The 144,179-nt window shown below is 43.2% G+C and overlaps 4 protein-coding genes and 1 long non-coding RNA gene across 5 annotated transcripts in view; 2 read left to right on the top strand and 3 right to left on the bottom strand.

Annotated features, from left to right (window-relative positions):
- LOC132590772 (tRNA (cytosine(34)-C(5))-methyltransferase, mitochondrial-like) overlaps positions 1-19,473 on the bottom strand; it is a 22,904-nt gene extending 3,431 nt beyond the window's left edge. Inside the window, exons 1-5 of the mRNA XM_060263695.1 lie at positions 19,316-19,473; positions 17,026-17,135; positions 14,779-15,122; positions 11,877-12,031; positions 10,268-10,389 (exon numbers count right to left, since the gene is read on the bottom strand). Coding sequence (XP_060119678.1) covers positions 10,268-10,389; positions 11,877-12,031; positions 14,779-15,122; positions 17,026-17,135; positions 19,316-19,414 — 830 coding nt within the window. The 5' untranslated portion in view covers positions 19,415-19,473. The remainder of the gene's footprint in view (positions 1-10,267; positions 10,390-11,876; positions 12,032-14,778; positions 15,123-17,025; positions 17,136-19,315) is intronic.
- Positions 19,474-26,775: 7,302 nt separating this feature from the next.
- LOC132590775 (ADP-ribosylation factor-like protein 13B) lies at positions 26,776-66,387 on the bottom strand. Its single transcript, XM_060263697.1, has 4 exons — positions 66,142-66,387; positions 38,433-38,538; positions 33,072-33,274; positions 26,776-26,977 (listed from the first exon to the last, which is right to left on the bottom strand). Exons 1-4 carry the CDS (start codon positions 66,210-66,212, stop codon positions 26,776-26,778), a joined length of 582 nt encoding a protein of 193 aa, XP_060119680.1. The 5' UTR covers positions 66,213-66,387.
- Positions 49,903-50,865, top strand: LOC132590773 (syntaxin-19-like). Its single transcript, XM_060263696.1, has one exon. The coding sequence runs from the start codon at positions 49,967-49,969 to the stop codon at positions 50,846-50,848; it is 882 nt and encodes a 293-aa protein (XP_060119679.1). The 5' UTR covers positions 49,903-49,966; the 3' UTR covers positions 50,849-50,865.
- A 2,926-nt stretch (positions 66,388-69,313) lies between the features above and the next one.
- LOC132590774 (uncharacterized) lies at positions 69,314-74,218 on the bottom strand. The gene is made up of 3 exons (XR_009556766.1): positions 74,087-74,218; positions 72,904-73,082; positions 69,314-69,402 (listed from the first exon to the last, which is right to left on the bottom strand). It is a non-coding gene; the product is annotated as an uncharacterized LOC132590774 (long non-coding RNA).
- A 15,215-nt stretch (positions 74,219-89,433) lies between these two features.
- Positions 89,434-140,467, top strand: LOC132590771 (vitamin K-dependent protein S-like). The gene is made up of 15 exons (XM_060263694.1): positions 89,434-89,625; positions 94,441-94,598; positions 96,450-96,474; positions 108,497-108,583; positions 114,361-114,483; positions 114,649-114,780; positions 116,316-116,441; positions 119,952-120,073; positions 124,575-124,693; positions 125,054-125,243; positions 126,231-126,398; positions 133,364-133,532; positions 134,579-134,730; positions 136,069-136,285; positions 137,929-140,467. The coding sequence occupies exons 1-15, from the start codon at positions 89,556-89,558 to the stop codon at positions 138,105-138,107; spliced, it is 2,037 nt and encodes a 678-aa protein (XP_060119677.1). The 5' UTR covers positions 89,434-89,555; the 3' UTR covers positions 138,108-140,467.
- The last annotated feature ends 3,712 nt before the right edge of the window (positions 140,468-144,179 follow it).

Raw genomic sequence — 144,179 nt, 5'->3', positions numbered from 1 at the left:
GCTGAGTAGACTGAAACTAAATCCAGCGAAGACAGAGGTCCTTTGCTTGGGTCAACGGGGTCCAGGAAGGGAAATTCCCCTACTGGCCTTTGACAATGCACCACTGACAATGGCGCGCAGGGTCAGGAGCCTGGTGTCATGGCTGGGGCCGGGTCAGGCAAAGTCCAGGGGCAGTCCGAGGTCTGTAGCCAGTAAACAGGAGGGTCCGAGGCGCCAAATCCAAATCACCGTACAAGTATCGCAGGTCCGAGGTCCAGAAGTCACAAGCCAAAGCCTACAGCTATATAGCCCTCTGCTGGCTGTTGCCCATTTGGGCTAATTGCTGGCTCAGAGAGGCAGCCAGGATCCTGTTGCAACTCAAGCATCCTTGCTCTTAGAAGGGCCAGAATCCTCTCAAAACTCAGGGCTCAGGGAGCGTCTTGCTTGTGAGCCGCCCTCCTCCGATCCCTGAGGCACGGTTTCTTCTGCAGGCTCAACTTCCTCTGCAGGGCCCCCAGCACCCATGACACTACCCCCCCCAGGGCCCCCCTCCGTCGAGGGGCCTGGGAGGTCGGGGTGGTCGTTGTGGAACCGTTGCACCAAGTCCGGGGCATGAAGATTGTCCACGGGCTCCCAAGACCGGTCTTCTGGGCCGTATCCCTCCCAGTCCACAAGGTACTGGAGGCCTCCACGATGGTACCGGGAGTCCAGGACCTGGCGCACCTCGTATTCTTCTTCATCATCCACCAACACCGGTGGTGGCGGCGGTGGGCAAGGAGGCCGAGCTGGGTCAGGGGGTGCAGCTGGAACAAGGAGGGAGCGATGGAACACGGGGTGAATGCGGAGGTGGGGTGGCAACTGAAGCCTGAAGGCGATGGGTTTTATTTGTTCTATGACGGGGTAGGGTCCAATGAACCGCACATCCAGCTTGTGGGACCGACCAGGCCAGCGCAGGTAGCGAGTTGAGAGCCACACCTGATCCCCCAACTGGATTGGGGGGCCTTCCTGCCTCTTCCGGTCCGCAGCCAGTTTATAGGCTTCCTTGGCCCGCTGTGGCTGCTCTCGGAGCAAGTCTTGGCTGGCGCGGAGTTCTTGCAGGTAGGCCTCGATGGCGGGGACATTCGTGGGTGGCAGGATCGCCGGGAAGAACCGAGGGTGGTACCCGTAGGTTGCAGCAAACGGGGTCATCTGGGTGGAGAAATGGACCGTGTTGTTGTATGCAAATTCCGCTAGAGGCAACAGAGTGGTCCAGTCGTCCTGCTAGTAGCAGGTGTAACAGGGAAGATATTGCTCTAGCGTGGCATTGGTGTGCTCTGTCTGACCATCTGTCTGTGGGTGGTAGGCTGAGGACAGGTGCACTCGAGTCCCCAGGCTGGAATGGAGGGCTTGCCAGAACCGAGAGGAGAACTGGGGGCCCGGGTCTGAGATCAGGTGGGCTGGGAGTCTGTGCAGACGAAAGATGTGTTGCAGGTAGAGCTGGGCTGTCTCCTGAGCTGTGGGAAGTTTCGGGCACGGAGTGAAGTGGGCCATCTTGGTAAATAGGTCGACGACCACCAAGATGCAAGTCTGACCCTTGGATCGTGGAAGTTCCGTGATGAAGTCCATCGAGATCGTATCCCAGGGTCCTGAGGGTGTGGGCAAGGTCTGTAACAACCCCGAGGGTTTGGCCGGGACGTCTTTGGCCCGTCGGCAGACGTCACAGGAGCTGACATAACGGGCAACATCGGAGCGAACTCGTGGCCACCAGAATTCTCGCGTCAACAAGTGGGTGGTCTTATGCTGTCCAAAGTGCCCAGCGGGTAACGAGTTGTGGGTCAGGCGTAGCACTTCTGCCCGCAAGGGCCTGGGCGGCACATAGAGGCGTTCGCAGTGTAGCAAGAGGCCGCCTCGAGTCGTGAACTCGCCTGCCGAGTCATCTTGGAGTGCCTGGAGGTGTTGCTGGACCCAGGGATCGCTGGCCTGGCTAGCACGAATGTCCTCCACGAGTGTGGGGGAAGTGGAGGTGGTTGCAAACACTGAGGGCGGCAGGATGGGAGCAGCGGGCGCGGTCTCAGTTGAAGCAGGGGCATATTCCGGTTTCCGGGAGAGCGCGTCTGCTTTCCGGTTCTGGGTATGGGGGATGTAGGAGATCCGGAAGTCAAAGCGGGAGAAGAAGAGGGACCACCGGATCTGGCGCTGGTTGAGACGGCGGGTGGTCTGGAGGTGCGCTAAGTTCCGGTGGTCAGTGAGCACTTGAACAGGGTGGCGAGCCCCTTCGAGGTAATGCCTCCAAACCTCAAAAGCTGCCTTGATCGCGAGCAACTCCCTCTCCCAGATGGTATAGTTCCTCTCCGCAGCAGTAAGCTGGCGTGAGTAATAGGCGCAGGGCTGGAGTGGCTGAGACGGTTCCTCGCACTAGGACAGCACTGCTCCCAGGGCCACGTTGGAGGCATCAGCTTCCACCGTAAAGGGAAGCTGGGGGTCAGGGTATCTCAGGAGTGGCCCGGTAGCAAAGCAGGTCTTCAGGGTGGAGAAGGCGTTATTGGCCTCTGGGGACCAGTGGAAGGGTTCTTTGGGGCGGAGTAGTTGAGTCAGGGGTGTTGTCAGGGATGCATAGGCCGGGATGAATTGCCAATAGTAGTTGGCAAAACCCAGGAATCGCTGCAGGTCTTTGCGATTCTGAGGAGCCTGCCAGGTCAGGACTGCTTCCACTTTTTCGGGTCCATGAGGATCCCCTGTGGTGACACAATGTGACCGAGGAACTCGACAGAGTGCAGGTCGAAGTCGCACTTCTCCAGCTTGGCGTAGAGGCCATGGGTTCGTAGGCGCTGCAGGACCTGGCGGACGTGCTCGGCGTGCTGGGCAGGATCGCTGGAGTAAATTAAGATGTCATCTAGGTATATGATCGCGAAGCGGTCGAGCAGGTCCCGGAAGATGTCATTCATGAACCTCTGGAAGACAGCGGGGGTGTTGGTCAATCCGAAGGGCATCACCAGGTGCTCGTACTGCCCGTATAGGGTCCCTAACGCGGTCTTCCACTCATCTCCGGGCCGTATACGCACCAAATTGTACGCTCCACGGAGGTCCAGCTTGGTGTAGATTTGGGCCCCCTTTAAGCGATCCAAGAGTTCAGGGATCAGTGGTAGAGGGTACCGGTCGCGGATGGTGATCTTGTTCAGGGCTCGTTAATCATTGCACAGCCGGAGCTCCCCACTTTTCTTCTTCACTAAGAGGACTGGAGCAGACAGGGGAGACGTCGAGGGTCGGATGAATCCGCGTTTCAGGTTCTTGTCCAGGAAGTCTCGCAGAGCTGCCAACTCAGGCTCTGACATAGGGTACAGACGCCCCACCGGGAGTGGTGCCCCAGGTACCAAGTCAATGGCACAGTCATAAGGCCGGTGAGGGGGAAGCTGATCTGCTCCTGTCTCTTCGAAGACATCGGCGAAATCCGCATACTTCTGAGGGAGCTGAGGACCACCACTCGGGATGCCGGCTGCTAGAGTGGTGGGAGGGGTCAGATGAGGACATGGGTCTCGGAAACATAGTTCCTGCTGGGCGCAGCCCATGATGGGGTTATGCAGCTGCAGCCAGGAAAGGCCCAGAATCAGTGGGAAGCGAGGCATGCGGGCGACATTAAACTGCAGTTGTTCTTGGTGCTGCTGGACGTGGAAGGTGAGGGGACAGGTTTCCTGGGTGACGGGCCCAGAACGGAGGAGGCGCCCGTCAATAGCCTCCACCAGCGTCGGAATCTTTTTTGTCTGCACCGGGATCTGGTGCTGCTTTACGAAGGCGGCATCTATGAAACAGTGGGCCACTCCCGAGTCCAGCATGGCATACACGAACAGCCAGCGTTCGTCTGGCAGACGAAGTTTGACTGGTAGCAGGAACGGCCCCAGGGTATCAGCCCGCTGTTTGGAGGACCCAGCTAGTCACCCCAGGCTGGGGGGTCCACTTACGCCTGGGGCTGCCCTTTTGGCGGCGGTGGCAGCGAAGGTCCGGGTATCCGATGCTTAGCGGGGCAGCCAGAGGCATAGTGGCCTGCCGTGCCGCAGTAGAGGCACAGATTCTGCGTGCAGCGTCTGGTCTTTTCCTCTGGGGTCAGGCGGGGTCGAGCAGCTCCAAGCCACATAGGCTCATCCTCGGTGCTGGTACCAGCTGGGGATGGGCGAGGAGCCAAGTGGCACGGCGCAGGGAGCTGGCGCCCTCTGGTCTTGGCTTGGCGGCAACTTTCCAGGCGGCCATCGATGCGGAGGCAGAGGGTGATAAGTTGTTGGAGCGTGAGTGGTTGCTCTACCCTGGCCAGTTCATCCAGGACTTCCTCTGCCAACCCCTCGGTAAACTGGTCCATCTGGGCAGCCTCATTCCACGCCAAGTCTTGGGCCAGGAGCTTGAATTCGGTGGCATATTGAGCCACCGAGGAGTTGCCTTGTTTCAGCGCCCTGATCTTCCGGTTGGCTGTGGCTGCTTGGACTGGGTTTGAGAAGGCAGCAGACAGGTGTGCCACAAATCCCTGGTAATCAGTCAGTAGGGGAGAGGACGCAACCAGCAAGGGTGTGGCCCACTTGGCCGCCTGCCCCTTTAACAGACTGATGATGAAACACACCTTCGTTTTGTCGTTGAGGAAGTCCCGTGCTCTCAGTTCGAAGTACAGCCGACACTGTGCTAGGAAAGCAGGAAATTCTTCCACGGCATCCCCAAATCTGTCAGGTGGGGGAACTGGGCACTTGGCTGGAGCACTGGCCGCAGGTTGTTGCTGCAAGTGCACTACTGCCTGTGTTAGCTGCTGTACCTGGGCTTGGAGCGCAGCCAGTAGTCCTGTGGTTTCACTTGCTTCAGCATCCATCCTGTGGAGTGGGTGTTTGTCGGGTGGAAGCAATCTGTCATGGCTGGGGCCCGGTCAGGCAAAGTCCAGGGGCAGTCCGAGGTCTGTAGCCAGTAAGCAAGAGGGTCCGAGGCGCCAAATCCGAATCACTGTACAAGTATCGCAGGTCTGAGATCCAGAAGCCGAGGTCAGGGAGTCCAGAAGTCACAAGCCAAAGTCAGGGAGTCCAGAAACCAAAGTCAAGCCGGAGTGGATGCTAGAACGTCAGGGAGATGACTAGTTGCTTCCATAAAGCCTCCTCCCAAAGCCTACAGCTATATAGCCCTCTGCTGGCTGTTGCCCATTTGGGCTAATTGCTGGCTCAGAGAGGCAGCCAGGATCCTGTTGCAACTCAAGCATCCTTGCTCTTAGAAGGGCCAGAATCCTCTCAAAACTCAGGGCTCAGGGAGCGTCTTGCTTGTGAGCGTGCCGCCCTCCTCCGATCCCTGAGGTCCTGACGGAGGCGGTCATGCACACGCGCCACCCAAGAGGGCGAGGCAGGGGGGCTGGGATCTTCTCCAGCAGGAGGCAGGGGCACTGGTGCAGGTGGCAGGGGCACAGTTTCTTCTGCAGGCTCAACTTCCTCTGCAGGGTCCCCAGCACCCATGACACCTGGGGGTACTACTGGAGCCTGCCCTGACAATGGAGGCCCAGACAGCAGCCACGGCTAAGTCTGCATTCTTTCATCTGAGGCAGGCGAGGCAGTTGGCTCCTTTCCTGGAGCACGGCGACCTGGCAACAGTGATCCATGCAACGGTCACCTCGAGGCTGGACTACTGTAATGCCCTCTACTTGGGGCTGCCGCTGTGCCGAACCTGGAAGTTGCAGCTAGTGCAGAATGCTGCTGCCCGGCTATTCTTAGGGCTCCCTAGGTGGGAGCATATTCAGCCGGGGCTCCGGGGACTACACTGGCTGCCAATAATATACCGGGTTTGGTACAAGGTGCTAGTTCTTACCTTTAAAGCCCTATATGGCCTAGGACCTACCTACCTTAGGGACCATCTCTCCCCATATGTTCCCCAGAGAGTGCTTAGATCTGGTTCTCAAAATCTGCTAACAATCCCTGGGCTGAAGGAGGCCCGCCTGAAGTCAACCAGGGATAGGGCCTTTTCAATTACAGCCCCTGGATGGTGGAACCAGCTACCGGAAGAGGTGAGGGCCTTGTGGAACCTAGGGCAGTTCCGCAAGGCTTGTAAGACGGTCCTCTTCCGGCTGGCATTTAACTGATTGGGATTTAAAAACTGTGAAGGAAGGTTGTAGGAATAGCGCCAAACTGATTGACTGTTTCTCTGTTTTAATTTTTGTAAATTATTTAATGTATTTTACTATTTATTAAGCCAATTGTTGAATTTTATGTCGTGAGCTGCCCTGAGCCCACCTCGGTGGGGAGGGCGGGATATAAATCGAATAAATAAATAAAATATGAAAGTGTTGCCCAATACCAAGAGCCCCATGGTGCAGTGGTAAAGCTGCAGTACTGCAGTCTGAGCTCCCTGCTCATGACCTGAGTTCGATCCTGGCGGAAGCTGGATTCAGCTAGCCAGCTCCAGGTCGACTCAGCCTTCCATCCTTCCAAGGTCGGTAAAATGAGTACCTAGCTTGCTGGGGGGAAAGTGTAGATGACTGGGGAAGGCAATGGCAGCCACCCTGTAAAAAGTCTGCCATAAAAACGTCGTGAAAGCAATGTCACCCCAGAGTTGAAAATGGCTGGTGCTTGCACAGGGGACTACCTTTACCTTTATTGCCCAAACCATTTCTCCCAGTGCAACAATCTATCCAATTTCTCATCAATTTGGGACATCTAATTAATTTAATACTAAACTGATCAATTAATTTTACATTCTAGCTCTTCATCTGGTTTCCTTCTAACTACAGGACAGTAAAAACTGCTACCATCAACATAATTGTTATTAAAATACCAAAACAAGACTCTAATTCTGAGCTCAGGGTAGAGGTCTCACACAAATCAAATAAACATAGACAAAAATGTGGGTTTTTTGCTCTATGTTTCACTTTTTGTGGTGTACCAGTTAGAGTCCTGGACAAGGATCTGGGAGACTCATGCTCAAATCCTTACTCTTTCAGAACTATAGAAGAAACACAGTAAGAAGTTAAGCAAAAATCCAACAAAAAACGGTGTGGCACAATATAATATATTCAAATAATATAAATAACAATTGTCCAGAATTTCTTGAGTATATCCAACTTACATCAAAATTGGTCCCCCTTTGGACTTTGGGCTTGCCGTTTGACTGTTTTCTTTATTGAGAAGTTGAAGACTAGCGCCAGTTGGATAAACTCAAGAAATTCTGGAAATTATTGGTTATTTATGTTATTTGAATATATTATATTGTGCCACACAGTTTTTTGTTGGATTTTTGCTCAGATCCTTACTCTGCCACAGAAGTATGCTGGGTGATCTTGAGCCAGTCACTCTCTCCCACTCTAACCTAGCTCACAGGGTTGTTGTGAGGATAAAATAAAGGACAAGAAAATGTTGGGTCCCCATAAATAAATAAACCTTGAGTTTTTAAAACTAAAGTGTCTCATAAGTAGTTTAATAAAGAAATGATTTTGCTAAAAAATGGGTTTATGGAGAGCGGACTACTTAGCAAACTTCCATAACAACAGTGATGGGAGCATGAGATATACAAAGATTCACAAGCATTCAAATGCACACAGACCCACAGATAGAAATAATTTACAAATTCTGCAATGTATTAGGACTGCAATAATTAAAATGCAGCTAGATTCAATCTGGATAAAGACTAAAGCTCTAGTGGTCCCCAGCTTTTTTGGCCCCAGGGCCAACTGGTCCACTGTGGCCCCAGGGCCAGCAGGGTGGGGGCACCAAATTCGGCCTCTCCCCCACTGCGCCTCCTCCCCCTCCTCCATTTTCACAAGGCCAGGGAAGGAGCGCTGAAGCACCTCCCCGGCTCTTTAAAGGGCAACCCCCCCTGGGAATAGTCCCTGGGAAATTCACTCACAGATTTCCTATCACAGTGTCCAATAAGCACACATTACAATTGTCTTGCAATTATTGCCGTTCCTGTAGCCCCACCTCTTCTCCTTCTGTCACCCTGAGATTCAGCACTACCCATATTTTGGCATGACTTTCTTTTTAAAAATTCAAAACCAATATAAAAAATTATTTTTATTAATAATTCCAACAATACCTTAATATTCTAAATGGCTAGACTGTCTGCAGGACTGTTTGCTTTCTGCCTGCTCTTTGATATTGTCATAGATACTCTTCTCTGTTCCTTCACTCTTCTGGAGATAAAGTGGTTAGCAACTAGGAAAAGCAACTTTTCAGCCATGCTAATTTTCCATTTGTGAAAAGCAAAAAATGGACAGCTGAATTAACATTCAAAATTACAGCTGAAAAATTACTTATTTGAAGTCTCTGTTGCTGTTGTATAGCTCACCTAAACTTGGGGTGCTTATGTCAGATATTCTATTTCTCTCGTCTAGATAACAGGCCCAATTAGATTAAAACGTGCTTTTGGGAGACAGGCTATTTTGGTTTGTTTAGAATTCTCTCTCCCAATAAGGCTCTTGCTGTCAAGAATGTTCCACTTCAGGATTATAATCTAGAATGATTTATTCAAATTTGCAAAACTTTCACTGAATGATGTATCCTTTCTTGAGCCAGGGGGTTCACAAATTGGATTTTACTTGTCAAATATTGGAAAGAGAAAACTGAAGGAGGTCAGTGTTTAAAATGTGATTGATTTCTTCAAAGGAAATGGCTGACATGATGCATTACTGCAATAAGACACTCATATTTTGGTTATAAATCATGAGCTTCCTCTAGACCTTTTCCTCAGGAAATCATGAAAAACAAAACAAGACAAAAAGGACTGCCATTACAGAGCTTTCCATAAAGAACCCTACTTTTACGGAAACAAACTGTTTTATTTCTCTCTCAATTCATCCTGACAGCTGGGATACTTTTGAAGTGAAACACAGCACTATATAAAAAAAGCTTTAGTATTGATCAATAGCCATAAAATAATATAGAGCAGCAGAAAATGACTGAGGAGAAAAAAATCCTTTTTAAACTAAGCCATCAGCCCCCCTCTCCAAATATCTTTATAACATTATATGGCTCTACATTTAAAATTCCTAATCATTTCTACTTATCTCTGTAAAACAAAACTCAAAGGCTGTAATTTAAGTATCAGTAAACCAAATGCATTCCAAGCTACAAGGGTTTTTTTTTTTCCAGGATAGACATAAAACCTAGATAGCAAGACGGGCAAAGCATTTTAATTGTGAACATTTTGCTAGCAGTGACCAACTACATAGCAAAGCTTCCACTACATATGAAGAATATACCTATACCAAATATACCCATGCTACAAATACAAGATGTCATACACTGAGATTATTTTCTATGAGTAGGAGACGTCTTATATTCTGGGCTCTCTTTCTGCCAGGTAAATACAAATATTTATATATTACACTGATGTTACAAACTTCCTTGAAGGAGCTCATGGTGCCTCCTCTAATTTATTTTAATAATCCAGTGAGAAATAGGCCAGCCATAGATAGAAAAGGGAGGAATTTTTCTGGGTTCCTCCACCAATGGCAGCTGTCCAACTCATCCCACATTGTATTCTTGGGGGCCCTGTCCCCAGAGTCTGGGAAAGATATTTGAGGCTGTAACAGAAGGAGGGGATGGAGAAGATTCACTCTGCTGACAGAAATCCATTCCATCAGTGAAGATTTTTGTGCATGATTACCTCTACCCTAATATCATCCAATGAAATCTATGGCTAAAGGGGTTTTGATCTTGGGTCTCCTGATTCAAGTATGACACTGCACTGATTACATTAAATTGGCTATAACATGACAAGGATCATTACTGTAAATCTATAATCTAGCCTTTAGACAGAACCCCCGTTTCTGCCTACTACTACTACTTTCAGATTGTTTTATTGGTGTGGCTTTTTCCTTAGCTCATTAGATATTTGATGTTTCCCTGGCCAAACAACTAATTATTTGCTATAACAATTTAAATAATTAGAGACATATTTTATTCAGGAACTGTGTTTTTAGCAAAACATATGAAAGGTCAAATGCAAACTCCCACAGCTCTGCCCCTCTTTTCCATTCTTTCACCTAGTGAAGTACTAAATACAAGTCTACTGTTTAACAATTAGGGCAGTTGTCATAAAAAGACAGTCTAGCTCTATGCCATTTTAAACAGTGGCTGGCTCCATGTGGCTATGTACACATCAGGCAGATGAAGAGCCTCAGAATACAATTTTTATTTATTTATATTCCGCCCATTCCCCCATTGGGGGCTCAGAGCGGAATACAGCAAATAGAAATAAAATCACAATAAAATCATAATAAAACCAATTGCAACATTTTGGCATGACCTTCAATTCAGGGCAGATAATAATTGAATTTCAGGCAGTTTTCCTTCACATGTCTTACCTTAGCAGCTGTATCTGTACAGCAGATAATTCTTTCCTCTGTGCTAACCTTAGGGTAGCCTGCTGGATATCAGTAGAGAATAACCAGCTTCTGTCATTTGAGCATGGGGCATCCACTAGTACCTGAATGACCAATTATAAGAAAAGATAAAGAGATAACATATTGACAGAAATCTATGTACATAAAAATATTTATGAAAATACATTCATTAAAAATATCGAATATTTGCCTAATAACTTGAATTTCAGGCTCTACATCTCAGTTTCAACAAAATTGTTAAGACAGTGGCTTTTATTCTATCATTCTACTTAAATAAGTGTGGGACTTTCCTTCCCAAGAGGTCTTTCTCCACTGGAAGAAGCTTTTTCTCTAAGCTAGAAGAAGGCCCCACAGTTACCCAGCGCTTAGCAAAACACAAAAAACTGAAAAGTTTGATAGATTTAAAAAAACTCTTCCCAAAACAGATTTTGTGGATGCTTATTTGTTTGAAAATACAGAAAGTAGCATCCTACCTCTCTCAACAAAAATGGTCCAGGAAATTAAAACCGAACAGTCTATTGATGCAGTTAAAACTATTTTGTGAGTTGAGAGACTGGGCTGGGGACATTGCAAGCTGTAACTAACAGGGAACTGATACAATCAGCTTTGGAAGAAAGCACGAAGTCACTGGGAGCTTACTAGATGGGTTTACAGCATAAGTTGTTGAGAATGGGACTCTAACGACCACATTCTATTTTATATATGATTGCCACAGGGACTTACATCTAATAAGGCAGCTGCAAATTCTACATGGCGACTCAGTTTAGAAATTCAGAATGGAACCATAGCAAGGAGCGAAGAGGGGTTTCTGCCCCCCCCCCCGCTGTTTTCCCAAGATGGCTCTGGGGGAGTTATTTGCCCCAGTGGGGAGGGCTGTGTGTGCACTGAATGTGCAGCCCCTCAGCAGGACAAATAATGCCCCCTGAGCCATTCAACATTGAGAAAATGGCATGTGGGAGGGAGAGCCAGGAGCCACTTCCCCCAAAATCCATGGTCCTGAACAGAACTGGGCCTCTGCAGCACTTCTAGATTGAATTGCCATAGAGAATTCACAGCTGGCATTCTGCTGCAAGTCCTTGTTGGGACCACGCGTTAAACTAATTTGTAGTTTGGTTCTATGTAAACAACAGGGTAAAGCACAATTTGAAAATAAAAAGCTGGAGCTTGAGTCCTGCAAACAGGAGTTTGCAGATGTGGATTTTCCCCACTTTACTCTTTTTCAAAGAACTGCTAAGAACACACACACACCCTGAATGATGTGGCACACAATATATTGGGAAGGGAAGTAGAACTGTTCTTCTTGTGACTTGGGCAAGGGGGAGCAGATGGGACAACTTCATGTTATTTCTCTTCCTTCCTGCAGCTTCTTATTGTTCAGGGTGCTGCTGACAGAAGGGATCTTCAGGGAAAATCTGCTTCTGCAAATATCTTCCATTCTTACTTATTCACTGATATAGGAAAAAATAAGAATAGCCACTGCAAGTTGTGATGAGAATGAGATAAAAAGTACAGGAGAAAAGAAATGAGTAAGTCAGAGTTCTATGAAGTTGTCACCACATCAGAGAGATACCTTATCAAATCTTTCAGGTTGGAGATTTCCAATTTGTCTTCCATCCAACTGAGAAATGATAACTAGATTCATCAAAGATTCTGGGATGAAAGATTCTAGCGTATTTCTCAGCCAATTTGACCTCAAATTATCATATTCATTGGATTGCAGAAGACCTTAAACAAGAAAGACCTTAGATACATAAAAATTATTTGTCACTTTTCAACAATTTGTGAAGACAATGTTTAAACCAAACTTTAAATACAGTCAGAATCTAACAACTACTACTTCAGTTATTATCACAATTATTATGATCAATTCATATACTCCCTTCCATGGCCAAATATAACACATACCTTGATATCAAATTATTATCTGGCTGGTTTGTCACAGAGACAGATGGTTAATCAACTCAGGAAAAACTGAGCAAAAATAACTCATAAAACTCATCATGACCAATTATCTAATCAGATGATGAGTCAAACCTTTTCCAAACACAAGTAGAAAAAATATATGAGAATTGACCTTAGGACAAGCAACGTATTCAGTGGCTGTGATGAAAGAGAATGTTTAATTTGCCAATACTAATTACTTGCGCCTGTAATGTCATTCCCCTAAACACTACTTTTACCCCATGGATTTAACAGTAAGGCAGGGCATCCCAGGACAGCATTTCTATGGCTGTAAGGGCTTCCTCTGCAGATGATAACTTTCCATGCCAAGTAGCATTTGTGAGGCAGGGTGTGCATGCGATTTGGGATTGCAGTGGAAGTGGTGAAGCGAGAAAGTCATGTTCTATGGGTTCTATGGGTTGAAGTCTTTGCACCTACAAAAATGCTGCTCTGGATTCAACTCCAGACAAGACATGTCTGGAACACTGTCAGAGATAAAGCATAATTGAGATAGGATTTTCAGGGGACACACTGCTGGCAGGTCAAGGGTTAATCGTCACATTCCTGAATCAAAAGACCACCTCTTGAGAAGGGCCTGTTGATGCATCATTACAAGTGGTTTCATTGCTGTATATTTGTCTTTCAGATCATGTCTAAATCCAACAGTTGCTATATCACCTTTTTTTCATTCCCATGAGCTCTATAATAACCGCATTATGCAATATTCCTCTAGTGTCCTCCACTATTAACTGAAACCATCCAGCTGCAAAAAGATGGTTAGACCCATCGTCTGTACTCTAAATCTCCTTACGATACATGCCTTTCCTTTGCAGGCATCCTCTGTGCAACACATAGAGAGGTGCTCATTTTAGGGATCATCATCTCACTAGCACTGTGAGATTTTGTTTCCCTTTCAAGCTGCTCCTGTAAAATTAGCGTAACAGAATATGTGAAAATACCCAAGGACTGCACAACACCTGTTTTTGTACCTGCAACTGATAAACAGTAAACAATGTGCTGGGCAGCAAGGGTATAATACCCAGCGCATTTGAGACAGAAATTACACAGCTTCCTGATGTGCTGAGTCAGATTTTAACACTTCCAAGCTTTTGACTGCAATAGGGGGGAAAGGAATTCCGCCAGCGTTTTCTTAATGAATGCAAAATACTTGCCTCCAAATAACCTGTTTAATAAGTTATTTAACTAAGCTAGCAGCCAATTTTGTTAGGGAAACTGCTCTCAAAATAGAGTTGGGGAATTAGACTGAGAGACAGCTAGCCCTAAAAAGGAATCTTTGTTATCTGTGTATACGAGGCTCAACCGATCAGAGAGTCAATGCTCAATAAAGGACTCTAATTTAGTAAAATCAATTGTGGTTTATTTGAAACAATAGTTCTTTCATTCAAGGTACAAAATCAATCACACATTCACACAGGTCTAAGAAATATAGAGAGATCGATAGGGGAACATAAAGGATGGACATACAGGGTAATACTACCTCTCGCAGACTCCAATGGAAGGCTCCGATGGCGACGAATGAGGGAATAGGGGTAAGGTCCCGAAACTGATCAGGAATCGGGGGTGTAACTACACAGCGGGAGTGGGGTTTACTGAGTAGAAGGCACACCTGTGGGTAGCTAGTCCACAGGTTATATAGAGTCACCTTAGTCCTGAGGGGATGGGAGGTGACTGGGAGTGGTAATGGGAGGTTCTGCTGATGACCAGGAAGGCTGGACATCGGCTGGACCAATGGTGGGTCAATGGCGACACCTGATTGGGTGTGTGCTTCAACCAATGAACATCACCTTCATCCTGGGCATCCTGGAAACTTCCAGGTTGCGACAGGGCCTGGGGTGGCTCCGTTGGTATCAATGTGGGAATGGTTGGGTGATTGGGAGGAGATGGGATTAACTGGGAAAGGGACAATAGAGAATCAGATATGCACCTAGGTATTCCGGTGTAGACAAAAGGGCTTGGTGGTATCAGGAGAGATCCTTCCTCTTTCTCAACTCTCCGGGGTGAAGACAGTTGTTTAGGAAATCACTGGGCAATCAGGATTAATAGTGGAGCCATTAATCCATTCATAGACTAGGTGGGTTGCTTGCGGGCTAGGAATGACTCAAGGTGTGTACGTGAGGTTCCCACATAGAAGGAATGAATCCCATCCAGGCAGGAAGATGGCTACATGTGGTGTTAGCAAAACACAGTGGTTTCCATGCTTAGCGCTTCACACCGTTCGCCTGGACAGCTCCGTGGCGGCGTAGCCTCCTCCTTACCATGGCGGGTTTCACGCGATGGCGGGGAAACATTAGAGCGCGGCTGCAGACACTCTGTGCCTGACTCAAGCGCTTATATACTTGTTAATAGGTACACGGGAGTCTTATGTAGTTCCTGGGTAGCGTCACTCGCATTCACTGGCCAGGCGGATGCAAGCTTACTTCTCCAGGCGCCCTGGCAACCATGTTTGTGACCGAGGGGTCATTTTCTCACAGTTTGTGCGTGCTAATTGGTTTAGGAACACAGTGCATTACCTGGGCAAGCATACTGAAGTGTTGCTATCGATTTACCCCCTGGAGCAGCACACATGTCCAAAACCTTCTCCCCGCTTGCAATACCCAGGGCCAGCACTGCCAGAATAGAAGCTGCATTCAGTAGATAATATTCCTTCAGTCTACCAGCTCTGTGTTTCTGAGCAGGGAATCTACCAGGAGCACTAGTGATGTAACACTTGAATGATGGCCGAAAACAGGATGAGGATTCTGGGAAAAGGAGACGATAACCCTTTGAAAGCAAGTCATTCTCCACTTCAGAGGAAAAACTGAACGGATTAAGGAGGACAGCATATTGCCAACACTGGGGCTCTGTGATCACTCTCCTGAAGATTTAAAGTAGAACAATACACATTACTACACTTGTATATATATTTGCACAGAGGAAAACAAAAAGCATTGTCAACACTGTTCAATAAGTGTCTGTCTACAGACAACTGGTTTGACTATATCACTTTCCTTCCCTATCTTGCTTCTTTATAAGGCAGTGAACTGTACACAATAATCTCTTATGTATATGGGGGTAGTTTCAACTTAAGCAACAGTTCTATGTAAATTAATAGATTTTCCCAGAACGTAATCTGAAATAAGAAGTGCCAAGGCTAAACTGCGCCTGGAAGTTAGCCTTCTGCCTTAGACTAGATTTACAAGGTTACTGGATAATCAAGAAGCAAAGGAAAGATATTTGCACATTCTCAAAGTAATCTTGATAACAAGCTTTAGGTCCAAGAACAGTGCTGTTTGATCAAACCAAATGTTGATTTGATATATTTCCTACAGTAACAAACTAGATGCCTCCATGAAGACCACCAAGAGGGCACAAAAGAAATAGCCTATCTCTGCTGCTGTCTGCCTACCAACTGGTATTCAGAAATACACAGTCCATTATCTACTATGAATCTATCTAAATCCCTTTTCAAGACATCTAGGACAGTAGTCATTGCCACACCCTCTGATAATTCCATAAAACTATACATTGAGCAATTTCTCTGTCTTGACACTGCTATCAATCCTATTTCATTAAGTGAGTCTAAGATAAAGACTTTTGATATATAAAAGTTGTCTATGCACTTTTCTCTGCACAATTTATACATAACCAACTCATTTAAGAATGCTGTCCGTAAATCTGTAAAATAAACTCAAGTTACTCTACTGGTATATATAAAATTCAGTGTGTATGTCTGTCTATCTCCATTGTACCTATGGGACTGCCTTCCCTGAAGAGCATTATGCTCAGGAGATCAAAACCTACTAGTGATCCCTGGGTCAAAAGATATCCAGCCATCCTCAATCAGAGCCAGGGGGTTTTTTTGGCCCTGGCTGCCTGGTGGAACTTTCTACTGAATGACATCCACATCCTGCAGGATCTAACCCAGTTCTGCAGGGCATGTAAGACAGATGTTGAGGATAATGATGGCCTTTTGCCATATCTGGCCTGCAGCTCACCCTACGGGGGGGGGGGGGGGAGAGGAAAGAACAGTACATTATCAATTATCTGGTACACTTTATCTAATTGATTTTATTGTAATTAACTGTTACTTATGTATTTTAACTTTTGTATATTTACTTAATGTTGTAAACTGCTCTGAGTCCTAATAATAATAATAAAAAAACAAATGTTCCTGCTTAAATTTTCAAATTTAAGGGCTTTCTGTGTTTAACCAGCCTCTTTGTTTACCTCAGGAGTGGCCAAATAATGTCCAGGCAGTAGGTAATAATCAACCCTGGAATAACCTTTCTGGCTCTAAAAAATCCTGTTTTAAAGTGTTTGTCCACAATTCTATTCAAAAGGAAAATAATGTTACTTTCAAATTGTAACAACTAGAGATATTCTACCATTTGTTATGAAATCTGAGGAAAGGCTGTGACTCATTGTTAGAGTACATGCATCACATAATGATGGTCCAGTGTTCAAGCAAGTCACTGTTGATAGAACTGTAGAACAAGACTAATGGTCTGTTAAGGTATCAGAAGCTTCATATTACCACTCATTGGAGAGTGCAACAAAATATTATTTTAGCACCTGGACCACAGAAAAACACGCACTCCCACCAACCAAGATACAGATGTTAGACATCCTTCTTTACATCTTAGACTCCTTTTTCATAGCAGGGGTGGGATCTGAGAGTTTCACATCAGTTTGAATTCTGTGGAACTGTTTCTAAGGTAATTGTTTTATGAGGCATTGGGGGAGTAAGGAGGATTGGAAAAAAAGAAGCAGAAATTGACCTGACTGAATTCCATGCTTCTCCCAACTCCTTGGAGTATTGTTTCTCAAAATGACTGAGAGCAACCTGGCATATTTGCTTTTGAAGCTTTCCTCCAGATTTTGTTTTCAACTTGGACAGAAAAAGACAAAAAAGGGCATACGTTAATACCAGTCAGGCAAAGCCTATACTCTGTTATACTTTAAACAAACACAATGCAGCTCACATATGTTCATATCTAAGAGTAACAGGAAAGAAAATATATTTTGATGACTATACAATTTCTTAAGAGGGTGATAAAAAGGTGCATGAAGGTATTTGTTTAAAATAATTCTTATAAATTGACCAGTGTTCACATTGCATTAGTCACAGTGATCTACTTATCAAGTACATTTTTATTCTATCTTCTTCCACAGAGATGGACATCAAGGCAAAACAGGTAATTCTCCTTCCTCTTCACAACAACTCTGTGAGGTAGATTAACATGTACAACTGGCTCAAATCCATCCAGTGAGTTTTGATGGGAGCATGAAAATTTGAACCCAGTCCCATTATGCAGTCCTAATCCATAATGCAATCCTAAACATGCATAAATACCCACCGAGTTCAATGACATCGGCTTACTAGTGTGTTTGGGATTTCAACACTAGACTGATACTACTATAACCACACTGGGTCTTATCACTGCTAATGGTCCACCATCATTGATGCTCCACAGATGCAAAAGATCTCTCAGGTGCTGTGGATTAATTAAGGGTTATTGATGCTGATCTTGTTTATTTATTTAGACAATTCAGAAACCTCTCCGGAGACCTGCTTCTGATTATTTTATTTTTGTGCCACATTCCATCCAAGGAATTCAAGGCACTATACACTGGTTTATTTCCTCTCACCCTTTCGTCCTTTTTGTGAAGCAGGAAAGCATGAGAGCCAGTTACTGGCCCAACATTACCCAGTGAATTCATGGCAGGATGGGGCCTTAACGATCTTTGTAGTCTAGCACAACACTCTAAACATCATACCATATTATAAACTTTTAAATATGGTACTGGTATCTAGAACCAGCAATATTATGGAAGTTGCAGAAGTAATAATCCCAGATCTACCAGTAACATTATGTTATTTATTAAGATGCACATGACCATGTAGTGCTTGGTGTTAATTGCACCATTCCCTCTTTCCAGAGAACCTTATCATCTTTATCTCAACTCAGTTAAAGGAAATGTATGTGTATACACATGAACTTGTGCATGAACACTTAATTAAAGCCTCTAGGCTACTGCATCTTCTGCAAGACCTCAACTATGACTCCAGGAATGCTGCCTTTGCACAGAGCTTGAAATTGATACAGTAAAACCTAAGGGGAGAAAAAAGAATGGGAAGGAAGCCATCCCACAGCCTCACAGTCTGATGTTTACAAATCAGAATGCTTGCCAATCACCTAGGGCTGAGAAGATACAGGGTTCCATCAATTCATGCAGCAGGCCAGGCACCTTCTCTCAGCCTAACCTACCTCAGAGAGCATGAAGGAAAGCAGAACGTTGGGGAATAGCGGGATACAAATTCAATACATAAAGTCATGAGTGCTGAGGAGTGACGTCATACTGCTGTAGGAAAAAAACTCTAATATTGAACATGCTCAATGAAACTGATTTAAGGCTTTTTAGAGGAATGGCGGGAATGAGAGAACCAGCTTTCCAAATTTGTTCTCGCTCATTTCCTCCCCCCTCCCCATTTTGCACAACTAGCACTCACTTCGCACTACAGCAGTAACTAAACAAACGCTCGGGGAAAAGGCGTCGTCTACGTCGCCTCAAAAGGGCGAGGCGCGGCACTGAAAGGCTACAAAGTCAATTTCTGTTGGCCCCTGAGGCGAGGGCTGCCTTCTGGGCTCTAGGCTCCGCCACGCTCTTCCAGTTCTAGCGCTCCCCCTGCCTTCTTGGCTTAGCTGAACAGCTAACAGCATTTCACAGCCCGACCCTGGCCATGGGTGACTCAGACAATCCCGTTTGCTCTCACTCAACAAGGCATTGAAGACTGCGGACTTAAAGCCTGTTTAAGAGGGGGGGGGGCAATCCAATCTGAAGCCTGTCAAGACCCTCCACCCCCATCTACTCAGGCCTTTCGGGGCCTCGAAGGAAAGGAGGAGAGCGTTTGTTTTTACTGGAGAGCAACGTAAGCAGCCGATCCCTCTCAAGCGCAGCCGGCTCTGTGTTTCTGTCGTCGCTGCAACACAAGACCTACAAAAGCTGGAGTGACGCGCGTCGCTTTCCTCTTCTTGCTGCTGCTGGCAAAACCCAGTTCGTGCTCACCTCCTGCAGGGCAGACCCCGAGTGCGTTTTCCTTAATTGGCGAGCAGCGGAACGATGGTTTATCCCAGGGAAAGGGCCCGGGCGCCGGAACAGCCACATGGCGTCTCGCAAGCCTTCTGACTGCGAACAGCACAAGCGACCGCCCTCCTGCGGAGATCGCGGGGAACTCCGGCCTAGTCTCTCCGTGGGGAGCAAGCCGGCTACAAATGGACTGTACCATTGCAGACAGCGCGGGGGGGGGAATAGCTCTTTTTGAATGTAAACGTAAACGAATGAAGTCAAGTCTCCAAGGCAGTGGCAGAGCAGCTCACCAGAGAAGCAGCAGAGGTTAAGCGACTTCCTTTGATGCACACATTTTTAGCTGGTTTTGTTTAGGGGAGCATTTGAAGACGATATCCTCCGCTAGCGACCTGTATCTTGTTCAGTCGGCAAGCCTAGTGTGCTGTTTATATAGTTCGCCATTTATGCTCACAAGCAGGTTGGGCACAGGGGCGATTGCCTTATTGTGAGTTTGATAGTAATTCCCGTCTATTCTAGTTATGAAAGGAACATACTTCAGTGGCCTAACCTTTTGTTGTTGTTCAGACGCAGTCGATTCCGACTCTGCGATCCCATGGAGCAAGTCATGCCCTTTTTGTCTTCCACCATCCTCCAAAGTCTGCTCAAATTCATGTTAGTTACATCAATAACTCTGTCCAACCGTCTCATTTTTTGCCCTCCCTGTCTTCTTTTGCCTTCTGTTTTTCCCAGCATCAGGATCTTCTCCAGTGAGTGCTCTCTTCCCATTGATGGCCAAAGTATTTGAGCTAACCTACCCTGTGTTTGAGAAAAATTAAACACTTCCTCGTTATTTCATCATGTTTTAGCAAAAGACTTCATTCTAACATGTTCAGTACATTTTTGTAGTCTTTGAAGACAGCACATCTCTAAGATATGCTATGCAAATAGCATTAGTGCTTGAACTAACAATATGCTGAGGAAATGAGCAAGCATTTGCCAAGAAACAGCTGTGTAACCAAATAACTAGTTGAACTGTAGGAAGAAAAAATATGCAGACATTAAGAATTCAGGCTTTGAAGAAACAAATGGAACACCAGTACCTATGTTTTAAAGATTATACATATGTTCCTTTGTCTAGCATAGAGGCTAAATCAGGGGTGGCCAGACGGCAGCTCCGGAGCCACATGTAGCTTTCATACATATTGTGTGGCTCCTAAAGGCCCCCCCCCACTCCCTAGGCTGACTTGGAGAAGGCCTCTTTCTCTTTAAATCACTTGGAGAATTGCATGTAGTTAAAATGCTTTCTTTCCACCTCTCCCTCCCTCCTCTATTTTATTCCCTTCCCTCCCTCCCTCCCTTCTGTCTTGCGGCTCTCAAACATCTGAGATTTATTCTTTGTGGCTCTTATATTAAGCAAGTTTGGCCACCCTTGAGCTAGATCATATAACTCGTTTCTGCTTGTGCTTTGTCCATTGCAGAGGCAGTCCTCCCCTATGGCTGCTAGGCACTTTACAAGACCAGGACTTTTAAAGGAACTAACAAATATCTAGTGCAAGAGGCATATGTACTACCAGGGAGTACCTCTGCAATAGACGAGGATTACACTTGGAAACAAAGCTTAAGCTTCAGGGTGAATCCAATGAGATCATTTGGTATACCATCTGCAGGTTTGGGACTTGGTTTCACAACTATTTTATCACATAAGACTACAGATGTTCACTTGGGAGCAGGGTTCACAAACATGGTGTCCATGGGTGCCATGGTTCTTTCAGAAAGTGTGTAGAGTCAATGAAAGGCAGGGCTTGTAACTGGTCTGCCCTTATTCAAATAAAAGGGTTTGCTACTGGAGCATCAGGAGGACTGGTAAGTGCCAACGTTTTCCTCACTCAGTGCGTGATTCCACTCATCTAAGCTTTGCTTCTTCCCAGGTGGTGTGAAGAGGAGGTATTTAATTTGGCTGTACCAAATGGTGGTGCTCACCAACTCCTCTTAAATGGCTAAATATGTCCCACTGTTTTTCAGTGTCACAAGTTACAAACAAATTTAAAACATGGTGTCTGGAACTGGACTGCTGGCAATCATTAAGAGCCAGGAAATCATTTTAGAAACACTGGTTATAGTGTAGAATATTGCACTTTGAAGAAAATACTGAGGTTCTTGCTTATATATACAAAAATGAATTTAAAATATGAGGCTTCTTCTGAGTGGGCTTCTATTTATGCTTGTACCTTGTTTGTTAGTGGAACTACACCTAGTTCAAGGAAATTACAATAATCAATTAATACTCCACAACACTGACAATAGTCAGAAAATACCCAATGTAATTTACACAGGCATGTTTGTGTGTTCTAAGCAGAAAGTGCCAGACTTAGTTTATGGTGAAGATAAGGAATTTGCTTCAGAATAGTACATAAATGGATATTGAGAACTGGGCTAGACAGAAGATTGAAGCAAATCCTTCATGGGAGATGACTGCACATGGTAGAATGGGATTTTCTAACTACTGCCATAGCCAAGCCATGTATTTTATCCATCTAGGTGAGGTACTGTTAGCCCATAAATATTGCATTAAGATTTTATTTCATATTTACTTTTACTCCAGACATAAAAACCCCCTCTATATTTGACATTCAGCAAATAATACACTAATGAGGAAAAACATTAAAACTTTGTTACATTAACACATAAAAATTATGATACATTTTAGTTTGGTCCCATAACAACCATCAACAATTGTGTGGAATATACGTATCAAAAATGCCAGCTAGGTTATTTTTCTTTTGAGTCCCCAGAAATATTTTGATAGCCCTTTGAATTTTGATGCTTGAAAATGAGGGGGAAGGAAGGCTCACACAGTTGAGAGAAAAATAGGCTTCCCAATATCCAGGTCCCAGAGGGGGATCCCCCGGTTTTACAGGCTTCCCCCCTCCCCCAGCCAGCTGGCCGGTGGGGGAAGCCCCGCCCCCAGAGCCATCATGCACCTCCATGAACGATTCCCATAGGGAATTATGGGGAATTGATCCGCGGGTATCTGGGGCCCGGGGGGGCTGTTTTTTGAGACAGAGGCACCAAATTTTCAGTATAGCATCTAGTGCCCCTCCCCAAAATACCTCCCAAGTTTCAAAAAGATTGGACCAGGGGGTCCAATTCTATGAGCCCCAAAAGAAGGTGCCCCTATCCTTCATTATTTCCTATGGAAGGAAGGCATTTAAAAATTTGTGCAGTCCCTTTAAATGTGATGGCCAGAACTCCCTTTGGAGGTCAATGATGCTTGTCACACCCTTGCTCTCGGCTCCGCCCCCAATGTCTCCTGGCTCCACCCCCAAAGACTCCTGGCTCCACCCCCAAAGCCCCCAGATATTTCTTAAATTGGACTTGGCAACCCTAGAGAAAAATCACTTGTTCAGTGAAATAGGCTGAACTGTGAAGCTCTGTTATAAGATGGTGTCTCAAAACAGAAAGCCATGCTTTGGTATTTAAACAATGCTCTGGAACAATTTGGCTTACAAAGGAAGTATTCTCCTTACACTAAAATCCATGCAACTTTTAAATTGGTTATGGTACTGATGAATGTTTACATCACTTTTAAACATGGGAGAAGTAACCAGCATTGAATTCAAAAATTATTTGGTCAGTTTTATCTTAAATATATTTTGGATACTGAAGTCAAAGAAGTTAATAACATAACTTAGTATTACAATTGTGCCTTTTTATTTATGATACAGAAGTTAATTTCTTCAATGAGACCCATGCATACAGAACAAAGAACAATTTTTCTGATGTACATGTTTCAGCCCCAGCATGAGCAGAAGCATTTTCATTCGCTTTGATGCCAAGGCCACATTTCTGCCCGGAAGTTTATACAAAAGTGACTTTAATACACACACATATGCTAGAGCCTCTGAATCTGGGCAAGGAAATATAACAGTGGAACTGCAAGAAAATCAGTTCAGCATTATGGGAAACACACATAACCTAAATAATGAAGTATATATTGCTTCCAATTTTTTGTTGTTTGCCATTTTAGGCCTTTGGACAGAAAATTCTTGAGATTACAACATTTTCCACAAACAAAACCATCATAATTTTACATATAGTCTCACATGAGATAAAGACACAAATCACCACAATTTTACAAGAGGAAATGCTGATGGGTATAATGTTTATGCTGATGGGTATAATGTTTATCTCCCCCCACACCCACTGCCATGAAAAAGCCCACTTCGAGAACTGGACTGTGTGCATAATATCCCAGGATCTTTGGAATGATTCTTAATAATCAGCCAGAGAATGCAAGGGAATGGCAGGGATTCAGTCCTCCCACTCACCTCCAGAACATGACTGATGTGACCCCAGTGGACTGGCATGGGTTCATTGTATGTACCACCAGCTCCTGGAATAGGTTTTTCAGCTGGGGAAAAACAACTGCGGCACTCATGTGAGCATTCAGTTCCTCCTGGTTGAACAGAACAACAGCAAGGGCAACTTGTGAAGCAAGTCATAGGCAAACTGTATTGCTATTGCAAAAAACAAAATGACAATCAGAAGTATGTTCTGCTTGTGAATATAATTATGAACTTCAATATTTCAAAATAGGTTTGTTAACCCAAACATACTAGAAAAAATACAAAAATAGTTAAAATGTACAGTATAGTTCATACCTTTTGATTTGCACATGCACATGTCTTAAAAAAACCCCAACCCCTCAGATCTCTGAAATATTAAATGTAGAAATACTGGTTGCTATGCTTAACCAGAAACAGTCATTGTATGTGCAAAGTAAAGTTGTATTTTGATCTTGGAAAGCAGTTTTTCTTCATAGTCACATTTTTCTGTTCCAACAAAGAAGAAAAGCAAGGAACCTCCAAGAGTTCTACCTAATACAAACTTTCTCAGTCCACATAATACTCTTGAGCTGGTGAGTCAAGAACAAAATATGACAGCTGAATTCATCACTGCTATTCTTTCTGCTGCAACTCCAAGGCACTCTTAGTGTCTTTCCCAGCAACTTTTAAGAATAGCAAGCTTCTCATCATGTAATAAAACAACATTGAATGCTGGTGCTCCTTTTCCACACTGCATGTTTTTTTAAAAAACTGCTGCATGACTCCTAGTTAAGAAATCACATCGTGGGAATCACTGTTAGGTCTTTGCCGTATTGTCAGCGGAGGCAGGGGCTTCCCATAGAAATCTAACATACACACATGGGAAAAAAATGTTCATACATTTTTCACCTTTGATTCCCAACTTTAAGATTAGACTAATCTACTGCATATAATTATCTGCTAATTTAGCAAGATGTGAGGAAACTTTGGGTTCCATCTGATATTATAATTCTCCTTAAATGGCATGAATTCACGAACCAAGTCATTTTCTTGGCTGCTGGCAAGTATTTAGATGAGAGACCACCAAGGAATACCAAGGCTGTGATGGAGAGCCAAGCAATGGCAAACCACCTCTGAATGTCTCTTTCCTTGAAAAACCCTGAAGTCACCATGTCAGCTGTGACTTGCAATAATTTCTTCATTTTCTATTTTATTTGATTTATATCCCGCCCTACCCCACCAAAGCGGGCTCAGGGTGGCTTACAACACAGAGATTCTAACAATAAAAATATTGTTTTTATTAATATTTTATATTTGTTGTTTTTTCTGATGGTCATCAGAATGTTTTTTCTGATGTGCAGAAAGTAAATGGCAACATCTTCTAAGACTTCAGATTAGCAAAAGGTCAGCCTACAGATATGTGATCACAGGTACAAAGGCACATTACTAGTGCAGACTCAGAAAATTATAAATAACACTATCTAGAATTATTAAAATTATAATCATAAGAAAGTCAGGTGTAAGAGAGTATGTGTAGTCAAAAGTAATATGGATACAGAAAAAAATCTAAATACAAATTGATTACTGTGTCCATGTTATTCTATATACACACAAATCACAGTGCTGCTACCATTGCGATCTTCTGCTTCACAAACAGCAGTGATAAGCCAAAGTCTACAAGAAGTAATCCTAGAAAGGGAGAATCTCAGAGGATCATTGCATAGCAACAACATTTTTTTACACTACTGCTAGCCAGCAATGAAGCACAAAAGGCAAAGCAGCAATGAACTCTATTGGGTGTCTTACAGTGCTATCCTAAGCAGAGATACACCCCTCTGAATCCACTGATTGCTTAAGGATTGTACTGTAATATGAATACACTCAATACTTGTGGAGCTCCATGGTGCTGGCACCAGATCTGTTTGTTCTCCTCTAAATCAGACATTTGGACAACATTTTAGACAATATTGTGTGTTTCCTGTGATAAACAGGATTTGAGAAAAAAATAAGTCCTCCAATGCCAAGTTTCTGAACATGCCCAGGAGAGAATGGAAACATCTTTTACACAAACAATTATAGCAGCATAATACATGCAGGTTCAATACATGCAAAATTAGAAAAGAAGGAACAAACAGTTGGCTTGTTTACTCAGAAGGAACAGGAAAACTGAATGCAAGCAGCATTTAGGATATTTTTGACTCTCAGGGGCACTAAAAGCAGACTCCATCACAGGGGTATGGACATGAATTATTTTACATCCATTCTGCATATATTCATATTTAATTGTGAAGACCTATGACCTCATGACTTTGCTGTTCTGAATCTGAACTAGAGCCAGATGTTTCTAGTCTTGCTTGTTCAACAGAAACTTTGCTAGCTATAAGTACCATGGCCTATTGTCTGTTATAAAAGTATGCTTTAAATGGAAATAGAAAGTATCAAATGACACTATCCTATGCCTTCCAAGAACACTATTGCCCAGGCTAGAGAATGTGAAACTACTGGCTTACACTTCTTCTGCCATCCTGGATGGGTGCAGGCCAGCCTACCTATCAGCCTCAAAATGGGAAAAAGATGGGGTTCAGGCACTCTGGTCCTCTTCCTCCCCTCCCCTCTTGCTCACTCTCACTCTCTGGACCTGTGTGCTCTACCTGATTTCTTTTCAATTAACCTGGATTCAGCCCTGACTCTTCCTGGAAGTGATAAAAGGAGGGTAGATACTCACTTTCATGTCTGTTTGTCCTTTGCTTTCCCCTCCTGGGCTTTAAGGGTATCAGCCTAGCTTTTTTCCTCCCTCTGCTCCTTGCCCTGGCCCTTCCTGGCAGTTGGCTGTCACCATTTCAGCCTGCCACTGAACTGCCGAGGTCACCATAGCATCATCTCTAGCAGTGGAGGGGACCATTACCTAGTTCGCCCTTTCACTCACTGCCTGCCCTGTTGAGCTGGCCACTGCTTCTGGGTTCCTTGCTGCCTTCCTCTCTGGCTAAGGGCTCTTAGGGCCCTGAGTTGTGCATGGCTTCCTTGGTGGGAAGGATGGGGATGAGAGCTAGCCCTGAACACAGGGACAGTGGTTGATCAGCATTACCTCACAGACTCACAGACTTATTATAGGAGAATGGGGATGAAGAACAATTTTCATAAACACCCTGCCTCAGACTCCAGAAATAGGGAAGTATCAGTTTGAAATCCATGGTTAATAAAATAAAACAAACGTATTGATACCTCAGTGATTACAGCTGATATAGGCTGGAATGGGTTGCCAGTTACTATCTCAGAGTCAGTTTCATCCAAAATGCTCCTACCTTCATGTTCAGCTTCTTCCCTCTCTTTCTGTTCTCTTTTTTAAAAAAGAAAAGAAATTGAATCAATGCAATTCCAAAGGAAAGACACTTACATGGCCCCATAAGGGCAGCTATTGGACAGTGGTCAGGAGAGCCAGGCACAGACCTTTAAGTTCTCTGAACTGACTTGAGTTCTCTGAACTGGCCCAGGTACACACATATCCTCAAGGGGAGGAGCTACAGTGGTGGAACCCCAGAGCATCAAGAGCTGTCCAGAGGCCTTACGATAAGGGTAAGCAAAATGGCTCCTCCTGGTTAGCACTCTCACGTTGACAGTTGCTCTGCTTCTCATCGTGCCACTCAAAAGGAACACCGCTCTGGCCAAGCTGCTTGCCAAGTAGCCAACCTGGGTGGCACTACCATCCAGTAACCATCAGGCATTGGCCTAATCCTGGGCAAGGGGGGAGTCTCCAGTTGGGCATCCACCCTCAAGCAGCACAGCTGTCGTACAAGACATCTTGCAGGCTCTGGTGTGCCTCATTAAGCACATAGAGCATCTGGGTTCTCATAAGCCAGTAAACCTGAGTCCCAGGTTTACCCAGAGGCACCTCCCAAATAGGTACATTCTGGGGCACAAGCCATCAGGATAGCAGGAGAGCTTGGTCTCCCGGCAAACTCAGCATCTCTGAGGATACCATTCCCTCAGAGGTACACTCTGTCCAAGAAGCACTGCCAGTGCTGCAAGCCATGGAAAACAGCACAGGACTGGGAGACATGAATAAGCTATCAGACTTTGAATGAACTCTCCTCAGATAAGAAATGTGCTCATACCTCAGGAGAATACAGGGTTACGACCACCCACATACCATTTTTACCATCCAAGGACATCTGGAGAAGGGATAAGGGTAGCAATGGCCTTGTGGCTGTGTGGGGCACTGAACAGTCTTCATGACTCTCACCAACTTTAGCCACTCATAATGATCACGAGCCCACCCCCCTCTCTCTGACATCTACCTCAACCATAAGATTAGGGAAAGTATCCTTGAGAAAGGATACTTGTAGATATTTTTCCTGTCTGAATCTAGAAGCCAAAGACAGCAGGCATGAGCCTAGACCATTAAAAAAAAAAAGACAAAAAAGTGGAGGCAGATTGCAAATCTCATAACTAGATGGTGGGGTACATCTTTTACATTGTCCAATTTGCTTATCCCAACTGCAGCTGGCATGCCTTCATCCTTCTCAAGAACATTTTGAGGGCCTGGGCGCTGGTGGGTGACTCTGTGGCCATTGAGGCATTCTGCAAACAGGCCTTGAATAATGCCATGGCCTGGTGGGAGCTAATTAATGACAAACTGCAGCTGTTAGTCATGGAGTCCTACATCAAACCAGACCAAACCCAGCCAGAGCAGAAAAGGGGACTCTCAGGTGGGAACTTATCCAGCAGGTATGCTGGGAATACAATCAGAGGGAATGTCTGAGGGTCTGATGTAAGTTCAAGCACAACTTTGAAAGTTGTCTGGGCCCTCACCAAGGCCCTCATAAGAACATAAGAGAAGCCATGTTGGATCAGGCCAATGGCCCATCCAGTCCAACACACTGTGTCATGCAGTGCCCCCCCCCCCAATTTTTTTTTATACACACACACACACACATATATACACATTGTGGCTAATAGCCACTGATGGACCTCTGCTTCATATTTTTAATAACCCCCCTTGAAGCTGGCTATGCTTGTAGCCGCCACCACCTCCTGTGGTAGTGAATTCCACATGTTAATCACCCTTTGGGTGAAGTACTTCCTTTTATCCATTTTAACCTGACTGCTCAGCAATTTCATCGAATGCCCATGAGTTCTTGTATTGTGAGAAAGGGAGAAAAGTACTTCTTTCTTTACTTTCTCCATCCCATGCATTATCTTGTAAACCTCTATCATGTCACCCCACAGTCAATATTTCTCCAAGCTAAAGAGCCCCAAGCATTTTAACCTTTCTTCACAGGGAAAGTGTTTCAACCCTTTAATCATTCTAGTTGCCCTTTTCTGGACTTTGTCCAATGCTATAATATCCTTTTTGAGGTGCGGTGACCAGAATTGCACACAGTATTCCAAATGAGACCACCATCGATTTATACAGAGGCATTATGATACTGGCTGATTTGTTTTCAATTCCCTTCCTAATAATTCCCAGCATGGCGTTGGCCTTTTTTATTGCAATTGCACACTGTCTTGACATTTTCAGTGAGTTATCTACCACGACCCCAAGATCTCTCTCTTGGTCAGTCTCTGCCAGTTCACACCCCATCCACTTGTATTTGTAGCTGGGATTCTTGGCCCCAATGTGCATTACTTTGCACTTGGCCACATTGAACCTCATCTGCCACGTTGACACCCACTCACCCAGCCTCAACAGATCCCTTTGGAGTGCCTCACGATCCTCTCTGGTTCTCACCACTCTGAACAGTTTAGTGTCATCTGCAAACTTGGCCACTTCACTGCTCACTCCCAACTCCAAATCATTTACGAACAAGTTAAAGAGCATGGGACCCATGGCAAACCTCAGCCCTTTTGGGACAGTCAATACTCCTCCAATACTGATGGCAAGAAGGTTTAGCATTTCCCCACCACTGTTATTTGCGCAAAAAAGTTCCCTAGGTCCTGGCAGGCCATGCTGGGACTGGCACATACTCTCATCCACAACGATGCCCTCTGCCACTATTTGACACTGCTGCAACTGAACAACATCCTGTTACCTCTATGAGGGCTTCATCCAAGGTGTTTGTACCCCATTTACTAAGCCCTGCATTCCAAAAGATTCCAGCAACTTAAACTCTGTCCGCAACAGATTGGATATAGCAGCCACCAGGGAATGTGCTACCAGGAGAATGACTGGTCCCATTAGCTCCCTTCCCATTCTAAACCTTACAGCTTCTTTGCCAGGAGTGGTGCCTAAAATGACCCCGAGTAAATTCAGACTAATCCACCACCTCTCCTACCTCAAAGAATTATTTGTTAATGAGGCCATCCCCAACAATACTGCTGTGCATGGCATGTCTCTCTCAACCATGCCTTCTGTCTGCCTAGTTTGGATTGTGGCCCCTGTGCCCTCATGGCCAACACCATGGCCTTGCAGCTGCTACCTGTCTACTCTGGGCTTTAAGTTAAATGGCCAGTGTTATGTGGACAAGGCCACACCCACAGACTGCTCAATAACATGCTCTAGGAATGTCCAATAGCAGTGTTTCATACTGCCAAAAGATACAGTGGCGTTGCTGATACTTCCATGCCCCAAGAACCCTCTGTTTCAGTCCTCATCACCTCCCCTGCCCTCTTGCCATTTTTCTGTCTGTCATGATGCATCAGCCTTCTCCCTTCAATCCCTGGATGTGGCTGAAAAACAGAGAAGTCTCTGTCTTGTTTACAGCCAAACATGCACTACACAAGAAACTAGTGTGCCTTCCAAGCTGTATTTATTCATGTTTTCCAGACATTGCTCTGAGGGACACAAGCAACAAGACAGTTTAGTGTTTTAGCTATAATGATGGTACAGAAACTATTTTTTTCAAAAGTTATGAATAAAGTATCAGCTGGTCACTGTGATTATGAGTTTTATATGTCCTTTTATATAATCCCCAAAATTCTTAAGCATATTTTGGAGGTGAGATAAAAGGACATGGGAAGCTCATAATCACTGTATGCTGAAGTGCACACACACAAAAAACCATTTATGTGCCATGCACACACTTTAAAAAATCCACTCCTGTCACAGAGAGAATAACTATAGAAACTATAGAAACAGTGGAGTGGGAGGGAGAAAGTGGGATCTTGAAAGGTTTGAGAAAGGAGCCATTGAAGTATCTTCATATGTCGCCTGATTTCTTAATGAACATCAACAGTCAGGGGTGATGCTGAATTTACACACACTACTGTAAGAAAGCAGTGTGGTCCAAAACAAACAGGAAACAACTGGTTGTTGCACAATAATCTACTGGATGACTCTTTGCCAAATATCTTAATAGCCTATAAGGTTAATACTAGCATAGTTAAATGCCACATCTGTCCAAAGAAAGACACTGAGACAGATGGCAGATAGAGGCTCTCTGTGCTGAGCTCTGTACCTGTAACATTTATGGTGCTACTTTTCAAAAGTACCTTTTAAAATTGTACTGCAGATCACTTCATTAAAAGAATTTTATTATTCAGAATCTGTTAAATGTGTGGTAATCTTTATGTGGGAACTTTGCATTCTTGCTAGTGATGCTATTCTAGTCACCTGAAAACGTAGATATGCCAGGTAATTCTGATTCAGAGATATTTTAAATTTACTTTTTTAAAAAATTTCAGGTGATCTATGAGTGAACTTGCCTGTATGCAAGATTTATTCAAGAACAGAATGAGGTATACATATCTCACAATAATAATGAGTTTTAACCTGCACATTAATCTGAACCCAGCTCCTGGATTTTACCACCAATAGCTGGTTCAACCAACATCATCCCACTGGTACTATGATTTTTGAAAAAGCCAGATTTTATTTTTATTACTTCTACTACAGTTTAGCCAGCTCAAGCCTACTGGCAAATAAACAGTAACCATTGGCAGATATATCCACGTGGACAGCCATGTTGGTCTGAAGCAGTAGAACAAAGTTTGAGTTCAGGTGCCACTGAACTCAGATTTTATTAGCAGATATAGACTAAACTGTCTGAAGCATGCTTATTTTCCAAGTTTAGTTAAGCAATAACATTAATTCGATTGTGCAAGGTCCATCAATAATAGACATTCCTTCCTATAAGATCACAAATATGCAATAGACTTGAGTTATGAGCATTCTCGATTCCAAGTTGATGTAAGTTTGTCGCACAGATTTTAACACAAGATTTTTTAGTGCAATCTCAAAAGCCAGAGACAGCTGTGCATGACTTGAGAAAGGGAATGTGGGTATAATACAGTTCTTTATTATCCCACAGCACTACTATTCCCTGGTCTGTGCCCTTGCAATACCTATTTATCCTGATTTCCATAATGTTGCAAGCATGCTGTTCAGTTAATGTAAAATGGCGCTCTCAGTCTAGGTTTTGTATGTTGAATGTTGGACAATAGAGTCCTGATTACTGACCTCTGACAGCTATTACTCAAGTTACTGGGATTTGTGCCACATCCTGCCTGCCTAGATGGGGGCTGAAGGAAATTTTTGCAAGCTGCACGTGGACAGAAAAGAGAATAGCATCAGAATGGCTGGCACAAATGCCTTACCAGAATCTAACCATGGACGCCAGACTTATTCCATTTTTTTAGGTATTTTTTTAGGTAGAGGCACCAAATTCTCAGTATAGTATCTAGTGCCTCTCCCCAAAGTACCCCCCAAGTTTCAAAATGATTGGACCAGGGGGTCCAATTCTATGAGCCCCAAAAGAAGGTGCCCCTATCCTTCATTATTTCCTATGGAAGGAAGACATTTTAAAAAGTGTGCTGTCCCTTTAAATGTGATGGCCAGAACTCCCTTGGAGTTCAGTCATGCTTGTCACACCCTTGTTCCTGGCCCCGCCCCCAATGTCTCCTGGCTCCACCCCCAAAGTCTCCAGATATTTCTTGAATTGGACTTGGCAACCCTATCTGTGAGCTGTCCTGAGCCTGCCTTCAGCGGGGAGGACGGGATAGAAATTAAATTAACAACAGCAACAACTTTAATGCCAGTAGCTCATAAAGTAGGATTTTTGCTCACACGACTCCACAGCTTAAAGGGAGTACTGGAAACAGCCTAATTACCACCTACTTAGGCCACAACTTAGAAAACTGTATGACCAATTACGTAGCCCCAGCGGAGGTTTGAATTTATGTTTCTTGAGCAGTGGCTTCTATAAAAGTATTAAGATATATTTGTCTTTTAGCTCACATTAATATTGCTAGAAGTTGCTAATTTATACAACAGGGTTGGGTCCAGTTTTTTGTTTTGTTCAGTCTCACCCTATTACCATCCTTATTACAGCCCCTATCTCACATAGCTTTTATCCAACAGGCATTATTGTCAGCATAATTTTCTGGGTGGTCTCCTCCAGTGGAGAAAGCTGCTTGGATCTATCCTATTTTCAAAAAAGTATTAACTTGATAACATTGAGCCACACAAACCCTTCTTATAAAAGGGAGGGGGATACCTTTCTTCTCTTATCTTCCTCACTTGTTCAGCTTGTTCTTGTTTCTCTTGTTCTTCAGCTGCTTTTTGCTCTATAGTATCTTTCTGGATTCGTTCATTTAAGGCATCAAAATCTTTTGCTATAACATGTAACAGCCAAAGTAAACCTTTCTTTATGGATTTGTCAATTTTTTTACCACTGCCCATAATAGCCGAACAAGGCTCCTGTAAGGAAGAGAAGAACAGACATGACACTCAGCTACAGTGAATGTGAACAATGAAATCTTCACTTCACTGACATGTAATTTTTCAAACGATTTTGTCTATAGTTGGTGAGCTCTTAATTTGTCAGTAAGAACAGGTATACATTTTGATCCAGTCTGCCTCAGCTTTTAATACATCATGGAACAAGAAGGGCTGAAATCCACTGAAATACAAGCACAGGTTTATGTACCTGATTTCCACCCCCCAAAAAACCCTGTCGGTGCGGGTGTTTGCAGAGTGAGCGGTGTGATGTGTGCAACGATGAGCCCCAGTACAGAAGTGAGCCGGACACCTGCAGCTAGTGCTAAAACAGTGTATTTACAATATATATACAACGTGCTCACTAGTGCAGAAATATACCAAATACAGGACCAAAGTGCTCCGCCAGCATGTATCTACTCGAAGAGAGGCCTGTGCATTGCTAGCACAGTCCATATATAGTTCCTTCAGCCAATCCTGGCAGTCCACAGTCATGCTGACTCAGCAGGTCCTTTCCACCTGTCCTCTGCCGGCTGGAACCGGCTTGTAGATAAGGTCACTGTGACCTAGCTAGCCAGCTAGATCATCTGCTGTCACAATAGAGCTGTCAGACTGTGTAGAGATAGATTCAAGACTGACACACCTCCTAATCTATCGTACACAGTAAACCTAAATATTGTACACAGGTTCCATACATACTTGACAACTTTACATTATACACAATGTTATGCAATGTTACACACACATGCTTACACATTGTTTCCTGGACAGCAGTGTCATACACTTATACATCTACACTTTGATATTTACAGATTTACACTTTCCAATCCAGGATCCCATCACCACTGTCCTGGTCAGCCAGTTCCCTCTGGCGTTTGGCTTCAGCCTCCTTGTTACGTGCCTCACACTCTGCAACCCAGACCTTCCACGCTTCAGCTTTTTTCCTGAGCGTTTCCTGAAACCCTGGTGGATCTGGTTTAGTTATTAGGGTTACATATGGCACTTTATACCTAACAGGAGGGATACCCTTTTTGGCTCTGGCAGATACTCGAGGCCCTGCACTAGCACTGGGCTCATCTTCTCCAGACTGTCTGCTTGCCACCTCCTGGGTTGGCTCCACCTCCTGGCTCAGAGGTTCCTCCTCCTGAGTTGGAAGTTCCACTTCCTGACTTGGCACCTGAGGCTCTGTGCCAGCATTGGGCTCACCTTCTTCTGGCTGCTTTGGTGCTAGCTGTCGGCCGGTAGATTATTGTTCCTGCTGAATCACCCTTGGCAGGACTCCAGCACTGTTATCAGTACTCGGCAGCAATACAATTTCTTTTTCAGTACTATGTAACTCAGGCCAGCTGGTGTGCTCGTTAAACCTAGCTGTTTTACTGAAAGTCAGCTTAGCCCTCTTATCACAAAAGCGATAACACCTAGCTTCTGGCTTGTAGCCCAGAAAAGTTAGGCGTACTGCCCGGCCAGCTCCCTCCCTTTTATTCTCCGAGGGAATGTTAACCCATGCCTTCGTCCCAAAGACCTTTAAAAATTTCATGTCAGGGACTTTACCATATAGCCTTCTGTAAGGCATGTCATGCACAGCCTTGGTCCAAATTCTATTGTACAGATATACTGTGGAGTACATGGCCTCGGCCCAATAAGCAATTGGCAATCTGGCATCCTCCAACATGCTATACATCAAGTTCTGCAATACAGCTCCATGCCGCTCGGCCAGCCCATTCTCCTGGGGCGTGGCCGGGTTAGCTAATCTGTGAGCAATGCCCTGGCTTTCTAGCCAATGTTTGAACTCATTTGAAAGAAACTCACCCCCGCGGTCTCTCTGAACTGCTTTGACACGCAAGTCCAACTCCCTTTCAACCGCTGTGGCCCATCTAACAAACAATTTGTATACCTCGGACTTGTGCTTCATGGCAGACACCCAGGAATACCTTGTATAGTCGTCGGTAGCCACTAGGCAATACTGCCTCCCCGACAGACTCTTTGGAAATGGGCCAATCACATCGAGGTGAATTAACTCCAAAGCACGCTTGCTTTCTCTGTTGCTTTGAGTAGCTACTGCACAAGCCCTGCTCTTGGTCTTTTTACAGACCTGGCAGTCTAAGTAACACCTGCAGGGCTTCACCTTCAGACCTGGCACCATCTGTAGGGTCTTTTTCAATGCGTGAAACCCACAGTGCCCAAGTCTTCTATGGAACAGATGGATGCATTGGTCGTGCACTGGCACATTAGACACTTGTGCAGCCTGAGCACAATTACTCTGGACCACATACACGTTCCCATCTCTCTTACCAGTAGCAAGCAGCTTCCCCCCACCTCCTAAGATCTTACAACAGGTTTTCTCAAATATTACCTGATAGCCATCGTCAATTAGCATGCTGACACTTAGCAAATTAGACCTTAATGAGGGGACACACAATACATGCTGGAATGTACAATTCAAAACAGGAAAGTTTACACTTCCAGTACATGTAATAGCCGCAGTAGCACCGTCGGCTAATCTCACATGAGTGAGTTCAGGAATGTCAACATCACTTAGCAGCTCCTTGTCGCAGCAGAGATGGCTTGTTGCACCAGAGTCTAATATCCACACAGACCCGGTACTCTCTCCTGAAGAAGTAACCAGCCGGGCTTCTTCCTCACATCTGCTGGTGGTCCTCTGCCTTCGCTGTCTCCGTCCACGCCGCTTCCCTTTCTCTGGGCAAACGCGCAAAAGGTGCAAGGATGAGCCACAACCAAAGCAACGCCTGACCGACAGTGCAGTCGGCTCCTCTTCAGCCTTTGGTTGTCTGCCAGCAGCACAAGCCGGCTCCTGCTTGGACGCCTTCCCAGACGAGCCGATAGCCACACGCTCTCCAGCCAACACTCCCGGATGGCTCACAGCTGCAATCCTCTCCTGGAAATCATGCAGGTGGGCACACACATACTCCACGGTCAGAGTAGCAACATCAACCGTCTCCAGGGAGGTTATCAGAGGTGTAAACTCCGGCGGCAATGAAGACAACAAGATATACACCCTGTCATCAGGAGCGACAGTTTTGCCCCGGGCTTCAAGCTCCACGAAGCAGTCTGTCAGCTTCTTGATGTGCTGCCTCACACACCCTCCAGCCGGCATTAAAGTGCGAAACATCTTCCTGGTCAAGGCCATGAGGGAGCCTGCAGTGGTACTAACGTATACCCCACTGAGCACGTCCCAGGCAGCCTTGGCAGTGTCCTTCTCACGCACATATATCGACTGGTCATCTCCCACTGCTAGCACAATGTTTGCCAGCGCCTTCTTGGCCAACACAGTCTTGTCAGGAGATAACACGGCAGGGGGATTACTTACAAACAGCCATTGCCCCTCACGCTTGAGATAGTGTTCAATTCGTAGGCTCCACACCGCGTAGTTGGCTGAGTTAAGCTTCTCAACGGCCACTGCAAGCTGCTGCTGAGCCATGACGCCGACTCCTCCACACAGCTGGCTGCCGTCCTCCCTCTGGCTCTCGGATTCAGATAGCTGGTACGCTTTGTCCTTCAACGGCGTTCCTCGCCTCCGACTCCTTCACAACTCTTGGTCAGCTCAACACTCACGTTGCTCCTCCGAGCAGCGGAACCGCACTGGGCCCATAACCCTGTCGGTGCGGGTGTTTGCAGAGTGAGCGGTGTGATGTGTGCAACGATGAGCCCCAGTACAGAAGTGAGCCGGACACCTGCAGCTAGTGCTAAAATAGTGTATTTACAGTATATATACAACGTGCTCACTAGTGCAGAAATATACCAAATACAGGACCAAATTGCTCCGCCAGCATGTGTCTACTCGAAGAGAGGCCTGTGCATTGCTAGCACAGTCCATATATAGTTCCTTCAGCCAATCCTAGCAGTCCACAGTCATGCTGACTCAGCAGGTCCTTTCCACCTGTCCTCTGCCGGCTGGAACCGGCTTGTAGATAAGGTCACTGTGACCTAGCTAGCCAGCTAGATCATCTGCTGTCACAATAGAGCTGTCAGACTGTGTAGAGATAGATTCAATACTGACAAACCCAACCTTTTTAGAAGCTATCTTCACAAAACCCCAAAAGATACTTTCATCTACTGAGTTTAGAGAACAGTTTGGGGGATCTGGGCATTAAAAATTTCTTATGTGAAAATATCTGCTATCCTCCAAAGCTGCAACCTACATATTCCAAAAAAACTTACTCCGGAAGCAAGGACACTTTCATATTGGAAAATTTCAACTATTCTATAGCACAGATTGCAACTCTCTGGAGGTAACTGACACACAAGAATCCAGTTTGTATCATACTACACCACAAACTTAAAAACCACTGTGTACCAATACTAACACAATACAAAGATAATAAAAGGGTATAACTGATAACAATTTTAAATAGAACACCAGCTCTATATTACACATGTTTTATTTATAAAAAGCAAGCAAAGATGTTTTCAGTTTCTGAGTGTCACTAAGTAAAGCAGCATTAGAAGAAATATCACCTCAGTTGAGAAACCAATTATGTGGTATTACTTGCACATTATTGTGTATTGAGAAATCAGGTTCTTCACAGAAGCTTGTAAAATTTTGGGAATATAATGGGGGGAAAGAAGCTCTTCCCGAAAAGACAAGAACTAAATTCTTCAGACACAGAGATAAAACAATTTTAAGGAGCTAGAGTAAGGATGATGGGTCAGCAGGTGGGACTGTTTCAGTTAAAATGCCAACAAATATCAATTTTTGATAACTTTAGAGAGTACACCATTCAAGACAGCTAGTGTAAGCCTTCCCTTTATGTCTTTACTCCAGTCTCAAAATACTGCTTGGATTACTTCATTTAATTATAATGTTGCTCTCTCCCCACCCCCCTTTTTAAGGATAACATTCATATTTAAAAGTATATTGTTTGACAACCGTCCAACCAGGCTAACCATAAAAATAGATGCTGTGAAGAGTTTATACAGGCTTTAACTGTTTCAGTCTTAAGCAGCTAGAACATCTTTAAATCTTGGATTCAGCACAACAACTGCAACCAGAGCTCAGAAGTACAAAGGCAAGAGCTGTTCTGTAGGGCTGAATGGCATGAGAGGATTATATAATTCCAGCCTAATCCTTGCATCAAATTTAAGGAAGTCATCAAACAAGATCTTATTAAAATGAATTTACAATCTGACACAGGCATTTGTGCTCGTTGACAAGCTTTTCAAGAGACAAACACTCAATTACATCGGCTTCTGCCAATGCACCTTCTTTGTCCTGCTTATTTGCTAACCTAAAGAAAAAGAACACCGCCCAGTGAGAAGATAAAATAGAACTGTTGATATAAGTATAAACATTCCAAGCCTAGCTCAGACTAAAAAAGCAAAATAGAAAATAGAACCTCTCAATTCTTTGGGGCAGTGAAAGAGAGAGATAATGATATATTGTTACTAAATTCCCACATAGTCTCTGATACTTATTAATAATTACTTCTCAGTGGATTATGTCACCTAGGTTGGCTAGATCTTGGCATATGAAATTGACAATCTCACATTAATTATTGTTAAGGCATGCTGTGCTTACTTCTTGATCAAAACTGTTCAAAGGTGATTTATCAGCATTATAAATATCACATTTAAAGAGTAGCTGCTAATTAGGATTGACCTTCCCTGAAAGGAAATCAGATAGAAGTGTTAGCTATGTAATCATCAACACTCAAATTGCCTTGTTCTGATCCAGAGAACCCCATGTGCAGAGTGACTGATTACCCATGAAAAACAAACAGTCAAGGGGTCCAAGTCTGACAATGTTCATTACCATGTCAGAAGGACAAGTAAGTTTCCCCTCACAGTACAGTCTATACTGCAAGATCATCTCATGCTAACAGGATTATGGTAGTGTCTCATAAAGGCACTATTTGGCAGCCAATGTGGTGGTAATGGTTTGAGTGGTGGACTAGAAGTGGAGAAGTAGACTCTGGTTCAAATCACTACATGGCATGAAATTTACTGGGGAACTTTGAGCTACTTATTCTCTCTCAGCATAGAAGAAGAAGATATTGGATTTATATCCCGCCCTCCACTCCGAAGAGTCTCAGAGCGGCTCACAATCTCCTTTACCTTCCTCCCCCACAACAGACACCCTGTGAGGTGGGTGGGGCTGGAGAGGGCTCTCAGAGCAGCTGCCCTTTCAAGGACAACCTCTGCCAGAGCTATGGCTGACCCAAGACCATTCTAGCAGGTGGAGTGGAGGAGTGGGGAATCAAACCTGGTTCTCACAGATAAGAGTCTGCACACTTAACCACTACACCGAACTGGCTCTCCACAACATACCTCATGGGGCTGTTGTGAAATAAAATGGAAGAAGGGAGAACCATGTATGGCAGCCTGAGTCCCTGAGAGGAAGAGTGGGACAAAATGCAGTAAATAAAATAAGACAAACTGACAACTCTGTCAGATAAATAACATCACACTTTTTGATACACATTGCGCAAATTAGATTGAAGAGCCTACAGATAATGTAACAAAATCCACATTCATATTTATGCAGAGGAAATATTAGTCCTTATTTGCAAGAGTTCCAGTTCCCTTAAGTAGCAGCCAAGCCAAAGCCAGAATAATAGTCTGGAGGGGAGACAACATTTTTAGTAGTGTGTGTGTGATTTTCTTTAAATTCATTTTGCCTTGTAAATGTAATAGAACCTCTTAAAATGGAATGAAATTATTATGAAAAAGACAACATTTTAAATACTACATTTCTAAACACTGTGTTGGACCACATTTAGATACAAATTTGGAGGTTCTTGCACAGGTGAAACATCAAAAAAATTCTGCAAGAAAAAAGTACAAGCAGCAGGCAAAGAGAGCTAGGGATCCTGAACTCCACAAAGGTGCTACATGCCATAGTTTATTTTTATTTTATTGTATTGTAAACTGGATGATTTGGAGTACAACATAATCTAAATTATCTTTCACACTCAGTCATTTTCCTTTCCACCAAATCAGTCTTGAAGAAGAGGGCAGGCACAAGGGACTGCTATTAGAAGTTGAAAGTTGTTAGCTACTTCCCTGTGTATGCAGAGAAGCCCTTTACTTGTGCAATCATTTGTAAGCATCTCTTTTCTTCCTGTAATTTTACATCATATCTTTGTGTTTCAAAAATCTAATGCTCAGAGAATATTTTTTCTTTTTCTTTTTAAAGAGTCCAGTACAACAACATGTATTTGCATTTCAAGTCAACCAGCGAACCAGGCAGAAATACTTCCTGGTGTTGGCTAATTAGAATAGAATGGCCCGCCTCAAATCAAGGCTGGGTCTCCAACAGGCAGAACTAGATTCCCTAAGCATAAAGTAACCAATTTACTTTAAGTTGCAACCAGTCTTACTCTCACACAGTACAGCCTTCCAAGATGCACTTTCCAGGTGATTGAGGTCTATGAGGATTAAGCAAGCAGAAACTCTTTAATGGAAATCATACTCCTGCCCTATTATTTGCGCTCTCAAGGATACGGCAAATGACTTTTAAGCACAAGATCCTGAGACAGAAGTACAAGAGGCTTCCATCAACTAAGATTTTAAAGGTAAGTAGTTTACTTTTATTGCTCCTCAAAGAATACAAAACAGTACACTGTATAATTTAAAAGCCTCAAGTGTCAAAGTATCTTTGAAACAGTGGGTGTTTGCCCTATATAAAATGTGAAAGTGTTTCCGAAAGATATATTTTCAGAGGTTTACTGTCTGGGATCAGGAATACTAATGTGCTAAACACGTTTCATGCACCAAAGTTGTTTCTTTTGGAAGTCTGCCAGGAGTAGCTTAAAGACAAGAGCTCACTTTTAATTTTCCAAGTCAATAGGAACCTTTCTTTGCACAAAATTCTCATCTAAATACCAACTGAGGCAGTCTTAAATTAAAAAAAAAATACTTGAAGTGATATTTCGGGAGAGCAATTTACGGAGCTTGCTAAGTTAAGAGTGCCAAGTTAAGCACTGTATGAGCAAGGGATTCTTATTTTATTTTTGTTCTTGTATTTCTTTAATTTGCTTTTAAATCCTGTATGTTCATTAGACAGTTTAAAGTAATGTTGAAATAGAAAAAAACCTGAAAACAGAAGTAGAGTATACAGTGCATCAGGGAATTTTATTATAGTTAAAGAGCTTTAGAACTTTATTGCAGACATCATGAGACAGGGAGTGTCTGTGTACTGTGAACTGTGTACAGTTAAATGACATCACAATCTCACATTTACCAAAACTATTATTGCAGTATATGGAAACTTGTTCAGTTTAGTTTCTTTGATTTATATCCCGCCCTCCCCAACAAGCAGGCTCAAGGCTTGCCTACTTAAAGGTCATGCCTACTTAAATACAAAAAAATCCAAATTAGTTTTAAATAGAAGGCTAAACTAGGACATGCCTGCTCTTTTCAAATCTGAACTATTACTGCTATCACAAATTCCTAAACTCTTCACAGTTTCTCATAATCTTATTTATATGATGACAAGTGTTGTAGTATATAAACAAAATGGGAATAATCCTGATGGACATAATAATTAAAAAACTAACCTTAACTTAACTTCTCTCAATTAATGCCTTCTAATTTCATTATTTCTTTTAAAAGTTGCATTGACTTGAATACTGAGAAATGTGGAGATACACTACAGCTGTACCACTGCTGAAAATACTAGTTGCCACAATGAAATTGCTGGATGCTGTTCAAGGCCACTTATTGCTTAGCACTGGTTGAGCCCTGCAACAATACAGCTTTTTTTTTTTGGGGGGGGGGGGGGATTAAGCAACAAGTAGCTATGGATGGCAAAATTAATTCAGTATTTCCTGATAATGTTTATTGTCTGTTGGACCTGGTCGCTGAGCGTAATAATAATAAAAACTCAGTATTTACCTGATTTTCACCTGGACTTAGAAATAAAAGATTTAAATATATATTTTGATTATTATTTTTTTTAGACTTCTACTCCTCCCTCCCCTGGGTCACAGGGCTCAAGACAGCACAACATTCAATAAAACAATCTATAAACAAAGATAAAACAGACTTACAAAAACATACTTACAATCCATGAAGCAGGACCCTAGCTCAGGCATCAGAATAAAACATGAACATTTGGCTCTCAACAACCAACACCCCAGACTACTGTCAAAAAACAGGTGGCCTCAACTGCTGTCCTCAATGGAAAGCCTTATAGAACTACTCCATCTTACAGGCCCTGTGGAATTTAGAAAGATCCAGCAGGGACTGGATGTCATCTGGCAGAGAGTTCCACCAGACAGGGGCCACTCAAGCAAAAGCTCCTGCCCTCATTCAGGACAGTTGAGCTACCTGTGGACTGGACACCACCAGCAGACCACATGAAGAATAACAAAGAATAGTAGTTTAGTATCTGGTTCATCCAAGACAATAAAAAAACTAATCAGTGGGCCTCCCACTGTGATCAATTCTCATGCTATAAAGTTTTTAAACTTTATAATTTTTCCAAAGCCTTTCCACATCAATATATCAAAGAATGTCCATGCCTCCCATGGACTGTCTGTTCATCAAAGAGTCTGGCATATGTTCATGATACTGATATTGAGTTCACAAATATCAATAATGGACTTTTGAACTCAGTGCACACTCTAGAACACATAGCCCTCCTCTGTGGCTATGCATAGCATGGAAAAATGGTAGCAGTTAGCAGATTTGTCTGCCAATACAGATCTCACTGAAGAATCTCTGACAAGACAGACTTCTGAGGAACCCAAGGTTCCATAGGATATGATTTTAAATCTATGCAAATTAGAACCCACTGTGGTGTTAAAATTTGTAGGTCCTGCTGTGATCATATATTATACTTCTGAAGGCTGATCCATTCCATGTAAATTGTTATTGAGGAAGCAGTCATGTCTTTGAAAAAGGCACCTATTTTGTGTCTAAATGATCATTGGGCAAGAGACCTCGTTATTTGGAAGTTTACTTTGCTCTTCCAGAGTCCATCATCTTGAAGAAAGCTTCAGAAAAAGTCTTTTCTCCCTTATCTGTTTGTTTTTTCTGGGACTCTGTTCGAAAGACTTTGTTGTCTCTGAATGATACTTGCACCTGAGTAGCACAGAATTTATTGATTGTATCCTTTTGCATGCAATGGGGGTGGTGGGGGGTGGGCTCCCTCTGGGTATCCTACCCCCCCAGGGAAAGTGTATGCGCAATACATAGCCTCTCCTCTCCCGGTGTAGTGAATGCTGCGTGGTCACTGTCTGGCTATGCCTGGCAGATGGTCACTGCAATGGCCTCTCCTGCAGTACTGCATCCGTAGCAACACCTTCTCGCTGGTCCCCCCCCCCCCGTTTTTTCACAGAGTTTGCTACGTCATGGTGCGACCAAATTGTCCGGCGGTATAACCGGATGGGCAGGCTGGGCCCACCAACTTTGCCAGCCTAAGAGAAGGAAAACTCTAACATCAAACCCGGGCAGATAGAGCTCGTTAATATAACACCTACCACCTGGAGGACTCGCTGCCGGCGTCCCGGCTTACTGGGCCATGGCAGATGACCCCCAGGTGAAAGGGTGGAGCCAGTACCGCGCACACTGGGCTTCACCTAAAAAATTCCTCTGCGCAGGCCTGAAGGGCATATCCACATACACAACCTTTTGCAATTGTGCTATGCATTTGTGGTTTTGCCATATTTTGTGTAGTTCTACATATTTCTAACATTAATAATAATATGATCATTCAAAGCACACAGTATGTCACAGAAGTGAGTACACCCCCTCACATTTTGTAAATATTTCTCTTTTCATGTGACTACACTGAAGAAATGACACTTGGCTACAATATAAAGTAGTGAGTTACAGCTTGTATAACAGTGTAAATGTGCTGTCCCCTCAAAATTACGCAACACACAGCCATTAATGTCTAAACTGCTGGCAACACAAGCGAGTACACCCCTAAGTGATAATGTCCAAATGGGGCTCAAAGTGTCAATATTTTGTATGGCCATCATTATTTTCCAGCACTGCCTTAACCCTCTTGGGCATAGATTCACCAGAACTTCACAGGTTGCCACTGGAGTCCATGACGACGTCACGTAGCTGGTGGATGTTAGAGACCTTGCGCACCTCCACCTTCCATTTCAGGATGCCCCACAGATGCTCAATGGGGTTTAGGTCTGGAGACACACTTGGCCAGTCCATCACCTTTACCCTCAGCTTCTTTAGCAAGGCAGTAGTTGTTTTGGAGGTGTGTTTGGGATCATTATCTGTTATGTATTGAACATAAGTTACCTGGCCGCATGGTGATAGCTACTAAAGGCGACCCCCTGGGTCCCCAGATGGAGCTCGCCATTCGCCTCGCCCATCAAGATCTGTGGTGGAAAGTTTGACCGACCAGGATTGGCCTGGTCAGAGGAGGGGGGTTGTTCCGGGTACTGTATATAAGTGGGGCCCGGCCCGCGTGTTCCCTCTCTTGTAATGTGCTACTGAATAAACTATGTTGCTTTCAAACCGTCTCGGTTCTCAGTACATTACATTATCATGTTGGAATACTGCCCTGTAGCTCAGTCTCCAAAGAGAGGGGATCATGCTCTGCTTCAGTATGTCACAGTACATGTTGGCATTCATGGTTCCCTCAGTGAACTGTAGCTCCCCAGTACCGGCAGCACTCATGCAGCCCTAGACCATGACATTGCTACAGAGGTTGAAGGGGTGGGGGGTCAGCCTGTCAGTGCTCAGACCATACGCTGCACACTGCATCAAATTGGTCTGCAGGGCTATCATCCCAGAAGGAAGCCTCTTCTAAAGATGATGCACAAGAAAGCCCACAAGCAGTTTACTGCAGACAAGCAGACTAAGGACATGGATTTCTGGAACCATGTCCTGTGGTCCGATGAGACCAAAAAAAACTTATTTGGTTCAGATGGTGTCAAGCATATGTGGCGGCAACCAAGTGAGGAGTACAAAGACAAGTGTGTCTTGCCTACAGTCAAGCACGGTGGTGGAAATGTCATAGTCTGGGGTTGCATGAGTGCTGCTGGCACTGGGGAGCTACAGTTCATTGAGGGAACCATGAATGCCAACATGTACTGTGACATACTGAAGCAGAGCATGATTCCCTCCCTTCGGAGACTGGGCCGCAGGGCTGTATTCCAACATGATAATGACCCCAAACACACCTCCAAAATGACCACTGCCTTGCTAAAGAAGCTGAGGGTAAAGGCGATGGACTGGCCAAGCGTGTCTCCAAACCTAAATCCGATTGAGCATCTGTGGGGCATCCTGAAACTAAAGGTGGAGGTGCGCAAGGACTCTAACATCCACCAGCTACGTGACGTCGTCATGGAGGAGTGGAAGACGAATCCAGTGGCAACCTGTGAAGCTCTGGTGAACTCTATGCCCAAGAGGGTTAAGGCAGTGCTGGAAAATAATGGTGGCCACACAAAATATTGACACTTTAGGCCCCATTTGGACATTATCACTTAGGGGTGTACTCACTTGTGTTGCCAGCAGTTTAGACATTAATGACTGTGTGTTGCGTAATTTTAAGGGGACAGCACATTTACACTTATACAAGCTGTAGACTCACTACTTTACATTGTAGCCAAGTGTCATTTCTTCAGTGTTGTCACATGAAAAGATATACTTAAATATTTACAAAATGTGAGGGGCGTACTCACTTCTGTGATGTACTGTATATCAATTTTCCCCGTGATTTTGTCCCCCACCCCCAATCACCAGTTGGGGGCAGGAGATCCCCTGATTTGGAGGCTCTCCACCTGCTTCAGGGTTATCAGAAAGTTGGGGGGGGGATGAACATCTGCTGGGCAGTCTATTATACCCTATGGAGTCTGGTCCCCATAGGGTATAACGGAGAATTGATCCGTGAGTATCTGGGGCTGGGGGGGCTGTTTTTTTTAGGCAGAGCATCAAATTTTCAGCATAGTATCTGATGCCTCTTCTCAACTCCCCCCCCCCCAAGTTTCAAAAAGGTTGGACTAGGGGGTCAAATTCTATGAGCCCCAAAAGAAGATTCCCCATCCTCCATTATTTCCAATGAAGAGAAGGAATTTAAAAAGAGTGCAGTCCCTTTACATGTCATGGCCAGAATTCTCTTCAGAGTTCAGTCATGCTTGTCACAACCTTTCCCTTTGCTCCATCCCCCAAAGTCCTCAGATATTTTCTAAACTGGCCCTGGCAACCCTAGCGACTGCTCATGGTGCACAGTTTAGAGGGAACACAGCTTTTGACCACTGGAAAGATATATGTTAGAGATCATGGGATCCACATCGGCAGAAGTTACTAGAACACAGGATGGCTTGAGGAGGAAAACTGGTCAAGCAAGTGGAAAAACTGCTAAAATCCAACCAATAATACACCAGGGCTCAGTAACTTAGAAGAAATAGGAACACATTCATATGCTTGTATTGTCCTCGTTTCTTACACTGACACTGCCTGCCTTACCCCTGCCCCCACAAGACGTCTAGTGCTTATTGCTGAAGGCTTTTCTCTGTGCCCTGTACACTATGTTATTTTACTCTGGGAAAGTTTGTCTTGCACTCATCTGACGCAGGGCAAGTTAGTAAATTGCCTGTAACAGCTTTCTGTTTAGAAATGTAAGTATGTTTAATCTCACATGTCAAACCAGATTCATAACTAAATGAATCTACTTCTAGTTAGAAATATTTACTGTCTACGTGACAATTAATAAACTTTAATAGACTTTTTTAAAAATCCAAAATCTTGTCAAACTGACAATGGCTGCTCCAGAAAGAAAGGTGAAATATGTTAAGCCCAGAAATAGTTCAAGGCCTTCAGCTTACTATTAAAGATGTTGCCTGCAATATGTACATGAAACCTACTTTGCAATAGCAGAGCAAACTTGCATCCATTCAGTAGGCTTGAAGCAATTTATAAACTTTCTATTTCTCTGATTACAGAACTGACAATAAATATAGTGGAACCTCAATAGCACCACAGTGAATGTTCCAATCTGAAGTAACAATCCTTACAAATAAGACACTAACTCTCCAGTATCTAGTACACATAAAAACATTTTATCAGCCCCTAGAATGAGATTAAAGTAACACTATTCAAAAATTTGTTCACAAAAAACATCAGCCCATCATATTACTTTCGAAACAACATATACATTTATAATGCTTTTTATTAATGTTCATCACTGTGAGTTGACAAGTTCAGTTCTTGCTTCACTATGAGCAATGCTGCATTGTGAACTCCTCCTCTGTACTTGTGAATCATATTGCCTTTCTCTGGGAGTGTTACCTCAGTGATCTCCACCCAGTATCATTTAGGTCATACATCAATAATAATAAAATTGTACACGAGGGCTTTTCTAGGTGATTTTTTGTGGTACCCAAATTCAGCTTTCAACATTATATTTTACCAGAAGTAGACTTTAACATGATTGACAAGGGGTAGCTTATACTTGTTTGCCAGTGTAAAGTGGCAGGGGCAATTTAAGGGGAAATTGGTATTTCCGGGGGGGGGGGACACCTCAAACTTTAATTAACAGTAGTCTTGTCATGCAACCTTAAACATATTTCCCCCCTTTACCATAAGGGTTCATGGCCCTCTTTCTTGTTCAAAATATTTCTACTAGAATAAAAACAAGACTCCTGTGTATTTTTGTTGCATCTGGAATTATTCATAACTCTTAGGAATACAACTTTAATATTTAGGGAAAAACATGAAAGGTTAATAAAATTATGGGCATTATTGCAGCGGTAGACAGAAAGAATCAAAGACCCTATCGCTCTTCCAGTCATTACACAGGTTCTCAGATTATATGCAAAAATCGTAACTAAAAGGATTCAACTAAAAATTGCTGATTTCCCCAATAGTGGAATTTATTGTAGTCCAATATAATCCTTCTGACACTGGCTGAAAACATTGCTGATCTGTACTTTAATTACAGATGTCAGACATACTGAATTCCCAATGTCAATAAATGTGTTAGATGGTGCCACAAGAGATTGTTCAAGTCACTGCCATCGTGAATCACTACTACAGATTATTTTCATGTGCTCCAACCTGAATTTCCTCTGAATTCTCTACACTGGTGGCAAGCAATTTCATAACATTACTAAAGACTCAACTTTAACTACATTTTCTGTTACGGGAGTCAACAGTTTTGCAGTGCCAAAAAATTATCAGAATAAACACTGATTCACATAGAACATTTTGTGTGTGAAATGCAATTTCCCAACAATTGGATTGAAATATGATGGTCCAGTATTGCTTATGAAATGCTATGTACATTAGAATTATATATCTATTCTACATTACTATTGCTAATGGTTTTATTACGAAGAATTGTGGAAAATCATCACAAGGGCACTTTCAAGGAAGAACTAGAAAGGATTGTAAATTAATTTAGGTAAATTCTACAAAAGTTTCATAACTTGCATAATATATAGGGATTTTAAATACAGGTTCTGAGTACAACTGTATAATTTTCAAGTGATTAAAGCTAAGTACACAAACATGTATACAAGGTGCCATGTCCTTCTTATATGTACCCACCTTCTTTTAAAAGATGGTTAGGTTTGACCAGTTTCAAACCTGGTTTGTAGAGCAAGCCTATGTAGAATTATAGTCAAAATTTATTGTAGCATCAAGCCATTTACAGGAATATAAAATACTGGGAGCATATGAAGTATAAAGTTTACACACACACACGGGTCTTTTGTAAGGATCTCAATTACATAAAAACTATATTAAAATCCAATTAAATAGGAGAGAGAAGATAAAACCATAACTCAAAATTATTACAGAATTAGCTTATTTTTCCTGATGCTGTAACAAGCTACCCAAAATTTCGCCACAGATTCCGTAGTATACCGATTTGCATCAGCCAATAATCAATTACAGTATTCCAAATCCAAAGCTTTCCAAAACTTGTGTGAGTCTAAGTGTGTTAAATAAGCCATGGAGGCCATATGGTATTTGAGATGATCTGGCATTCTAAAATTAGGGCATCTGTTAAGATCTGTTTGTCTCTCCATATCTATTACTCTCTGTTTGAGAGCTGCCTTGATTTCATTCCCTCGCATATTCAGGTTCATTTGGGTGAAAACCTAAAGTATGTATTTTGTGGTGCACTGATTTTAGCCACTTAGAGTGACACCCATCCAGCAGAAGCAGGTGGGTTAGTCCCTGTGGTTGAAAATTTATTTTTTTCCAATACTGAAGGAAGGCTAAGGAGATTTTAGCTTCCATAGTTAGAACACCCATCTCTAGCCGTAGTTGTGCATTTGACACACATCTTGGTACCCACTGATTTCGTAGCAGAGCACTGTTATATCTATATGAGAGCTTTGTTAGTTTCAAAAAAGAAGGAATTTCAAAGAGAGACAGAAGAGGTAGGGAGAGCATACAAGACTGCAGAGTGCTCACTGCACTATGTATCAGACTAAGATGTTTCTTATGAGATCACTATTTCTGTTCACCTTGTGCCTGCAAAACCAGACTATTGTGGGACCAATGATTTTAGATTACAAGGCTAAGGAAAAGGTTCCTCCTGCCATGTGAAGAGCATTTACTTAGCTTAGGGCTGTTGTATTATCCTGACTTCCTCTCTATATGCCTACAAAGTTTTCTATCATCCATGTAACATGTCAATGAGTACATAACTGATAGTTAAAGTGGTTTTTAATCCCTAGGGTTACATCGCTATACGGATATATGACAGAAGTACCCTAGTGAATTCTGCAGAAGATGAAAGACCGCCTTCAAGAGCTTAAACTGAGAGCAAAGGAACTACAGTTATTGGAAGAAAGCAGCAATGTTCCTAGGGTTGTGTCAGAGGAACAAGCAGAGTTTGAACAAGCAGCTGTTATTTTTGAAAGGGAGCCTGTAACAGAAAGGTATCTAAATGAAATCCAAAGACTTCATAATGATATCAACAATTTGGCAGATGATGTTCAAAAGTTTAGTCAGCAACAAAAGAGCCTAACAGCTTCCATGAGAAGATTCAGCATTCTTAAAAAGGAATGTAGTGTTACAAAAGAGATAAAAATTCAAGCAGAGCACATTAGCAAGTGCTTGGATGACTTATCAAAAACTGTAAAAAAGGTAGAAAAAGCACACGGTTCTTTATCTGCTGTTGTGAGGGTCCTTAGCTCTCAGCGAGCTGTCCTATTCCGTCGTTTCCAAAATATCATGTTTCTGTACAATGATGCTATAACAGCCAAGCAAGAAAAATGCAAGACCTTTATCGTGCGTCAGCTTGAGGTGGCTGGAAAGGAGGTCTCCGAGGAAGAAGCTAATGATATGGTTTGGCAAGGAAAATGGGAAATTTTCAATGAAAACTTGCTTACCGAAGTTAAGATCACTAAAACTCAGTTATCTGAGATTGAACAGAGACACAAAGAACTGATCAATCTTGAGAACCAGGTGAAAGATTTAAAGGACTTATTCATCCAAATCTCACTGTTGGTAGAAGAACAAGGAGAAATGATCAACAGCATTGAAATGGAAGTAGTTAATACTCAAGACTATGTTCAGACAACAAGTGAGAAATTCAGACTAGCTGCCAAGTATCGAAAGAAAAATCCTTGTAGAGCAATATGCTGTTGGTGCTTCCCCTGCTGTACATAAAGGTCTTTCCAGGCTATTCATTTCACTCCAGCATCAGCAGCTCCCACCTGCATGTTAAAAATGCAAGAGAGAGAGTAGCTATGCTGCCTTATCAGGTACAGAAACATTATTCCACATACATACACAGTTTTTCTTCTTCACTCCTCTCCTCAAACTGTGTGCATTGTAAAGCAGGATAGGTAAGAAAGCACAATTTTTTTTTAAAAAAAAAAAAAAAAGGAAGGAAGAGGGAAAATGGGTTCTGTGAAGAGAGTATTTGCTACCTGCAACGATTTTAAAAAGCTAGCCAAGAACTGCTTTTAGGCAGCAATGAAGAGGGGGAATCTCCTATATTTTAAGTATTTCTTAAAACTGAGTGTAAAGGAACTACAGTTATTGGAAAAAAGTATTTCTTAAAATATGAACAAGACAGTGCAGGGATTAAAAAAGAGTTACGTTGCAAGTCACAGGTCACTAATGATGTTACAGCACTACTTAACAGGTGCATATGATAATGTTATGTGCAGCACTTCTCATTAGAATGGAGACACTTTGGGGGAAATTTTAGTCAGCAACTTAGGGGGCAGGAAAATTGCAGAACTACCATACACTATCTTGAAGAGTTTAGCTGCACTAGTAAGTGCTGCATATTCCCAGTTGTGAGAACAGACTGCCTGGAAAGGCAGTGTTTGGAACAATTTATTACTATGGTGTTGGGCTGACCATTTCAGAAACAACAACCTGTTTGAGAATAGAAGCCACACAGAAATATATTATGCTGCAAACATAACACACAGTGAAGGAACAGAGCTGTTCTTTGTAGTGCACCTTTTCCTCCCTGCCATCTGTACAAGTTTTTTTTTTTAAATGCACTTTTAAAGGAGATAAGCTACATCAGAGATCTCAGTTGATGCATAAGCTACTTAGCTATAACACAGGTCTCACTGATACACTCAGACACAAAACACATTGGTAGTTTGCTCACCAATGTAGATGCTGTTGCAGAAACAACTTGGAGTGAATGCATCATGCATTTCCCCTAATTTGCATGTGTTAGTCCAAAAGGGTAGAACTCCAGAAGCACCGCTGTTTTTGTCAAACGAAAAGAGTTAACATAGGAAGTAAAGTCTTTCTTAGGTAAGAGTTTAGAAGCAAGGTACAACAATAAACATAAATTAAGGCTACATATATTGAATAATTGCAAACATACTATCCATGGCATATATGGAGACAGCTGAGACCAATTCCAATTCTACGGCCAAGGGATCATATAGTATAAAAACAAAACAGTGTACGTAGACTGGGAGACTTTAGGTATACCCCCAAAACTTTGGCCTACTCAGTGGAATGTTTGACTTCTCCCACTTTGACACTCCTCCCTAAGCCGTTTAAAAAAATGCTTTCAAGTGTATCTAACCAGGGGTCCCCAACTTTTTTGAGCCCGCGAACACCTTTGGAATTCTTTCATGGGGTAGTAGGCACAAATGCTAAATTGCAGATGCAGGAAGCAACACTAACTACAAAATGGCAGTGAGTAATGTTATGCATAACTCTAACAGCAACTCCTTTTAATATGTTTTAATCAGCACTCCCAATCAGATCTCCGAGGCTTAATAAGAAGCCCTGCTGAGCAAAAACCCCGCCGGGTCCCACCCACTTTCTAAACACACTTGGTAGGTGGCAGGAAAGGTGTCAGCAGGCACCATGTTGGGGATCCCTGCCTTGAACTTTAAGAATGCTGTTTTATGGAGTAAGAATAGGAGGGCTGCAGTATAAGGGACACAGGCTAAACGCTCCCTTGATGCATAGAAATAAGTGTAAGGTTATCTGGATCCCAGTCTCAACATTTCTGTGTGTGCACATTTTTGAAAGTTTGATTGATTAAATTTGTGGATTGCCCAATCCCTGCCACAGCAGGGCATATAAAATAGGAAATAGCATAAAAGATCTCTTTAAACAAAAGTCACTGCAAGACTGTTATCAGCTTGTAAATACATTTTGCCACTAAATAAGGCAGAACACAGACTTCTTGCTAGACATTAAAAGCAAACAGCAAATTCAAAGATCCCACATTGTTATTTTGTTACCCTCTGTGACAGGATGCTTTGCACTAAGGTGGCTTTAACTTGCAACCCAAAAAAGTCAAAGTAACCACAATTATTTGGAGGCAAACAGTTGTTGTTTCATCCATGAGACAATTTGTATGCTGTCAGCAACTTTAACACTCTATAGCTGTCATATTACCATATTTCACAAATGCAAATTTAATTCCTTTTAAAAGCTATCTATTTGGCCTTAGAAGAATGCAAGACTAAAGAAACTATTTCCATACCGTTTGTTATGTAAAGTGAAAATCTATTACAAGCATGAGACAAGTGTGAATGCATGCGTGGGAAAGATTAAATTAAACAATGCTGGCAATTTACATATCAGAAAACTTTGAAGAAACAATGTGTTGTAATAACAAAGGAAGAAAACTTTTAAGTGCAGCAGACATGTTAAACTGAAGCAGGCCTAAAAGTGGGATTCAAGTTTCAGTTGAACTCTAGATGGAGTGACCATGGGCATTTTAAGGACAAGAGTGGAACTGCTTTGTTTTGCATGTGCTGATTTTATGGAAGCTTTACTGTGTGTAAAACACTTAAGACATTTTACTCAAAAATAGACCAACTATGATTTATCAGGAATGTAGATTACATTCAGACAACATTTTGAACTAGAGTTGCCAGTTCCCCCTCACCAAAGGGGATGGGGGGGGGATAGGGCAGCCAGAGACTGGGAAACTTCTGGAAATCTGGAGTTGGAGCTTGGGGAGGACAGAGACCTCAGTGGGGTACAATGCCATAGAATCCCCCCACCAGAGCATCCATTCTTCCAAGGGGAGCTGATCTTTGTAGTCTGGAGATGAACTGTTAATTTTAGGGGATCCCCAGGTCCCACCTGGAGGCTGGCATCCCTAAGAGTAGCACATATGTACTTAAATGGCAATCTCCCCACAACTAATAAGGGAAACAGCAACTGTAGAGAAAAATGTTTGTGGGGAAAAGCCATTTAAAACGACAAACATTCATAATTGTCTGTAGTAAGAATGTGGCTTAGTTTTTTTTTTAAAAAGGCAAAGCACGAATTGACCGTTCTCACCTGTTCCCTCTCACCCAGGTGATTATTAGAATCAGTAGCATTTGACTAGTAGGTTGCCAAGTAAGTCAGGTTTTTCAAACTAAGCATGTATGGTTAAAATCTTAAGTTATTTTTCTCCAAATGGCTTCTTTAATATCAAATAAACATGTAAAGGTAACGAAAAGAGTAAAAGTCTGGTAGCACCTTAATAACTAACAAAATTTGTGGTAGGGTATGAACTTTCATGAATCACATGTAAAGGTATCTGCAACAGCAGCTATGGCAGAAATGTTCCTTGCAGTCTCCCTGACAGCTGCGGTGGATGCCATGCCTCCAGGGTGGCATCATCTCCCTCTTAGGCATTCCCATCTCCTTCTTTCCCCTGGCCAAGCCATCTCCCTGTAATCACCTTTCCCTGTGCCATCACTCTTGCACCACCACTTCCTTCAGTTCCTCCTCTTCCTTCCAGCCCCGCCCCCCAGCTGGTTTTTAAACTCCTCAGTGGGCCATCCTGCCCTCACCCTCCTGCCGGCATACACCACTCCTAGCCTAGTCACATTTACTCTCAGTCAGGCTGCAGGAGGCCTCTGTCTACCATTCAGGTTGCTAGTCACAATTCAGACATAATACAAAACCCCACTTTATTGCTTTAGATCAGTGTTTCCCATTTGCAGGGTAGTGACCCGGTACCAGGCCATGGAAGCCTCACTACCGGGTCACAAGAAAAGGCAAAGCTAGCCCTGCCCCCAGCAAAGCTAGACTTGCCCCATCTCTGGCCACGGTCACACTTCACCATTAAATCCACCCCTAACCCGTAGCTATTTACCCCACAGTTTTTTTACAACGAATTTCTTGATCAGACATCCCTCCATCCTTCAGTTCTCAGCAGCGTTGATCCCGTCGCTGGTTGATCAAAGGTCTCAACCAGATCTCATTTTTTGAGATGGCATTCCACACTCGCGCAAGCGCAGTACGTGGGATATTACGCTTGGCTTAAAAAAAAAAAAGGTGCCAGAAAAGGTGGGCGATCTGCCCCCCCCCCATTTAAACATCCAGAAAGGAAGGGGAAGCCCAGGAGTTCTCTCTGCTGTCTCTCCACCTGGCGGGGAGACAGCAAAGGTGGGTGATCTTCCTCCCCCCCCATTTAAACACCCCACCGTGGTGTTTAAATGGGGGGGGGGGAGCATGGCAACTCTCTTTGCTGTCTCTCTGCCTGGTGGGTAGACAGCAAAGGTGGGTGATCTTCCTCCCCCTCATTTAAACACCCCGACGTGGTGTTTAAATGGGGGGGGGGGAGCACAGCAACTCTCTTTGCTGTCTCTCTGCCTTGCGGGGAGACAGCAAAAGTGGGTGATCTTCCTCCCCCCCATTTAAACACCCCGCCCCCAGCAAGCTGGGTGCATATTTTACTGACCTCGGAAGGTTGGAAGGCTGAGTCAACAATTGCTGGCGCAATGATATCATTTGGAGTGAGCTCTCGCAGGGAAGTGGATGTGCACTTGCGACGAGTCGGCTACAATGGAGCGTTCAAACATAGAAAGTATGTGCGGGAATCATCAGAAGCATTCTTATTCCAGATTTAATGTACTATCAAAAAAGTCCGTGTCTTAGTCGTGGCAGTTCAGGACATGAACGAGCCAACGACCATAGCCAGATGCTGATGTTTGGACAACCGCATAAAATCCGACATGCATCTGGCTTTCATCCATGCCCATCTCATCAGTTTATGTGCGTCTGACCTCGGCCTCGGTATTGTGCAGAGAGGAGCTGGGCTGCCTCTCCTTCCTTCTCCCCCGCTTCCAGTGTTTGAGAGAAAAGCTAGCATCCACTGGAACTTTAGACCCATGAAGTGTTCTTCAAGGTATGAGCTTTCATGTGCCTTGCAGTATGTTCTTTTGGAGAGCTTTCTCTGGGAGGCCTGGGTGGCAAAGAAGGGTGTGTGTGTGTTTTTTAAGCCGGGACGGTGTGTGTGTGGGGAGTGGGCATTCCAGTAGCTATTTTTTTTTACCAAACAACCCCTGGGCAGAATTTTTGCTGGCTGGGGTCATCTGATGGTGAGGAAGGTTTTTTTTTCTTTGCCTTTCTTTCTTTCCCTGCAAGTGATGCTCTGTCTGTATTCTTGGTGCTGGGAGGGGGGGGGAAGCAACAGTGGGAGGGCTTCTAGTGCCCTGGCCCCACTGGTGGACATTCTGGTGCTTTTGGGGCATTGTATGAGGGAATTTTGGACTGATCCAACATGGCTCCTCTTATGTTTATGTTCCTTCTTTCCATGATTTTTTTTCTTCTCCTTTCCTTCCATTTCATTCTTTCCCTTTCCTTCCTTCCTTCCTTCCTTCCTTCCTTCCTTCCTTCCTTCCTTCCTTCCTTCCTTCCTTCCTTCCTTCCTTCCTTCCTTCCTTCCTTCCATTTTTACTGGATGAAACTTTTCTATTCATCATATTTATGTTGCAGACATAGGAGCTCTGCCAATGAAACGTTGGCACCCCCATTTGTAGCCAGGTGGCCTTCTATGAGATTTCTGTGTGAGTGAGTGAGAGTGTGGCAGAAAGAGATTATTGGAGATTACTGCGGTATATCTCAACAGCACTGGAAGAGATGGTACTATGAGCTTGGCACCATTTTACTGGTCCTGCTTTTAACAGCTGTCTGACACCAAAATTAAACTCCTCCTGTAGATATTAAAAAAGGATGAAAGTAGTTCACTGGCTAAGTATCTGCACAACAGGTTGCTTTTAAAGGCATGGGAAACACAGCCAGTAAAAAGCTGCAAGTCCCTCATAAATATCCTGTTTGGGATAACTGCAGAAAAGCTTGTATAAATTTCATATAACTTGAAATTAATTCATTAATTGCAGTATGATTCTCTGCTACCTTTCACAGCAATTCCCCAATGTTTCAGCCAAAAAAAGTATGAAAATAGCTGTCGAAAGATTTTCTTGAAACCAAGCAAGATTGCTTGTAGCTTGAGACAGGGTTCCAGTAGTAGTAGCTGAAGGAAGGGCCTACTAAATGCATCAACATATTTTGAGGTAGAGCAGCTGTCAGGGTCCAGTGTGGGTGGTACACAGTGCTGGCATTCCTGATGGCAATGGCAACAGCACTCCCAACTGCATACACTGGCCAGTGCTGTTGAGGAAGAGATGTGTAGGTGGTGCAGGCAATTCAACATGGGCATTAGGAGTGCTTGCAAGCTGGAGAAGAATACACAAACAGATAGGTGCATGCAGGTGTGGGGGTGAAAAGAGAGGACCGCACACTTTCCACCCCCATTTTGGCTCAGCATGAGTTTCAGAGAGATTTTTCTGAAAATGAATTTACTTCCAAAGAAAAGGCAGGTTTGGGGGAGTGCCCTGTAAGTGACATCACAGAAAAAAAAGTGGAGTTTTGGTTCAGTGTGCTCTGGAAGTGACATCACTTGGTCCTTGACACCACAGGAAATGACATAATTTCTGTCTCCTGGCTCCACCCCCCAAAGTCTACTGGCTCCACTCCAAAATTTTAGTGGGTCATGAAGGAGAAGTGTAAAAATAACCAGGCCATGGGTAAGAAAAGTTTGGGAAACCCTGTTTTAGATTATGAAACCATTGTTCAGCTAAGAAACATTCAACACCTAAAGTACTTCATTGTCTCACTTGTGTTCATTCCTCTTAGCCACACACTTTTATTAGAAGTCACTGAGACAACCCTAACCTGGAAAGCCCAGGAAAGTCCAATCTTGTCAGATCTCAGAAGCTAAGCAGGGTGACCCTGGTATGTATTTGGAAGGAAGACCTCCAGAGAATACCAGGAGTCGGGAGGCAGAGGCAGGTTATCAAACCACTTCTCTGACTGTCCTCCATGCCCCAGTAGGAGTTGCCAGAGGTCACCATGACTTCAGGCATGGGCACAAACACACACACAATGCAACAACAAAAAAGTCACTGAGCCAGAAAACAAACCTGCAGGGAATATACAAAAGCAAGACTCTAGACAAGGCCATTCTGAGCACTGAACCATTTTTGAGCATACAGCATAGGCATGTACTGGATCACGGCACTGAGAGGAAGTATTGCTGTTAAAAAGCAGCTGACAAAAGTACTTTTGTCACCACAGCACCCCAGTGAGGTAAATTTAGGCTGAAGGATGGTGACTACTTCAAGGACATTCAATAAGGAGGGAGCTGAACTCAGGGCTTCCCAGTCCCGTTTCAGCAAACTTTCCAGGATACATCATTCTGACTCTGCTCCTCTGTCTAGTATTTGTGAAATTCCACCTATACAGTCTCTTTATTTGTTTCTGATCTGGATGCCTTGAAGGCTAATCCTTCATCCAAGCATCAGCAGATCCTGTACAAAGGGATAGGGAGGCTGGGGCACAGAATCGCTGCTAGCCTTATTTATATTACAAGCAGCAACATTCTATCTACCTTCCTAACACATTTTAATCCTGACTTTCATCTAAGGAGGCATACACAGTCCTTCTTCCTAATTTTAACCTCACAACCACAATGTATATGTTCATTAGAGAGATCTGAAAATGTGTTACTAGCCAAAGTCATTTAGTGAGCTTAATAGTTGAAGTTGAGTTGAAGCCTGGGTTCCCTGGTCATCGTTCAAAGCTGAACTACTTTCCCAAATGCTTCTTTTCCAAAAGTTTTCCCACCTGTGGCTTTTTAAAACTGAAAAGTTTTAAACTGTGTTCTGAATGTCTCTCAATTATTTTTGTTCCTGGACAGGCTGAACCCAGGAAGCATGTAATCATATCAGCAGTTATGACATTCTGAACTACTCCATCATTACAAAAGAAAGGAAGGCACAGAGTTTTCAGGAATCCATTTGCTGCTTTACAAAAGAAATATGTCCACCAAGCAACCACAAGACTGCTTTCTAGCCTCCATACCTGCTTTTCATATAGAACAGTTCCACTTATTTTATAACAGATCCAAGTGGGTAGCCATGTTGGTCTGAAGCAGTAGAACAAAGTTTGAATTTCAGTGGCACCTTTAAGACCAACATTTTATTCAGGGTATAAGCTTTTGTGTGCACATGAAAGCTTATACCTTTTATAAAACTCTGCTGGTCTTAAAGGTGCCACTCAGTTCAAAATTTGCTTTATTTTAGAACAAAATCTCCAGATTGAAAAACACTGGAATACTACATAGAACTGCTAGTATATTTGTTCCATGTAGTGTCACAAACTAGGCGAGGTGCTACTGAGCTAGCAAGTTTTAAAAAAAAAAAGTTTCACTATACAAGACAGCACAGTTTCACTGTACCAGACAGAACAGACTAGTGTTCCAAGCTCCAGGTAGTAGCTGGAAAAATTCTGGGATTACAACTGATCTCCAGTCCACAGAGATCAGTTCACCTAGAGAAAATGGCCACTTGGAAGGTGGATTCTATGGCCTTGTACCCCCTCCCACCCCCAAAATCTCCAGGCATTTCCCAACCTGGAGCTGACAACACTAGCACAGATTCATACCGAACAATGAAAACAAACCATGTAGCATAAAGAAAGCTATAATCACCAACAACTCAGAGAAATTCTTAGCAGCTGACAGAAATCTAAATGGGTTCTGTAAGCAGTTTAAATATTATTATGGTTACAACTGGCTTCAGCTTAATTCAGCTTTAGCGCAACTCAAAGTATAAAAATACTGATTATCTCAATTATTTCATTTTTTAAAAACCCTTTGATTTGGAATCACTTCATTACCATCTACATAAAAAGAAAGGAAAGGGTAGCCCCCTGTGCAAGCGCCAGTTGTTTCCAACTCTAAGGTATTTTTTAAACATTACAGCACGGGCATGGGAAGAGCTTTTCTGTGGATAAATCCAAAGATGGTGCAGTAAAATTTAAAGACCTGTCACCATAAAGATGTCATCAGTTGTGTGAGTTCTCACAGCTCTAAAATTACAATTGGGTAAAAAAAGAAAAAGGAGCATTCTTGTACTATTATTTCTGTTGAGGTTGTGGGAGGACCTTAAATATTCTAGTAACACTACCACTGGATGAAACTACATAAAAGCAGTTTTGAAGGGTGGACTTTAAGCATTGTACCCCACTAGGGTCACTGACCTTTCTAAGCTCCTCCATCCCCAAATTTCCTGGAGTCTCCCAAACTGGATCTGGCCACCATATCGCCCCATCTCCCATTGGTGGCCAGAGGGCGCCTGGCACCCCTATTGCCAACAGATGACTTTCTCAAAAACCTACATAAAGAACAAGTGGAGGGAATGACCAGCAAATTCTGATCCATTTAAGCTTTTCAGGTAAATTCTCATAATTAAATGTCTGGGAACCATTAAGCTAACAAATGCAGCACTGCAACAGTACTTGAGGTATTAATTAAGCTTCCTAGTCTATCATAAATACATAGTATCTTTTCCCTCCCTCTGCTCATTGTTCATGTGTCAACTAGGAATAGGTTTAAACCTCTTCACTCAAAGCAGCTACTTGATATTCCAGAATATCGTCATATACATATCTCTGCGTGTTCCTGATTTTGCAGAGTGTGACACTGGGTGTAGAATTTGCTTTTTAAAAAAAATTAATTTAAAAAATTTCTAGTATTCATAGGTTTTAAAGTTAAATTTGAAGGTGCACAAGTAGACCAAAGAAAAGTCAGATAAGAGAACTGCAAAATCAGTTTAAGACTGACAAGACTCAAAGATACATCAGGACATGTTTCACAGTCTAAAATTTTAAACAAGTTTGTTTCCATCTGGTGGGGTGTGTTACCAGCCCAGTTGTTCCCAACTGCATCACGATTGCAGAATAAAACAAAACTTCAGAAGAAAATGCCATTTCTGAAATAAGAAAAGGCTAAGGCTGAGTTTATTTGAACAAATAGGGAGGGAATGAATTTCCCATTCATAAGTAAACACTGGACATTTTCGTTGGCAAAAATATGTAGTACAGCACTTGAAGATTCATAAATAGATCTTGGAATAGCATCATATTTCCCACCTGCAGCTAGCTGATAACAGTGTTATGGCCCTTATTTACAAGACCTCTCAAACCAAGCAGGTCAACACTAATATCCAGTTATACACAAGATTAGAACATTTGCCAAGAAAATAACATACACTTGTGTCAATAAAAAAATGAGAAATTACAAATACATTACTTTGTGCTATGGAGCCACATCTCACATATGACTTCTTCACATGTAGTGTTTTTAATGTGTGAAGAAATAAAGTTTGGTATTTTAAAGATACATTTAAAGCTGTGTACAGCACATGGTTCTCATATTCAACCACTGATCTTCAAAGCAAGCTTCATTAAGAGGACCTTGTTCATACACTGCATGAATATAACAGATGTGCTTTTAAAAGATGGCTTTAAAAAGATTACTAGTTTAAAGTACACAGTCAATACATACAGCAATGTAAGTAATTAGCATATCTAAGGCTCAAGAGAGCTTATGATAAATAAGAAAGAATGAAGATAGGACTGCCCAACATGCTGTACTGCTCACTTCTTAGTTCTAAAACTGGAAACTATTTCCATGGGTGCCAGTGATCAAAGTAACCGTTTGTAAATTAGATCAAAATCATAATATATCCTGTATTAATATGTGAAACTAACATTGCAAGATGTTACTGCCAAGCCAGGACAAATTAGAGGGGCAAAGTCAATAAGACTTGAATTAAAAACTGTTTGCACCCAGATCATATTAACTAAAGCTATCAAAGGTATTTATACTCAATAATTTGTTTCATTCACTGATCAGATCTAGTTTCCTCCAATTCTTCTACACAAGATGAAAAGAGACAAAATGGATCTTCATTACTTTGAATACTTGTTAGTGATTTGTAAAGAAACACTGATTTGTATACTATCAAATTCAACACATAAATATACAGACAGATTAGGTACATGTGCTCTATAGGGTAGATAAGGCTGATAACGTAACAACAACGTAACAACAAGCTGAAGGTCACAACTTCATTTCAAAACTTGAAAGCCAACATGGTTTGGTAGCTAAAGTGTGAGACTAGGATCTGGGAGATCCAGTTTTGAATCCTCAGTATGTTATGGAAGCCTGATTAGTAACCTTAGTCAGTTACACACTCTCAGCCTAACCTATAGGTTACGGAAAAGTTATGAATCACCAGCTTTCCAATATTATATTTTTCAGTGGAAAATTTTACACTCCACATATTTAGATTAGGTTGTTCATCTATGTTTGTCAGGGCTGGTGTGCTGCAAATCAGTCATGTTAGATGAGCTAGATGTGGGATATGAAACATGGACAAACTCATGCTTTTTCAAGGTCTAGGCTTGTTCATGGTGTATTTGCCTCCTTTTGTCAACACTGATGTTTTGCTAACACAATTTAAATATTGAAATTATTTAAATTTGAATAAGAAAATTTACAATTTAGTTTTTCCTGGAAAACCCACCTCACTGTCACTTTTGGTCCCCACTGGGGAGAAAAAGTGAGTCATATGTGAAGAAAATAACATAAAACTCAGCCCATCCCAAATCTTTCAATTGGTGCTGAAAATAATTTCAGTAGCTCAAATCACAACAATTCCTAGAATTCCCTTCATCAAAATGTAATTAACCAACACATTGTATGTTGATTTATCACTAGAAAGCATGGAAGTAATAAGTTTCCAAAATATGTTTATTCAAGATTAATTTTTAAAAAGAAAGAAAATGCATATACAGATCATTGGTCTTCAACAGGTGGGCTGGAACCAGACAGGTCTGGCCTGAGGGCGCATGGTGCCCCAGGCAGCCTCAATGCCCACCCACCCCCCATGCCATGCACCCCGCTCCATAGTGCCTCCCCCTCCCACCCACCCTCCCAATTTTTCCGCCCAGGGAACTGGCAGCAAAGCGCTGGCTCCCAGGACTCTTACAAGTGCCCCCCTCCCCTGCTGATCGGCGGGAAAAGCTGCAGGGAGGCCATAGCTCTCCGGACGTTCAGCGCTGGGGTGGGGGCAGCAGGAAAAACCAGCAAGCCTCTGAAAAAGCAGCTGCCGCTGCTTCCTCCCCACTTCTCTCCCACATGACTCGCACCCCTCCCAGGGCGCCGCGGTGCCCGCCTGTCCCCTCCTTCCCTTCCCCTAGCAGGCGGTGGCGGGCAGAGGAGGCAGGCAAACTAGGTGCTTGCCTGGGGCACCGGGAGGGCAGGGGAGCCCAATTCAGTGCCCCCACCCTCCTGGCACCCTAGGCAACCGCCTACTTTGCCTAGTGGGCAAGCTGGCCCTGGAAGCAGAAGTAGCTGCATGTAAACCTAAAGGGGGGTTATCACATTAGTGAGAGTACCACATTTTATCCCGTCCCTTTAGAAGAAGCCAGAAAGAACTGAAGATTTTAAAAAGGGAGAGAGCAAGGAAGATGATTAGATGCAAAGGAGAACATAGAACTTTACATTTAATCATTTCTGCAGAACAAACTTGCACTTAATTGAACTCATTTCCTTCTATTTATAGATCCAGGTGGGTAGCCACGTTGGTGTGAAGCAAGAGCACAGACTTCAATGGCACCTTTAAGACCAACAAAGTTTTATTCGGGGTGTCAACTTTCATGTGCAAGCACACTTCCTCAGACAGAATGAAACAGAAACAGAAATAACAATCTTACAAGGTGGGCAGTATGCTATTCCTGACTCTAGGCTTGCAGCATACACCCTGAATAAAATGTTGTTGTTCTTAAAGATGCCACTGGACTATAACTTTGCTCTATCCCATCTATTTAATCAAGCTAGAAAGGAGAGAGTCAAGTCAGACAGACACATATGTGAGGCCCCTGTTGTTGTTTTGGATTAAAGGTTGGTCCCGAATGCAGCAGATACAGTAAACATTAGACCTTCAGAAACTCAGTATTTAGTGCAAACATTCCTTATCATCATGCCATTTATCTGTCAAGATCTTTAGGGTCTATTATAGGCAGACTCCTTACATGGCATTCATCAGTTTCAGAATACTCTAAGGTCTTCAAAGTGGCATAGATGCCTGTGAACCATTAAGGTTTCTTTCTGTGGTTCATATTACCTAAGAACGCATCATAAGCCTGACAAAAGACTGACTACTGTTTACATGTCAGAATCCTTTCCCTTAACTACACAGTTAACACTGTGTTCTAATTGTTTTAAGTCAGTTAAAAAAATGTTGGAAGAGAAGCATAAACAAACAACAGACAGCATCTACACTGTAAGACAAATCCAGTCCCTACCATTGTTGCATCTCAAAAATGGATCAAAGTATGACTACATATTAGGGTTGCCAATCCCCAGGTGGGGGCAGGGGATCCCCCGGTTTGGAGGCCCTCCCCCCGCTTCAGGGTCATCAGAAAGCGGGGGGAGGGGAGGGAAATGTCTGCTGGGAACTCTATTATTCCCTATGGAGATTTATTCCCATAGAAAATAATAGAGAATTGATCCGTGGGTATCTGGGGCTCTGGGGGGGGGGGCTGTTTTTGGTGGTAGAGGCACCAAATTTTCAGTATAGCATCTAGTACCTCTCCCCAAAATACCCCCCAAATTTCAAAACGATTGGACAATAGGGTCCAATTCTATGAGCCCCAAAAGAAGGTGCCCCTATCCTTCATTATTTTCTATGGAAGGAATGCATTGAAAAGGTGTGCGGTCCCTTTAAAAGTGATGGCCAGCACTCCCCTTGGAGTTTAATTATTCTTTTCACAGCCTTGATCTTGGCTCCACCCCTCATGTCTCCTGGCTCCACCCCCAAAGTCCCCAGATATTTCTTGAATTGGACTTGGCAACCCTACTACATATATAAAGATATATATGCTGTTATCACAAGATACATTGTACTGGGAAAGGAAAAGACAGTATTGAATTGTATTTATGAACAGTACTGAATGGTATATATGAACATACTTTTATTTATTTACAGCAATTTTACACCACCACTCCTTCTGCTTGAGGTGGCGCATAATGAAACAAAAATATAACAAACCATATCAATAAAAGAATCCAAGTTTAAAAAAAGTCCATTAAAAGACCCATTGACAGCAATTCATGGCACACAAAATGGAGCAGTCTAAAATGATACTGATGCAATCAGAAATTTCATTGTGGCACCTATTATGGCACCTATTATTTTCAGCAGTAATTTTTACTGTAGTGTCTCCCAGCAATAGGGATGGGCATGAACCACATTTCTGCAGCTCATTTCAGTTCATGGCCAAGCCACAAACCAATACAGACTGGGAGGTTGGTTTGTGAACTGAACCACTTTTCACAGGGAGCAGGGATTTCCCTGTGAAAATAGAAGAATGATAGAAAGCCAAAAACAGGGATCACAAACCACATACAGTCTCACTTTGGAAATTTTTAATTCATGTTTGCTATCAGTAAACACAAAAATATATGACCTTCAGAGAGATTCAAATATTATTCTATTTACAGTCAGTGAAAACCTCACACTTTCAGAAAGTATTCTTTACTTTTCTCCAGCCAGCTGCTCAAGCATTGTAGGCAACAGGAGCTGGGGAACAGGGGATCCACCACTGCCAGTAGGTACGTGGTGGCATTAGGCATAGTTCTGCCACAGTTGCTCTTTTGGCTTTAATGGGAAAGTAAAATATATGTATAAAGATGACAGGATAAAACTGGGAAGGAAGAACCATATATATCACCAAGATCCTTGGAAAATGCGCAAGATAAAAATTTACTATACAGAAATATATAAATCACACTGAAATCAATGGGATTTTTAAGTGCATTATGTTTGCTGCTATCCTACTATTGTGCGCACATTTTTTTGTAATACAATTAGATCTGTAGACACACTTGACTGTTGTGAAATCCATTGGGACTATTATACTTCTGAGAAACTTCATCCTTCTGAAAATGCATCGCTTGCACCCTCTTGTGTCAAAAATGTGTACCTCATTAATACTTATAAATCAGCAAAGTTTAATGCTGTTCTTATGAAGTGTTTAATGTTTCATTTGATAAAACAATGCTACTGAAAGTAGTACTAGAAAATAAGAACAAAAAGTGAATGTCACAGTCATTATAGTGATGTTTCCATAGAGAGTCATTCTGCAAGAATGATCCTATAATTTCCAATTAAATTCATTAATATATTTTAATTTCTCTGATATGATTCTCAGGAAAAAATATTCAACTTCTAAGACAGCTTAAAAAAAAGATGTTTCACAAAATCTAAATGTTTAAGAAAAATATTTATTAATGTATAGATTAGTAGTTAATTAAAAATGTTACTTACACTAATACAGGTTTCCCTGATATCTTTGGATGCTTTAGAACTTCTGACATGGTCTCTTTTGTCTCTTCCATTCTCTCCAAATCACAGGAATCCACAACAAATATCACCCCATAGGATTCAGAATATTAATTCTTCCAAATACCCCAGATTCGCTTTCTGCCTCCCAAGTCAAATAAGGTGACTTCAAAATGTCCTTGTTTAAGGTCAATTTTAGAAAAGCCGACTGTTGGAGCCACATCCTCAGGAGATTCTGGGAAAAACCCCAACAAAACAAATTCTGAGAAGTCACAATTTATAACCTTATATCCAAAGAAAGTTAAAAATCATTGTTTCTATGATGCATCATCACTAATAGTCAAAGCTCCCTTTGACTAATACCATTGACTACTAAAGGCACTTCTGTTCACACCGCAGACGGGAGAGCAAATCTATTTATTAGTCTCCCATTCCTCCTCTTGCCAGACATTACACCATTAGAGTAACTCAAATACTAGGATCAGCTTTATGAAGGGTGCAGGAAGATGCAGCAGCAAAGTTAACAGAGCTCAGCTTATGGTAATGGAATTGGTCTCATAATTAATTATATAATAAAGGGAGCTTTGACTATCAAAAGCTTATACCCCCAAAATCCTCATAATGTCTAAGGTGGTACTGGACTCAAATCTAGCTGTTGTACTGCAGACCTACACAAATACTCTCTGAAATCGGGGGTGTCAAATGTTAGGGTGTCAACCCTAACCCGCTAGCAAGTCTGCTTCCTTCTCCCCTTTACTTCTTTCTGTGTTACAGCTTGCTTTGCCAGGATTTCTCAATTGCACAGAAGCTACAGAGCAAAGCCTCTATTTTCCCCACTGGCTGAGGCTCCTCTGTTGGGGAGGAAGGGGGGGGGAGATATTTGTTTTGATACTGACCAAGAGTGCTAATACTTTAAGCATGTTTTATTTTAGAGGTTTTTTTTAAAAAAAAATTAATTGTGTTTGTCTATGTCCTTTATAAAGTTTATATCTCCGCTACCTGGCATTACATTTTCTAACAGACATGATCCAGCCCAACAAGATCTCGTTTATGTCAGATCAGGCCCTCATAACAAATTAGTTTGACACCCCTGCTCTGAAATGATAGTTCAGAATGGGCTGAAAGCACTTGGGTTGAGTATAAGAACATTTAGTTGTGGTATTTTACATGATTTAAAAAAATAAAATAGAAGGTGCTGAACACATTAACTATATAATGGTCTGGCTTTTTATGAATTACAACCTAACCAACCATGACCGTTAATACAAAGTAGTAGAAATTTAAAACAATTTAAGATGTCATCTTGCCATACAACAAGGCATTATTTTAATAAGTATATAAACCATATTAAGATCATATGCAAAGTACTAGAATAAATGTTATGAAAAAGATAGTGAGGAAAAGTGCATGTACCACTGCTTTTGTATGCAGATGATACTTTGTTATTTTCCCTTTCAGAAATAGGGATGAAAAGGATGTTATCTCACTTTTTAGACTTGTGAATTGAATAAACTGACCTTAAATTTTGATAAATCTAAAATCATGGCTTTTGGGGAAACCTGGAAACCTGTCAAGTGGAATATAAGAGGGAACGGGATTGAACAGGTCAAAAGCTTTATATACCTAGGAGTCTATTTCCACCATAGAGCTCAATGGGTTACCCACAAAAAAGAAGTGATGAAATCTGTGAATTGTAACATACTTGCAATCACTCATTTCTATTATACTAAGGGAAATCAATACATTAGAGTTTTTAACCACAAAATCAGCGCTAAACTGCTTTATGGTATTCCAATCTGGATCACAGCCTGGGGAAGGCAATGTCAAAACACCCTGTAACAAAAAGTCTGCCAAAAAATGTTATATGACATCACCCCATAGATCAGTAACGACTCGGTGCTTGCACAAGGAACTACCTTTACCTTTTCTACAAAGAGAGATACAGACGATCTGTACAGAAGATATAGATCAATAGAATCACACTTTGTTATACACACACAATTTCCATCTTGGATTATTTTCTGAATTATGTCCTAGGTCAAGGTCATCAAAAAAGGTGCATCTACAACATCAATTTTTATTTAAAATTTACTGATATATACTCATTACGGGGTTTCAGAAAATAGTTTCAGCACAGACTGCAAGGAGAACCATTGATTTTCTATCAAATGTTAAAAAGTGAAATACCTCATTAACCCAAAATACTATATTTTTCTTGACTACAGTTCAAACAATTCTATATCTGCAATTGCTCTGACCTCACAAATACTAACAAGTTCTCCATTTTACAACACACAGGATAAATATGACACTTTAAATTCCCAACAAATTGTTTTCCATCCATAAGGATATGCACACTAGTCTTGATTCAGAGGCTCCTGTATGAATGGACCTAGGAGGAGACTGGATTTATACCCTGCCCTTCACTACCCAATGGAGTCTGAGCAGTTTACAATCTCCTTTCCCTTCCTTTCCCCACAACAAAGACCCAGTGAGGTAGGTGGAGCTGAGAGAGCTCTGGCAGAAACTGCTCTTGAGAAGAACAGCTCTGTGAGAACTTGTGATTGACTGACCTTATGTACGGGTGCATGTGGAGGAGTGGGGAATCAAACCCAGTTCTCTCAGATTAGAGTCTTCACACAACCACTACACCAAACTCTGTGCCATGTCAAAGACAAAACTTTGTAGAAAAAGATTTTACTTGCATCCATTACATAATTGTCTCATCCTTATTCACTGGAGTTCAGGGGGGATTCGCTTTTCTATTCTTTCCTCAGAACAACAATGTGAGACTATATGGACAAAAAGACTGTGTGACGGGCACAAGGTCATGCAGTAAAGGCCTAACATCACAACAGAGTTTTATCAGGAATGATCTGACTTAAGTTTTCCAGGTGCAAGGGAGCAAGTTATGCACAGAAAGTGGGCTTAGTTATGCAGAGAAAGCGGGCCTCCTCCTCTTTGCCATTTCCCCAACCTGACATGGCCCTTTGGAGGTGCTACACTGGAACTTCATGATTAAATGGGTCTGTGCTTGCATCTCCCTAGTCCAGTATTCCAGCCTCATCACACCAGTTCTCTGCAGTTCCACTGGAAAAGTAATACTTTTCAAGAACTTTTTAAAAAGCCCTTTGTAATACCAGATGAGATAGTCCAAAATAAAGATGCAGCTTAGCTCCTTGGATTCCTTTCACTGTTGCAGTTTTTCCAGCATTATCAAGACCCACCATGATTAATGTCACCTTCCTTGAATTATACAAAAACAAAAGCACTATTTTCAGACCTTCCCTGAGATGAATGTCACACTATATTTCAGAAACACTTAGAAAGCAGTAGGGAACTGTCACCTCTGAATACTTATGTCTCCATGCTTACAGATGAGAACATATTAAGAAAATCAGAGTTAAGTTCAATCAAATTCTATCACCCCCAAAAATCCTATATTTAACTGGTAATATCTGAGCTTGTAATATACAAGAAGTAACTATATGCATAATGAATTTGTTAGAATACACATCCCTTTATATATAGAACTAGCACATTTTGTAACATTAAATGTTCCTTTACTTCCCCCACCCCATGTAACAGTAAACTAAATTGGAAAGTTTTACTCTAACAAAGCACAACTAGTACTGTCTCTGATTTGCAGATCATCCCCAAACAAAGTACATTGCAGAAGCTCAGTATAGGGCAAATAAACTTTCACTATACAGAACCTTTGCCAAAAGCCCCTGCTTTGATTTCCAAACAGCACTCTTTATTTGTATCTTTCACACCCACTTGCAAAAGCCTAACTGGATATGTTCCAATTTTCTGTTTTTAAAATTCCTTCTGCTTGGCATATTGTCCAAGGAGTTTAGGAGACAACTGGGAATGTTACAAACTGTTCTATTTTCAAACAACCCAATGTTTTTCTCTCTCTCTTTATCCCATTCTTATAGGCCCCCTATCCGTGTACCCTTCTTGTTCATTCACACACTTTCTACCACCAGTTTCTTTCCAATCCTTGGTTATCCTTTCCCTGTCCCACATCTCTGTAGGCCTTCTATCATTAATGTTATGTAAGTCATTAGATAAAGTGAAAATAGTCTTGGATCGTCTCCCACTTACTCCAAAACCAAGTCAATCTGCCTGAATGCAATTATCTTCCCTCACAAACAAGACTCTTGTGGCAACTTAAGGCCAAGAAATTCTTATTCTAGTACAGTTTTCTGGTTCTAGCTAGGCTTCCCAACCCCCCCACCCTGGCGGGGGACCCCCAAATTTGCAGCCTCCTCCCCCGCTCTCCAAAAATCCGGAAGCGGGGGTGGGGGGGTAGGAAGAACATGCGTGTAGGCATCATGTAGTTGTAGAGCTCCTGATCCATTTGTAAAATGTGTGCCTTTAAGGCTGCGCAGGAAATAAGAAGGGCTTCTTTGGAAAGGGTCAGTAATAGTTTCCATGGAGAACGGCCCCTCCCTTTCTTTTGCTTTCGTTTTCACAGCAAGTAGAGTTCTGCAGGAAGAAGATCTAGTAAGTATTTGTGTGTGTGAGAGAGAGAGAGGGAGGGGGCAGGCGATTCCCTGGTTTGGAGGCCCTCCCCCCCTTTAGAAAGCATGGGGGGAGGGAAATGTCTACTGGGCACTCTATTATTCCCTATGGAGAACGATTCCCATAGGAAATAATAGGGAATTGATCCATGGGTATTGGGGGCTCTTGGGGGGCTATTTTTTGAGGTAGAGGCACCAAATTTTTAGTATAGCATCTAGTGCCTCTCCCCAAAATACCCCCCCCCCAGTTTCAAAATGATTGGACCAGAGGGTCCAATTCTATGAGCCCCAAAAGATGGTGCCCCTATCCTTAATTATTTCCTATGGAAGAAAGGCATTTAAAAAGGTGTGCTGTCCCTTTTATATGTGATGGCCAGAACTCCCTTGGAGTTTAATTATGCTTGTCACACCCTTGTTCCTGGCTCCACCCCCAAAGTCCCCAGATTTTTCTTTACTTGGACTTGCAACCCTAGTTCTAGCTCCCAAAGGCTTATATTAGAATAAAAATTAAATTAAAATCAAAAATTAAGAGGTCACAAAATTCTAGCTTTTTCTGCTGCAATAAACTACCCTTACAATATGTTTCATTCTGGCCTCTTAGGAAGTGCTGGCTGATTATGGTCACAATGAAAGACAATTAGCCCAATTTTGGGTAAATTGCTGCACTGAAAGGAAATACTAAGGCAGAAGACTAGGTCCAATTTAAGCTCTGGAGCTTGCATGGCAGAAAAGCAACCTGTAAAGTTTCATTTTGTGCTTTGCCACTTGGAGCATGTATCAAGGTGCTAAGAACAGCTGCACTAAAATGTGGTAATTTTTTAAATGCTTTTATTTATTATTATTTATTATTTTAAATGTATAGCCTGCCCTTTCCCAAATGGGCTCTGGGCAGGTAACAAAATCAAATACATATAATAAAACAATATACAATCTAAAAGCAATATAACAATCTAAAAACAAACTCCAGTTCTGCAGTTGGTAATATCAGTTGCCTCCACTCATTTCATACATCCCCCAGCTGGTATAAGATAAGCTATGTTTAAATATCTCAGAACATAAAACTTAAAAGTAGTGTTTCAATATGATTTTTAATGTTAACTGCTAGTTACGGTCATTAGAAAGGTCACTCTGCACTTACATTCTCCAAGGCCATTTGTTACTTAACATAATCTTAGGCTGAGCTTTGGCAGTTAAACTGGTACAGGAGCTGAGCCTTGGCTCAGATTTAAAGTGTTGGCTAGGGGAGGGGGAAAGGAGGGAGTTAGATACTAGCAAATCTAATTAGATTTTAATCAGCTAATCAAAATACCCAGAACAGTGGCAGCAACATAAATCTATACACACACCTTTTTGGAAGGCAAGGAATCTTCTCCCTTAAGGTCATCCATTCTCCAACTTATTTGGTTTTATTTAAATGCAATTCCAGAAGTTGAATGGGTTATGAAGTTTCAGAATTTTGAAAAATAGTTTTAAATCTGTATACAGGGAAGCAGTTATTTGTAATGAATCAATAATTGTTGTGAAATCTTTTTTGCCGAGCTGTGCATCTGGCCATTAAATCTGATTTTGACAAATTTTAGAGACAGTGATGGGGGAAATGTACCCTTGCCAATATATGCCTTAACTATATCCCTCTCCTCCCAAGCAGAGATAGCACAATGTTTCATACAGCTCTTCACCTGAATGTGTCTGAAAAACTGTAACTATGCAGATTTTAACACAAGCATCACAGTTTCTGTTTTGAACCTTCTGCCCCTCTGCCACATTTTTATTGCTGCTTTGCTGTTTTGGGTCATTATTAGGTAGATTTTTTAAAATTTAATTTGGACTGTCAAAATGACTTATAATAAACAACTGCTTGTTGCAAGTTACTCTGAACACTTAAGATGACTAACAATTAACAAGCATCTTTCAGCAAATCTTTTTTAAAAAACAGCTCCTTGAAACAAAACTACCACTTCAACATAGACTAAGATCAAACAGAATTTCAAACAAGGACCAGCTACCATCCATTTGTCTTTTCACTTATACAGCAAAGCATAGGTCTTCATTGAAATCAGGAGATAGAGATTCTAAATATTTTGCTTGTCCTCTACACAGGAATAATTGCAAGAAAATATAGGTTTAGTCTGGGGACATTCTCCACATACAACAGAATCTCTCTGGAAGACCACCAAGATACTGTGGATGAGACCATTCTAAACTTTTTTTAATTTACCTAACAGGTTCCCTCCACTTCTTTAGCCAGTTGCAGCAATTGGCCATCAGACTATACATCACTATGCAATAGCCATTCAAAGCACTAAATGATTTACAGATGCAGTATGCCGACAGGTCCTGAAGATGCAGTCAAAGATGTACACCATACAACAAAGCAACTCAGTTGCTGTCTTGTGGCTGTAAGAATGAAAAAAGTTACTGTTAATAACCATGCGTGATCAAGCTTTTTCTTTAGCAACAGGAAAGAGTTCCTTCTATAAACCTGGCCAAACTCTGCCTTGCACTGAGCTTCATTCACACAGATGCACAGCTACCCCAGTGAAAAGTGTTGAGGATTGAGAAATAACATTTACATTATAGCAAACCACAAGTGGAGCACTACAATTTGCATCTGGCCAGATATAGATGTGTTTAAGTAAAGCAACACTCTATCCTCAGTGGAATTAGCAGATGAAATCTTGGAAGGAGGAAGGGTGTGTCTAAAATTTACAAACATGCATTCCTTCTCTGGAAAACTTTTGCATCAGGAATCCATGATTTTCATAACATTTTACAGCACACAGCTAAGATGCATGTACTTTGGGAAGTTTGGAGACCAAATTTCCAAGGACCAGTAATCGTAACTACTATCTTAAAAAGCACAGTCATGAAAGATCTCTTATACACACACTACTATTCAGTTAGAAATCAGAAGTGCAAGATTCTTTTAAGATAATTCCTGTGAAATTTTTAATCACAGCCACAAAATCCTTCTGCAAACAACTACTTGGTTTTCTTGTATGGCTCCTTGTGCCACATGGATTATAGTCACTTTAGCCTTCTGAAAGCTGCTTTATACATACATCAAAAAGTAAAACAAAAAACCCCATAAACGCGGCAAACACAAATCCCTTTGTAAGCGCTCTCAACACAGAAATGCGATTGGCTGAAGCTCCCTTCAACAGCCTACAGGCCATCCCCTCTCGCTATGGTATAAATCTCACTGAACTCAACGAGGCTTACTTAAAAGTAACCGAGGCTAGGCTTGGGCTATGTTTCTAGGCTGAACTTGCTGTTTGCATCCCTACACCGAGATATCAGTGCTCTGCAACATACAAACGTACCTCTGTCAGCCAACAATGAGCAAGCTTTTGAGGCGCGCGAGGAACAGTATCCTCACCTGCAACAAACCACCCCCTTACCCAGTTTTTAGCACCAAAGTTGGCGCAGAATAAGCAATGCCAATGTCCAGCAACAGATTTCGGCCACTCTCAGCAGCACAGAGCAGTCCACGGCTCACATCACGGCCAGCCTCACGGCAAGGCCTGCTCTCTTTCAGCCAAAAGTGACCCAAAGCTGCCACGCAGGGCCTTAGATAGATAGATAGATAAATTTATTGTCATTGTTCTCAACAAAAAGAGAGCAACGAAATGAGGTGCTCTTCCACAAAACATACCAACACATCAAACACACATATTCATACCATTTAAATACATCTAAAACCATTTAAACCATTTAAACCATTTAAATACATCTAAAACAGATAAACATTCATAAAACCATTAAAACCATTTAAACCATTCAAATATATCTAAAATAGGAAGTCCTTCCCCCTTCTATTCCAGCCTCCCGCCGCCCCCCATTCAGTACCTTCAAAGCGGCCATAGACTCAGACAGAGTGAGCACCGGACCTTCCAATTGGTCACGTGACACTATTCCCTATGCCAATCCTCCCCCCATGTGACTCTGGTGAAGACCTCCCATTGGTCGGACTAGAGAGTAGTCCAATAACAACGGAGCATCAAAGGTACGCGTAACCAGGTTGGTTGCCAATGGTTACAAAAGAGTGATGGAGGGTGGGCCAGAAGAGTAGTGGGAGAAGCAAAGCGCCAATGGAAAGTGAATGATTTGGATTGATGGCTACCCACCAAAGATTGGTTCCTACGAAAGCGAGGATAGAATTCCGGCGAGTGCTAAGCGGTGGACATGTGGGGTAAAGCTGCTTGAACACATGCAGTTAGCTACCTTCGTTTATCAAGGCCAGCTTTGTGTACTCTAACTGGCAGCAACTCCCAGGTTCTCAGAGTGAGCCTCTTTCACATCACTGCCTTAGCATTTTTCAACTGCCAATTGAATGTGGGACCTTCTGCCTGTAAAACCATAGCTCAGCGCCAAGGCTAGGCTTTTGATTGAGCAATCTTAGAAGGCAACTGAATTACCACCAAATGTCCAAGAATGGTTTGGGAAGGTCTGCTTTGTGATGTTAACCAAAATAAATTATCTGTGTATAAATATATTTGGGAAAGAAGTGACTATAAACCTGAGCAACTTTTATACCAATGATGAACATTTAATATTGGGGTAACAATAAAATTAACAACCTGCAGCAAGAAATAAGAGTAGTTGGATAATAATATTGGGTGTGCAGCAAGAAGTAATAGTAAGTAATGCTGGTGGTATACCTAGAAACTATCAGAATTATGGTACTTTGGTATACCAAGCCTTATTTAAGTTTAATATTGTCTGTTGAAGCATAATTAAGGAGATGTCCAGTAGTATTTTAAAGGCTAATAAATTATTCTCCAGGTTGAATTTTTGTGAGTCTGAGTCATTGGCTACATGCCCATCCAAAGCAGCTACGTTTATATGTAAGTGTTTAGGCAACCAAAAAAAAAGGGGGTGGGAGGATTACAAGGAGAATGCCCTGTTCTTGTAACTCTCATTTACTCGTACTTTTTTATGTGAAAAAGGAATTCTTTTTTGCTTTATGATCTCAAAACCCACACTTCTGGTGTTTAGAAACTGTACAAGGGTATTTACAGCTTTATCTGAAAGCAAAAAAAAAAAAAAAAATGGCTTTCAGTGCCCTTCTAAACTTTGAAGTCAGTTTAGGGTTGCACTGCAAATCTAGTGACAGCCAACCCTGCTATATCTGTAGCAGAAAGAGCACTGTGAAGGAGACATGTTGGCTATAGAATCAAGTTGGAAGGTACCTCCAGGGTCATCTAGTCCAACCCCCTGCACAATGCAGGAAACTCACAAATACCTCCCCCTACATTCACAGGATCTTCATTGCTGTCAGATGGCCATCTAGCCTCTGTTTAAAAACTTCCAAGGAAGGAGAGCCCACCACCTCCTGAGGAAGCCTGTTCCACTGAGGAACTGCCCTAACGGTCAGGAAGGGAGCCAGTTTGGTGTAGTGGTTAAGTGCTCGGACTCTTATCTGGGAGAACCGGGTTTGATTCCCCACTCCTCCACTTGAACCTGCTGGGATGGCCTTGGGTCAGCTGTAGCTCTGGCAGAGGTTTTCCTTGAAAGGGCAGCTTCTGGGAGAGCTCTCTCAGCCCCACCCACCTCACAGGGTGTCTGTTGTGGGGGAGGAAGGTAAAGAAGATTGTGAGCCGCTCTGAGACTCTTTGGAGTGGAGGGCGGGATATAAATCCAATATCTTCTTCATCTTCTAATGTTGAGCCAGAAACTTTTGATTTAATTTCATCCCATTAGTTCTGTTCTTCTGGGGCCACAGAAAACAATTCCACATCATCCTCTATATCAGGGTTTCCCAAACTCCCCCCCCCCCACCATGGCCCAGTTATTTTTACACTTCTTCATAGTGGCTCACTAAAATTCGAGCCAGGAGACAGGAAAGCCTGCCTCTTTCTTCTGTAGAGGTCTCCAATGAAAACAGAGCTCAGGCTTTGCAGCTTGTATCAGTCTTCAAGCTTAGCTTTTCTTTGCACAATACAGAGACGCTGGGGAATGGAAGGAAGGAAAACAGAGCTCAGGCTTTGCAGTCTGTGTCAGTCTTCAAGCCTAGCTTTTCTCTGCACAACAGAGAGATGGGAAAGGAAGGAAGCAGAGAAGAGCTCATGCTTTGCTGGGGGCGGGGCTAGCTTTGGCTTTCCTTATGACCCGGTATTGAGGCTTCTGTGGCCCAGTACCGGGTCATGACCCTGCAAATGGGAAACACTGCTCTATATGACAGCCCTTCAGGTACTTGAAGATGATATCACCTCTCAGCCTCCTCCTCTCCAGGCTAAACATGCCCAGCTCCTTCAATCTTTCTTCATAGGACTTGGTCTCCAGACCCCTCACCATGGGGCTATCATTTACATAACAGGAATATTGGAACAGTAAAGAAAGACTCACCAAGGAAAATCCTATTCAATCCTAGGGGAGGGGGGGAAAAGTTGCGATTTGGCAACATGCAGCTTAAAGCATAATCAAAACAACAAATAGTTTTGTTGTGTTGTATGAGTTAACATATCTATTGTGATATAAGCTTTTGTGCCACAACATTTATAACTGGCTGCAGCCGATTAACAGAGGGTAATGTTGCTCTTGGGGAAGGAAGGCAGCATGGTATAGCCCAATGTCAGAAGTTTAAACAGGGTCAGTACTTGGAAGGGAGACATCCAAGGAACACTCTGCAGAAGAAGGCAATAGCAAACCACCTCTGCTTAACCACTTGCCTTGAAACCCTGTGAGGTCACCATACATCAGCACTTTACATATACACATACTTTATGTATACACACACAGTGTTGCTATTCTAATAGGTGGCACTACATCCACAACTAGGTAACCAGATTCTACTCTTTCTCCATGTGTTTTTTTTAGTTCAGCATCTATTTTGAACTGCTCTCAGAAATAGATATAGGAGGGCAATCGTGTTGGTCTGAAGCAGTACAACAGATTTTGATCCAGTGGCATCTCTAAGACCAACAAAATTTATTCAAGGTATGAGCTTTCATGTGCACACACATTTCTTCAGATACATAGAAATGGAAGCTAACATTTCATATACCGTATATAGGTAGATGCCTCTACATAGGTTAACAGCAAATTAGCATACACCTTAATGAAGATGTTTTTGACATAAGCATACATTAAATAGCAATAACAAGCTAAGGTTACAGGTCACAATATGTTTGGATTTAATTACAGGGGAAACAGACGCAATAAATATGTTAAAGACTAATGTGTAAAAGTATCTTTCTTAATTGTTAAGATAAATTGAAACTCTGCTGTTATGCACCATTCATCTCCTCTTGTGCATGGAGTTAGCTGACAGCATCCTTTCCTTCAAGGTAGGGTGCTATGTTATGATGGAAGAATATATTCCAACATTCATTGCATTACATTTCATTCACTATTTCAATATACTATTCCCAAAAAGAAATGCACTAGAATGCAGAGGATGTTTAGCCATTCTTGGTAAGTATACTTATGCAAGGACTCTATGAGTTTAGTATATGAAACAAGAAACCAATATTCCTGTTAAGTCCTGGGGGGTTGTTCTGAGTTTTGTAATAATTTGTAGATCAGCAGTTTCCCTTTTGTCTGTTCCTGAAGTTCTTTTGTGATAAAACAGCTACTCCTCACCCTCAGTAATACAACTTCTAATTTGAACATGAACACTGGTACCAAAGCTTGCAGTAAACCCAAATGCCAACTTTGCTGCCACATACAACCAGACAACACAATCACTGGACCAAATATCAACTACCATATCAGGCTCATTTACTTGCTCATCTTCTAACATAGTATATGCCATTAAATGCCAACAATGCCCTTTGGTTCTCTACATATGGCAAACAGGACAAACCCTACACCAAAGGATAATGAACACAAATCTGACATCAGGAATCACAAGACTGAGAAACTTGTCAGAGAATACTTCAGTCTTCCAAAACATTCAATAAGTGATCTCAAAGTACCTGTTTTATTACAGGTACTAGCAGTTAAGCCCATTATAGGAAGGAGTACAACGGGCCCTAGAAAAATATGGGGAGGGGGGTGATGAATATGTAGGTGGTAGGAAGGAAGATAGACAAACAGAATGAAAGAAAAAGAGAGAAAGAAAAAAATAATGAGAAAGAATGGTAGGGAAAAGATGGGGAGAAAAGAGTGAGAGAAAGAAAAATGAAGAAAGGTAGACAGAATTAAATAAAAAGGAAGACAGACAGTCAGAGAAAAGAATGAGAGAAAGAACAGAAGGGAGAGGTGAAAAAAGAGGAGGAGAGTGATAAAAAATGAGAAGAAGAAAGATAGAATGAAAGAAAAGACAAGAGAGACAGAATGAGAGGAAGGAAGAGAGGGAGTTATGGAAAAGTTGGGGAGAAAGGAGTGAAAGAAAGGAAAATCAAAGGAAAGAAGGAAGACAGAAAGGTAGGAAGGTAAGTAGCCATTAGAAGCTTCCCTTTCACCCCCTCCCACTTGTAGGTGGGGGGGGGAGCAAAAGGGGGCCTTTCAATGGCTCCCTGCCTCTTAAAGCAAGCAGCTGATAGGCAGACCCACTCTGCTGGTGGTTGTAAGAGGCAGGGAATCATTGCAAGCTTCCCTTTTGCTCCCTCCCACTTGCAGGCGGTGGGAAAGTGAAAGGAAGTGCATTCCATCACATGGGGCCCTAGGACAGAATAGACTCCATTATATCTTATGGGTCCATAAGACATAATGAACTCCATTCTGTGCTATCAGCCCATAGGACAGAATGGACTGCATTGTATCCTATGAGCTCATAGGACAGAATGGAGTCCTTTCCATCCCATGGGCCCATAGGATACAATGGAGTCCATTCTGTCTAGTGGGCTCATAGTATAGAATGGATTCCAATCTCTCCAGTGAGCCCACAGAACAGAATGGAGTCCATTCTGTCCTGATGGGATAGAATGGAGTCCATTGTCTCCTGTGGACCCATAGGGCAGAATAGAGCTCATTCTATCATATGAGCCCACTGTAGCCTAATTTGAATAGAAAGAGTGAAGAGTATTTGCAGGTGGAAAGGAGGCTTAATACATTGTATAGTGCCAGTCTGTTTATCTGCTGCTGTTGAACTGGCCCCTCACTGCTGTAAATGAACACACCTTTTGTGTCAGATGAAAAGAAGTAACTGCTATTGTTTGTCACATGAACATGTCTCTCACAGTTTGTTTGCTTCACTGATTGCTTTGTGGCAGCATTGTTGGGGGTGGGGAGACGGATAGTCCCAGACTTCCTACAACGGACCCTGAGGAGATGCAGTCGTGATCAGTAAGCCCTGAGAAGAAACTTTCAGCAGAGAACTGTCTCCCTCAGAGGTCAATTGCCCCACTGATGGACCTCTTGATGGGACCTGGGTTTTTTGGCCACTGTGTGACACAGAGTGTTGGACTGGATGGGCCATTGGCCTGATCCAACATGGCTTCTCTTATTTCTTATGTTCTTAGTGGCCATCTGGTGGGGTTCTCGCTTGACGGGGCTGGTGGTGGACGAGGAGAGCAGAGTCAGCCAATGGCACACCAGGGACAGAGTGAGAGCCAATTCTGTGTAGCCCACATCCAACCAATGAAAATCCTTCGATTTGCCACCACAGTAGGGCTTTTATTATCTAAAGGATTACATCAGAACTATATACAGCACCATTAAAAGTACTTCCTAATACCTTCCACAACTTTGGTTTTAACTTGAATTCTTTTTTTTATACTGTCCAGGGTTGTCCAGCAATCATGAGTGCCCCCCCCAACTTCCTGCCCAGGATTTAGAGGTGGAGAATCCTCAGGGAGGATCTTTGGAGGTTCTCCTTGCCTCTGTCACCTCTCTACAAAGGCACTACATGATGCCTTATAAGTATACCTAAATTCAGTTACTGTATTATTAATAAATAACAGTAATTTTGTGTTCTATCTTCCAGTCCAAAGTGTGAATGTTCACCTAAGCAATACTGAGAGGAGGCAGAGGCGAATGTAGAGGGAAATTGCCCCTGTATAAATTGATGGTGCGGTCTCATTTGGAATACTGTGTACAATTCTGGTCACCGCACCTCAAAAAGGATATTATAGCAGTGGAAAAAGTCCAGAAAAGGGCAACTAGAATGATTAAAGGGTCGGAACACTTTCCCTATGAAGAAAGGTTAAAACGCTTGGGGCTTTTTAGCTTGGAGAAACGTCGACTGCGGGGTGACATGATATTTACAAGATTATGCATGGGATGGAGAAAGTAGAGAAATAAGTACTTTTCTCCCTTTCTCACAATACAAGAACTCGTGGGCATTCGATGAAATTGCTGAGCAGTCAGGTTAAAACAGATAAAAGGAAGTACTTCTTCACCCAAAGGGTGATTAACATGTGGAATTCACTGCCACAGGAGGTGGTGGCAGCTACAAGCATAGCCAGCTTCAAGAGGGGGTTAGATAAAAATATGTAGTAGTAGAGCTCCATCAATGGCTATTAGCCACAGTGTGTATATATATGTATATATAATATTTTTGGCCACTGTGTGACTCAGAGTGTTGAACTGGATGGGCCATTGGCCTGATCCAACATGGCTTCTCTTATGTTCTTATGGTCTGTCAAATGAGCTGCCAGGACTGCAAGTTGCAGTGGAGCTCCAGCCTAGGGTGACCATAATGTCTGAAGGCCAGCCAGGGACACCTGGGGGGGGGGGAGGTAGGGGTGTGCGCGCGCAAAGCGCGCCGCCGGAAACAGGAGGTGACGTCACTTCCGGTGATGTCATGCCACCGCCGGAAGCAGGAAGTGACACCACTTCCTGTGACATCATTTCCCCGCGTCACCTGCCGGAAACGGGAAGTGACATCACTTCCTCTGGCATCACTTCCCCCAAATGACATCATTTCCCCCAAATGCCACTGCCGGAAACAGGAAGTGACTTCACAGCACTTCCTGTGACGTCCCCAAAAATCCCCCAAATATCACTGCCGGAAACAATTTTGTTCTCAAATCCTGTATATACTTCATCAGTATATGGGATAAGGCACTTTCTCAACTGTGCTGCATAATGCAGCCTATTTATTTTGTCCTGTTTGCTCTGTTGGCTCTATCTGCGCCACCTTCATCACTTTCGGGGTGTGGATCCCCCAGTGGGGTGGTCTCCCGACTCCCTCCGCCGGCTGTTTCTGATAGCCCTGCGCCCCCTCTTTCATTTGATATGTGTCCCGTGCGGGTGCCACCCTCCCACCGGGAGATGCCGCAAAATGAGCCCCCTTGAGGCTTATGGCGGCAGGGCTCGGGGGAAGCGAGCTAGACTGCTGTTCACTAATAACACAGGTCGAGATGCAGGACAGGAACCCGGAAGTGACCGACAGGCTGCTTCAGCAGGCCGCTGCGCCGGCCCCCTGGGCCCTACAACGATGGGACCGATGCCACAGGGACGGGCTCGAAACACTCTATAACCCCTCAAAAGAACAGCAGTCTAGCTCGCTTCCCCCGAGCCCTGCCGCCATAAGCCTCAAGGGGGCTCATTTTGCGGCATCTCCCGGCGGGAGGGTGGCACCCGCACGGGACACATATCAAATGAAAGAGGGGGCGCAGGGCTATCAGAAACAGCCGGCGGAGGGAGTCGGGAGACCACCCCACTGGGGGATCCGCACCCCGAAAGTGATGAAGGTGGCGCAGATAGAGCCAACAGAGCAAACAGGACAAAATAAATAGGCTGCATTATGCAGCACAGTTGAGAAAGTGCCTTATCCCATATACTGATTAAGTAAATACAGGATCTGAGAACAAAATTGCACCAGAAGACACAAACACAAAGCTCCCTTACACTGAATCAGTGCTTGGGTCCACCAAAGTCAGTATTGTCCACTCCAGTCACAAACACAAAGCTCCCTTACACTGAATCAGTGCTTGGGTCCACCAAAGTCAGTATTGTCACATAAGAACATAAGAGAAGCCATGTTGGATCAGGCCAATGGCCCATCCAGTCCAACACTCTGCGTCACATAAGAACATAACAGAAGCCCTGTTGGATCAGGCCAGTGGCCCATCCAGTCCAACACTCTGCATCACATAAGAACATAAGAGAAGCCCTGTTGGATCAGACCAGTGGCCCATCCAGTCCAACACTCTGCGTCACATAAGAACATAAGAGAAGCCCTGTTGGATCAGGCCAGTGGCCCATCCAGTCCAACACTCTGCGTCACATAAGAACATAACAGAAGCCCTGTTGGATCAGGCCAGTGGCCCATCCAGTCCAACACTCTGCGTCACATAAGAACATAAGAGAAGCCCTGTTGGATCAGGCCAGTGGCCCATCCAGTCCAACACTCTGCGTCACATAAGAACATAACAGAAGCCCTGTTGGATCAGGCCAGTGGCCCATCCAGTCCAACACTCTGCGTCACATAAGAACATAAGAGAAGCCCTGTTGGATCAGGCCAGTGGCCCATCCAGTCCAACACTCTGTGTCACATAAGAACATAACAGAAGCCCTGTTGGATCAGGCCAGTGGCCCCTCCAGTCCAACACTCTGTGTCACATAAAAATATAAGAGAAGCCCTGTTGCATCAGGCCAGTGGCCCCTCCAGTCCAACACTCTGTGTCACATAAGAACATAAGAGAAGCCCTGTTGGATCAGGCCAGTGGCCCCTCCAGTCCAACACTCTGTGTCACATAAGAACATAAGGAGGGAAGGGAAGGGAAGGGAAGGGAAGGGAAGGGAGGGGAGGGAGGGAGGGAGGGAGGGAGGGAGGAAGGAAGGAAGGAAGGAAGGAAGGAAGGAAGGAAGGAAGGAAGGAAGGAAGGAAGGAAGGAAGGAAGGAAGGAAGGAAGGAAGGAAGGAAGGAAGGAAGGAAGGAAGGAGGGAGGGAGGGAGGGAAGGAAGGAAGGAAGGAAGGAAGGAAGGAAGGGGGAGGGAGGGAGGGAGGGAAGGAAGAAAGGAAGGAAGGAAGGGAGGGAGGAGGGAGGGAAGGAAGGAAGGAAGGGAAGGGAGTGAGGGAAGGAAGGGAGGGAAGGAAGGAAGAAAGGAAGGAAGGGAGGAGGGAGGGAAGGAAGGGAAGGAAGGAAGGAAGGGAGGGAGGGAGGAAGGAAGGGAGGGAGGGAGGAGGGAGGGAGGGAAGAAAGGAAGGCCGCCCCCTGCCCCCCCCCCCGTGCTTTCGGCCCCCTTACCTGATTCCAGGGCGGCGGAGAGTCCGGCGGCGGCGGCCTCGCGGCACGGGAGGGAGCTGCCGGCGCTGGCCTCTGGAGGCCTCCAGGGACCAGCGCCGGGCCTCTCCGCTACCGGCGCTGGCCTCTGGAGGCCTCCAGGGACCAGCGCCGGGTGCTCCGCGGCTTCCCCGCGGCCTCCGCTGGTCCCTGGAGGCCCTCCAGAGACTCTGGAGGGCCTCCAGGGACCAGCGGAGGCCGCGGGGAAGCCTTCGCTGGCCGGCGCTGGTCCCGGAAGGCCTTCCAGAGCCTCTGGAAGGCCTTCTGGGACCAGCGCCGGGTGCTCCGCGGCTTCCCCGCGACCTCCTCTGGTCCCTGGAGGCCCTCCAGAGATTCTGGAGGGCCTCCAGGGACCAGCGGAGGCCGCGGGGAAGCCTTCGCTGGCCGGCGCTGGTCCCGGAAGGCCTTCCAGAGCCTCTGGAAGGCCTTCCGGGACCAGCGCCGGGTGCCCCGCGGCCTCCGCTGGTCCCTGGAGGCCCTCCAGAGTCTCTGGAGGGCCTCCAGGGACCAGCGGAGGCCGCGGGGAAGCCTTCGCTGGCCGGCGCTGGTCCCGGAAGGCCTTCCAGAGGCTCTGGAAGGCCTTCCGGGACCAGCGCCGGGTGCCCCGCGGCCTCCGCTGGTCCCTGGAGGCCCTCCAGAGACTCTGGAGGGCCTCCAGGGACCAGCGGAGGCCGCGGGGAAGCCTTCGCTGGCCGGCGCTGGTCCCGGAAGGCCTTCCAGAGGCTCTGGAAGGCCTTCCGGGACCAGCGCCGGGTGCCCCGCGGCCTCCCCGCGGCCTCCGCTGGTCCCTGGAGGCCCTCCAGAGACTCTGGAGGGCCTCCAGGGACCAGCGGAGGCCGCGGGGAGGCCTTCGCTGGCCGGCGCTGGTCCCGGAAGGCCTTCCAGAGGCTCTGGAAGGCCTTCCGGTACCAGCGCCAGGTGCCCCGCGGCCTCCCCGCGGCCTCCGCTGGTCCCTGGAGGCCCTCCAGAGACTCTGGAGGGCCTCCAGGGACCAGCGGAGGCCGCGGGGAAGCCTTCGCTGGCCGGCGCTGGTCCCTGGAGGCCCTCCAGAGACTCTGGGGGGCCTCCAGGGACCAGCGGAGGCCGCGGGGTGGCCTTCGCTGGCCGGCGCTGGTCCCGGAAGGCGCAGGGACGATCCCTCCCTCACTCGCCGCCTTCCCCGCCGGCGCCCGCGGCCCACCGCCTCCGGGGCTGGCTAAACCGGGACCTTTAATGGTCCCGGTATAGGCAGCCCGGGAGCCGGGATTGGGTGGCCAGAACCGGGAATGTCCCGGGAGACCGGGACGGTCTGGCCACCCTACTCCAGCCTCACAATTGACTGGGGGGTATTATTTTGTCATTAGTGTTTTGCAGTTGTTAGTTTTGGGCAGAGGTTGAGTATTTATTTTCCCATTCTGTAAGCCCCATGGTGCAGAGTAGTAAAGCTGCAGTATTGCAATCCTAAGCCTCTGCTCACTATCTGAGTTCAATCCTGGTGGAAGCTGGGTTCAGTTAGCTGGTTCGAGGTTGACTCAGTCTTCCATCCTTCCAAGGTAGGTAAAATGAGTACCCAGCTTGCTGGAGGGGGAAGTGTAGATGACTGGGGAAGGCAATGGCAAACAACCCTGTAAAAAGTCTGCCGTGAAAACGCTGTGAAAGTGACATCACCCCAGAGTCGGAAGCAACTGGTGCTTGCACAGGGGACTACCTTTAAATAGTTCCTAGCTTGGGTTGTGAGTGGGAAGTACATTGTAAAAAAATCGGGGAGAGTACCTTTTTGGTTTGTTATTGGGAAAAAGAAAACAATTTAAATTCTTTACCTGATTCTTTAAGTCACTTTATTGTTATAATACAGGAAAGAAAATAATTTTGGCTAGGGCTCAAAATATACCTTTTTCCAGCCCACACAAGAATGTTTCTTGCCTCCACCTCTGCTCCTTGTGTCAAGCGTACCAGAGGTTGCTTGGGTGCTGGTGAGATGTTGTTCATTTTAAGTGTTGGCTTTTGATACAGCTCAAGAGTTCTTAGCATAACAAAGAGCAGCAGTGCTGCCAGCTCCTGTTTCACTGGAGACTCCAGAGTGCAAACAAGATGCTTGAGCCTGTGAGGAAGAAGTGGGGAGAGGTGTGTCTTGTGATTAAAGTGTTTTGCATATCCTGAAGGAGTTTACCAAGCTTCTTGAGGGCATCCACAGCAGCCATCACAAAATTCACGTTCCACTGCATCAATTCCTGAAAAGCCATCCTGTCACACTCTTCCTCCTCAAGCATCTCTTTAAGTCTTTGCTCCTCTATTTACATCCATCACATATTCTGGAATGCAGCCTTGCCCTGGTCACACTTTTCCTTCTCCAGTATTTTCTCTGACATCTCATTTAAAATTGCTACTTAGAGCTTCCTGTTTCAGGAATATGAAAGTCAGGTTGCTGGAGATAACTCTGCCAGTGAAAGTGCTCTGCCCTTCTCCACAACATCCCGTAGGAACATAGAAAAGAAGTATATGATTAACCCTTAATTTAATTTGGTATTTTAAAAATGATGTCTGAACCCATAGTTGATGCACATTACATTTAATACTGCCCTTGTGAGGTGGGTAAAGTCTCACCTACACCATTGGGATCAGTGAACGAAAGTGTGATTGTGAACTGTCCAACACTTTTGTCTATTGGTGTGACTAGTTGTGGGGGTGTATCCTAAAGAAAGGGGACCTCAACCTTTCTGAGCCTTAAAATAGCACAATGGCTGGTGTTGTCATGAACAAACCAAATTAAATGTATAATTATCCACTATGTTTCAAGCTGCTGCCAAAGCCGAAAAATATTTATGATGTCAATGCAAAATTACCTGCACAAGGCAAGGTTAACCACTAACTTCTTTTCCCCAAGTGGTCAATGTGGGTGGCGTAGCCCACGAAAAAATGCTTGACAATGGTGATTCTTTGCACATTTGGAAGCTGCAGAAAAAGGAGCATAGCATGCTTTCAGCAATGACAATACACTCACCTTTACTTCCCCTGCCTACACTCAACAGATTTCACCACAGGAGGAAGTTTGCATTCCACCCAACACATTGGGAAAGTTTTATGACATGCTAATTCTCTTGTCTGTGGTTAATTAATACATGCCCAAGCTTCATAGGGAACAGAATGCTTTACACCATTTCAAAGATAGCCTCTTTCCCCTATAACAAAATGGCTGGTGAATATGTCCAAAAATTTCTAAGGAATATAACAAGCATCTTTTATTGTTAAAATATATGACAACAATGCAGCATTGTTAAAAGGAATGTTATGGACATTAACTGCAAATAACAAACAATTTAAGTGTCAATAATTTTAAAAAGTTTGGAAACATTAACTTTCTTCGAAAACTTACAAGAAGAGATTGGTGAAGAGCAGTGAGGGAACTGGAAAAACAGCACAACAGCAGGTAAGAAAAACCACACATTAATTAATTAAAGGGAACTGGAAGGGTATCAGCAATTTCACAAAACATTACAGGGCTTCCTGAAACTGGTGGGAATTACACAGCACCATTCTTTATGGATCTGGATTATAACACAGTAATATAATTTTAAAAATGAAAATCAGCATTGTAATTAGGGTTGCCAAGTCGAATTCAAGAAATATCTGGGGACTTTGGGGTGGAGCCAGGAGACTTTGGGGGTGGAGCCAGGAGACATTAGGGGTGGAGCCAAGATCAAGGCTGTGACAAGCATAATTGAACTCCAAAGGGAGTTCTGGCCATCACATTTAAAGGGACGGCACACTTTTTCAATGCCTTCCTTCCATAGGAAATAATGAAGGATAGGGGCACCTTCTTCTGCGGCTCATAGAATTGGACCCCCTGGTCCAATCTTTTTGAAACATGGGGGGTATTTTGGGGAGAGGCACTAGAAGCTATACTGAAAATTTGGTGCCTCTACCCCAAAAAACAGCCCCCCCCCCTTAGCCCCAGATACCCGCGGATCAATTCTCCATGATTTTCTATGGGAATAAATCTCCATAGGGAATAACAGAGTTCCACAAGACATTTCCCTCCCCTCCCCTCACTTTCTGACGACCCTGAAGTGGGGGGAGGGCCTCCAAACTGGGGGATCCCCTGCCCCCACCTGGGGATTGGCAACCCTAATTGTAATGCATTTAATAGAACAATTGAAAAACAGTTATCGATGTGAGAAAATGTTGAGGCATGGTGGGTGGAGTTTCAAGGCAATGTTGACACCATAAAAAGGCAGCTAAAAACAACATTAAAATTCTAGGAAAGCATGAGTCTGTACGAAAAGAAGGAAAATATGGGAAAACTGGATCAAAACCCCCCACATTTAACTGGCAACTAGATCCAAAACTACTCTTGGAGCTGCTAAAACTAGTGTGAAAAATTTGGCAAAATTTGAAGATTTAAAGAAGCAAACATGCAGAAATTGTCACAATATATATACATTAAAAAGGAAGCAGGGATCACTGAGGGATTATCAGATGAAAAAAAATTATTCACATGCTAGTGGAAGATGGCAACAGAAGGGGACAGGCAAGTCTCTCTGGGGAGAGATTTCCACACAGTTTCAGTGCTATGACTGAGGAGGCCATTCCCCAGGCTGTCACCCACCTAATCTCAACACCAAACCCTTGAATTGTGCCTGGGAACCAGTGCAGATGGGTCAAGACTGAATCCATATGTTTATGACCCTATCCAGTCAACATCCTGGCTGCAGTATTCTGTGTACATGTGTTCACTTGTGTAAACAGCGCTAGAATTGTGGGGAAATACCGGGAGAAAGTGTAGATGACTGGAGAAGGCAATGGCAAGCCACCTCATAAAAAAGTCTGCCGTGAAAACATTGTGAAAACAACGTCACCCCATAGTCGAAAACGAGTGGTGCTTGCACAGGGGACTACCTTTACCTTTTTACCTCTGGAAGAAGGGAAGGTTTCAGCAACCACCATTCTTATCCTTTTGTCCAGGGACTTGTAAGCAGGACTTGTACTTCCTTGCTACTTTTCTACATAAATTATACATTCTGCCCGTATGTGCAGAATCTGTTTGTAAGAAAATGCCAATGTGTCTTAATTTTACAATGGTCTGGGCCTGCGCAAAGGACGGGGAAAGATAAAGGTCCTGGGAACAGTTGACTTGGAAAACTTGCACAATGGTTCAAGAGGGCCTTAAGAAAACTGCGGGGTCTCTGCACAGACTGTTCCCTGCACCTAAACGATTCCGCTTGATTTTTTTTTTAAACCATCTCTTCGGATTCTGATCGATTTGAAATATGCCCTATTTTAAAGCTTTCTGTTGAGCACAGCGTCCCTTAAAAATAACTTGATCCAGTTCAAAACTCTTCTTGAACTGTGCTTGGCAAGTAGGACGAGGAGCCTTGGAATAAGGAGGTGAAACTACCGGGAAGACTCACAATCGGCTTCCCCTTTTCCAGTCAGCCGCTGGAAGCCAGCCCCAAGGGAGTCGCGGCAGCCTCTGGGACGTGCACTCCGGCCCCCCCACCCCCCTCCATCCTGTTTATCTGCCATGCGAAGCACAGAGAGAGCCGTTTCCTGGAAATGTCCTGCCGCCTTGCTCTGACCCCCTCCCCTCAGCCAGTCGGCTTTCCCTCCACCCCCCACCCCGCAGGAGGAGGACTGGAACCTGGCAGCACACATCCCCGCTGCCTGCCTCGCTCCAAGCGCCGGGTAAACAGGGAAGCAGCAGCTCGGCGGCGCCTGCCAACGCCCCCTCCCTTTCCGAGCCCGGACCGAGCCACCGCGGCGACTCTCTTGAAGGATGAGGCTTCCGTGTCTGCTCCTCGGCTGCCTCTTCGTTGTCCCCACGCTTCTCGCGGAGGCCAGGACATGTAAGTAAAGTCGGTCGGCGCGCCAACTTTCGGGGGAAAGTTTATTTGCAGGCCACCCCCCCCCCCCCCCTTTAGTCTTCTGATTTATTCGGATTCGTGTCGTTCCCGCGTCCTCCAGCTGGCTGCTAGTCCTGCGCAACCAGCAAAACCGTTGTTCTGACACTCGCTAAATTATACTTTCTTTAGGGGACGCATTTTTGCAGGCCTTCGGCGCGCTGCAATCTGGTACTGAGCATTTTACTCAGACGTAAAGCTGACTCTGGTCGATAGGCTTTAAGCCCTGGGAGGCGACTGCAGTCTGCTTTGGCGGTTACGTCTCAGGTCAGGTGTGTTCTGCTACTGCTGCTTTGCCTCGGAATTAGCTCTGTTTCGCACTAGACCTTTAATCCTGGTTTATCTCTGTCCCCAAGCAGACATTCTACACTAAAATAATAGAATCACAGATTCATAGAGTTGGTTTATCTGATTCTATGACTGTAGTGCAGAATGCCAGTTTGGGGACAGGGCTAAACCAGGATTAAAGGTCTAGCGTGAAATTTTGCATCCCCTCCCTTCAGCCGAAGCAGTCAGGTTTGTTTGTGCGAAGATAAGCCCAGGGCTGGGGGCAATCGATGCCTTGAAGAAGAGGAAGGAATTAGTAACACGTGCAAATATGAGCTCCCTTCCCCCCCCCCCCCCCCAGATTTGGGTGAAATAACCAGGGCATCATTATGAACAACTTGGTCGACATAGTGCTGAAAAGGTTTTATGCATTTGGAAAAATAGAAACTCATCACGTTTTCGCATCATCTCACCTCCTCCTCAAGTTCTTGTTCCGGTGACTCTTTTCCTTTCTCAGCTTCTTTTCAACGTTCACACCTTTTCCCCACCTGACATCTATACCTGCTGCAGTTCACTGTAGTCCACCTAACATCATATCCTAACTGAGGCCTGACTAAACACACATTTTGCATCTGCAGTTAGCATAAGTGGCCAACCTTCCCAGCAATTAACACAGAACAATGGTCACATTCAACAGCCAGTTTCCTTATCACTACCCTTCCAGGAAGCCCCACCAAACAATGGGCACATCCACAAACCAATTGCCCTTTCATCACACCCCCTCCAGCCTACAAATAGCAGCTCTCCAGCAGCCCTGGCCCCACTCAATGCACAACAGCCAAGAAGGTCTGAGCGCCTGCTCCGGCTGCAACGCCACTGAGGATGTTCTCCGTAGCTGAGAACGAAACGTCTGGAAGGAAAACTTTCTCCAGTAGAACACGGCACTTGATCCCGAAAGATTCTACAAACCCTAATGATGTTACCAGCCGTGAAAACCTGAAATCTTTGATAATTTATGTATTCTTTTATGTCCTGCCTTCCTCCCTCGTCTATCTTCAGAACTTATAAAGTATGCTGAACATATAATAGGGAAACATGGATTAGTTTTCAGTGAAGGGAAAGCGAAAACTGATGGAAGGAACATGAACAATTTGAGGTATGCAGATAACACCACAATACTGACAGAAAATGGTGAAGACTTGAAACAACTCCTGACAAGGGTTAAAGGAGAAAACTTCAAAACAGGATTACAGCTGAATATCACTGAGATAAAAGAAATGACTGCTGCGAAATTACACGGTTTTAAGGTTAACAATGAAGAAACTGCAAAAATTAAACCATTTTCTGTTTGTTGGCTCAAACATTAACCAAAAGGAAGACTGCAAACAAGAAATTGGAAGGTAATTGAGACTTGAAACGGCAACTATAAAGGAACTAGAAAAGATCCTTTAGTATAAGGATGTGTCACTGAAGACCAAGATACTATAGCATTCTCTATTATATGTATTGATGTGAAAGCTATACAATGAAGAAAGCTGATAGAAGAAGAAGAAGATATTGGATTTATATCCCACCCTCCACTCCGAAGAGTCTCAGAGCGGCTCACAATCTCCTTTACCTTCCTCCCCCACAACAGACACCCTGTGAGGTGGGTGGGGCTGGAGAGGGCTCTCCCAGCAGCTGCCCTTTCAAGGACAACCTCTGCCAGAGCTATGGCTGTCCCAAGACCATTCCAGCAGGTGCAAGTGGAAGAGTGGGGAATCAAACCCGGTTCTCCCAGATAAGAGTCCGCACACTTAACCACTACACCAAACTGGCTCTCTCCATAGGAAGCAAATTTATTCATTTGAAATATGGTGTTGAAGAAGAGTTTTACAGATACCGTGGTCCATCAAAAAGACTTAAGTGGGTTTTACGTAAAATCAAATCTGAAGCTAAAATGACCAAATTGAGGCTATTGTACTTTGGTCACGTCATGAGACTTACTGGGGGCGGGGGGGGGCGGGGACCAATAATGCTAAGAAAAGTTGAAGGCAGGAGGAAAAGGGTAAGACCCAACATGACATGGACTGATTCAACAAAAAACCACAACTTTCAGTTTGCAAAATCTAAGCAAGGCTGTTAACAATAGGACTTTGGGGAGGTCATTAATTCACAGGTTCACTGTAAGTCAGAAACTACTTTAACAGCACAAAACACACATGTAGACAGGACAATTCAGTTGTGAATTATGCTGTAGTGCATCAGCAACACACTATCCAACAACGAGTGGATTCATCCTGAAAGGGAATACATTAGGACCTCATGTGGATTTTCCTGTCTCTTCAAGCAGTGCGATGGACAAATTCAAGCAAGTCTTTTCTTGCAGTTTTTGAAGACAAAAGAGCAACCTCAGGATCTGATTTTGACATCCCTAAGTCCCACTCTGTGGACGCATTACATAAGCACTTCAACTCATATTTTTTTTGTTCAGATCTTGAACATATGAAAGGATTGTTCCCCTGTCATTTATTGTGGTTGCCCAAAAACAAACCCAGTCAATCTATTATTACTTCTTGTCTGTGGGCCAGTTTCAGCAGTAAAAAGAGATCTGTTCTGCTTCACAAAGAAGTTTTGAGTATATCTGATGAGTTAAGTCTTCCATGCTTGTTTATTTGTCACTTAAAGTGACTTCTGATCTTAAAATCAAAAATCAGATTCTTAGGATCCTTGTTGGCCTAAACAAAATGATTCAACAAATTGTGAATATATACTGAATGGCACTTAAAATGTTGGAAAATAAGCAATTGGGATTTAAAATACCACATAGCAATCCTGTTATGCAGGATTTTTCAAATGAAAGTGTTCACAGTTAAGATTTTTTTAAAAAAAGAATTCAGATGTTCTATGGTAGGAAAAGTTAATTGATTTATATGTTGCACAAATTGTGTGTACCATTAAGTATTAAAATCCCATTTAAATTTGAAAAGAGTAGGATTTGACTTAATTACCATAAATCATAACATGTTAACCTGAAATTAAGATGTACAAACTGATCCCAGGTCTGTACCATAGGAAAAAAGTAGTTTGATGTACTTGCTGTGGCCCTCAATCATCTGTACCAGTACTTTGAACTTAGGGTTGATAAAAGGTTACCCTTTATTTGCTCTGTTTTTCTTGAGCTATGTTGCAGTCAATAGAAAGTTTCCTGTTGGCTTGAGAAAGGTGATGAGGTCTGTTAACTTTTCTGTGTTTGATTGGAAGAAGGCAAAAACTCATTTGATTTGCAGCCTTCAATGCAGCACTGAGGAGTCATTTTAAGTGGGAAAATGGTCTGTTGCTTGAATTTAAAAAAACTGACTTAAAATGTTGGTAAGCTGTGTGTGTCATTCATTTATTTAAGGATGATGATATTCTCCTTTTCCAGACAATAGAATTTGCCCTCAAAGTGACTAGCTGTGTAAGTCAATAAACCAATAAAATTGTCAATGAAGCAAAAAAACAAAAAACAAAACTGAAGCAAAAGGATTACAGCAGGATGAAAGGTATAGCAGTAATACATTTACAGTTAAATTTAACCTCGAACAGCAAACTCTGAGAGAAAACACCTAAAATATAGCCTAAACTAGCATAAAGTAACAATAGCGGGGGCAAGGAGGGGGGAACCTTAGAAAGCCAAATGAGGCATTCAACTGGTCTGTTTCTACTGTCTTGGGTTATCATTATCGCTTGCCAGAATTTAAGGAGCAGTAGAATGGAGCAATCAATCTTGGGGTCTTTCCTTATTTGGCAATATAACTCTGCAAGTGACTTCTCAGTGACAATGGTACGCATTCCTGTGCTGAGATAAACTTGCTGCAGAAAGATAACATAGCTGTTCACCACCTTGAATAATAATAGCAAGATGCGGCTCTTGCAGGATTTATTTTCTAGGGGACAGGGGCATATTTTCCAGGTGGACATTCTCACAAATACACAATGAGAGGCATCACATTGCCACCAACAATTCAATTGTATGTTATTATTTAATTTATTTCATCTATTTCGATATCACGGTTTAAGTGATCCAGCCTAGTGTCTGAATCAGCTGGTTGCTTGCTACCAACAGATCTGATCAAAAGAGCACAAATAATTTCCAAGGATAGAGTCTTTCTCCGCCAGACCTTTTGGCAAGCATCTTGTGATCTATTTAATTTCATTCCCAAGTGAGACAGATGGCTCCTGTTGTCAATTTACCGTTTTTTGTGAAATTGACTAGGCCAGAAAGTAGCTGTGTTATGAACTGCTTGTAAGGAAGAGTTCCAGCCTTCATAGTATTGTTCTTAAGGATTCCAGCTGTGGTGGTGCTTTTTTCTTGGGGTTGGGGGTTAATTAAAAAATCCTGACTGTTGATTCCTGATCTTTATATAGATCTATCTCCCAAGTTCCTCAGAATCTTAACTGTAAATCTTCACTCTACAGAATTGCTTGATTGTAGATCAATGGGTTCAATGCCAAATGTTTGTTTTTATCAAGTTTTATCTCAGCATCATGCTTCAGAGTTTCTGGTCAGAAAACGTCGGGCAAATTCCTTTATGGAAGAAAGTAAGAAGGGAAACTTGGAGCGGGAGTGCATTGAAGAATTGTGCAATAAGGAAGAAGCCAGAGAAGTCTTTGAAAATAATCCTGAAACCGTAAGAGCTCTTGTGTTAATAGCCTAATATATATTGGCCAGTTATTAAGGAGGGACCTAATGTTGGCAGAACACAGGTTGGTTTTGTGTCTGTTTGCATCTCCTTAGCGAGTTCAAGATACATCAACATGCACATATTTTTATATAATTTCCTAAGCAAATACCAGGAGATTATTCCAAGGCTGGGGAAATACTTGAAATTACTAGGAGTATATACAAATTCTTGGGTGACTGGCAGTGAAGTCCATGGGAGTTCTAAGCTCCTTGCTTATGGTTCCTTAGGTGGTATTCTCCAAGGTTCAACCAGCATAGCTTTCAGTGGCAGAACTTTCTGATGTGCCTTCAGACCATTTTCAGTAAAAGGTTATTGGCGTAATAAAATAAGATAATAGTAAAGAGCACATGGTGTAATTTAATGAAGTTCCTCGTTCAAATATCCTTTCAGCCTTGAAATCAATTGGAAGCCTTCAGGCAAGCTGTCATCTTTTAGTTTCAGCCTAACTTGTTTTTGTTACCTCATTTATGTTCAGGGCTATTTTTGTAGCAGGAACTCCTTTGCATATTAGGCCACACACACCTTGATGTAGCCAATCGGCGGAGCTTACAGGGCCTACTTTAAGCTCCAGGAGGATTGGCTACATCAGGGGTGTGTGGCCTAATATGCAAAGGAGTTCCTGCAACAGAAAAGCACTGTTTATGTTTATATCCTGCCATTCTTTTTACTGAACTTGACTACTAAAGTATCAGTTAGGGGGAGTGGGGATGTAATTCTAGTTTAGATATTACAGTTCCTTTGAGAGTGCTGCCTGGTATTTCCTCTTGGTGGTGATAATTCAAACACAAGCAGTTAGCATTTTTGTAATGCTTTTCTTGTGTGTCACTGAACTGTCCGCCAGGGCTTTTTTTGAGCAGGAGTGCACAGGAACACAGTTCAGGCTGGCTTGGTGTCGGGGTGTGGCTAAATATGCATATGAGTTCCTGCTGGGCTTTTTCTACCAAAAAAGCCCTGCTGCAGCCTAATGTATCTGTGGTAATGAAATCATATCTCTAGCAGTGACAGAAGCATTGGGAAAAGTGGTGGCTCTAGGATTTGGAAGCCCTTGGGAAACAAAATGAGCTGTCTGAATGTGGAAGAGGCATAGCATGCAACATGAGGGTTCTTGAATACAGCCCCTGACCCTTTGGCTGCTCCGTGCAAAGCTGATCCAGGGTGGCAATTTTAAATGTGATGTTGCCACAAGAGTTACATCCAGGGAAAGTTCCTGTTGACAGAAGGGATGGTGATTTTCATCAACTCATTCCCCTTCTCTGATTTCATTGTTATGCTGTTCTGGGGTCCCCTGTCCCTCTGAAGCAGCACTGGATGTGGGGGTGGCATTTTGGGCTGCAGAACAGAAGATGTGGTGAAGTCCCAGTCTGTTAATAGAAATCCTTTCCAATCAGTAGCAATTTTGCTCAGTATCTAATCACAAAATATGATTGTGGGATACCATTATGATGGATAACCATGGGTAGCAATTTTTTTAATGGTGTCATCTGATCTTAAGCATCTGAAAGATTAATTATAAGCAGTTAGCACCATAACTGAAATATTCACAAACTAAAGCTAGCAGATCCCCTGCATTTAATGCAGTATACTTTGTGTGCTACATCAGAAAACACCAGTCTGTTACATATCTAATTATAAAATGAGCAGCAAATAGTAAATAAAATTATTTTCAATGATCTATTAAAGTTATAGCTCTAGTAAAGGCAAATTAACTTTCAAAGCAATACAAACAATTAAACAGTGTCTCCTGTTATTTTGAAATTCTAACTGATTTTTCTCCCCCTTTTTTTTTAAAAAAAACAGGAATACTTCTATCCCAGATATTTAGGTAAGTTTAGAAAAGAAATGCATGCTTTTTTTCTCATTTCCATATTATCAATTTTATTAATTTAATCACTAATGGATTTTAGAAGGAAACTGAAGCTGGTGAAAAGATCCTTGGTTAATTTTTAAATTTTATTTTATATACATTATATGTAAAGGTAGTCCCCTGTGCAAGCACCAGTCACTTTCAACTCTGGGGTGACATTGTATCACAACATTTTCATGGCAGACTTTTTATGGGGTGGTTTGCCATTGCCTTCCCAGTCATCTACACTCCCCCCCCAGCAAGCTGGGTGCTCATTTTACAGACCTCGGAAGGATGGAAGGCTCAGTCAACCTTGAGCCAGCTACCTGAATCCAGCTTCTGCTGGGATCAAACTCAGGTCGTGAGCAGAGCTTGGACTGCAGTACTGCAGCTTACCACTCTGCACCGTGTTATATATAGTCCATGACAAAAATTAGATGACAGGATCCTACTTATAATAACAGATGGTACAATAGTTATATATATATAGTATAGACCACATTCCCGAACTCTTTATTCAGGTAGGTTATTGAGCTGTTTTTTTACTGTACAACTATTACCTTTGTAGAAAAGCCCTCTGGAGTAATTCAGTTTTGTGCATTTTTTGGATAGCCAAGATAGTGGGAGGCTTCCTAACATCATCAGTTAGGCCATTCCATAAGGTGGGGGCTTCAGTGGAGAATGGACATGATGGGCAGTCATTGATTTTGCCCATTTGAGACCCCTTGGGAGAAAATTTGAACTCCTTCTGTCTGCACCCTGTTTTCTAAGGAACCAACCATGTATGCTGTTTCTTGACCTTTTTATTGCTTTTTAACAATGCTGTTGTGGGTGCTGCAGTGTAAAGGTGGATAGTGTTTGCAGGGAAGCTGTTTAATGCTTGTTATATAATTATTTCTCCTTAAGCCGTTTTACTGCTGAAAATCAGGAATCCCCAGCTGTTTTATTTTCTCCCTTGCTGCAGAAAACGTAAAGCTAACCATAAATGTTGCAAATATAGGTAAAAGTAGCTTGGGATTGGTGATTGCAAAAGTGAAATTTGTGGAGGAAGAGTCTCACAGAATAGACACAAAATTGACAAGACTCTTCCATCCAGCGCTCAGATAATCCTACAGCTGCCAGGACTAATTTATTTCTAGGGGTCCTAACATGTAGGACTCAGGGTTGAGGTTCTTCGCACCAGTCTGTCTTGTCTGATAGTGGTCGTTTATTTTATACATTCTTCTTTACACAATCATTTACTAGAAGTATGCAGAATAAGGAGACAGATGTTTACCTTAGTTATACCCCAAATGTGTCTTCCAGGAAGAAGGTGAAAGGGTATCAAACATTCCAAGGCCCTCAGCAGTCTTGCATAAGGGCAAAGTATACAGAGGCTTAAGGCTGCCTTCTAAGTTTATAGATGAATTCAGGACAAGATTGGTGTGCCAGATCGTTGACCTTTCCTTCATCTTCTGTTTTTTAAGGGGCATCAGCAAATTCGTTAAGACATTCTGACCCCTCACCATCACTCTCTGGAATTGATTGTATTAAAGGGGTATACTGTTCCAATTGCTTTGCTAATACATATGCATGATTGGCTTTCAAGGTATATTCTTCTCTTGGCAGTTTACATATTCTTGTAAACAAGACAAATAAGGAAGGCAAGCATTGTACAAAGCAACACACTGCTACAGGTAATCCTGTCATTCCCAAGCCCCACTGACAAAGTGCCCAACCACCCTTTAGGCAGCCAAGACCACAGTGCTTCCCATCTGGATGGTAGAATGTCCTTATGAATGGAAGCAGCCAACTGCCGTAGGTTGTCGAGCTGATGGTTTATTCTTTGAGAATTGTTGGTGATATTGAAGCATCACATATTTTGCAATGATTCGCATCCTTGGTGGTGGAGGAGGAGCAGATAGTCTATGGCTGCTCGGTTGTCTAAAACAGCATGCCGCAAATCCATCTGTTCTGCATTCAAAGCAGCTAAGACGATGGAGGTAGAATTAATAGTTTTTGCTAAGCTGCAAGCAATTTTACTTAATGTTCTGTGATTAATAACAGCTAAGGCTGGCACCCCAGCGAGTGAAGCAGCAAGGGACACATATTCAGCTTGGCTGAGGAGCTGAACACTGGAATCACAAGAAGAGTCCAACATGGCAGAGGAGTCCTGTCTCCCTCGAGAGGCAGACTCTCCAGCTACCTCCTCCTTTGTGGGGAGGACAATGGTTAAACGGCTCAGGCAACAAGTGGTTTCTTACAGGTTGGCAGGAATGTAATTAAATGTTCGAGAGCCACAGGTGAAAAACCATCCTGGCGGTAGGAAGACATGACCATAATTAAAGATTATATTGTCTATAAATGAACAATTGAAATTGGTTAGACCATTAGGCACACAATAGGGCTTGGAGGGATGACTACTAAAATTGACAACATTGGCACATGCCGTGTTATTCCCTGCAGCAGCAAAAGGGGTAAAAAAGGAAGCTGCGTTCAGGGAAGTTGATAACTGGTACTTCCCCAATTAGGAGACTGTTGGTAAACCATGCTTTCATTAAAATTACTGAACAATGTGTAATTTTTTATGCGCAGGTGAGGTGTGCAGACAGGAATTAAACAAGTAGCTAATAACATATGCATATCAGTGGACTCCTTTAAACAGAAAGAGAAAGCATTTGCTTGCTCAGCCAGATGTTCCCACAGATTATACTGCAACCGAGATTCAAGGGGGGCCATCCCTACTGGGGCTGCTTCCCCCTGAATCCAGAAACAACACAGCACATAAAGAGTGAGAAGTGAATTGGCAGTGATAACAGCAAAGAGGGCAGCACACAGGTTCTCGGGCGTTTCCGGCTGGTTGTTGGCCCGTAGCACCTGTTGCGCTTTGCTGGTGGTCCGTTTTACAGCCCCCCATGTCACCAGCGGCGCTCTGGGCCCCCTCGGAAGGGGGTGGAATGGTCGCTGAGCTTTCTCCAGGCTGACCTTTTCCATTTTGGGCACCAGATTGGGAGCTGCCTGAGGCCACGCCTTGAGTAGGTCGAACACACTTAGCCGGCACCCACAAAGGACCTGTAGGGGTAAGAACAGAAGCAAAACCACATCCCCAGGTGATAAGGGGCACAGGTCCCAGCCAAGTGCGATCAGGCAGGGCTCGACAAAACAACGACTGGGGGAGTAATGGTCGAGCATGGAAATGTCGATCATAGGATGACGCCAAACCTGAAAGAGAAAAAGTTCCCAAGCCTGGGATTGAAGAAAAATTTAATTGATTAAAAGTAAACAAAACTTTATGGATTTGTTGTGTTATGGAAGCCAAATTAGGGGTCCGGAATTTCCTGTTTTAATTGTTTTTTCCAAAAGCGTTTTAAAAGAGCGATTGGTTCGTTCCACAATTGCTTGACCTGTAGAATTATAAGGAATACCATGACTGAGACTGATGTCCCATTGTATACAAAATTCTTGGAAACCAGCAGAACATTAGGCAGGGCCATTGTCTGTCTTGAGTTTTTGAGGTTTGCCCAGGACAGTGATGGCAGCAATTAGATGAGCAATAACATGCGTAGCAGACTCCCCTCTTTGAGGAGTGGCCCATAAGACACCCGAATAGGTGTCTACAGACACATGAACAAATTTCCAAGGGGCCAATGAGGGAACAATAGCTTGGGCTTGTGAAAGGGGAATGTCAAAGACTTTAGCTAGCTGTTTGGCATTCTGATGGAAAAACTGATGACTAGATACTGGGTCAGAAAAAAAGGAATGCACGGCCTGATCAGCACGCTGATTACCCTCAGCCAGAGCATTTAATGAAATTGCTGAGCAGTCAGGTTAAAACAGTTATAAGGAAGTACTTCTTCACCCAAAGGGTGATTAACATGTGGAATTCACTGCCACAGGAGGTGGTGGCGGCTACAAGCATAGCCAGCCCCAAGAGGGGACTGGATAAAAATATGGAGCAGAGGTCCATCAGTTGCTGTTAGCCACCGTATATATATACATATATATGTGTGTGTGTGTGTACCTAGAAGAAGACATTGGATCTATACTCCGCCCTCCACTCAAGAGTCTCAGAGCGGCTCACAATCTCCTTTATCTCCCTCCCCCACAACAGACACCCTGTGAGGTGGGTGGGGCTGAGAGAACTCTCACAACAACTGCCCTTTCAAGGACAACCTCTGTCAGAGCTATGGCTGACCCAAGGCCATTCCAGCAGTTGCAGGTGGGGAGTGGGAAATCAAACCTGGCTCTCCCAGATAAGAGTCCACATGCTTAACCACTACACCAAACTGACACATATATTTGTCACTGTATGACAGAGTGTTGGACTGGATGTGCCACTGGCCTGATCCAACACGACTTCTCTTACGTTCTTATGTTAGTTTGCAAACCATGCAGGTTAACAGCATTGTGGAGAAACGCCATTTTAGTCGGTGGTGGTGCTTCATTTGGCAGGGGTCAGTAAATCCCCCAGCAGGCTTTGTAGCCTTCCCCTCACTCCCCCCCTCCCTTCCAGAGCCAAACCAACAATGCTAGGGGGAAAATCTCCTAGAGAGGCAGGAAGTGCTTTTGTTCTTGGCATGTGTGTTAGCAGGAAGAGAAGGGCAGTTGGAAGCCAGCGCTCGAGCGAGCATGTGGTGAGCAATGGAGGCTCCTGCCTGGGAGGCCCCCAGGCAGGCAGACTAAGTAAGTAATTCACAAGACAGGGCAAGTTTAGATCAGGGCCAGCAGGACGCGTTTATAACACATTTTGTTTGTCAGGCTGTTTGCTGTGCATGTGCTGTGCTGTGCTAACTTTTTAAATGCAACTGTTTTTGTTTTGTTTTTCTTTTCCTATCTGTTTCTCTTTTTAAATAAATATATTTTTACTGTTTAAATGCTGGCAGTCAATCTCTGTACCACATAGATCCCCAGACCGCTTTAGACCACGCTGTTTTTAGGAAGGGGGCCCCAGGGAAGGGGGAAGGCATGCAGTTGGATAAGGTGCCAATCCTCCAGGGGTGCCCCAAAGAAGTGCTGAGGTCTCTGTGAAACCCAAGTACAGGGTGGCAGAGGACCTGGAGGCCTAGCCTCACAGCTGGAGAGGGGGATTGGGAGTCCTGTTCCTCTCAATCTGAACCCCGGGACTGAGCAGGTGGTGGCAGCGAGCCCAAGGGGCAGGAGGAGAAATAGCTCCCTCCAGGAGCTGACGGGACCGGGTCTGAAGGCAGAATCGGGCCGGTTCCGCCACACTTGGCGGCAGCGGTGGGATGAGAACAAACAGAGAACTTGATTGGCCAGGCATTTTTGGTTTTTGATGCGTGCAAGCACCCAGAGGAAGCAACAGAGGTTTTGTTTTATTTTTGGGTCAACTGGAGTAGGGAAAGTTTAGCTAGTTAGGATGGAGCGTGCTAAGATGCGGGAAATCCTGAAGATGACAAAGCCACAGCTCCAGGAAGAGTGTGCAAAGCACAAGCTGGAGTGTGACAACATGACTGTAGTAGATATGAAAGACCTCCTTTTGGAGTATCATCAGCATGCAGGGGCACTTGCAAAAGTGGCCCCCACCCAGTCAGAAGTAATCTTGCAGCTACAGTTGGAACTGGAGAGAATGCGTATCGAGGCGGACCGAGACCGCAGACGGGAGGAAAGAGAGAAAGCTGAGATCTTCTGACAGGAGGAACGAGAGAGAGAGGAAAGACAAGCAGAGAGGGAGCTGAGACAAGCTGAGATCCGCAGACAGGAGGAAAGAGAGAAAGCTGAGATCCGCAGACGGGAACAGGAGGAGCAACGTCGCCATGAGCTTGAGGTGCTACGTCTGGAAGCTGAACTAAGCGAAGGGATCCAAGTCACCCCCAAGGACTTTGCAGTGTACCAAGAGGGAGAAGACCCCTCCATATACCTCTCCAACTTTGAGAGGGCAGCCAAACAGTGGGGGATTGCAGAGGAGGACTATATGTCTTACCTCTGTAGCAACCTGACTGGAGAGCTTTCAGCCATCTATTACAGCATGCCTATGGAAGATGGGGGGATAACTTTTGCAGGCTATAAAGCCACTGTATTTAAAAGGTTTAAACTGGGGCCAGACCTCTCCCGAAAGCAGTTCAGGGGTTTGGCTCCACAAGAAGGTAAATCCTATTCTGAATGTGGGGTAATGAAGGAACAAATAGTTCCAGTGTTATTGGGCCGGGATTTGTTGGTTGGCCAGTACTCTATCAATGCTGTAACCCGCAGCCAAACCCTCAGAGGAAAGTGGGAGGAGGAAGGCAACTTTAAGGAAGCTACCTCACCACCAACCAGGGAGGGGGAAATACCCCAGGTTACTGAGGACGAAGAGAGGGCAGTCACCCAGGAGGGGGAGGACCAGCCTGTCTCAAGCCCTGGAGTAGGGTGTTCCCAAGGGGAAGAGGGGTGTAGCTTTCCCCAAGTGCAGCAAGAGGCTGTCGATGTTCCTAGCAAGGAAAGGAACCGGTCTAGCATAAAGGATGTGCATGCTGAAGAGACCAAGGTGGAGAGTGGAGATTTCACAGGAGGTTCTGAGAGCAGCAAGGCTAATGTGGGCTCAGAGGAGCACATAGCTGAAGGCTTGGGGGGACGGGAGCGGTTCCAGAAGGGGGTCCGGAGCGGCCTTAGGTTGGAACCGGTTCACCAAGTAGCTGTGGATCAGGAAGTGGGATCGTCCGAGACGCTCTCAAAACAGGTCGTCTTGAAGCAGGGCAGACAGGAGTCCTGGGAAGCCGTGGGACCTTCCAGGCAGGAAGGAGCTCAGTTGGCTGACACTGAAAAACCAACTGAGGGGGCGGAGAACCCAGATCCAACTTTGGCTAAGTGTTCTGGAAACAGTGGGACTAGGGGTGGCTTGAAGGAACAGATGATAGGAAGTCTGGGGCAGCCAGAACTGTTCCTGTCTGAGGTTCAAAGTGACCCTAGGCTGGAAACACTGTGTGAGGTGGCAAGGGACCAGAAAGTGGAGTTCTCAGAAGCTGAGACAGGGGATAGGGTGATGGTTTTCCTGCCCCTTCATACTGGTGAATGGAAAGTGGAATGGGAGGGACCCCATGTGATTGTGGATGACCTGGGCGATGCTACTTATGTGGTGGCTATGGAGAAAATGGGAAAGGCAGTTCAAGTGGTGCAGGTGAATATGCCACAGCCATTCTCTGCGAGGTCCATGGTGGTGCATATAGGTAGGAAGGAAGGAGACAAAAAGAAGCTGGGACAGCAATTGTTTGCAGCACCAGAGGTAGTTTTCTGGGAGGACAGAGTGGACAGAGGGAACATTCCACCAATGAGGGATAAAGAAGAGGCAACTGTGTGGGAACTGGGCAGTTTCCAGCCTCATATGTGGGGCCAGGAATTTGCTCCTTGGATGGGCCACTCACCCCAGCAACAGCAGCAACGGAGGGAGAGCACCAAACTCCAGAGGTGGTCCTGGGAGATGGAGGAGTACATCTTAAAGACTGGACATTCCTTCGGCATGCAGCAATGCAACGTTTTGTCCAGAAAGGACATGGACACCGAGGTTGTGGGACTTTGTGTATTATTGGAGAAATACCTGAATGTTTGTGTAATATTTTGGTTAATGGGTTTCTCCTTGTTTGATTGGATTCTGCTACGGGGTCACCTCTGTAGGAGGCAACCCCTCCGGCTCAGAATTTAAGGAGGGGGACGTGTGGAGAAACGCCATTTTAGTCGGTGGTGGTGCTTCATTTGGCAGGGGTCAGTAAATCCCTCAGCAGGCTTTGTAGCCTTCCCCTCACTCCCCCCCTCCCTTCCAGAGCCAAACCAACAACGCTAGGGGGAAAATCTCCTAGAGAGGCAGGAAGTGCTTTTGTTCTTGGCATGTGTGTTAGCAGGAAGAGAAGGGCAGTTGGAAGCCAGCGCTTGAGCGAGCATGTGGTGAGCAATGGAGGCTCCTGCCTGGGAGGCCCCCAGGCAGGCAGACTAAGTAAGTAATTCACAAGACAGGGCAAGTTTAGATCAGGGCCAGCAGGACGCGTTTATAACACATTTTGTTTGTCAGGCTGTTTGCTGTGCGTGTGCTGTGCTGTGCTAACTTTTTAAATGCAACTGTTTTTGTTTTGTTTTTCTTTTCCTATCTGTTTCTCTTTTTAAATAAATATATTTTTACTGTTTAAATGCTGGCAGTCAATCTCTGTACCACATAGATCCCCAGACCGCTTTAGACCACGCTGTTTTTAGGAAGGGGGCCCCAGGGAAGGGGGAAGGCATGCAGTTGGATAAGGTGCCAATCCTCCAGGGGTGCCCCAAAGAAGTGCTGAGGTCTCTGTGAAACCCAAGTACAGGGTGGCAGAGGACCTGGAGGCCTAGCCTCACAGCTGGAGAGGGGGATTGGGAGTCCTGTTCCTCTCAATCTGAACCCCGGGACTGAGCAGGTGGTGGCAGCGAGCCCAAGGGGCAGGAGGAGAAATAGCTCCCTGCAGGAGTTGGCGACTCAATAGGGAGCTGACGGGACCGGGTCTGAAGGCAGAATTGGACCGGTTCCGCCACAAGCATAATCAGGAATATGTAGTAGTAGCGCCATGTGAGTACGAGCAAACAATTTGCTGAGCCTGATCAAAGGGTAACAAGAACAGTTTGGCATTTTGGTGAAAATAGCTATGACTGAGAGAGGGATCAGTAAATAGAGAAGTAACATCTTTTAAAGCCTTATCAGCATATGCATTGCCCTGAGCAATCACACCAGGAAGATTAGAATAGCTTCGACTATGAGCAACAGAAAAAAAGTAACGTACGGTACGGCAAGAAATTAAAAACTGCAAGATTAAAAATATAGCCAATCAAATTTGAGGGTCAATGTGGAGAGTGATACATGCACCAGAAAGTTGATGAATCAGATTTAATGCATATAAGGTGTCAACTATTAAGTTGAAAGCCGTTGTGAATAGAGCTAAAAGGCCATTGTTACAGCAGCAATTTCAGCCTGCTGCACTGAGCGCTGCTGCAAAGTAAAGTGTCTTTTACACTTTCTCCCCAGCAAACTGGGTATTCATTTGACCAACCTAGGAAGGATGGAAGGCTGAGTAACCTTGAGGCAGCTACCTGAAATCAGCTTCTGCCGGGATCAAACTTGAGCCGTAAGCAGAGCTCAAGACTGCAGTACTGCAGGTTTAACATTCTGCACCATGGGACTCTATCTGAATCCAAATTAGCATTTTTCTTAGCCAATTTCATCATCAATTCTCCTGCTACGTCAGGATTATCAACCTGTCTTCTGATTGCTGCCTGAAGATGGTTGATAAAGTCTAAACAGGGCTCTTGTGGCTTTTGACAGACAGTTGCAAAACTATGGGCTGGCCGCCCTTCTGTAGGTACCTTGGCAAAGGCCTGTAAAGCACATTTAGATATTATAGCAAGGGTTGCAACAGGGAGCACAACTTGTGCTTCAATAGTGCTGAACTGTCCAGATCCATATAGTTGTTCAGCAATATAAGTTCCATTGGAGCCACGCCCTTGAGCATCAGCCAAATTACAATATTCACTGTCCCATACTACATACTGTCCAGGAGTTAACATCATCTTCATCATATTTTTCCACTCTTGAGGAATCACAGTGTATCCATTAGAGATTCCTTCTAAAAGACCTTGCACATCAGTTCCCCCTATGCCTGTGTCTCAGATAGCCTTTTGAATTTCCCTCAAAACAGAGTGGGGCAACGCAGTATAGTTAACAACCTGTTGCCTATTCTCATTCTGTGCATATGTTACTGGGCATACTGATAAAAGGTCAGCCAATTCGTCCCGTCAGATGTTCAGGGCAAATAGACAACATTTCTGGGACATCTTCCAATTTAGCCTGACCAGGTTCCTTCTCCAAAACTTCATGGACCATGCGTCCCGGGACGTTAGATGGCGGGCCCACGGGTGGATCCGTTGGCGGAGGAGGGGCAGGGGGCACAAGTTGGACACCAGTGTATTTTAGGGGGCAATCTTTGGAGAGCTGGTTTGTGTTAGAAACGGGCATAAATTTCTCTACTGCATACCTGCATTGATGCCAGGCTTGAAGAAGTATGACAGAAGCTCAGGGCTTTGTATGAAAGGTCTTCCCTATCTTCTCCCAGTCCCGAAGTTTAAGAGAACCTCCCTCCGGGTACCAGGGGCATTGCTTACCGATCTCTTGTAACAGTTGTAAGTTGGCCAGAAGTCACGGACCCGCCAGACTTTTGGATGAGGAACCGCAGCTCCTCCAAATGTTTGCTCTGGGTTTGCGAGAACTGTCCTCCCATACTCTCCAATGAAAGGGTTGTTGAGAACGATGGAGTGCACTCAAGGGGCCTATGCCAGGCGTTGATGACAGGGGTCCCTGTTCGCTGCACTTGTAGGAATCACATGACTCAGGGTTGAGGTTCTTTGCACCAGTCTCGTCTGACAGTGGTCGTTTATTTTATACATTCTTCTTTACACAATCATTTACTAGAAGTATGCAGAATAAGGAGACAGATGTTTACCTTAGCTATACCCCAAATGTGTGTTCCAGGAAGGAGGTGAAAGGGTACCAAACATTCCAAGGCCCTCAGCAGTCTTGCATAAGGGCAAAGCACACAGAGGCTTAAGGCTGCCTTCTAAGTCTATAGATGAATTCAGGACAAGGTCGGTGTGCCAGACCGTTGACCTTTCTTTCACTAACAAGCTCAGTTGGTACAGTTCTCTCCATGAAATTGTTTAAGCAGCCTCAGTAATAGATGACAAAAATGTCTGCAGGTGTTTGTTTTCTTCTGTAGCCCAGAGTTATTAAAGTTGCCTCCAAGTATTCTTTCTGTGGTGGTGCTGGAAGATTTGAGTGGACAAAGCTGACAAAAATCCTCATCCAACCTCAGACTGTGCTGTTCTGGCTGCTGTCCCTTTTGGGATAGCTCCATGAAGAAGTAGCTTTCACACAGCTTGTGTGTGTGTGTGAGAAAGAGAGAGAGAGAAGGGGCCTAAAGCAAGAGTTCACAGTGGGCAAAGGAGTTCTGGGCCTAATTTAAAGGCATACTGGGAGTCTGTCACCTCTTACAACTTAGTTACAGGAGTGAATGGAATTAAGCCCCACTAAGTTTCATGGGATCTGTTACATGCATAGCTTCGGTATTCACGAGTTGAAATTGACTTCATAAGTATCTCCCACATCTAGCAACGTGGTTATTACCATAGCATGGATATTATGGCCAAATATCACAGTTTTTCTTGTAAGGACTGCAGCCAACAGCCTGGAGGAAAAAAAAAATCTGTTCCCTTTAATACAGGCTTAAGGGGAAGTTATTTGCCATTAACCTCTGTGCCATGAAATGATTCCACAAATTAAATCTCTATGAGGCTTCTTGGCATCCATAGCCCAAGTTGCTTGAAGGTGCTTCGTACCATAGATAATTACTTAACATTCGTCAGATCTAGCAAAATGCAACTGGAGACTTGAACATTTAGGGGGAGTGCAACCTCTCCAGAGGAGACTGAATCTCAATTTCATGGTTAACTATCACATCAAAGAAGAATGTATGAGCTAATTATATTTGGCATGACATATTTTCCACACGGTTGAGCTATCAAGAATGATAAAGACAATACAAAAATACTTTTATCAGTATAAGATTATGCAAACTCTAATACCGTACAAAAACTTTTGTCACTAACTACTATAGATTTGGAGAATTCAAGGAGGCTGCTCTGAAGGTGTTATGGCTTTTAATTTCTTTTAGTTCCACAACTAGTTATAAGCTTTAAAAAAAATGTCCCTTCAGGACCTGTTTTAGGACTGATCTGTATAACCAGTGGAGGGGAAAACCCACCTGATCCGTATTTTAGGGATTCAGCTCCTTCAAACTAAAACTGCAGGAGAAATTGCACTTTTCATTGCTCCCACATGAACAAAATTTCCTATTCATAGACAGGTGACATGATGGGGGAAAGCCTTCTCACTTTCACCCTATTTGCCTTCAAAAATCTCTCTACCTGAAGTCTAAAGGGAGTAATCCAGGGAGTAATTTAGCTCTTTGCATTTTACAATGTGACATTGCCGTTGTGTGTAAGCTGCTTTATGCTTTGACAGACTGCCTGGCCTCTCATCGAGCAGGACTTTTCAGGACAATTCCAGTGACTTCGGATGTTCCAGTGGACCTAAGGTCTTGTGTGAAGGGTAAGCTTTTGTAATCATATATCCATGAAGAATTGCAGGGAGGAAGAATCTCATTTGTGCCTTTACTTTTTCCTTCTATTCACTGCTTCTCCCCACTCCTGGTCACTGTTGCCGCCTTCTACTCTTTGTTCTGGATGCTAAGATTAGGGAGTGGAGGTTAACCCCATGTTGTTACTGTTTTCTACGGAGTTATTTTTTCTATACCTAGGGGCTTCTTCCTTCACAATAAAATTCTACTAGGAATATGGCCCATTGTGGGAATAAGTATAACAAGCTCTAGAAAGAGGCTCTAGGTGAGTGCTCTGGCTTTAGGCATTCACAGTCAATTTGCTGTGGCATTATAACATGACGACAATAATGCAGATACTGAAGTTCAGCATTCCTTTTGTCTGCAGTGTGTTGTTGCTACCTTTGGCTGTTGTATTTGGTCTTGTGGTATTTGGCATCACCATTAGCTTGAGACGTGATCTGGTTTTCTTGGCCTGGCATAGTTGTGTTATAGTATACCAAAGAGTATTTGCCTCAAGGTAGCCATTTTCTATAGGGGAATTGATCTGACTTCAGCTTTCAATTTCCTCCCCCTCCCTGTAGACTCTACCTAGGAAAAGTACAGTCTTTTTCCACAGTGGGGATCAAAGCAGAAGGGAAATTATCTCAGCAGGGTATAATGACACAGAGTCCACCCTGCAAAGCAGCGATTTTCTCCAGGGGAAGTGATCTCTTCCATCTGGAGAGCAGTTGTAATTCTGAGAGATCCCCTTCCCTCTCTTGGAGATTGGCAGCAATGGTTCCCCCAGAGGAAATGGCTGGTTTGGAGGGTGGAGTCTATGGCATTCTATCTGTCTGAGGTCCCACCTCTTCTAAAACCCAACCCTCTCCAGGCTCCACCCCTCAGACCTCCAGGAATTACCTAATAAAAGGTAATAAAAATTGCCTGTTAATTGCTCTTGCTACAAGTCTAGCAAGAGCAATTAACAGGCAACTTTTATTACCTTATATTGGTTTCCCACACAAATGCTATCCAGACCAAATGGTCTTCCAATTTATTACACTATTTTTCCATTTGATCCTAACTTTGTATCAGTTAACACTCTTAACCCACCAGCTATGTGTTTTTCAGCTCACTGTACCGCATCCCCTCGTCTGAAGAAGTATTCATGCATATGAAAGCTTACTTTCTGAATAAAACTTTGGTGGTCTTAAAGGTGCTACTTTGTTCTACTGCTTCAGACCAACACAGCTGCCCAACTGGATCTAAGCCAATAGATTGCAAAGGTAGCCTGTCCAAGTCTGTCCTGGTGCTTGGGATGGAATTGCTCTCCATGGAGATTGCGTGACATACAGCTTAGCCAGTGGGAGAGTAGGTGAGCCGCCAGCAAGTTGGTTTGTCATATGTGTGTGTGTGTAAATTCTGTATGTGGGGAGGTGTCAGGGACATCAGGAATATGTAGAGGTATTGTTGCCATGCTACTATGTGATTGGTGGGTCTAGACCAGGGGTGTCAAGCTCATTTGTTGCTAGGGCTGAATCTGACATAAATGAGACCTTGTCGAGTAGGACCAGGCCATATGACCTATATATGATTAGGTAGCAGAGAAATGAACCACTTCAGCTGGAACATCTTCTCTCCTGCTTGGAAAACTTAGATTGTGCACTGAATCACAAATATGGATCCGCCAAAGAGTTCCAAAGACATAATGGTACTTTAATCTTTGGAAGAGCAGGTGGGAATTTATACCAAGGCTCCCCACTGGCTGCAGACCCCAGACTTTGCTGCCATTCTGTTCTGGAGAATCCTCTGGCCTCCAGGAAGCAGACTGCAGGGGTTACAGTAGGAAGGTCCTGTCTATGAAGTCACTCTGTGGCTCAATTTACTATGCCATACCTGTTCCCAGGGCTTTTTTTTGTAACAGGAACTCCTTTGTATATTAGGCCACACACCCCTGATGTAGCCAATCCTCCAAGAGTTTACAGGGCTCTTGACACAGGGCCTACTGTAAGCTCCAGGAGGATCGGCTACATCAGGGGTGTGTGGCCAAATATCCAAAGGAGTTCATGCTACAAAAAAAGCCCTGCTGTCCCCCCTAGTTTCCTAATTTTGTGTTGCTGTGAAAAGAAGACTGTTCATCTGGAACTTCACTATCATTAAAGAAGACTGGAAATTATCCCAGTCATTTTTTTAAAGTGATAGGATTAGTTATCTTAAATGAACTCAAGTCAGAAGAGATTTGATTAGATTTTTAGTTAAATTTCTGAATGATAGTCTCCACTCTATATGTAGAAGAAGAAGATATTGGATTTACATCCGCCCTCCACACTGAATTTCAGAGTCTCAGAGCAACTCACAATCTCCTTCATCTTCCTCCCCCACAACACACACCCTGTGAGGGGGGTGGGGCTAAGAGGGCTCTCACAGCAGCTGCCCTTTCAAGGACAACCTCTGGCAGAGCTATGACTGACCCAAGGCCATTCCAGCAGCTGCAAGTGGAGGACTGGAGAATCAAACCCAGTTCTGCCAGATAAGAGTCCACACACTAAACCAATGCACCAAACTGTACCTGTTTGGTAGCTGTTATTAACAAGTTGAATTTAAGATACATACATACATATATATATATATGTGTGTGTGTGTGTGTGTGTGTGTGTATAAAATAGCTAAATGGTATCTTAAATTCAACTTGTTAATATATATATATATGCATCATTTTGTTTGTTGTCTGTATATTGTAATCACTTGTCATATTTCATGGTTTATAATTTTTAAAAATGCTTGTAGGCTTGTGAAGTAAATTATGTGGTTGAAACTGGATGTTCAATTCCCCTTCATCTAGTATTTATATTGTTTATTAGCCACTTCTCAAAAGAGACATTTGACACAGCATATTTATTCAACTTATTTAAGCAGAGCAAAGCAGCAGACTGCTTATAACTGGATCCGCTGTGTTCACTGGCACTTCAAATAGCTTTCACGGTGGAGACAACTCTCCAGCCCTCCAGCTCTTTCAATTCACTGCAGTTTGCTTTTGCTCGAACAGAGAGGATATTGATTCTTAGTCCTCTTTAATTAAGAGAGTCCACCAATAGAATTTTATATTTGTGCATTTCTTCTCTCATCAATGCAATCCCAAATATAGAAGTTATCATTCTAAATCCTTTATCTCTTATTTGCATCTCATATCCACTCGTAAATCATAAAGGAAGAAAATGTCTTGCAAGGACACATGAATATCCTTATACATTGGAGGGGGGGCAGACACATTTCATCAGCCCAGTATCATATCTGAATGGTAGTCACAGCATGATTTTCTCTGCTTTCTATTAGCCATATAAAGTACTTGTTTCCTCATGGAACGCAGCCTATTATCTTGACTAATAGTTCTTTCTACACTTAACTTGTTATGAACCTGTGTAATACTTCTTGCCATCCTTGCTGTTGCATTTGTTGCACCCCAAGAAGTTCTGCAGTGAAATGAAATAGTGCATTAGGCTGCAGCATTTTCCATCCTTCCCAATTGCGGAGATTTCTTGCTGTAAAAAAAAAAAATCTGCATTCATTAAGTCATAAAGCTGCAGAATAGCTAGTTTGTCCTTCATTCAGTCTGTCTGATCAGATTACATCCAAACTGTGTGATGTAAGAAATTAGTAAAAAAGAAATAAGCTATGCAAAGCATCCCGTTCTTAACTTGATGTGCCTCTTCATATTATTCCTGTAACAAAATGGTCAGGTGTTTGGAAACAGATCCCAAGTGGAAGATACATGCTTATCCTTAAGCATCTGTTCCTTTTTTTGTCCTTCAGAACACAAGAGGGCAAAAAGGAACCTTTGGTAATTCTCCCTCATGCAATCAGAGATGGAACACGATTCCCAGGCTGCTGTGCTAGCGTGCCTGCAGTCACAAATTAAAGTATGTTTTTATTCATCCCTTCCTTCTCTTTCTTACTCTCATTAGAGCCTCTGGGGGGGGGGGGGTGCCAGGGCTGTGTGTTTGCATATTATCTCACTGAATGGTCTCCAGTGAGGAATACTGCTGTACTTGATGTTAATTTTATTCTTCATATGTGTCGGTGTCATAAAGTGGTTGTCACAGATTACCCACTGGAGAAACACTGATGATAATACAAGCAAAAAAAAAAAGTGTTGTAGCTGTGACTGAATATCCTGGCAATCCAGTCTTTAAAATTCTGTAGTGGCTCAGGCTAAACTGATGAAAATTGGCCTATAGTAACAGCAAAGTACCTGGAAGATCAAAGTCTTCTGCCCTGCTGCAAGCATTTCATGCCTTAACAACACTACAACCAGTTGACATCTCATAATAGTTTAACATGGCGAGAGGAACTGAACCACCTTATACAACCTGTTCATAACACAGTGACAAAGATAAATTCAGGTGGGTGGCCATGTTGATCTGAAGCAACAGAACAAAGTTTGAGTCCAGTGGCACTTTTAAGACCAACAAATTTTAATTCTGGGTATAAGCTTTTGTGTGCATGCACACTTATTCAGCAAATGAAAGCTTATACCCAGAAATTAAACTTTATTGGTCTTAAAGGTGCCAGTGTACTCAAACCTTGTGGCAGAGCATATGCTTAGCATATACGGTCCTAGATTCAATCCCTGGTTTGAGAAAAGAACCTAGGTTTGGGAAATGTCTCTCTCTCCCTGAGAACTGGGGCAATCGAAGTAGACAGTCTGACTCAGTACACAACAGCCATACATGTTCATGAATCAGTGGGTCTTGATGCTAGTCACACTGTTCTATCAATTGTCAAGCTGTCAGGCATGCGTGTTCAATGACGAGTCGAAGTTGATACAAAGACTACATTTATTGATAGACCGATACTTTTGGTAACAGGTTCTTGAGAGTAATGCTGAACACACATTGATATAATACTTTTAAGGCCTCCTTCAAAGGGATTCTAAGGGATGGGGTAGCATTCACACATAAATTATCATAAATGCCTACATTCCCATAGCGTTATCAGGACAGTGTCCTTGCTTTCCCCAGATGTCTCTTACTCCCTTACAGAAATGTATGGGAAGGTGTTGATTACTTGGTTTCAGTTCTCACTACTTCTAATTATAAGCCATAAAGCAAGAGGGGGGGGGGGGAGGGAAAGAATAATAAGCTAGCAACGTTGGATCCTCCATGATACTTCACAGACCAGGTTAGGCAGGACCCTTAAACAATCAATTATCAATGGAATTTCACCATGCTTGACACAAGCATCTTCAGAATGTGATTCACAGGAAGAGGTTTTTCTTTTCAAGTAGCAAGGACGATGGAAGGAAAGGTTTGTGAGATCCTGTTTTTATAAGCTACCTTGGGTCGTCTTGCAGGGAAAGGTGGGATAGAAATGTTTTAATAAATTCATCTGTGAAATAAAAAGTACATGCATCTTCATTTTTATTCTTTTTGTTTGTTAGTTTAACCTCTAGTGCTTGCAAAGGAAGAATGGTTCATTTACTTATCAGCATTAGTCACACCAGTGCTGATGTTTGCTGTAGGCACAATCCTCACCAATGCTGATGTTTCTGTAGCCGCCCTGAGCCTGCTTTGGTGGGAGGGTGGAATATAAATCAAATAAACTAAATTAAACTCACTAAAAGTCCCCACGAGCATTAAAAATGAATTAGGAGGGCTACATTGACTTTGTAAAATATTGTTTTTGTATTGCAAGTTTTCTCCATTGTTTTGAATATTGCTTTGGGAACAGAAGGGACAAACAAGATGAAAGAAGACTAATCAAAAGACTGATTTTTTTTATTGTTCTGCAGCAATTTCAGACCAATGTATTCCTCTGCCATGCAATGAAGATGGTTATAAAGAATGCAGAGATGGCCAAGCCATGTATACCTGCGTCTGTAAGCCCGGATGGCATGGACAAAAGTGTGAAGAAGGTATAGTTTGGAATGGAACCGGTGGCAGTTATCAGGACATTTTAAAATATATATGACAGAAAACACAAATGAATCCATTTCAAACATATCTGTTCATACAAAACAATAATAGAGTAGTCAGCAAAGGACCTGTCCAAGGTAATGGTTTGTTTTTGTTTTTTCTAGATATAAATGAATGTGATGATCTAGTAAACAGAAATGGAGGGTGCAGTCAAATTTGTATTAATTTTCCTGGAAGCTATCGCTGTTCCTGTGAAGACGGTTACTTTATGCTTCCGAATAAACTGAACTGCAGGGGTAAGGGCACGCTTACTAACAATCCCTATTCTCATATCAAGGATCACTGCCTGATTACTGTGCTTCATCTCCATCTGATAACACATTGCTGAATGCTCTTTTCATATGTATTCTGTGATAGGTAAGAATATAAGAAAAGCCATGGTTGGATCAGGCCAGTGGTCCATCCAGTCCAACATTCTGTGTCACACAGTGGCAAAAACCCAACCAACTCCCCCCAAAAACCAGGTGCCATCGGAGGTCCATCAGTGGGGCCAGGGCACTAGAAGCCCTCCCACTGCTGCCCCCCCCAGCACCAAGAGTACAGAGCATCACTGCCACAGACAGAGTTCCATCAATGTGAGGTAGTCTCGTAGCCATGTTAAATACTCCAGAAAAAAACAATTGTCTAATAAACAATTCACAGTTAACCTCCCAACATGTGAAATGGCAGACTATAAATACACGGAATTTTAATGTGTATGTTTGTATGCATAGGCAGCTATCTACCCACTGAGCAATTTAACTTCTAAAAATCCAGGAAAAGGAGTTGCACAAAATCATGACAACTCTAGCAACTCAAACATTTCAACAAGAAATATCTCCAAATGGACAAAAGTAGGACTGCAGTTTACCTGGCATGGGTCATAGATTTGGCATATGGACCATCTGTAGTAAACAAGGTCAATCACAACATTTGCTTGTGATCACACTACCAAGACTGGTACAGGCAAGTTTCAGCATGCCTGTCCCAAATCTTCTGTGGAGCTGTGTTTCTGATACCTCCAGCACTGAAAGGAAATCTAGTAATTTAACACTTACACACTTAGCCCAAAAATCTTGTAGCCCATTGTTCTGTCAGACGGTGTCTACTCAGCCAAGGGAGATTACTTCATTGTCTCACAGCAGTATCTCTTTACCTTGTAATTGAATTCTAGGGCTCTGCCAATGCAATCTTAAATAGAGTTACTCCCTTCTAAGTAATAGCAGCCAATAGGAAGGCTATAACTGCTTAGGATTGTGCTGTACATTATGATGATAGTGCTTAATTTGAAGGAAATAGAGTTCATGATACCAGTGGGAATATAAAAGCTTACCCATATCACTTCAAACCTGACAAGCAGAATGAGATCATTACCCCTTTGAAAACTCCTTGTTCACGTAATTGTAATGTTTTGTTTTTTTTAAAAAGCATCAGTTTTAATTTTACTTATATATCTGCTGGGTGAGGATCTAACATGAAATGGATGGTGGGATCTAGTCCATGGATGTCTATGCAATAATTAAGTTGTTAGTCTTGAAGGTGCCACTAATGTATTGTTTATTTTTGTTTCCAAAAAGTGGCACAGTACCTCTTTTTTATTTTCATGTGAACCTATAGTTTAATGTTCATATAAGCACATTTCACTGGGGAGTAGCTCATGCCTCCCAAATTTGTGATGGTCACTGGAGCTCACTTCCACCCTTGAGGTATGTGGTAGGAAGCAAGTGCCTCAAACATGAAAACAGTATCCATTCCTTTATGCTGAAAATGAGTGCGTGTTCTGTTTGTACAGACAGGAATGAATGTATGTTAAATCAGAACATTTGTGGGACAGCACAATGCAAGAATACTCCTGGGAAGTATGAATGTGAATGTGCAGAAGGCTATGCCTATAATTCAACTACAAAGAAATGTGAAGGTAATTCCTAATTTTTTTTTAAAGCAGAATTTTGAATGTCTTGGAGTGCTCACTATTGTTACTGTGTTTCAATACTTATTTGCCAGGCACATGAAAACTTTTACCAATTTAACAACAAATAATGTATCATTTACAACTTGGGCTATAAAATTGTACTATTTGCCATTTATGGAATTTAAAAAATATAAATCTTCATATTCTATTTTTAAAAATTGCAAGTATACCAAATACTTGAGGCAGAGTTGCAAGCTTCTGCAACCAGTGCTAACATAACCCATGTATCTTTACTTTTTGCCGAATGAGGGATGGGAATTTGGAAACATTGAAGATATAAAACAAATTCTGTAATAAAAGAAAGTGCATTATTTGGACAGAAACTCAGAGTTACAATTGGTAAGAGAACCAGTATGTTTGGGTAGTAAGCTAAACTTTGGGACATGGAAAACACTGAACTCTTTAATGTATTAATATAAAACACATTATAGGTTATTAATTGTTGCCAAAACTATTTAAAGAAAAAAACCCTTGAAAATGTTGTGTATGTTTCCCTCAAATTTCCTAATTTTTCCATTAGAAAAGTTGAGAAGGTCCTCAGACATTTGCATGCTGTTCATTTGGAATGAGTAAATTACAAAGTAATTACAAATGAAAAAATGTCCTATATTTTCTCTTTTTGAGTGAGGAAATATAGGACTTTTTTTTCGTTATTTCCCCAAATTTCCCAATATTTGCATGAGAAAAATGGGGGGGGGGGTCCTTGAGGAGTAAATTTATAGTCCCCCCAGACTTTCACTTCTGTCTCTATTTAGAAGTAATTGAAATTTTTTTCATACAGATTGCAAGTCCAGAACTCCACTGGAGTTGGAATTAAAAGTGAAGATTCTTTCATTTAAAAAGCAACAACAAGGGTATTAGTTTTAGTGGAATTTAGAGAATAAGCATGTGGGACATAATACACATATGCATGCACCACTTACGTGGAATGAAATAAACCTGGTATTAAGCTTCCCCTGCTATTGTTGAGCATGTTTAGAGCTGCTCTGATGTATGTATGCCATGTGGTTAATTCTTCTTCTTACACACTGATTTCACAGAAGCAGCCACTACCATTTTGTAAACATTATTTCCCCTCCCCACCTTCTCTTTGCAACATGCTGTCTTTTCAACAGCTTATGATGTTAGATATGTTCAGAGGTTGACTTGCCTAAGATGGCCTTAGAGTTACATAACCAAGCAGAGTTGACCTCTATATCTAGACCCAAGATTAGAACCACTGCACCATAGTGGATGCTGTACAAACTTACATCCAATTTTGTCATCATGTTTTGCTAGTCAGATATTATCAAGACAACACTATATTGTATGTGGCTGACACACATGAGTATGTTATTCTAGTATTTCCTAGAGCAGACACAGAAAACATGGGTTAAGTAGCCTAATGTTCAAGTACCAGGGGCAGTCTAGCCTCCTGATTTTTTTGAGAGTGGTTGTGGGTGAAGATGGTCCTAGGTTCAGCCCTTAGCACCTATAGTTGCAATAGTGAGGGGGTTGATGTAGTTGACTTCTGCCTAAAATGTTGAAGAGCTGCCACTAGCCAAGAGTGAGTGGTACTGAGCTTAGTAGACTGATGGTCTGATCATTCTAAAACACATTCAAATATTTGTGTATTTCCAGATGGACACAAGTGAATGTTTAGTGTTGTGAGGACATTATCCATATCTTACATGCTTTCTGCATTTTTTTTTTTTTGCTTTAGCTTAGAGTGGGGCAACCCTAGAGCAATGTACCCATTATTAATACAGTTAAATCCTGGGTATCTTACACCATTTTGTTAAACTGTTTCCTTCAGCACTTTATCCTAATGTAGAAAGTTAGGAAACCAATCTCCTGATGTTATTGCAAAAGCAAGACTTACACCTGTATGCAGATAGCTAGATATTTTGCCATCAAATTGCAGCTGATTTATGGAAATCCCATAAGGTTTTTAAGGCAAGAGATGTTTGGAGATGGTTTGTCATTGCCAACCTCTGTGTAATGACTCTGGTATTCCTTGATGGTCTCCCATCCAAATACTGACTAGGGCTGATCCTGCTTAGCTTCTGAGATCTGACAAGACTGGGCTAGTCTAGACAATCCAGGTTAGGGCAGACATAGATATAGAGAGACATAAGCTTCAGTGTATTTTTTTTTAATCGCAACACTGGTGTTTTAGATACAGGCATTATAAAATTTGTGCTTTATGTTGATACCTGTATGATCTTCTTGCACAGCTAGAGTCTGTTTATTCACATAGATGGCAGGTTACTGTCTTTCACAAAGCCTTGCTCTTCTAAATTATTTATTGTGCTAAGCCAACAAAGCAGAGAATGTAGTCAGCTTTGCTCAGTCAGGACAAAATGTGTTTTGCTCTGGTCAGCCCACATTTTCTCTTTGAATGATTGTTTTCCAAGCCCCCTGGGCTTCAGGATTTGGTGTGTGAAGCGCACACACATTCTCTCTGTGTTTGTATTGATACTGTTTTGTTTTCATTATCCAAGACAGTGTGGGCGTATGCAGCATGGTTGAACATATAGAACGTATTCTAGGTGGTACCTTTTTTATATAATAGTAAATCATAATTCCAGGACCCAGACAGATGGGTCTGAGCTTTCTCACACAGTCAGTTCTCTGGCTTAAAGCTTCACAGCCCGGTTCTGAATTTTTTGCTCATTTAGATTGTCTTTCCCACAGAGTCATCTGGCTTCCAGCTTCCATAAACATTCACTGGGATGAGCAGAGGCTTACATATTTATATGAGTGGGACATTTAGGATGGGAGACCACCAAGGTATACCAAGGTCGCTATGCAGAGGCATGCAATGACAAACCACTTTTGAATGTCTCTTGCCATGAAGCCCTATGGGATTGTCATAAACTAGCTGTGGTTTTATGGCAAAAAAGATGATGTTTGTATCCAGCCTCTAGGTAATTAGTCATTTATTTCCCTTTGTTTAACTTTTGCAGATAAAATGAATTATTCTCAGGCATTAGACTTTCATTTGTGAGTTACAGGAGCATACATTATCAGTAAAACTGACCTATGTAATTTTTAATCCATGAAATGAAGGCACTCCACCATCTATGTGTGGTGGCCCACCACCCTGAGCACACAGTAAACCTATTGTTTCCGCTCATATAAAAATGAAATCCAGAATATGTAGCTGGCAGGATTCCAGACTGGACAGGTCATTGTAGAAGAATGTTTGCATCCACTTTAAAGAGAAATAATAATAATAATAATTTTTAATTTATATCCTGCCCTCCCCACCAGAGCAGAAAGTGTGAGATCTGCAAAGCTAGCTGCCAGAAACCTGCCTAATAGTCACCTGAACTTTAAAAATAAGGGCATGTTCTGCATTAGCAAAACTACAACTACATGACTTTTAAGGTATCCTTTTTACTCCCAAGGATACAATATTTTCTCTTTTGAAAACAAAACACATGTTTAAGTGTGTTTCCCCTTTTTCTGCAGATGTGGATGAATGTACTGAAAATGTTTGTTCTCAAATGTGTATCAATTCTCCAGGAAGCTATATGTGCTATTGTGATGGCAAGAAAGGCTTTAAGCTTGCTAAGGACATGAAAACTTGTGAGGTAAGGCACCATGGTCACCCCTCACTTCCTTGCCTTTCTTATTCCAGAGAAGTGGAATGTTCTTCTCCAGTGATTTCTGAGAGCCAACAAGACCCATCCAATTACTTTGTTTTGTTTGTGTATACACATCTGTCCTGCCTCATCTATATGTTCAAGGGACTTTACAGTAAAACAAGCAGAGCAGAACAAGTTTGTGGGGCTTCAGGCTTCATTGTCTTAACCAATGGGCAACTGTGCAGTTGTCCCAGGCTGGGGGGTGAGAGATTGACCCCCATCATCCCCAGTGGAAGGCAGCAGCTGTTCGCATCTTCTGCAACTGAGGGTTGAGCAGCCAGCTCAGAAGTGGAAGCCATTTGCGCCTGCTCTGTACAAGGCTCAGGCAGCGGCTTTTGTTGGCAGTGGCTCCTGCCCATCACACACAGGGTGAGTGCTTTACTTTGACCCCAGTGACAGGAGGTAGGCTTGGCAGGGGCCCTAACAGAGGAGTACAGTGATTCTGGGGACCCAGATTTTTGCCCAAGGCTGTAGAATCACTAAGGCCACCCATGTGGAGCTTCATTACAGCAAGTGGCTTGGAACTCATAACCGTAGCTTTAGGCAGGTTCAGGGCAAGTGTTTGCAAGCATCCTGCCACATATACCTGTTCTGTATTTTTCTTTCATGATAATCTTAAGGCAAGAGAAACAAGTAATTTTTGAGTTTCTTGCATAGATGAATGGAGATTTGAACCAGTCTCTCCCGAGTTTTAGTGCAACACTGTACATTATACTAACTCACTGTGCACACTTGTCCCATCCCCATCCATTGTTTAGAGATTTTGCAGGTTGATGCATTGCTTCAAATACCTGAACATCTTCTTCAAGCAGAGATAATAGCTATATAATACCTTTTTGCAAACTATCTCCAGTCCTGTAGTCTAAACTTCTTCAGAATCAAGTAATTGTTTGCTTGTTTTTGAAAGGTTCAAAACTTGTTAGTACTAGTGAAATATCTGCATAGCTCTAAGTCTCTTCACTTTAATAATTCTCTCGCTACTAGCTAAAGCCTCCCTAAGAGGTATATTAAACGATCAAAGCATTCTCAGTTTTTTAGATGGAGAAAAAGTGAGGTATGCAGGGTTTGACTAAAAATGTTTCTCATGAATGGCTTCTTTTATACTTCTTTGGCAAGACTGAGCATGTTCGAGTGTATTCAAACAGCTACCACTAAAAACAAGCTTTGACAGAGTTCAATGCAACAGAGCTTAAATAGTTCACAGATCAAAGGCAGCTATTGTGCTTTAACTTGGTGAGTGGTAGTTAACTTTGATTTAATGATTAGGCAACATGAGGTGTAATTCCATTCCCTGCTGATAATGATATCAGCAAGCTGGCTATATGGTTTTGGTAAATCACCTCATATATAGCAGGGGTGGCCAACAGTAGCTCTCCAGATTTTTTTTTGCCTACAACTCCCATCAGCCCCAGCCATTAGCCATGCTGGCTGGGGCTGATGGGAGTTGTAGGCAAAAAAAACATCTGGAGAGCTACTGTTGGCCACCCGATATATAGAAAGGACACACAGAACCATATTTAAAGAAAAAAGTTGTCAGAACTGCTCACATAAAATCTGTGTGAGATTCCTTTGTATTAAGGTTAGATCTTCTCCTATCCTTTACGTAATAAAAGATCTGTGCTAAGGCCATATCCAGATCTCATGTGTCAGTCACCAGCTCTGCATTCCCATTGGCTGACTCCCCTGTCCCCCACCTACTGCAGGCCCAGGAACACTGAACAAACTGCCAAAACAGTCTTACATCTGAGACAGACATATCTCCAATGCTTCTCTGTGTCTTCTCCATCAACTGACCTAAGAAAGGGCTGCCGCTCTACTGTGACCTCACAAAGCATTTCATCAAAGGCCATGGCAGCCACCCCTTTCCTGTCCCTCCTCCATTCAACCTCGCTGTTAAGCAAATTGCCCTAAAAATAGGACTTTGGGGAATTTAGATTGGTGGGCAATCTGCCTTTTAGCGAGATCAAAAACCTATTTATACAGAAGGTGTCTTCTTTGAGAGTTACCCTCTTAACGAGGAGATTTGGTCTAATAATAATAATAGGGGGGTTTATTATAAAATACAAGCAAACATACAAGAGTGTAAAATCATACAACATACATACAGGTCTAGGAAAAATAGGTTTGAAACAGACAGGGGTAAACACATGGGTAGATAAACAGGGTGATAATTACCTATTGTAGTCTTCGAGGAAGGCTCCAATGGCGACGAAAAAGGGAATGGGGGAGGTGGCCCTCAACTGATCAGGTATCGAGAAACACACGTGTGGGGAGTTGGGTCAGAGGTTATAAGAACTACCTTGAACCCTTGGGGGGTAGGAGGTCCAGGGGGTTATGACACTGGGTCAGATGGGACATGATGCTGTACCACATGGTACATTACCTCAGAAAAAGGGGAGGTTCCGAAGTGACCACAGGGGCTGGACTTGTGTGGTGGGCAGTGGCCTGTCTATTCTGGGTACCTGATTGGATGTCCATATCCCACCAATGAGTGCACCTGGCCCTGGTTACCTGATTGGGTTTCCAGGTAAAAATGGCCATGGGGAGGCTCCAGTGTGACAGTTGAGGGGTTTAAAACAAACTATACAAACTTATCTAAAAGTGACAGTAGGTAGCCGAATTGATAACTAAGGTGACACTCGATCTGTACAATAACTATGGCTCTGAGTGAAGCTGTTCTTCCTCTTCTTTGCTCCTCTGCTGGCACCATCCTTTGTCTTGGATTCCGTTGGACAAAAGCTTAGGCAGTCTGGCAGGATCCACACCTAAGATAAGCTTGATTGCCTTATGCAGAAGTTGAAGCAGCTGTTGGATACGTGAGTCTCTTGCTTTGCTGTAATGGAGTCAGGAAAACAAGATGGATTCTGGTGGTGTTAGCCTTTGGTTCATGGAAACAGGCTGGAAACTGTTTGCCTGTACAGTTCTTGGCGGCGTGGCTTCTTCCACTGCAATGGCTGAGATTGTGCAAGCAAGGAGCGGCTGGAAGCTCATCTGTAGTTCTGGCTAACACCCATCCAGAGATGTAGAATACTGCTGCAAAGCTGAGACTTATAGTATCCACATAAGCCTTAGAAACCATGGGCAAAGTCCACTTCTTAGAGCAGATGTGTGCGAGTCAAAACTCCAGGCACCCTGGCAACCATTCTGGTGATCAGAGTGTCTGTGTGTATGAATAGTAGAGGGCTTTTTCTTACATCTCCCCAGGACAAACAAGGATCGAGCCACTGGGGAAGCTGCTAGCCAGAGATTGTTGTTAAGCAGTGTTTTTAAGCAGTGTTGCTTCTATCAATAAAAGGAAAGGCTTCAGCTGAATACAATGTCATAGAGTCCACCTTCCAAAGCATTTATTTTCTCCAAGGGGAGAGAGAGCTGTTGTCGGCAGTTCAGTTATGATCCCAGGAGATCTTCAGGCTCCACTTGGAGGTGGGCTACCCTAGGCCTGGCAGCACTCTCTAGGTGACTTGATGCCACCCGACTGGCATGATTTAGCTATGCCTGGCTGCAGCAGCCCCCCTATGACAGTCAGTGTAACCTAGCAGTTGCCAACTCCAGGTTGGGAAATTCCTGAAGTTTTGAAGAAGCCTGGAGAGGGTGGGTTTGAGGAGGAGGAGCTCAGACAGGTACAATACCCCTCCAAACCAGTGATTTCCTTCTGGAGAACTATGGTTGCCAATCTACAAATGAGGGCTGGAGATCAGTCAGAATTACAACTGCTCTCCAGATGGCAGAGATCAGCTCACCTTAAGGTGGTGTGGGGGGAGTGAATGCCTTCACTTGGATGGGTGGGAAGACTGCAAGGTTGAGAGGGTACTCACCCAGAGCCTCTTTCTAGAGCCTGTTATATTTTTCTTCAGAATGGGCCTTATTCCTAGCAACTATAATATTAGAACTATTGTTCCAAAAGAAAGTCCGACAAAAACCAGCAGTCTTTAGTCATAATGAGGTTCTGACAGCTAAACCACACCTCCAATAATACAGTTATCTAGTGTGCATATTGAATTGGTTGGTTGTGATTCTAATGTACAACTAATTTCTTGCCCCATGAAGGTCTCACAGCTGGTAGTTGGGAAACACAGGCCATTTCTAGGAGAAAGACTGTAAAGCTATTTTACAATAAAACAAGAAGGTGGACTCAAATGACCAGTGCTTTTACCAGTTTACTTCTTGCAATTGCCAAATCATAAATCTAACAGAACAATGTTGTTTGAAGAAATCCACTGCACAGTTGACTTTGTCAACTGTAAAAAAAAAAGTCAGTGGCAGATTTCATTATATAGTTCCTGACAACCTAATCCTACTAGATTCCCACTACATTATGAATACAAATGTCAATGAACAGTTGGGGAAAAGTAGATATTTGAATCTGTCCTAATACATTGCTAAAACTAAAGATAGAGATTTGACCTTACTTGGTCAAATTATAACATATGTTTCTTTTTATTCCTAGCCTGTACAAGATTGTCTCATCCTGAATCTTGAAACAAATTATGAATTGCTTTATCTGGCCGAGAAATTTATAGGGATTCCTGTTTTGTATTTAAGGTTTAGACTACCAGAAGTTACAAGGTAAGTAGAAGTCCTTTAGTATGGAAGAGCTTGGGAACAGGTATACTTTACTGGAGCCAGGCAGTCTAAGGACATCAGGGCAGGCTGAAAGCTCATTACCATGTATGAGATTTCAAAATTAAATTATTTTTCCCCTTTCATAACTTACAAGCTTTTATGGTGGGAGACTGATGTTACCAGCTTGTATTGAATCCTGAATAATGATGCTTGGGATTCTTTATATCAGTAGAAATACATAAATTCAGTCCCTTTATTAGATGTGTTCATTGCCTGTTGCTTGTGAATTGCATTATGTAGCTGTGTTCATTGTTTCATACTTCATCCTTTCTCCTTTATTGTGATTTTTTTGTCCCATCCCAGATTTTCAGCTGAATTTGATTTTCGGACCTATGATAATGAAGGCGTTATATTGTATGCTGAATCTCCAGACTACACAGCATGGATTTTGCTTGCACTTCGTGATGGGAAGATTGAAATTCAGTTCAAGAATGAAGTAGTAACCAAAGTAACAACTGGTGGCAAAGCCATTAATGACGGCTCATGGCACATAGTAAGTCTTTTTTCAGTGCTAGAAATTTAAAATAAAATTTCTTATAAGGGAGCAGTCCCCTTTTCAAACAATTTTATAAACATAACTCTGATGTAATTTTTCACAAAATACTTTGATGACCTCATAACAGTTTAAATGCTTCAATGCTTTAAATGCTCTGTGTCTAAGATCCAGAGGAATACTTTTTATTCAGTCATAAATAAATAATTTATTTGGGAGTTTAGTGAGACAAAAAATGCAGGAATCTCTTCATTCAAAGTATATGTGGAGAGGGAAGGCAGGGTGGTACAGCTGAATTTCATCAGATTTTGGAAGCTAAGTAGCATTGGTCCTTGGATGGGAGACTACCAAGGAAGACTCTGTGGTGGAAAGCAGTGATGAACCATTTCTGCTTCTCCCTTGCCTTGAAAGCCTCCACTGGGCTTTAACCAGATGTGATCCCAAATAGTTTTGTGCAGAATCTGTATAAGGCTCACTAATGTGCATAATGTCCTGATTAAGCACAATATCTGTAGATCTCTTTCACATGATACAAAATTGGAGCAGTGCTAGTGAAGCCAGGCCTAATAAGAAATAATCATGCCTGAAAGTTCTATCACAATATTCATGCCAAGCCTCTCTTCATCCCCAACTCCTCCCTTTCCCTTCTGTAACTAATTTTCACTCTGTTCTTTATCCACTCATTGAAAATGCAAAAAGCCAGCAATAGTCCAACCACATTTCTCTCAGATGCCAAACAAGATACATAGTTCCATAAAAATCTGAGACCAAAAGCAAGGATCTGGTTGTCTTTAGATTAACAATGTTTAAGATAAATGTCAGGTGCTGCACAAGGCATGAATTCAATTAAAATCCAGTTCTACCTTGTGGTTTGTAACCTTTCCCGGTTTGCTTTCACTTACAGCAAAACAGAATTCTTGTTGTGTTCAGGTTACTCTCTTCAACATTTACAAATATATCTTTTTTAAAAAAATATATTACATTTAGATCTCAGTGGAGGAGCTAGAGCACAGCATCACTGTCAAAATAGCCAAAGAAGCAGTGATGAATATTAACAGTCCAAGAAACCTTTTTAAGCCTTCCAATGGCTTTCTGGAGACAAAGGTGTACATTGCAGGTCTGCCTCGCAAAGTGGACAACACTCTCATCAAAGCGGTAATCTTTTTCAGTGTTGATTTTGGCATTTCCATTGTGACCTCTTCTCTCTTACTACCTACATGTGTTCATTTGTCTGCGATAAAATTTGTGTGATTTTTTTTTCTTTTAAAAATGTCACAATATGTGAAGTGAGTTGTGAGGTTTTATCTGAAGGGCAGTACATTTTCGAGTTCAGTTACTAGTTTTAGTCTTAGAAGACAAACTTACAACACTTCTTTTGAATGTCTTTCTATAAATGTTACCAGATGATACAGGCTAGAAAATTGGGCATTTACCATTAGCTTTGAATGCATTCAAATTGCATAGAATGGAAAAGTAGTTCAGTCCGAAAGTGATACACATAACATCTATTATCTACATCTGAAAACAGGTAGTCACTTTGGTAAAAGCATAGAAACTAAAATATTAACTAGTTGGTGATTACAGAGTGGGAAAACAGGTTAATAAAGGAAGCTAAATTTGTGAAGAACGAATTTCTAACAGAACAAAGTTTGAGCCCATTGGCACCTTTAAGACCAAGTTTAATTCTGGGTCTAAGCTTTTGCATGCATGCACACTTCAGAACAGGGGCATTTGCAGCAGCAGTTTAATGTTGGAATTGCTGCAGGATTTGTCTGTGCTGCTGTGGGAACTGCATTTGACTAGCAGAAATTGAGAGATAAATTACAGTGAATACAATTAGCTATAGTTTCAAGAATCCTGGAGGAAATGTTCATAAAGAGTAAATAACAATGGCTGATAAAAGAGCTACTGCTTCTACATGAAAATTCTGCTGTGAAAAACAGTTGATTTCTGCAGTGTTCAAGTGGTGGACTTGGACTGGAGTTCAAATGCCTCTGCCATGATGTTCCCTGAAAAACCTGGAAGCAGTCACCAGCTTTCAGCCCAATCTACCTTACGGATTGTGAAGATAACATGGAGGAGGGGGAGAACTTATATGTTTATGTACAGAAATGTTTAGCACATGGAAAAGAGCCCTAAAAGAGAATGTGTGCACCAAATATAGGTATCAGATTTTGGCATGCTACCTGAAAGAAAACTAGATCCGTTAAACTGAAAGTGCCAGTGATCAAATATCCGTAGCCTAAACCTTCAACAGTGTCATCTTAAGGATCCCTTCTAAGACCATTGATTTCATTTATACTTAAGATGTCACTGCAAGTCTTTTTGCCAAGCCATGTGACCGATGTCGTGGTCATAACAAGATTTAGTAGTGCATATAGGTTATATACCCATCATTTGGGTGGTTTGAGAGTACAGGAGAGGGCCAATTGAAAGTCAGGCATCTTGTTTAAATTGTTCTACAGAAAGTACAGATCTTGGTCTGGTGTGATAAAAATCTTAGAGCTTAGAGACTTGCTCAAAGACCCAGATTTTGAAGGGAGCTACTTGCTCTGAAGCTAACAATTGTCATATTCTTGCTTCTTGGGGCTCCTTGTGGTCTCAGAAAAGGGTATCTGAAGGTTCCTGCCCTGATTCTGGAACCCAACCTCCTCTGTATCAGACATCACTCTTCCCCCCGCCGCCCACCATGAGGTGAGCCAGAATCCCAGTCATTGACTCTGACACCAGCAAGTAGAAATCAAAATCTAAACAATCTATGCACAGGCTCTTCTGCTACACAAAACCTCCCATGTTCTTTCTGTGGTCTGAAAAACTTTCTTTTATATCAAATGATAACTATGCAAAAACTAAAGTGCTGTGTGCTTTGTACAGTTTGTGTAATGATTTGCAGAGAATGTTAGTGGAGAGCTGGTGGAACTGAGAACTGTCTCATTTAAAGCTTGGCACTAGGGGAGCCGAATAAATACCCAAAAAGCACATTATTGGTATTTTTCAGTTATTTATTCAGCTGAATTCAGATTAGACAATTTCATTCAGCTACTGCAGTAGAATAAAAGCCGGTATTACTCTGCTTTTATTGGGCACGGCTAGAAGGTATTTAAAAGACCGCATTTTGTTGCAAATGTTTCTAAATATTTTGCCTTTTGGATTTGTTACAAACAATATGCAATTGAAGCAAAACAAAAGTTTTAAAAATATATAAAATTAAGGGAAACATTCAGCACGAGTAAACAGAAAATGGCTTAAAATTGAAGACAGGTTCTACTTGCACAAAGGAAAAACAAAACAGGGATTTTTGAGTTTAAATAGTAGGGCTGCGGGATTTAGTAGCATTCGTTTTTTGTATCTATGTATAGCACAAAGTAACACTTGTAATGTAATGTAATGTAATGTTAAATTTTATTTATACCCCGCCCTCCCCCGCCAGAGCAGGCTCAGGGCGGCTTACAACATTTAAAATGAACAATACAATAATAAAACATTAAGAACACATTAAAACCAATCAGTGATTAAAACATTCCTAGACTAACAGTGGCGGTAATCATTATTAATTTAGCAGTAAACATTGGTACCATCCTTAATGAACGCCTGTTTGAAGAGGGCGGTCTTGCAGGCCCTGCGGAACTGATCTAAGTTCCGCAGGGCCCGCACCTCCTCTGGGAGCTGGTTCCAGAGTTGTGGGGCTGCGGCGGAAAAGGCCCGAGTGCGGGTGCTTTGCAGTTTTACTTCTTTCGGCCCAGGGATATTCAGTTTATTTTTGTCTACTGACCTCAGTGCTCTCTGGGGCTCATATGGGGAGAGACGGTCCCTCAGGTAGGTCGGTCCTTGGCCATATAGGGCTTTAAAGGTTATGACCAGCACTTTGTACCGGATCCGGTATACAATCGGCAGCCAGTGCAGTCCGCGCAGCCCAGGCCGTATATGCCTCCATCTTGGAAGACCAAGTAGTAGCCTGGCTGCTGCATTCTGCACTAGCTGCAGTTCCCGGGTCCGGTATAGAGGCAGCCCCATGTAGAGAGCGTTACAGTAGTCCAGTCTTGAGGTGACCGTCGCATGGATCGCCATTGCTAGGTCCTGCCGCTCTAGGAAAGGGGCCAACTGCCTCGCCCGCCTCAGATGAAAGAATGCTGACTTGGCAGTGGCTGTTATCTGGGCCTCCATCGATAATGAAGGCTCCAGTAAAACACCCAGGCTCTTCACCCGTTGCGCCGTCTTCAGTGGCGCCCCGTCAAAGGCCGGGAGAGATATTTCCTTCCCCAGAGTGCCACGACCCACCTGGAGAACCTCTGTCTTCGCTGGGTTCAACTTCAGCCCGCTCAGTCTGAGCCACGTTGCAACAGCCTGCAAAGCCCGGTCCAGGTTCCCCGGGGCGGAGGCGGGCCGGCCGTCCATTAGCAGATAGAGCTGGGTGTCATCTGCATATTGATGGCAACCCAGCCCAAATCTCCGGGCAATCTGGGCGAGGGGGCGCATATAGATGTTGAATAACATCGGGGAGAGAACTGCTCCCTGGGGCACCCCACAATCTAGTGTGCGCCTCTGGGATCGCTCACCCCCAATTGCCACCCTCTGTCCCCGACCCATGAGGAAGGAGGAAAGCCATTGTAAGGCCAGCCCCTCTACCCCTATGTCGGCGAGGCGGTGAATCAGCAGCTGATGGTCGACTGTATCAAATGCAGCCGACAGGTCTAGTAACATCAGTATTGCCACACCGCCTCGATCCAGTTGCCGCTGGAGGTCATCCACCAAGGCGACCAGGACCGTCTCCGTCCCATGGCCCGGCCGGAAGCCAGACTGGCATGGGTCTAAGACAGAAGCGTCATCTAGAAATCTCTGTAGCTGCAACGCCACTGCCCTCTCGATGATTTTACCTAAAAATGGTAAATTAGACACCAGTCGGTAGTTTGCCAATTCGGCCGGGTCTGCTGTAGATTTTTTCAAGAGGGGGCGGACCAAGGCCTCTTTCAGAGGCGTTGGAAAATGCCCCTCTAGGAGGGATCTATTTATGATGTCCCGTAAAGGGCATCTAAGCTCCCTCTGGCAAGATTTAATCAGCCAAGAGGGGCACGGGTCCAGATCACATGTTGTCGGGCGAGCAGCAGAGAGAATTCCATCAACTTCTTCCAGGCTGAGCGGGTCGAAGTGATCCAGTGTCAAATCTGAAGACAGGCGCGGAGCCTCAGATTCACTTACTGTATCTAATGTGATAGGCAGGTCCTGGCGGAGCGACGAGATTTTATCTGCAAAATATTTCGCAAATGCCTCACAGCCTATCTCTAATTCTCTAATATTTGGTTTGCCTTGTGGCAATGCTATAAGATCTCCAATTACCCTAAATAATTGTGCCGGGTGCGATTTTGCAGATGCAATCTTGGCTGCAAAGTATTCTTTCTTTGCAGCCTTGACTGCCATCTCATAAGACCTCATAAGCGTTCTATAGGATGTTCTCGTCGCTTCGTCTCGAGTATGCCTCCACCGTCTCTCTAGTCGTCTGAGCCCTTGTTTCAGCTGGCGTAACTCCATGGTATACCATGGAGCCAGCCTCTTACGAGGGCGCAGAGGGCGCCGAGGTGCAATTTCATCGATGGCCCTGGATAGCTGGCCCTGCCAGACTTCCACCAGGTCATCGAGGGAATTGCCAGTGGGCCAGGGATCCCTCAGGGCTGTTTGGAACCGTTCCGGGTCCATCAAGCCCCGGGGGCGAGCCAAAATAGGCTCTCCGCCCATACAGGGTTGGGGCAACGTCTCCATACGGGCCTTAAGGGCTAGGTGATCCGACCATGGAACCGCTTCAGCCGCGATATCGTTCACCAGAATCCCGGATGCAAAGATCAGGTCTAATGTGTGCCCGGCCTGATGCGTGGGAGTTGTGACAAATTGAGAGAGTCCCAGTGTCGCCATGGAAGACACTAGGTCCATCGCCTGAGTGGAGGCCGTGTCATCGGCATGGACATTGAAGTCACCCAGGACCATAAGCCCCGGGAACTCCAATGCCCAGCCCGCCACTGCCTCCAATAGTGATGGTAAGGCGCCGGCCGGTGCGTTGGGCGGACGGTACACCAGCCAGATCGCCAACCCCTCTCCAACATCCCACATCAGGCCGGCACATTCAATGCCATCGATCTTTGGTGCCGGGAGAGCCCGAAAGGTGTAACCCTCCCGTATGAACAATGCTACCCCTCCCCCCCCGCCCATTATTCCGTGACTGGTGAAAGACCGAGTAACCTGGGGGGGTCATCTGGGAGAGAGCTACTGTCTCTCCGTCCCGCACCCAGGTCTCGGTCACGCAAGCCAGGTCCGCATCCTGTTGGAGTAAGAACTCCTTAAGGGTCGAGGTCTTGTTGTTGATGGACCTGGCGTTGCACAACACCAGTGACGGAGACGAGCATTTCCTCTTAGTCCCACTACCTACCACCGTTGGGATGGGAAGTAGACTGGAAGGTGGCCGAGCACCATTTTGTCTCTGTCTCCTTCTCTTATATATCTGTCTATTCCCACCGTCATATCTTCCCCTCCCCAGGAGCACTGGAATCCCTTGGGCAGACATCCGCACTTGTCTGGATAGCTCTCAGTATAACCTCTCACAGTTGATCTCCCAATTTGTCCCCACCTGTCGTTTAGTTTATCCCCCCCCCCCTTACCAACCCTTCCTGTTCTTATTCTGTTCTCAGCTGCCAACTCACTAATTATATCTTAGTTTAATTAATTCAATACCCAACTCAATCTCCCCTCTAATCAATTAATAAAAGGTTTTTATAAATTTAATTGGTTCAGCACAGTAAATAAATAATTACATACTCCCTCCCACTGTTCCTAATTAATGTGCTAAAATTTATAAATATAGTTATATATAAATCAACATATAAATATGAATATATATATAAATATATTATACATAATCATTAATTAATTGACCAAAAATTCAAATAAATTAATTAATTAATAGCAATTATAATGGGATTAATTAGCGGTTAGCAGACAGTTAGTTCCTAGATTATAAATTCAAGTATTCTATAGTGGGTGGCAGTATATATTGTCTATGGGGTATAGATGTTAAAGTCGTAGGTTGATCTTAGGTGCTGATAAAGTGCAAGTGCCAGTGCAGTTGATATGTAAGCACCTTCTTCTTTCTTCTTTTCCAGTCTCTTGTGGCTTGGCTCACTCCTGGGCTCCCCTGAGCCCCGTATAGGGCTTCTCTGTCGGGGAGTATCCAGGCCGTTGAGTCAGCCCCTCTAGATAGTGTCCGTAGATGGAGAAGGTGGTGGGAAGTGAAGTGAAGTAAAGTGCAGGTGAAAGTAATGAGAGCCGGGGGCAGGGAGCACGGTACACGACGGAGGAGGGAGGAAGGAGATGGGAAGGAGGTGGAGGGGGCGGCGGAAGGGGGGGCGAGGAGGCAGGGGGTGAGGGGCGGGGTCCAAGACACCCCTAAGATGGTCTATTGCCCGCTCACTGTTCGCGCTGCTCCTCTCCACAACGCCGCAGACGCTTCTCATTCTCTACGCGCCGCAACTCCCTGGCCGCCACCCACGACTCGTCCTCGGCGTTCTCGCCGAGTTGTCTGGCTCCTGCCTCTGCACCTTAGCAGCTCTGCGCTTTCCGCAGTCCTCTGCCTCCACGTCTTCGTAGCTCGTAACTCCACTCCCTCCGTTGTTCCTCTCGGCTCACCCCCCGCTTCTCCGCCCGGCTCTCTGGCACGGCAACTTGTATTGCTGCATTTGGTGTGCAGGAATAAACTGTAATGTGAAGTTTTATTTGTTTAGATATTCCCATTTCCCCCAGTGACTTGAGTTGACTTCCAAAGAGTATGTATTAAAAAAAAAAAGACACAGCATAAAAACAGCTAAAACCAGGACAATAAAAGATCTGCTAAAAGTTCACAGACTGCAATTGCCAGGCACTTGAAAGAATAACCACACAGCAGCACAGATAAGCCTACATCAAAAGGCCTCCTAAACAGCACTATTTCATAATCCTTTGTAAAATCTTACCAGCATGGAAACCTTCCTAGTATCTTCCTTTGGAAAGGCTGTTCGAAAAGGTTCTTTCCAACCGCTGATTGACAGTGTTTCTGGACCAGATCAGAATGTCCCACTAATATTGCTGTAATTTTTCTACAGATTAATCCCCGCCTAGATGGATGCATTCGTGCCTGGAACTTAATGAATCAAGGGAATTCTGGTGTGAAAGAAATCATTCAAGAAAAACAAAGTAAACACTGCTTGGTAACTGTTGAAAAGGGGTCTTATTACCCTGGTACTGGAGTGGCAAAGTTTCAAGTTAGCTACAGTAAGTATGTTCCCTACCTCCTGATACTTTGGTGGTTGCAAAATAAATAGAAGTGAGAATGTGTATTGCAAACACCTTCACAAGCTGTCCATCAAGCAGGTTTGGTGTACTACTGGCAGGTTTGGTGTACTACTGGCTTCCCAAAGAAGAGGCTGTATCCATCAGGGAATGGTCTGTGGCTCAGTGATATAGCATCTAGGCCTCAAGTTTAATTCCTGGCATCTCCTAGTTAAAAAGTAGTAGGTGAATTGAAAGATCTGTGCCTGAGACACTGGAGAGCCATTACTGGTCAAAGTAGATAATACTGACTCAATAAATGTATCATCCGACTCAGTATAAGGTGGTTGCCTGTGTCCATGTGTATCACTTACACAACCTGAGTTCATTTATAAGTTCTAGCATTGCTTCTCTGTGTGGGTTGTGAACAATGCCATATTGACCATGGGATGCTATTAAAACTTGGATTTGCAAGTAATCACTTAGGACCAAATGAAAAGTTACTGTTTTCAAAGAGTAGGGTCTGGGCTCAGAATGGCACTATAGGGAGAAGAATAGCTTCTGCCTCCCCCCATCAGCTGTTTTCCTGTTTGAAAACTGCATCAGAGGTTTATTTCCCCATGTTTGCTGTTCCACTCCACACAGAGCAGCAAAACTGGGGAAATAACCCCTCCAGCATGATTTTCATATGGGAAAACAACTTGTAGGGGAGCAGGAACCTTCCTCTCCCTGCAGCACCATTCCAAGCCTGTTTGGGTTCCCTGTGTTCTTTTAGAAGCCATTCCTCTCAGCTGCTGTGTGGCTGTAGGGAAAATGAGTTGAGTTCAGGCAACTGTGTCCTTTTACTTGGAAGCTACAGGGGCTATCTGGGAGCTTATAATACCAAAAACAAAGCACTTGGTTTTACCTCAGACTTTTTCCCAGTAATTCTGAGTTTGTATTTATTTTGCTAAAGAATGGATAAAAATTAACTGGAAATAAATGAGAAAACCAACTTTTGTTACTTACACATGGATTTTTTTTCTTTCTTTGCTAAAAATAAAACTCAGATAACAGCCTCAGTGATACAGAAGATTGGTTAATAAATGTCACCCTGACCATCCGTCCATCCACAAGCACTGGCGTGATGCTTGCATTGGTTTCTGGGGAGACGGTGCCTCTTGCTTTATCAATAGTGGAATCCAACTCATCGAACTCCCAGGTAGTCCTTTGCTCCCACTGCAGGCACATATATGTGTCAAATTTTTTCATATCTGTAGTATGAGAGCCAGTCTGGCATAGTGTTAGAGTGTAAGACATGGTTTTGGGAGACCAGGTTCAAATCCCCACTCTGCCAGTGAAGCTTTCTGGGTGATCTTAGGCCATACACAATCACAGTCTAACCTACTTCATAGAGTTCTTAGGAGGATAAAATGGAGGAGAGGAGAATGATGTAAGGCAGCATAGGTCCCTATTAGGGAGAATCCTGGCATGAATATCTGATCTGACTGATTGTCTTTTTTTTTTAACCATCCTAAGCCAAGATAACAACTTTAGAGTCATTGGGCGTTTTTGCACTCACGTTCAGCCGGCGCGACCCCCCTCTTCACCGCGCAGGATCTGCGCGGATTTCGCACAAAATGCCGCGGAGCAGCCTTTTGCGCCGGAAACTCCCGGCGCAAAAGCCGCTCAAACGTAAACCGCCAAAAAGCAGTTTCCGTTTGCTTGGCTTTTGCGACAGGAGTTTCCGGCTCTTCGGGCTGCTCCGCAGCATTTAGTGCGAAATCCGCGCAGATCCTGCGCGGTGAAGAGGGGGGTCGCGCCGGCTGAACGTGAGTGCGAAAACGCCCATTGTGTCTTGTGAATGATTGCTTTAATTCTGAAAGGTGTTAATTGCTTTGTTTCCACCAACAGCAATAGCCTCAGCTGATTTAAAGGGACAGCAGTAAGATAGGATTTTCTTAGATGATGGTATCACTTCATAATGTATGGGAGACAGGCAGAGGTTACCTGTTCAGAAGTCCCCCGATTCAAATCTCTCTGAAGAAACTTATTCCTAGGATGCAAGTTTTATGTGAACAAGTTTGAATGCAGGGTATTTTGAAGCAACCTATCCCCCTTGGTTCATGGAGTCCTGTGAGATGACTGTATCACAGTTGCCTCTAACTTCACAGGGTTGTAGTGAGGAGTCCTGTCAGATTACCGTACCACATCAGAAATTGCGTGTTTTCACTGGCTCTTAAAAACTTGAAGCCCTTGGAAATGTATATATCTTTTTTTTGTGGGGGGGAGGGGCTGTTTATTAAAATATGCATACTTTTCCTTTGTGGCCCTAATTTGTATGTTTTTATTTTTGTTTCTCTTTTGTAAATAAATTTCTACTTGTTGTCTTTAAAAAAAAATCCCAAGATTAATATCACAGAAAATGCCATGAAGCACAATTACCACCAGCACTGCACACACACTCCCTAAGAAAATGCCTGCAATTCAGACCCCATTAAAAGCAAAACGTGACCTCTCTTGGTGGTGTACATGATTATTGTTTGCTTATGGCTCCTAGGAACTCATTGTGTCTATTGAGAATGTCATTGTTGCTCGTTTGGAGTCAAAGAGGTTGTGTACCAGGAGAAGAGTGTTGGTGGGACTCAGAGTGAGCAGGGAGCTGTTTGAACTTACAGCTGATTCGCATTCAGATGTCACCTACTTAGATCAACAGTTTCCTGTCCTGGACAAAGCAATGAGGAGACCCATTGACACCTACCTAGGTGGCATTCCTGGTAAATGTTGTTTTCTTCCATTATAATTTAACTATTAATCTAACTCTTTCACCCTAACATTGTTTATTTGTTTGTTTTAAAATGAAAAGTGTCCTTTCTTGAAGTAGTTGCTGTTAAAGCCTAATATTATAGTAGTCGTAATAATGCACTAGCTTAATTCAAATAGAAGCAGAATCTATTCTGGGATGTGACCCTAGGAACCTCTGTTTTCTGGTTCCCATTCACTGTGCAGCCTCTTTTCCATTCTGTCTTCTCTTTTATTATATATCTTAAGCGCCATCTACTGACATGTGTGTGAACAGTGTTGGCATATAAAGTACTTAAAGATGAGAAAGATGTGTTTATGAGAACCCTTTTTTTTACTTTGATAAGCTGCTTTTGGGGCACAAGTGACTTGCAAAAATGCCATGTTTGATAAAGCTGTGGATAAAAATGTAATGTGATCTATTTGTATGTCATTTATTTCCTTCAGAATTCTCACAGCGTGTGAAAATAGCATCTGAATTCATAGCTGCAGGACTTCTCTTTTTCTATTGTCTAGTGAATATAACTACTCTTTAGCAATGTCTACAGATTGGGGCAGAGGAGAATAAAATGAGTGGTACTTTGTTATCAAAGGCTGGGTTGGTTCAGCAGAGAAAAGCTGTATAGGTTAACTGACCATGCAGGGAGGGAGACCTGACCATAATTTAACTGACCATGCAGGGAGGGAGAACAGGTACAAACAGGCTGACCCTGCCCTCCTCATCTCCATTCAGTCGCCAGATCCTGTGCATAGAATTGAATGTTCAAAGTGCCCTCCCTGTGATCAACAGTGCTACTTTCTAAATGCTGATTATAGGGAGGGAGTGTATGCAGGGACGCTTCCTCCTCGCATTCCTTCTATAAGATGATTTGGTGATCATGAAGTATCACGGAGTGGGATCAGTGCACTCATATCTGCTCTTCCTGTCCAAGAACTCCTGTCCAAGTAGGGTCAGTACTTGGAAGGGAAACCACAAAGAAGACTCTGCAGAGGAAGGCAATGGTAAACTTGCTGTGATCACTGTAAGCTGGTTGTAACTTGACAGTACTTTATATACACACACAGCTTTCTTTTTGTGTTTCTTTTATAAAAATCAAATCTTTTTTATGTTTTCCTTTTCTCAATATTTTCCTCACTTTTCCACATACCCCTTTCCTTATTCCCAGATCCCATTCCTCTTCTTTTTCCTTCCAAATATCAATGTGCAACCTTTACATTATTATCCCCCTTTCCCCCCTACCACCATCTTCTCCCTCCATGATGATGTTATTGTTGTTCATGTTTGCTCTTAAAATAAATGGAAAACTGATAAAAAGAAGCATTCCAACTATAATCCCATGAAGTTTTTGCGGGGTTGGTGGCAAATGAGCAAAACAAATGCCTTTTTCTATAGCTCAAATAGTACTTGGGAAACTTTCCATTTTATAACATTTTTGTTCAGTCCTGATATGTGGTCCTCCTACCTTGTGCTTTGTTTATTTATTTATTTATATATATATATATATATATATCCATGTGGGTGCTAATAACCATGAGTTTTTCTCACATCATTTAAATTATTTTTAATTAAAAATGATATTTCAAAAATTGATATTGATCGTTATGGTGTTTTATGCAGATGTTCCAATCGATGCAACCCCAGTGACACTTTTTTATAATGGTTGCATGGAGGTGAAGATCAATGACAAGTATCTGGATCTAGATGAAGCCATCTTCAAAAAGGATGACATTAGATCACATTCATGCCCATTGATTATGAATGAAATGCAGAATTCTGAAGCTGATGATACCTTATAAGAGAAGGCAGATAATTTTGTACAAAATGTATAAAGGTAGAATATGAACTGGAAAGATTCTCCTTTTTAATGGTGTATTTTGAGAACAAATAAATTGCATCCTTTTCCAGTATAAAGGGACAGCACCAAGATTAATATCCCATCAAAATAATCTGCATCATAACATTTTAGTGCAATAGTCTACCTGTCAACATGTATACAGTTCATATTTTGTATTTTACTTAGCCTGTAAAATAAAAACAGAGAACACCAGCCTGGTTTCAATATGATATCTTGATTCTGGCATGTTGTAGTGTGGTGGTTGTAAATTGGCACTGAATAGACTGAATCAAAATATTTTAATTTAACTTCTAAAAATTAACTTTACATCTAGATGCCAAAATATTCTGTATTTGTAGAAAAGAGCCTACAAGCCCATATGGGGTGAATGTGCCAACACTTAATCTAGCAGCCTGTCACAGCAATGATGGGGATACATCACGAGGGTCACAAACAAATAATGGGAACACAAACATGGAGATTAAAGTACCAGTGGGATAGAAAACATTATATATATTTATATTTTTAAAAAATTGAATGGGTCCAAACTCTTTCCTAAAGTAGAGATATTGATAGCGGGAGCCAAGACCAACAGTCTATCAAATATTTACAGTAAAAAAAGTAAGCTGATATTCTGTTTAATTCTGCTGTACCTCCTGAGCCAAAAGATTCTGTTGTGTTGTGTGTTTCCAATGATACACATACAGCAAAATGTGATGAAAGAGATGTATATCAGAAAGAATGAACTCCTAGATTCTCATTCAGGCTTGTTCTGCTCTCCAGATGAGAGGTGCCGATACTGCACGGTGCCAATACTGCACTTCTAGTAAGAATGACCTGCACCTGAGTTAGTATAGCATGTCATCAGAAAGCTGCATCATGTTGCCCTGTGAAAGGCTATTAATGTTTCCTTGCAGCATAAAATTCTATGCTCATTTCTATGTGGTAAACTTAGATATTTCTTGAAACCAGCACACTGTAGCCAGATGATAATGAGCTATAGTTAAAGGACAGCATAAAAACTGTAAGATTACTGTTAGTGTTTAATGAACTGTGAACATCAATGAGATTTATCTTAAGCACATTCACATAGCTCCATTGAAATCAATAAGATTTTCAAGTAAATGAATTTATGATTGTGGTATTGGTGTATCAGAATTTAATGATCTGGCACCTTAATCCCAAGGCTCCAGTTACCTGAAAGATGTCCAGAACAGAACTTTCTGGACTGAAACTATGCTTAGGACTTCAGCCTTAATTAGCAGTGCAAATTTTATTTCGGTGCATACTTAGACATCAGCCTCAGTTTTAGGTTGAAGTCCTAAGAACACTTTCCTGGGAGTTAGCCCTGTGAATAAAATGGGACATACTTCTGAGTAGACCTGTTTAGGACTGCTGCCTTAGTGGAAAGTGATCACATTTAATACATGATCAAAACATACAAGGTGCTGGGAAATAAATGATTGGATCTTCCCAGTGGCTTTTAGCCAAAACTACAGATGCATAGGACTGTGCCAGGATGGAAACCATAACTGAATCTTTTCACTACCTACATGGTTTCACAAACTGAAACAAGGTTCTTCACATTTCTGTAGCCCTTTAAAAAAAAAAAGATGGGCACCCCCTTTTTATTAAATGGCCAGCAACAATTTTGTCAATATTGTCAACAAATTTGTCAACAATATTAGAAGACTGATTAAGAGTGTGTGGGGGTCCAGTTCAAGCTACAGCCCTTTTGTGGCTATAATTTTCCTTCAAAAGACTGGCGGAGAGCCATGATTTATCTCAGGTCTAATTTAACCTCAGAGGTAAGTCTCTCACCATAAAAATCATGATCCTAAAATGTATAGCATTAACTCCCAGTACCTTTTGAAATTTGGTCCCCCATCCTTATACAAATAGTAACCTTGCATGTACAGACACTCATTTTTCTGTGTAGCCAAATTGTGCCAAACTTTTTTTTTTTTTAAGTTAGAAATGATTTGGCAGGTGAACACTGTGATCTCCTGGGAGAAAGCTAAACAGGAAAAGATGATTGGAAATGTAGATCACTGGTATGCACCTGTTCAGATCTGGATTGTTGCTGAAGTTTCTAGATATGGATGCAGTGAGAGTACATATTGCAGATCTGTGCCAGGAGCAAAGGCTAAATGCTGCTCTTTTTTTGTTTTGCTTTTCCAAAGCCAAGGAGGATAAAGAATTGTTATATATAAAAAGTGCATTAAAACGTTTCCCATATTTTCACTTGATTTCTGTTTTGTTTCCTGTCTTGATATTGTAATGCACTCTAACAAAAAAAAAATAAAGGAGAATCTACAAGTATCTTTCTGTTTCAGGAATATTTTGTGTTAATGTTTTAATTATCAAAGCTTCATTTAAGACTGTGGAGCCATTAAAATGAAATCACAGTTTGTATTCTGTACAAACATAAACCAGTATTGTTTATAATCTTGAAATAGATCATCTATTTGGATTCAAGTTATTCAAAAGTTCTTCCAATATCTGTCTTCTTATGATTCCTTATCCAGATATATCTTTTGTCACATAATTTGTTTTTGGTTTTTTGCCATCTATGTATTCAGATGTCATTTTGTAGAAAAATAGGTGGTGGAGCTCATCCAGGAATTGTTATGTAGCTGCACATACTATTCAATGGACAAGGAGCTGTGCTCCTGTGAGCTCTCACTGAATCTGAGGCCTGTATGTATCCATCTATCAAATTTATATCCCGCCAATTCTGCCAAGGAGCTAAGGTCAGCATAATGGTTCTGTATTGCTCCATTTAATCTTCACAACAGCATTTTGATGTAGAGAGAGCAAAGGAACAACCCACGGTCAGTTATTGCTCAGTTTGCCTAGACACAGGTTTGAATCTTCATTCTTTCATGGAAACTTTTGGATTTCCCTTGAGCTAGCCACACTCAGCATAACCTACCTCACAGGCTTGTGAGGAAAAAATGCACGCAAGGAGAATGTTGTAAGCTGCTTTCAGTCTCCCATCAGGGATAAACTTTTGGGAGAAACCACAGCAAAACCTGTATGGCTGTTGTGTGACTGACAAAGTTCAGTTTTTTAAATCATATTTATGTGGTAGCCATTTTTCTCACAGTAACTATTTCCTCCCAACATTATGAGAGAGACCCCCCCCCTTTTATCTAATTGGCAACTGATGTAAGGACACTGCTAAACACAATTAAAGATATTATTTTCTAACTTAAAATACAAACATGCTTAAAATTCTTGCAATATTTTGTTTAAAATGGAAAGGCGGGGGAATAGTGAGATTTGGCAATACAATTTTAAAAATGAAACATCAAGAAAAAGTTCAAGGATCATAGTAGAAACTAAAAATATAAAATGCTCTGAGCCTGGGAAAACATGAAAGGTGGGAGAATAGTGAAAACTGGCAATGCAATTTTTAAAAATAAAACATCAAGAATAAGCACAAGGATCACAGCAGAAACAGAAAATATAAAATGCTCTGAGCCTGGGAAAACAATGAAATGGCATAGCAAGCTTCCTCCCCTCCCCCCCGGGTCTACTCAGATTGGCTATGGCTCTCCACTGTAATATTCCCCTTTGGCTGTGGGTTCCCAAGTAAGAGTACTTACTAGGCACCAGTAAGCTGACAAAACTGGCACAAAGCACCAACCCTTTATTTGCAAGAACACAACTCCAGGAAGCATTAGCTTCAGCTGGCTATAGGAATGCTGAAAAGCGAAAACTGAGCTCCACTCCATTGAAACACATTGCAACACAGACAAAGTTGCAAGGAAAATGTGAAATGGATTTTCCATTAAGGTCTCTGGGTCCTATCTACCTGGGCACAGAGACAATGAAAAATCCACTTCACATTTTCTTTGCAGCTTTGTTTTCTGCTGCAGCCAGCATAGTCAAGGCAGGGAGAACAGGGAACTTTGGCAGCCTTAGAATCAAATAGTTGGAAGGGACCTTCAGGGTCATCTAGTCCAACCCCCAGCACAATGCAGGAAACCCACAAATACCTCCCCCAAATTCACAGGATCTTATGAACATGAACATATGAAGCTGCCTTATACTGAATCAGACCCTTGGTCCATCAAAGTCAGTATTGTCTTCTCAGACTGTCAGCGGCTCTCCAGGGTCTCAAGCTGAGGTTTTTCACACCTATTTGCCTGAACCCTTTTTTGGAGATGCCGGGGATTGAACCTGGGACCTTCTGCTTCCCAAGCAGATGCTCTACCACTGAGCCACCGTCCCTCCCCTTTAATCACTGTCAGATGGCCATCTAGCCTCTGTTTTAAAATCTCCAAGAAAGAAGAGCCCACCACCTCCCGAGGAAGCCTGTTCCACTGAGGAATCGCTCTAACGGTCAGAAAGTTCTTCCTAATGTTGAGCCAGAAACTCTTTTGATTTAATTTCAACTCATTGGTTCTGATCCTACCTTCTGGGACCACAGAAAACAATTCCACACCATCCGCTATATGACAGCCGTTCAAGTACTTGAAGATGGTGATCATATCACCTCTCAGCTGCCTCCTCTCCAGGCTAAACATGCCCAGCTCCTTCAACCTTTCCTCATAGGACTTGGTCTCCAGACTACTCACCATCTTTGTTGCCCTCCTCTGGACCCATTCCAGCTTGTCTATATCCTTCTTAAAATGTGGTACCCAAAACTGAACACAATACTCTAGGTGAGGTCTTACCAGAGCAGAGTAAAGCAATACCATCACATCACGTGATCTGGACACTATGCTTCTGTTGATACAGCCCAAAATTGCATTTGCCTTTTTAGCCACCTCATCACACTGTTGACTCATGTTCAGTGTATGATGCACTAAGACCCCTAGATCCTTTTTGCACATACTACTGCTAAGACAACTCTCCCTCATCCTATAACTATGCATGGAATTTTTCCTACCGAATTGCAGAACCTTACATTTATCCCTATTAAAATTCATTTTATTGATTTTAGCCCAGTTTTCCAGCCTGTCAAGGTCATCCTGGAAACTGTTTCTGTCTTCTTCTGTGTTTGCAACCCCTCCCAGTTTCGTATCATCTACAAATTTAATAAGCATTCCTTCTATTCCTTCATCCAAATCCTTTATAAAGATGTTGAACAAAACAGGTCCCAGGACAGATCCTTGAGGCACTCCACTTGTCACTCCTCTCCAAGAGGATGAGGAACCACTCACAAGCACTCTTTGGATGCAATCTGTCAACCAGTTACAGATCCACCTAACGGTAACAGGATCCAAACCACATTTTACCAACTTGTCAACAAGGATAGTATGTGGAACCTTATCAAAAGCCTTACTGAAATCAAGATAAACGACTTCTACAGCATTCCCCTGATCCAGCAAGGTAGTCACTTTCTCAAAAAAAGAGATGAGGTTAGTTTGACATGACTTGTTATTGAGAAACCCATGCTGGCGCTTAGTAATCACATCCATTCTTTCTAAATGTTCCAGGACCAACTGTTTGATGATTTGTTCTAAAACTTTTCCAGGTATAGATGTCAAGCTGACGAGTTGGTAGTTACCCGGATCCTCTTTTTTCCCCTTCTTGAAGATAGGGACAACATTCACCCACCTTCAATCTTCTGGCACCTCTCCTGTTTTCCAAGAATTCTCAAATATAATAGGCAGAGGTCAGAAATTACATCCACAAGCTCTTTTATAACCCTTGGATGCAGTTCATCTGATTTTGAGGACTTAGTTTCATTTAAAGAAACTAGATGTTTATGTACTGCCCCTATGCTGATCCTAGGTTGGAACTTCATACCCTCCTTATATGTTCTGTTTTCGCCATGTTGAGCACCATTTCCTTCAGAAGAGAAGACTGAGGAAAAGTAGGAATTGAGCAGTTCTCCTCTCTTCATTACCCAGTACAATTTCAGTTTCCTGCCCTTGCAATGGGCCTACCATGTCCTTGCTCTTTTTCTTACTCTGAATATAAGAAAAGAACCCTTTTTTGTTGTTTTTAGCATCTTTGGCCAGCCGAAACCCATACTGAGCTTTAGCTTTCCTAACTTTTTCTCTACAAGCACTGGTGA

This window comes from Heteronotia binoei, unplaced genomic scaffold (assembly GCF_032191835.1).
Source record: "Heteronotia binoei isolate CCM8104 ecotype False Entrance Well unplaced genomic scaffold, APGP_CSIRO_Hbin_v1 ptg000685l, whole genome shotgun sequence".
Taxonomy (NCBI): Eukaryota; Metazoa; Chordata; class Lepidosauria; order Squamata; family Gekkonidae; genus Heteronotia; species Heteronotia binoei.
Note: the sequence above shows the minus strand (reverse complement) of the source record. Positions and strands in the feature narration are given on the sequence as shown.

Coding starts and splice junctions, on each gene's coding strand:
- LOC132590771 (XM_060263694.1), top strand. CDS start 89,556: ATGAGGCTTCCGTGTCTGCTCCTCGGCTGCCTCTTCGTTGTCCCCACG. Junction 124,694..125,053: donor AGACTACCAGAAGTTACAAG/GTAAGTAGAAGT, acceptor GTCCCATCCCAG/ATTTTCAGCTGAATTTGATT. Junction 136,286..137,928: donor CTACCTAGGTGGCATTCCTG/GTAAATGTTGTT, acceptor TGTTTTATGCAG/ATGTTCCAATCGATGCAACC.
- LOC132590773 (XM_060263696.1), top strand. CDS start 49,967: ATGAAAGACCGCCTTCAAGAGCTTAAACTGAGAGCAAAGGAACTACAG.
- LOC132590775 (XM_060263697.1), bottom strand. CDS start 66,212: ATGGAAGAGACAAAAGAGACCATGTCAGAAGTTCTAAAGCATCCAAAG. Junction 33,275..38,432: donor ACAAATGCCTGTGTCAGATT/GTAAATTCATTT, acceptor TCTTCCTTACAG/GAGCCTTGTTCGGCTATTAT. Junction 26,978..33,071: donor AGGAAGATAAGAGAAGAAAG/GTATCCCCCTCC, acceptor TTTTTAAAAAAG/AGAACAGAAAGAGAGGGAAG.